At 38.8% G+C, this 136,128-nt stretch overlaps 4 protein-coding genes across 8 annotated transcripts; 3 read left to right on the top strand and 1 right to left on the bottom strand.

Annotated features, from left to right (window-relative positions):
* Positions 1-1,356: 1,356 nt before the first annotated feature.
* FGG (fibrinogen gamma chain) lies at positions 1,357-6,747 on the bottom strand. The gene is made up of 10 exons (XM_074822974.1): positions 6,634-6,747; positions 6,498-6,542; positions 5,881-6,064; positions 5,680-5,773; positions 4,564-4,694; positions 3,775-3,908; positions 3,460-3,644; positions 2,465-2,742; positions 1,955-2,124; positions 1,357-1,583 (listed from the first exon to the last, which is right to left on the bottom strand). Exons 1-10 carry the CDS (start codon positions 6,706-6,708, stop codon positions 1,569-1,571), a joined length of 1,311 nt encoding a protein of 436 aa, XP_074679075.1. The 5' UTR covers positions 6,709-6,747; the 3' UTR covers positions 1,357-1,568.
* Positions 6,748-14,442: 7,695 nt separating this feature from the next.
* On the top strand, positions 14,443-79,218 carry LOC141922892 (uncharacterized). Of its 5 annotated transcripts, none has more exons than XR_012623133.1 (20): positions 14,444-14,975; positions 15,271-15,371; positions 15,735-15,804; positions 16,693-16,823; positions 18,492-18,580; positions 21,010-21,109; positions 22,441-22,484; positions 23,667-23,744; positions 33,381-33,577; positions 35,850-35,914; positions 38,819-38,925; positions 42,082-42,193; positions 47,776-47,878; positions 59,696-59,735; positions 60,790-60,841; positions 64,122-64,233; positions 69,312-69,395; positions 70,917-71,040; positions 76,041-76,145; positions 77,273-79,218. XR_012623133.1 is itself a non-coding variant. In XM_074822972.1 (20 exons), the coding sequence occupies exons 1-20, from the start codon at positions 14,810-14,812 to the stop codon at positions 77,345-77,347; spliced, it is 1,938 nt and encodes a 645-aa protein (XP_074679073.1). In that variant the 5' UTR covers positions 14,448-14,809; the 3' UTR covers positions 77,348-79,218. The 5 variants fall into 5 exon arrangements, 3 of the variants coding, with proteins under 3 accessions (XP_074679074.1, XP_074679073.1, XP_074679072.1); XR_012623134.1 differs by lacking the exon at positions 77,273-79,218 and adding an exon at positions 70,002-70,041 and having other exon boundaries at positions 76,055-76,069; XM_074822972.1 differs by having other exon boundaries at positions 14,448-14,975; positions 47,779-47,878; positions 76,055-76,145.
* Positions 79,219-83,313: 4,095 nt separating this feature from the next.
* On the top strand, positions 83,314-88,158 carry LRAT (lecithin retinol acyltransferase). Its single transcript, XM_074822970.1, has 2 exons — positions 83,314-83,908; positions 84,436-88,158. The coding sequence occupies exons 1-2, from the start codon at positions 83,363-83,365 to the stop codon at positions 84,586-84,588; spliced, it is 699 nt and encodes a 232-aa protein (XP_074679071.1). The 5' UTR covers positions 83,314-83,362; the 3' UTR covers positions 84,589-88,158.
* A 15,661-nt stretch (positions 88,159-103,819) lies between these two features.
* On the top strand, positions 103,820-118,728 carry RBM46 (RNA binding motif protein 46). The gene is made up of 4 exons (XM_074821415.1): positions 103,820-103,970; positions 110,273-110,740; positions 112,132-112,914; positions 118,682-118,728. The coding sequence occupies exons 1-4, from the start codon at positions 103,820-103,822 to the stop codon at positions 118,726-118,728; spliced, it is 1,449 nt and encodes a 482-aa protein (XP_074677516.1).
* The last annotated feature ends 17,400 nt before the right edge of the window (positions 118,729-136,128 follow it).

Raw genomic sequence — 136,128 nt, 5'->3', positions numbered from 1 at the left:
GGGTTGTCCCTCATCCCAAATAGTTGTCAACCCCATGCTGACCCTATGCAAACATGGTTTCTTTTCACCTGTTCCTGAGAAACCCGCCTTCCTCTTAGATTTTGGCCCAAGAGTAAAACTTGAACTAAGTCAAAACAACCTCAGTAAAAGTGATACAAGGACAGCAACTTACCATGCTAAGGAGACTCAGATCCAGGGCAAGAGGCTCAGCAGCAGCCTCACCAGAGACCTGGGCACCAAAACTCGAAAAGTGTTGAGGTGGCATAAACTGCTTTCAAGATCTGTCTTGTTAGTGTAATGTCTCCCTGTCTTTAAAGTAAAGGATTTGAATGTGCTATTCAAAAGTACCAGATGAACTTCAGGCGTCTCACTAGTAGCTAAAAATAAAGACCAGGATAAACTTCATATTCTACTTCTTAATGGATCAAGCTTATAGAGAGAGAGATATAGCTACAGATACAGATATATAGGTATATATATATATATTCTATCTCTGAGTGTATTTTTTGTTGAGCAATTTATCCACACACCTGATTTGATTTGCTAATACACCCCTCAAATGCACTCATCAGATATTCTGAGTGAGTACATTCAGACAGCATGACAAACTCTTTGCTGTTCTTAATCTGTGCTGTGAGTTTGCTTATGTGGATCACATGGAAAATTATTACCAGATCTAGAAAAACAAAATGCAAGTAAAATATAAAGAATTTCTGCTGCAAATTTTAACATTTTTGGTTGGATAATAGCACTAGATACTTTAGATTAGTTTTTAAATATTTATGAATAAAAAGGGGGTATTAAGGAATAATGGTTGTGCAGTGTAATACTATGTGCTATATAGCAAATGAAACTTTTATTCTGAGTAATATTTGAGAAACTTGTTAATACTTATGATCTGTTAATAATATATAATATTATTATAATATATAGATTACAGATATATTAATTATACAGTATTACAGATACTATAGATTACAGATATAATAAATATCTGTTCTTGGTCATTGATAGTATACTTCCTAACACATCCTGATTGCAAATGTATTCATTACTTCGTGGTAAACTCAGTTAAGTAGCCTTCAGCAGTAAACTAGGCCTCTCTCAAGTTGCTATGTACTTTGATCTATGTCACAAATCAATTTCATCAGAAAACAGAATGAAAACTTTTGGAAACAAGACACATTTTATGGAGAAATATCTCCAACACTCGCCTCTAAACAAAGAGCAGAAACTACTGGCATGCAGTTCAGGAATGACTGAATCAAACAGGTTAGACCAGAGTAACCTTCCAACCATCATAAAGTTTACTTTGGTTTGTTTGACCAACAGTAGAGCACAGATAACAAGTTCAGATTTTTTGTAATAATCAAAAATTTATTGAGAATTTGTACAGAAAAAATAACCATGTACAGAAGTAAGCACTGCTCAGGGAAGAGGCTTGGGCATTTTACAGTCAACGGTGGTTTATAGTCAAAACTGAACTGTGTAATGTTAGGTAAGTTCAGTGTCCAAGAGAGAAAAAATTTGTTTTCCCTGTTCAGACCAGTCTTTGTGAAATTGTCTCTTTATGAGTCTCCAACCTACAACAGAAAAAAGGAGAGCATTTTAATGTTCTTCTAAAGAAAGAAGTACGTAAGGCTATGATGACATGTTGATAGTGTTCATACATAGTTATACTAGTTGGAAATTAAGAAGGCAGCATTTAAAACATATGAAGGTAAGGGATTGTTTCTGATCATGAGACTATCCATCTATCTATCTGTTAAAAGAAACAGTAATGTGGAGGGTATGCTAAAATCAAAGTACAAATATTTCTGTGACAAAATGGTAAACAAAGCCAACTTCTCTATGATTAAGTGGGCTTAACACTACAGCTGCCCATGCTTAGTGTTTGAAATTATAACTATGATCTGTTGTAATTTTAAATATCTTTTCAGCCCTGTGGTCAAACCTGTTTGGTATTGCCTAAGTTGTGCTGCTGTCCATCTACTGACAGTCTGTTGAATGGGATGATTTTCATTGCAGTTTTCTTCATGGAGTACCACCGGTCACGCCAGGTTGCCCAGATAATGCCATTGTCATATCCAGATGGACTAGCATCTTCCGATGTGTACACACCATCTAAAAAATATCAGTTGGAGCAAAACAGTTGCTTTCTAAAATAGTTAATGTGATCGTACATTTTTCTGGTACTAACACCTCCATGCCATCCCTGGCATGCTAACAGGCCACGTTCACTGCCCTTCTACCCCTAGTTTCCTTCTCTCAGGACTGATACTCCCACTTTGGGCTGGAGAGCAGCCATAAGTTCCTACTGCTGGTGTTAACAGTTATTGCAAAGAATGGGCTATGCCAGCTTTGGGAAATCCAGGTGGCAAAAGATACTCAGTGAAAGTGATTCATTTTTCTTTGTCACTGGAATGTGGTGTCCTGGGTTATAGGTATTTAGAAGATACTTTACCTATATAATATTTGCCATTGAGGTGGCCAGCATGGCACCTATTCATCCACCATCCTGATCCATCTTGCTCAGCGCAGTTGCCAGCAAATTTATCATTGTCGTTATCATAGGTACTGAACTGCATGCCATTATGAGAGGTAAAGGATTTGTCACTTGGATCATCTCCAAAATCAAAGCCATCAAAGGCATCCCCGGCTTCACCACCAATAAAGTAGGCATAAGTCAGTCGATACTTGTCTTTTTCACTTCCCACTTTGAATACAGCGTAGTCAGCAGTGCTGTTAACAAAGGAGAATGGTGAATATGAGCACACTGCCTTCCCAGTACATGCACAAATGAAAAATATGTGTTAGAACAGCAGAAAAGGCATTTATGGCATCCTAGCATTTGGAAAGGAATTGGTTTTGTGTGATTGTGTGCCTCAGTTCAATGACACACACCCAACCAAATTTTGTGCTCCAGTATCAGGCATGTTTTCTGACTACTAGTCTTCAGTGATGTGTGAAAGATCTACGTTATATAAACACACATATATATATCTCCCAGGTTCATAAACCTGAGGCTTATTTAGATCATGAGGAAATTCTTGGTGGGAGGAAGGAGTAGATGTCTCAAGAAATAGCAAGGATAATAAGCCTCCCTGGAGAACAGAATACACAGAAAAGAATAGAATAGCATAGTTCAGTTGGAAGGGACCTACAAGGATCATCTAGTCCATGAGATGCATAAGATGTGAAGAAACTTGAAGAGAAGAAACAGATTCCTTCTGCCAAATAAACTAGGGCTGCCAGCCTGTGGTCTTCAGACATGCACGTGTGCCTGGCAACAAGTCACACATGCTGACTGCTGTCACAGCTGTGAGTTCAGGAGCCGAAGCAGTGTCCTATGCATGTTAGCAGGTCTAAGGGCTCATCATTTTTTCAGAGCTGTACTGATGCAGCAGTGGGAGCAGTAGATTTTAAGCTGTCATTTTCAGAAGCATCATGAGCAAATACCCTTTTTTGCCACTCCAGTCCTCCAGTTCTATTCGTAAGGTGTATGGCAGAGTGGACTGAGTAGTTATTAAATGAATCTTTTCATTGCCCAGCCAGAACTCAGTGGTGTCATCTGGAGACAGATGTCCAAATCCTTCTTTGTACTGAACCCAATTTTTCTTGAAGTCCTCACTCCCGTCCAGTCTCTGAGGGAAAAAAATAAAAACAAACCAACCCCAAAAACCTCAATCAAAAAGATATGTACCTTATGTAGTTAAATAAAAGCAGTGGTGATGCAATAAGCTTGCTCATGGTAACAATATGTAAGTGGCATACCCTCTGTAATACTGTCCAGCCGTTGCCATATGAGTCAATCTCACAGTAGACTAGGAATGACTGCTTGGCTTTTTGAGGCTTGATAAAGTAAAGACCACTTTTTCTGGCACCTTTATTTGCAATGTCTTGACAATCTGAAGTAAAGATATTCAAAGGATCATTATTAATCTAGCTACAGTTCTATCCCCACATTCAATTGATATTGTAACTTTCTTAGTGCAAGAAATACAATTCATCTAAATGTCATTGTTGCAAAGTTAGCTATTTAGTCCGCATACTTTAATGTCACTGCCATAAAAAAATCCTACTGAAGGTCAAAGGGCTTGGGTAAGATGAGGATGATTTTAGTCTCACACAGAGTTTAAGCAATTTAAATGTAAAATATAGTCATTGAATTAATTTCTACAGCAACAAAAAAGGCACTTTTGGAGCTAATGAAATAATTTTTTTCAGGTGACTCAGTAGAAATATGGTAATGAGTTATCTTCTCTTTGACCTGTGTCCATGGAAACTCTACTCATGTCCCTCACGTTTAGCATACATTTTGGGATAATCATATTTTGGCCAAAAAGACCAAAGGAGCAAGCCATACCTCTGTTCCATCTGAATGCCTTGTTTGCAGAGCATCTACCTAGCACTTGTACTGATCTGGTTTCATAACTTGCAATCTTATATATCTTTGCAGAAATCTATGACCCATAAGATTACAAATAACTCATTGCTGTGATGCCAACTGGTGATACTTGTAACTGAATTAATTGTCCACCATACAAGAAGCATTTTGCGCACCTCTTCCAGTTGTCTCCTGTATTTCAGCCTTGTCCTTGCATGGCTCCTGACAGTGTGACTCAAGCTGGGCAATCTTCTGTTTCAGCTGTGTGATCCTGTTGCTGTTCAGTATATGTGTATCTGTCAACTGTCTGAACAGAGAGACATAAAAATGGTTTGTTGTTTCAGCTGTTTCTGAATATGTAATACACATTCCCCTGCACACATGCCTCACCTATGTAGCATGCTGCTACATACACCCCTGTAAAAGGGAGTGCCTCTATTAGCACTGATATTTAAAGTTGAGGAAACTAGCCAAAATAGGAAAGCACATGCTTAGCCTTGTGCAAAACTTAACCTTATGCAAACCTTGACTAGACTCTAATCAGCAAAACTCAAACCAGTAATTAATGTATGAATATAACTCTGTGAAAAGTTCTTCTTTGTTCTCCTGAAGCAAATGATAAATTATTCCTCTTTAATTACGGATGCATTTGTAAAACATAAGTGCTGTAAATAAACTGCTGCAAGTGTCAGAATGCCTAAATCATCTTTGATATAATTTTATAGAAGTAGAGATTTTTCTACATTCAGGTCAAAAAACCTATCCTTAAGATTCAGAAAAGTTAATGATGCTTTCCATTTTATTTTCAATGTCAATTTACAAAAGACTACCACTGAGTTTATAGCTACTTATGATTTATATCAATGTAACTGAGCTGACTTTCATGGATATATGCAGTAAAATTAACCAGAGTGAATGATTTTACAAATATTCCACACACTCTGTATTACAGCACAAACTCACATTAATAAAATCTCCAAAGGTCATGAAAAAAATTTTAGGAGAAGCTGGCACAGCAAAAGAAACATAAATAAAAATATTGCCAGGCTTCCTGACATTCTTGTCTTGCACTTCTCGCACAATTAATGGCTTATGCAGATGAGCAGAGAATACAATATCAGATCCTCATAATCCTTTTGTGTCTTGCTAGGCAGCTACTACTGACAGTGTGGGCACAATGATCCACATGAGCACAGAAACCCTTTCTGAGGGAGCCTTAGCGGCCCTTAATAAAAGAACATAAAGAAAACAATTTGGATTGTCAAGTGATATAAAAGGCGGAAGATACCTACTGTATAGTACTTTCATGAGACAAAATAGTGCTTTCATATTTGATAATTTCTTCAATTATTTTCTTGGACTTTTGAGTAAAACCATCAATTGAATCTGTAAAACAGACAAAGGTATAAAATTATTGCAATTAGGCAAATTAAAAACCAAGAAATCTAAATAAATTGTATTTTTCACTTGTGTAGTTATTTTTGTATACTCACTTGGTAGTGTCTGCTTCTCTGGAGGATAGAGGCTTTGGATGTGCTGAATCAAATATTCTGCTGTTCCTGTGTTGTTAGAAATTTGCCGCAAAATTCTCTCCATTTCCTGCAGTTCATTATCCATAGTCAGATGGTATTTATTAAAGAAATCTGCAATGCCACAGGTCGTTGGGCAGTAGCTACCCTGAAGAGGAAAGAATAATAATTCGCAATGTTTCAGGAGCAAAAAAGGAGAGCAGAATATTTGGGCAGGGGAAGTTCCAGGCATCGCTTATACAAATGATTGTGGATAAAAAAGGGCAGGCATTTGCCACTTTGTCCGCTGTATTTGAATTTATAGAGGCAGTTTACTTTCACAATGTGTGCACACATAGCAAGGAAACAGTTCATGCTCTTATTTGTAGCATCTTCTGGATATATGTTTTCACCAACAGTGCAGCCTCCTGTACATTTTTGCCAAGTGTATACCACTATTAATAAATAACAGGTTTAAGTGCAGCACATTTAATAAGTGTTGAAAATAACAGTGAGGATCAAGTGATAATGGTAGTTAATAATCAGCATAGGAAAGCTTTAATTAGACTCTTAAGATAAAAGAAAATTGTTCAGCTACTTACAAATCGTTCATCTAATATGCAGCAGTTTTCTCTGGTAGCAATGTACTGAAGAGAAGAAAGAAGACCATTTTCAGTGAATTTTCTCCTACAGTGCTTTCCGCGCTGATGTGTTTCATAACACCGTCTCTTCACTTACCGCAGTGCAGGTAGAAAAGAGCAGAGAGAGGAGAGGCCCCAGGGGAGCCCAGCTGCGTAACCTCAGCACCATCATGCCTGTCCCACCAGGCGCTGCCAACTGCTCGGTGCAGTCGTGCTGTCAGCAGCCGAAAATGTTCCACCCGGGCCAGGGCGGCAGCAGTTTAAGGGAGCAGGCTGAAGCTGGGGGCGGGCACCGGGAGGTGGTGGGAAGAGGTGGGGTGGGGGTTTGAGGTGGATTCCCAGAATTTGCACACATCTTTTGCTCCTCCCATTTTCAGAACCTGCTTCCACTTGATTTCTGCTCCAGCCAGGAGGTCTCAGGGGAGGCAGGAAGGTGAGACAAGACATGGAGATGCTACTTCTAAGTAACATGAGCGTAAGGAAACTCACACATGGCTTTGGGATGGGGCTGGCAGAAGTTTCACTCAAACAACCTAAGGAAAAGCCACAGTAGCTATCTGAATTATGCATAACAACTATCGATAGCCTAACAATAAATACTATTTTACGGTTACCTAGTACTTTCCTGACACAGATCTCAACGTGCTTTGCAAAGAGAATCAACATAATTTTCCCCATTCTGCAGATGACAAAACTGAGGCAGAGGAAGGTATGCAGTCATGCTGGGCAGTGTTATATCTGGAAAAGAAACCTGTGGTATTTCTCACAGACAATGAAAGCATGAATCTTCCCTATCCTTCAACTCAAAGAGTCCATTTGAACAACTTTGGTCAAAGCTTCCTTGCTGGGGAACTAATGTTGTCAGCATCTGCCTTATTCAATACACACACAAGATTGGTGACAGGCTCCTTCTTTTGCTACGGGCTTTTTTCCAGCCAAATTATTTTACATATGTGCTTCTGCTTGCTATCGGTATTAACAGCTTTAATAGCTTTCCACTCATGCCCTGCACGTGATCTTTAGGCTGTGGCTTCTCCAGAGAAAGCCTGCTTTTGTGTCTGTACAGTATCATGTGTGATGAGACAATGTTGAATGAGGCTTTTGACTTCAATACATATTTGACCAAATGACAGAAAGAATGGTGGGACTGGGGCTTACTGCTAGATCTGTTGTTACTGGTTGTCTTTGTGATTTCAGGCAAATGACTTCACCTCAGTACAGTAGGACCAATGTTTCAACTTTGCTTAATAGGTATTTAAAATCCATGGACAAAAACACTCTATTGAAGCTAGACTTTATACTATTACAAAATCAGACATGATTATGTCCTGAAACATGGAGCGTTCCCAACCTCTATATCCTTTTTTCATCTGGTTGCATCTGGTCAAACAGAAGGTTCCCACCATGTTTGAGGATCCAGACACATATTGCCAGAAGGAAATCTGAGCATTTATGATGCTAAAAATCAAATTTATGGGACACTTATGTGAAGCTGAAGCACTGTTCATGGGAGAGTCAGCTTTCCAGTAACTGTACTGATGACCAGTGAGATAGCTGCCAGGCTGCCCAAAGTTCTTTCCAAAGGATGACCAGTGCTAGAAGTTTGGCCTTCCAAATCTGGCATTAATTGCCTTCAAGAGTCACGTGCTGAATATGCTTCTGTTGTCCTTACTGATACAAATAGGACATGGATCCACCTTTTACATGGTTAGCTGTTTCCTAAAGAGAGAAAATAAAGTAAATAAAACAGGGTAAAAGTCTACCTGCTCTTGTGTTTCCTATTGTTTCTTCATTGGTGCTGTTAACAGGGACCCAGGGAACTACCGGCGAATCTTCTTGCCACTGTGGCCCACACATTACTTGAGCTTGCTTTGCTGCTTCATCAGCTGCAGGTTATCTGTTGGTGTGAGAATGACACAGGGTCCAGAGGATCCTGGAAGTACAATTTAAGTGGCAGATTCCCTTAGATACCATAATATTGTGTGAGTAGGTTGCTGGTATGAACTTCATTAAATAACTGGCCTCCCTTCAACCACAGATGTACACTCAGGAGTGCAGATGGGCAACGTAATGCTCATGACATGAAAGGTGAAGCACATAATACAATCCAGGTATCCCTCATCCTTTAACAGAGTAAAGAACACACCCTTCCCTTTTATCACCAATAGTAGCACATACAGATTTGAAACTCTGTCAGAGTTAACAGCGATAACACAAAATTATCACTGTATAGATTTACATTCATGAAGGCATCGATATTAAACATGTCATTGATGATTACCAAAGATCTGTACACTGCGTTTATAAGTGTTGCCTGGTTGTGTTTCTGGTTACAACCTCTTGTACTTCTTAGCAGAAGATGTAAATATTTAAAACTCACAATTTTTTTGTTTGCTTTACTGATTACACAGTCATGATTTAGCCTTGAATAATTACTCCTTTCATATCTTCACTTCCTTCTCTTTGCTTCTATGGTTTCACCTTAGAAATAAGTTATTCCTGCTTTTCATTAAGTTGAAAACAACCTGTATTCTTAGTGGAATGACTATATAGTATTTTGCCTACCTTACATACCATTTTGTCTTGGTTGGTCCTGGTTGCAAAATAGCTGACCCATTTACTAAACAAATGTGCTAGAGACCTAGTTGTACCCTGAGCCGTGTCCAACACAATTTTACTGTGTTGAGGACAGTTTTTTCTTTCCAGTAAGTCTATTTGCTGATTTGGCAACAAATGAGGAATGATTCGTGTAGCACAGGCAGAAGGAAGAGTTCTCAAACTCAGTTTACTTTCTTCTTGCAATTTATTTTTGAGTAGATGTAAAGGTGAATCCTTATTTGTTTAAAAGAGATTTCTTCCACTCAGTTTTGATTAGTATTTTCATCAAACAGCCACTGAGAGACTATCCAACATCCTCTCATTATTCATAGTAAATCTTCCCTCAGAAATACAAATCGGAAGAAATGTGCTCATGTTTTTAATTTAGTTCCTGAATATCAGAGTATTCTTATGGGTCTCTTGGAAAAAACAACTGTTTTTTAAAATTGTGACTCATACTTGCAATCCTAAGATTCTAACTTGAAAAATCAGTCTATACCATTTCAGAAATGCTACAGTGATCCATTTTAACATTTCCAATGGTGTTTTGCTATTGTTTTAACTGAAAGTGTTCAGCGGACTTGACTTGAACTTGCTTTTTTCTTTTTTCAGATACTCCAGAAGTTGATTTTCTTATGTAAAAATAAATACAAAAAATAAACGTTGAAAATCCCTAAAAAGTAAATATTGAAAAAAATTGCCTACTTTGATTTGCAATCCATCATCAATATGCATTATGCTGCTTGTACTACTAGTAAGCTATACAGATTAGTGGGCAAAATTCCCTTTGCTAAGGGAATCTCTCAATCAATGAGAGAGTGACAATTAGGATGAGAAATAGAGATGACTAAAAAGCTGTCTAGTATTGAAGTTATGCTGCTAGTGTGCTATAAAACCAACTGCTTTACAAACAGAAACAAAAAAGTGAAAATGAAAAAAAAAGTTTTGTAACTCATCTTTCTTTCTCTTTCAATATTCAAAACTTGGGCAAAAAGTAAATGGCAACATTCTTGCCAATTCAGTAGTCCACTCTCTGCAACAGACTTCTTCCTCCAGGCTTTTGTTTCTTTTCGCTTATGAAACCAGTACAGACATTCACTACGCTTCAGTTCAAATACAGGCTGTAAATTGTTCTGTTTCTGATGAAAAGCGTGACATGTATGTATTTCATGTCAGCTATGGCATTCCATTTTGGAAAAAAATCATGGGGTATTTTGCTGCATGTACACTGTGAAAACATAAGAGATACTTTCACTCGCTTTAGAATGTATTCTTAACTACTGATGGGATATTATATTTTCTTAAATCTAATCAGGGAAACTACACTGATGCATGACTGCTAAAAGCAATTTGGTTTCTGACTGATGTTCTGGAGGTCATTTTTTTCCAGCAGTTTTTCTATAGAACATAGCAATGTAAAAGACACTCTGTTTTCTGCAAAGAATAACCAAGGGTTTGTTTTTATTTTTTAATGTAGCTAATGCATCATTGTTTTAATAGGTTGTTCTTATTTTGACTTCAAATATTACCACACACATCTTTTCAAAGTATTTAACACCTAAAAAGACCAAAAATCAGGGCACCTCATCATTAAAGTACTTCTGAAAATACCTCACGTCCATAAGCCAAATGTTTGATGGTTTGAATGAGCTATTATCTTATTTTTAAAAAATCCTATATAGTTTCTGTTTAGTGCTTACTTATTTTCATACATTAAAGACCTTATTTAAACTTTATTCAAATCTTAAGGAATTAAGAGAGAATATATCTCTAAAAACAACAGAAATGTGATATAAAGGAACAAAATCAATACAGTTCAGAAGATTACACATTTTATTGTTTTGTCATAACTGAGGTTTTCCTGAGTCCCAGAACACAGGATGTTATACTTCAACATGCTAAAGATCTACCAAAATACTACAAACCACCAAACCATGTGCTGGGATCATTTAAACATCATTATTCACATTTGAGTTGTTTGTGCCTTATATAGGGGTATTAGATGCAACATGGCAAATTCTCTCCCTTTACTGATTTACAGAGATCATTTTCAACTGTTGATTCACTTAAGAAAGGTTGGTTTTCAGACTGTCTGCGAAAGAGAGATTGCAATGTATGCTTTACCTTGAGGGCAAGAGCAGTGAACTACATTGGTTAAACAAAGAGATGCACTAATTTGTGGGAATGAGATAAGTAATAAATTCAAATATTTGCTGAATATTTTGTAATTAGTTGAGAGGACAGAGCCTCAACAAACTAAACAGAGCCTACTCAATAAACTAAAATATTGGTATCTGCTGATACTACTGGTTAGGGCAGGAACTTATTTACAGTGACATTAAAGGAAAAACAGCAAAAATGGAATGTATTTCACAATAAAACCCGGGTCTGTGAAATACTCTGCTTGTACTTTTCAAGCAATAGAGGAAGCCTGACTCAGAAAAAATCCTAGAAAAATAATGGAATGTGTATTTGCTTTGGAAAAACATACTTTGCATTGTCCTCCTGGACTTCCAGGATTAGCTCTGAACTCTGTTAATTTAGGATGATGGTAGTAGAAGAAGGAATTTCACATTTCCTTTACACTTTATCTTTGCTTTATGCTGGTGCACAAATCTGTTTGCAGGGAGGGAAGCACAGGCCTATATTTGAAACATAAATGGCACTAGCATAATAAAAGTAAATCTAAGTATTTAGGGTTACTGAAGGAAACTGAATCTCAGACTGACCTACATTTGAACCATGACCAAGAAAAATATTACATTCTTTCATTTCTTTTTTTTACTCTGTAATCTTTTTCTTTCTCCAGCATAAAAATTAAAGCCAGAAGATTTTTTTTCACCTTCCTTCTCACAGTTTATGAGAGGAATTAAAAATCTGTCTTAGTCTTAAAAGCCAGTGGATTCCTACCACGCGACAGAGTTATGTTGTCTATTATTGTTGACCCGTATCCCCTATTCAGGCTGCAAATACAGCCAAGTTTTTTACTAGCACCTCTGTGCATGAATTTCATATAGGCTTGTAGCTTCTGGGCTTCACTGACAACCACACAGTGCCATCTGATGTCCTCAAAGAGCAATAAACCGTTTCTAAAAGCTGTTAAATCCCATAAAGGCCAAAATCCCAAAATTACAACTTGACCTTCACAGAACACTGCTTCCCAAGCCTACCTGGAAAAGAACCTCTCAATAACTTGCCTCTGTTTTCATCAAAACAATCCTAACCTCACATGTGAAATGATGGACTCTGAACTAATCGTATTGCAGCACTGTCTTAGTATCTTACACGTAAGATATTAGTCCTCTTACACACATGGAAACATCCATGTGCAAATTTGCTAAACTTGTATTCAAGCTCCATAAGGGCTTTAAAATTGTTTCTGACAAAAGATGATCCAGCCCATTGCAGAACCATGAGCAGTTGCTCTCAAAATCCATGCTACAAAAACATTTAAAAGAAGTTAAGAGAATAAAGCACCTTCTAGATTCCAAGACTGTTCCACCAACGTTCTGCATGTGCACGTGAACACTTCTATCTTAATATAGATGAAATGCATTTGTTCATCCGGGGTGAAATGCACACATTTTTGCCTCCGCATAGTGCAGACAGCACAGGGGATGCTGGCAGGAGTAGATGACACTTTTTGGGCTGGGGATCGTTTTGCATGCAAGGCGGGTGCGGATGGTGGTGAAACACAGCCATCTGCCGGCCTCTGTCTCGCTTGCTTTGAGCAGCCTTGTCTTCTCACGTCCAGAAATTCAGTTTTGCAGCATGAAATCTTGGCCCAACCCTTTTCAGTGTGAGTTTTACTTATATTCATGGGTTATAAACGATTATGTTTATTAGTGATTGGCATTTATTTTGCATATGTTAAAGTACAGAAGCGAGTGAGGGCTGCAGCATGTTGCTTATGGAGCTTCATCCAAGGTAAACTGCATTTGAATTTCACCACAGGATTTGAGACCATTGCAAGACTTGCTGAGGATTAGCTGCGTTTTCTGCTACGTTACAGTATGTTGGAATCTTACTGCAATGTATTACATACTGAAATACACATGGAAGACACTTTAAAATTTAATTACAGAAAGCATTTGTCTTTATGGATATACTGATAGCTGTGTATTTTGTACCAGACAGTGCTCTTTCTGGTTCATTCTTCCAAATTTACTTTAAGGAGCTACAATAAATACACATCGGTGTATCTAGGACACAGCTAAGTATACGTAACATTTTTTTCCCCCACTGTGATTATTTGGATGTTTACTAGTTTATAGGGACTCAAAACCTGCAAGTTTTCAACATAATAATTAAATACTAATAATTTAATAATCAAAAGTCAGGTCCTCTCTATGTGTAGGAAACCAGCTTTTTTTTCTTTGTGACCGTCTTGGTTCTGCCTGTTTAATAACTTAGTACAGTAATTGTTCATTATTTCTTAGGCATTTGGAAGGTTAGAAGATGGTGCTTTATGGTCTTTTTGCAATATGAAAACATCTCACCTCCCTAAACAAAGAACCAAATTCTAAGATCACAGCATGACTATTTTCTATTTTCTCTCAGCCACATCATTTCTAACTGCAATTAGAAGTTAGTCTAACTGGCTGCTTTATCAACAATTTTGAAAAGTACTTATTTAAATATTTCCAACATGGCTACTTTTGACATCAGTAAAACCACCTCTCATCATCGTATACTTAGCATCGTCAGTGTCAGACTGAACGTTGTATTTTTCAGTGTTCCTGCAAAGACCCCGAGTTTTATAAAGGTTTAATTTGCAAGGGACTATTCAAACTTACCTAGAATTAAAGCGTACTTGTTAAGGCAGACCTAGCAGTGACTGTGTTGGATCAGCATGCAAGACTCTGATTCAGTCACAGTCCTTGTCACATCAGATGAAAGACAGGGAGTCACTCTGAAGAACCTCTTATGTGATTAGCTGTCTGTGGAGATGTTCAAAGACAGCTCTCCGATTCAGGCTTCAGGACTGGGAAATCCTTCCTCTGTACATACTGGGGAATTTGCTGGTTGGGTGACATTTACTCATGTCCACTGACTAGAAATTCAGTTTGGGACCTGAGAAACCCTTCCTGTCAAAACTGAGACATGAACTCCCACAGAAAGCCTTATTTTTTAATAAACATTTTTATTTAGGGGCAGAGAAAGGGTTTCATAAAAATTTCATAACCAGACCATCTGACATGCTTTTGACATTACCACAACCCTGAACAGGGTCTCCACGTTTAAGGTTGATCCCCCCACCCGTGTGGTGCTTCAATAGTGACACGGGGGCGGTCGCCAACCCTGCAGCACCTCAGGCGTGCGGCAGCCCCAAGCCCGCTGGCCACTGAGCCATGTCTGCCGTGGGCCACCATCAAACCAGAATCAAACCAGACGCCCCGTGTGCGCACGTCCTGGGGCGCAGCCACCCCTGGCGCTACGTGCTGAACACAGCGGACCAGGCGAGCCGCGACGAGCGGAGCCGCCCGGAGCTCCCGTCTCGCTGTTTTCCCCAGCAAACGCGGGGTTTATAAACTTTCTCCCGTGCCTTTCCCCAACCACCTCCGCAGGCCCCCAACCACCCGCTAGGCCGCTGCCGCGGGTTGGGCCGGGCCGGGCTGCGGGGCGGGCCCGGGCCTCAGCCAGGGGCGGTGCCGAGGAGCCCGCCCGCCGCCACCATGAGCTGCGCTGCGCTGCTGGGGCGCCGGGGGCCGCGGCTCCTGGGGGTCGCCGCCCGCCCGCCCCGCTGGAGCAGGCGGCGCAGCGCTGGCTGCGAGCCCCCGGCTGGCGCCGCCGTCCGCATCGGCTGCGCCTCAGGCTTCTGGGGGGACACGGCGGCCGCAGGTAGGCGGAGGCGCGGGGCCGGCGGCGGGGAGAGATCCGGCCGGGCGGCGGGGGCTGTCGCGGGGGCGCCGGGGTCTGGCGAGGCCGCCGGGCGGGCGGCGGCTGGTAGCGCCGCAAACAGCCCCGTTGCGTAAGCGGCCGGGCCGGGGCTGCCGCCGCACGCCCGGGCGGGCCGCCCGCAAGGCGGTCGCCAGGGGCGGGGCGATCCGGCTCGCCTCAGCCCTGCCTCGCCGCCGGGCCTGGCCTAGCCCGGGGTGCCGCGGCGCTAACGGCGGGTTCTTCCCTGCCCCGCCAGTGCCGCAGCTGCTGTACGGAGGGAAGCTGGATTTCCTCGTCTTCGACTATCTCTCCGAGATCACCATGTCGCTGCTGACGGCCGCCAAAGCCCGCTCTCCCGTGAGTAGCCGCCGGGAGCCGCTGCCCAGCCTCCGCGGGCCGGGCCGGGCCGGGCGGGACACGGCTGGGCTCGGCGGCGGGCGGGCGGGCTGCGGGACCGGCCGAGCCCGCCGCCGGCCCGCACCACGCGCGGGGTCTGTTCGAGACATGTCAGGTTATGGGCACACGTTTGCTTTTGCAGAGTTCCTACTTGCATGTGTTAGTTTATCTTTGTATATTCAGTTTCATCTAGTAAAAGTGTTCGTGTCCTTTTCTGTAGCATTATCCAAACACTTGGAGAGCTAGTCGTTCTTCCCTCTTCTCTGTTAACCAAGACTGGGTTGACTTAACCTAACAAATGGTTACAGCTTTTAATTCTTTCAGGCTTTAGGTTATGCTCCGGATTTTGTCTCCACTGCCATGGCTCCCTATATAAAAGATATTCACAGGAAAGGTACGCTACTCCTTGCATGAGTTTGTATGTTAATGAAGTTGAGTTGTTTAGATGACTTTTGTATGGCTTCTCTTACTATAAACAGCTGGTTTTTAGCCCAGTGTTTTGCTGTGCTCTAGGAATAATGTTTTAAACATCAGCAAAAATCCTGTCATAATAGATGGAAAGTGCAGGCCTGATGGTGACGTTTAAATTGGCGTAATTTGAAATGTTTGCTATGTTTATAAATACATACATGTATCTTCATGTATTTGTTATTGTAGCTTTAATTTGTGAATGGAAGATTGCTTTACAGATCTTTGTTAAAACGTGAGATCTAGATGTTTTCAATGCAATCTAAAAGGTTTTCAATATTCCCATATAGTTATAGAATATCACTTATTTTCTGATAACTGTTTTTCTGTTTACGTTAGTATAGCTATGCAGCTTTCTGAGCGTGAGAGGAGAAAGGGAATTACTTCTAAGTACCCACCACCTTCCTAACACAGTCTGGAGTTTATAGAGATAGATCCATGTTTCTGCTGAAATGCAGTTATTAGGAGAGCATGGATGCTTGAATGACTGGTGTCAGATACTGTTCCTGTAGGAGTTGTTTTAATACTGCCTGCCTGTCTCATCATTTATGTCTTTTTGGTCACTTTCTCCTTTCATGCATAAAGGAAAGATGAGAAATATCTATAACAATTATTTTTCTGTAAACAATTTTGCATTGGCTTGTTCCAGTACTTTTACAGGTTAAATAGTGTTCATACTTTAATATGATTTTAGTACTTGAGTAGATGTTGGACATCTTGCAAAGATGGTACCTTGCTTGCATTTTAGCACACTTTAAGTTTTTAAAATAGAAGTGGTTGATGCTGCTGAGCTTAATTTGTCTTTTTTGTTTAGGTGTTCGTGTTGTCAGTAATGCTGGTGGAATTAATCCACTTGCTTGTGCAGCTGCCCTTCAGGAGGTGGCAAAGAAAGCAGATGTTGATTTGAAAATAGCTGTTGTTACTGGAGATGACCTAATGAGTGAGGTATTTTACTTTGTCTTAAGACTTAGTCGGATTGTGGAAATTATTTTAGTCTGTATAGCATGAAGGTGGTATTACTGTCCTATGGGAACTTATTTTGGGTATCGTTATACAGTAGCCTTCTACTATTAAAAGCATCTAAAACTTGTTCCTTCATTTTCTTTCTTTCTTGCATGAAAACAATTCTTGGCACATCTTATGTTTTGTGTATGATGGGGGTGAATTTTATGACTGGATCTGCTGTTCATCTTTTTGAAGCAAACTGTGAATCTGATCCAAGGTCTGCTTGCTCTTCAGGAGAAGCTAGGATGTGCTGTTACTTATTGTTTCTGTCTAAACTAAATAATCCTGAATGTTAAATCTCTTAAATTTAAATGGGGTGTAGTTACCACATGTTCAAATATTCTTCCCTTCTAGCTGTTTTAAGTAGTCTATAGTCATTTCCTGTTGTTACTTTGTTTACAGGTAGCTGGTTTTCTGTTTTTAAGTAATTCATTTGTGTGATAATGTTAAGGGGGAGGATTGAAGTTTTTAGTATTTAAAAACCATTTTGAAATCTAAAGATGAAATGTATGGGTTTTTTTGACTTAAAGGACTATGCTTTACGTATGAAGTCTGGTTCCACAAAAAGCGTTGGCCATACCTGAAAAGATACTGTGAAAACAGTTTATACATTAATAGTGGTTGAGAGGGGATAGGTTTGCACTATGGTTAAATCTCTGCCTCTAATTTAGAAAATTATTTACCTGTGTAGGCTGTTACTCCTTGCATGCTGTTGAATGTGGAAGATAGTCAAGTAAGATTCCCTACTTGCAAATTACGTGCAGTGCTTGGACTTCCTTTCAAGAAACTTTTGCCCTACTGAAATTACTGTAGCATCAGTGGTCCAGAATTTAATTACTGGTACGACAGTGAAATGGTCTTATTTGAGTTTGGCGTAGACGTTTCTGATCTGAAATTGATTGTTTCCTATGCTATTGTCAGTACATCATTTCTAGGAACAAAAAAGAGACAGCTTTTACTGTCTACAGACAACTTCTGCTGTTGATACCAAACATAAATTACACTGGAAATGTTATTTGTGGTTTGGAGGATTTCAATGCTTACCATTGAATACCAAGTTAATTCAAAGTGGAAGGTTTTTTTTTGCACACTGTAGATCCCCCCTGTAACTAGCATTTGACATTGAGTCTGTGCAGTCACTGCCCCCTGAATCCACTGGTTTCCCAAGCTGCCTAATGCATTGTCAAAAATGCCCACCCCCCTGCCTACCTCTCTGGAAACACAATGTGTTCCAGGTATCACCTGGAGCTGCAGAATTAGCCTTGTTTTCTGGCCACACCACCATTGCTATTATGACAGACATGTTTCTGTTTGCAGAGGTTGATTTATTCAGTCCTACAGTGATGAAAGACAGTTTAAAAGCCTAGGGAATATACCAATTCATGGTAGTTCATCATCTGTGAATGCATTAGCATTCTTTAAAGACTGACTTATTTTTGTGTCTGCTGGAAAACGATGGATAAAAGTGTGGCTAGGGCTTTTAGCTGTTCAACTGATCTGTATTGTTGCTAATTTTAATGATTATACTTTGCTTAGAGTTGCTATGAAGTGCATCTATTGTCTGATACTATAAAATACTCATAGGTTTGGTGTTTTGTTTTCTAACAGAAAGAGAACCTAAGAGGAGCTGGTATCACTGATTTAGAGAGCGGCAAACAATTTCCAGAGAGTGTTCATAGCATCAATGTGTATCTTGGGTGAGTTATTTTAACGAGTTGTTTTTATTATGGAAAAATAATTTTTAACACCTTGACTACATGAAATTGGTTTGTTTTGCAAGTAGAACCATCTAGTGTATGAGGTTCACCTTTGCATTATGCAGGCAACCAGAAAGCAAAATTTTGTTTGTAACTTCTAAATAAACTTTTAATTAGAACCTTGCTAGTTGTAACTCAGAAGCATTATATCTCCTGTGAATCCTCTGGTTTTAGTTGAAGCCAAAATAGTTTTAGTTTAATTACAATTGTAAAAAATCTGTTTTCATATGTGGCGTATTTTTTTGCTGCCTGGAGCAGTTGTTTAGGATGTTGTCACTGGAGAAGTGCAACTGAGGAATTAAAGTACTGGGACATGCTCTGAGTGCTGTAGAAGGTTCCTTTAAGCTGTGTTGAATTGTGTGTCAGGCTTTGTACCTCTGAAATTTTGGAAGCTGACTTTCCAGCACAGATCACTGTTTTGAAAGAACTCCCTTGCCTCCTTTATGATACTAAAGGCATCCCATAAATATCTAAATGCAGGTGTTCTAGGTACCTGTTTGTGAACAGTTACATTTTCATTGTCACCATCAACTTCAGATGAATCAATGTCAATCAAGTCTATCAAAGGGGAAGGACTGAGAAGTGGGACAATGGTCAGGTGTTCCCAAAAGCCAGCATCTCTTCCAGTTCATGTTCTTGGTGATCCTGTTTTTTGCTTTTCCGTCTTCCATGTCATATATATCATCCCTTCTGTATTTCTGTTTGGTGTATTTCTAAAGTCTATGTGCAGAGTCTCCCCTTTTTACATTAATCTGTATGGAAAAAATTCTGTGCGCTGTCTTTTATCATTATCGTTGCACTTTCCAGAAATGCATCCCTGGCAGATAGCAGTATATGGCTGTACCTAACACAGCATGTATTTTTCTCTGTAAAATAGAATCTTTTAATAGATGAGTCTTTTTAAATTAGTCTTCAGTGTTTTCTGTTGTTACTGGATTTTCTGCTTGTTAAACTTTGATTTGCAACATTTGCAGATCACGAGTAACTTTAAATGAAATCTAAGAAATAACGTTTAAGATTTGTAATTGTGAGAAAGTGTTCATTCCAATTCTGGTGATTCATGATTTATTCATGAATTAAAAAAACAATGAAAATCAAATCCGAGGGGACAAAAGCAGTCTAGTGTGAGGATGAGCCATTTTAAAAATCTGTTACCTCTGACCCTGCTTCATTAACAGATGCTAGAACAGTGGACTCCTGCTCTTTGTTTTCTAATAAAAGTGGTATTTCTTTATGGGCGCCTTAATCTCAGTTGCATTGAAATATAAAGCTATTACTAGCCTCTTAAATAAGTGGTTTCGTAAGTTACATTTTTGTTCGACAGCATCAGCAGCAGGTGCTTATTTGTAAAGCAAATGACGAATTTGTATATCAAAGAAGTCAACATCAGAGCATATTGGGTAAAATCTGTAAGTTCTTTAGATAGTTCACTTCCCTGGAGGGAAGGGATGCCATCCAGAGGGACCTGGACAGGCTGGAGAGGTGGGCCTGTACAAACCTTGTGAAGTTCTGCAAGGCCAAATGCAAGGTCCTGCACATGGGTTGGGGCAATCCCAAGCACAAATACAGGCTGGGTGATGAGTGGATTGAGAGCAGCCCTGTGGAGAAGGACTGGGGGATATTGGTGGATGGAAAACTGACTATGAGCCATCAATGTGTGCTCACAGCCCAGAAAGCCAACAGTATCCTGGGCTGCATGAAAAGAATCATGACAAGCGAGTCAAGGGAGGTGATTTTCCCCCTCTACTCCACTCTTGTGAGACCCCACCTGCAGTGCTGTGTCCAGCTCTGGGGCCCCCAACATAAGAAGGACGTGGACCTGCTTGAGCGGGTCCAGAGGAGGCTACGAAGATGATCAGGGGGCTGGAGCACCTCCCCTGTGAGGACAGGCTGAGAGAGTTGGGGTTGTTCAGCATGGAGAAGAGAAGGCTCCAGGGAGACCTTATAGCGGCCTTCCAGTACTTAAAGGGTAAAAAAGCTGGATTTACAAGGATGTGTAGTGATAGGACAAGGGTAATGGCTTTAAAATGAAAAGAGGGTAGATGTAGATTAGATATGAGGAAGAAGTTCTTCATGGTGAGGGTGGTGACACACTGGAACAGGTTGTCTGGAGAAGCTGTGGATGCCCCCTCCCTGGGAGTGTTCAAGGCCAGGTTGATGTGTCCATGGCAGGGGAGTTGGAACTAAATGATCTTTAATGTCCCTTTTGACCCAAACCATTCTACGATGATGATTCTACAAAAGTTGATCTCATTGATTTCCTGTGGGATTTTAAAGTGATTTTTATCTGATGTGTGGCAGGGAACTGATTTTTTTACATGATACTTTAAAAAGTAAAAGTACTTACTGTTGTGTTTTTTCATTTTTAGTGCAAGACCAATAAGCAGAGCTCTTGACCTTGGAGCCGATATTGTTGTGACAGGTAGATGTGTTGACAGTGGGATTGTATTAGGACCACTCATTCATTCTGTAAGTACAAGTTAATTTCCATATGATAATGAACATGTGTGAATGAATATTCAGCAATCATTGTCAGACAATTTTTGTTCCTTATGAAAATGTAGATATTAAATTAAAAATAATGAGCACCTTGTATTTTTTTTTTTCCTTACATGCATGAAAAGTTGCCAGCTTTCTCTTCTCCTAAACTTATAGCAGGGATATTTATGAACTTGTTTATCATGAAGCTGGAAAGTGTTTCGGTGAAGTTAAGGAAGTCTTGTTTCACCAGTATTTCACGCTTTTTTCCCTCTCTTTAAAATTTGATATGCAGTTAGGAAATAAGTATATTTTTCTTTACCGCAAGGTGGTGATAGTAGAGCTCACTTTGGTTTTGGCAGGGAAGAGGCACATGATGTGGTCTAGAACACTGGTCTTTTTCAGTGGGTAAGCAGTTTTATTTTAAGTAGTCGACTCTTTCAAATTCCTTGAATTTCAACAAATTATTCAAGCAGGATATGTGGTTTTCTGAAGTATTTTGAATAGGTTATATGTTTTGTTGAGTGACCACACACTGTGAAATATGGAAGCTTTTTTTTGCTGCATATTTAAAGAAAAAATGAGGGTATGTGTTAGTGTCGAGTTACAATCATCCCTTTTAAAAGTTCTTGCTCTTCTGACTTCATGCATGTCAAACATTGCCTAATCTAGAATTAAACTTTCTCATTTATAATTGCCATTATGATTTGTTATTTTATTCCTAGCTGTTTACATGCTCAAAGTAGTTCTCAGTGTGTATTATTTACTCCAGAGAGTAACTTATTGAATGGTTTTAGGGAGATTTCTGCTAAGTTCTAAATAAGAAACAATTCATATATTGCTTGCATTGTGTTGAACTTGGGAAAAATAATTTCTAGTTAAACAGAAAATATACTTCCAGTTCTTAAGGATGACCAGTTGTACTCCAGGAACTGATAATTTTCAAAAGTTGGAAAAACACAGTGATTGTTTACATGACACCAAGTAGGTGCTAGACTTTTAAACCTCTGGGCTATACAAATGTTGAATAATGTAAATACTGTGCTTCCAGTTTTTTTGAAGAGGGTGTGACTTTGAGAATTTATATTTGTTTGCATGTATTAATAAGAGGAAGACTGAAATACATCAGAACTCTTCTACTAATTTACTGTATAGCAACTGAAATTCACCTACAGCGCCTGCCAATTACTGTTCTTTAGATTCCTGCAGTTAAGTAAAAATATATCCAGTGCATTGTTACTCAAAGTAGTGAACATACTGTGTGCATTTTCTGTGCTGTATGAAACTTTTATGTATGTAACATATTTGTATTTTTCTTCTAGTTTGGCTGGAATAGGGATGAATTTGACTTGCTAGCTGCAGGAAGGTAAATGATATAAGAAGCAATGGGTAAATTTATATTTCATATATAATGTCAGGATAACAACAACTTTTTAAGCACTTAGTGATTTTGCATATTGTTTAATTAATTTATTTGAATATTTTTGTTAGGTTTTGGGTTCTTTTTTAAGGCTCACTTAATACTCTCATTTGGAATTGAGTACAGAAACTTCATCCTGGAACCAACTTAAAATAACAAAATGAGGAAAGGAGTGAATGATTTTATTTAACAGCTTAACTTTCTCTTCCTGTCCACTTTGTGTCAAGAGATGAAATCTTACAGTACAGAACAGTGATTCCCAGCTTTTTCTGTTTGGCCATCACTGTTGATCGTTGAGGTGGTAGCAGGTCTTATCCTCAAAAATGCACAGAACGAGATTCAGTCTGAGGTCAACATCCTTGTATGGTGTTGCAGAAGCTCAGGGTCAGTACTCCCATTTGCAAACCCTGGTTGTAAGTCCTAAGGTTAGGAATGTGATGCAGAAAGCATACGATAAAATTCTGTCACCTAATTTAACTTTCTGCATCTGACTGTGTTGAAGTCCATAAAAATGAGTGGCTACTTAGGTAACCTGAGTACTGCTAGTAGTAGTATGCTTGGACCTCCTGTTCTTCAGAATAAATGTGGAGAGAAGCTCTGGCTCCACTGAATTGGGGATGATAGATGAGGATTTTACCTGTATTTCTATTGAGTGTTTGTGGACTATCGCAATCAAAGATTTGAAAATCATAGTACATAATCATAATACATTCTGTCCTTCATATTGGAAGTGAGATCTTTTATCTCTTGGTTTAAAAATAGGTTTTGCATAGTTAATTACACACAGTGCAGACTCCTAAGATACTGAATTTAGATCAAGACTTCTTGAAATGACCAATGAAACTTGGTTTTTTTGGCATCAGATAATCTTTTAGGTGTTCATTCCATTCAGGAAATTATTTCGATTATTCAGGTAGAAGTTACTCTTTTCAGCTCTTCTTACATTCATCTTTCAGAATCCCTTGTTATGTTTAATGCATAATTTATAAATGTATTAGATGCCTATGGAGGAAAAAATAGCATGTTCTGTTATTTAGCTTTATTGCCACTGTACTATTATATTTTAAAGCTGGATTTGTGAAACTTGATTTTACAGAATATATATTTATTTAAATGCTGTTTTCCCAGCCTTGCAGGTCATCTCATTGAATGTGGTGCTCAGTGTACAGGTGGAATATTCACTGATTGGCATACGGTACCAGACTGGTAGGTAACTGTGACATCAGCATATCTGTTCATAGTGGACCAGAGATTACATTTTCTACTGTATCTATGTTGTGAAAACTGCTTATACTTTATTCTTTTGGGGGAGACAATACAAGCATCCTGATATTTTCTGTGTTAATGTTACTCTTCTACAAGGTCTATTCTCCCTGTTGTAGTTTTCCTTTCTGGTCAGCTGGGTGCTGGCTTTGTTAACTTTAGAAGCACGTGATATGAAAAAAAATCTAACCCTTTGATTTTTTTTTTTTTTAGATTATTTTTTGTTTCCTTTTTTATCATCTGCTTGTTGGAAAGATTTGTTACTGGCTTTTATGTCTGATTATAATGGAAAAGACAGAGTGCATTTTGGATGCTGTTTCAGCAGTATTCAGTTAGATCAGAGTTGCCTACTGTTCAGTCACAAATTTTTACATAATTTGCTTTGGTAGAGATGAATGTATGCCACAGTCCTCTCCTGCTGTATGACCTGATCTCCACAGATGTGTTCAGCTGTCAGTGCTTTTGAAAGGTTATGTGTGTATCTTGTGTTCAGACTTGCTGAATTAGACTTTCACATAGGTGGGTCCTTCTGCCTGCTGAGAAGTACCACAAGGAAGGACTAATGTAGCCTGCTTTTGACCAACTTGTTTTTAAAAGTAGTTTAAAAGTAGCCAGGGAATGTGTTTTGCAAAGGGTGATTGATTCTGGCTGCAGTTCATTTCTGTTTTCCTTGGGATCAGAGGGAGGAATCTTGTCCCACGCCGCATCATGAAAAAGCCAGTGCTTCATTCATGTGATGGAGGAGAGGTCTGAAGAGCAGTGGGAGAGATGCAGGAGGGAAGGGTGGCTTTCACTGGGCATGTTCCTGCTCCCAAGTTGACTCTGGGGAGGAGGCCACCAGAGGTAGCCTGTAGTCCAGGTGGATGAGCCAGCAGGACACTGTGCCCTGCGATCTGAAGAGCCACTCTCCTGAGTTAGTTTCCAAGCGCTGCCAAGCTTTTTTCTCCTCTTTGTAGTGACTGTTTCTGATTCAGAGCATGATCCTGAAAGATGTATTCTGCTTTTCTGAGTTCCTGAACACTGCTCATTTACAGGTGAAGACACGTAAGGCATTGAAAGAAACAGGGTTAGACATTTGTTTTCACCTATTAGAAGGCTACTAGCCCTGAACAAACTGCACTCGCCCTTCACTGTTTTGTTCAATGGGAAATCAAATGAAAGGGTTTATAGTAATGAGACACTTTGTTCAGTTTGGAAATTTATAACTGCTAATCTTATTCCTATTCTAATGTATCTCCTGGTAATTTTATTGTGCTGTGTCATGAAACTTCTTAGAATGTCCTGTAACTGTGACTCCAAAAGACCTCACTTTATAAAAGAATGAAATAAAAAAACAGAATGTGAGTTTTCATATTAAAATGGTAATTCTTTATTTTTAATGATTTTTCTGTGAGAAATGGCAGTCTGGTTATAAAAAAAAGTTTGAGTGTATTAAGCTATGAGCTACTGGAGTGGCAATAGCTAATTTTACAGACAAGTATATACGTTATACATGCATAGCTCATACTTGTGTGCGTATATATAAAGATCGTGTAACTACCTAAAATCATAGTATTTTGTGTCTTAAAGCTGACTGGTGCTGACTTGAATCGCTGCTAAAGAATACAGAAGGTTAGCACCCAGTACTGCTCTGTTACCTTATCCCCATTGATCCGCATGCATACTTCTGAACCATGCCTGATTGTATCTGTGCTAATATAACAGTAATTTATTTACCTTCAGGTTAAGTCTACTAAAGAATTAATTGTGGTGCCTTAGAACTAGTGTTCTGATTAGCAAATTCAAAAAGTCTTAGGCATTTTGTCAATTAAATTCTTGAAATAAAAGCATGTATGTCAGCCTGTATGATAAACTCCTAAAACTAGTCAAAACCAAATTAACATGTGAGCTTTCATTTTGTATTTGGAGAGGCAGAGTAGAAGACTTGTGGACTTGTCGTCCAGCACATCTGTTTAGGATATGGGGGAAAGTACAGAGGGGAGGAGATTTGTTAGAGAGCTTTGCTGATTCCCCCCTGCCTCAAATAGTTGTTTACTCTATTCAGGTGCAAATGCATGAAGGGGAGATAACTATGAAAGCTTTTGGGCTGCAGAAAAATACATTTTCCATTTGATAGCTTAGTACTAACCTGTTAACTCTAAGTTAAAGAAACTTGATGGTGTAGGGTTTTTGTCATTTAGACGTTCTGGATCTATTTTCAATGCCTGCAGATAATGCATAATAACACACAACAATAATATGATAATTCATAGTCTCAATAATGACCAAAACATGCAATACCTGCTGCCACCAGCTTTAGTTACATTGCCAGTAGCTCGACAGAGCTCTGACAGAGTTTGCAGAAGTTACTTGACTGTAGTCTATTAATGATTTCTCCCTCATTTAGGAAAAGCTAGGTTTTTAGAAGTCTCCTGAAAGTAAACATGTGTAATTTAGATCTCAGTAAATCATAGTGTCTGTGATACATGATGTTAAATCCAAACCAGTCCAACAAAGTCAGTAAATCTGCTGGGAAGAAGCCAAGTCAAATCTCTGTGTTTGTCGTTAAAGTGCCTTGCACATACGAATTTCTCACTACCATGAGTGTGTTCATGCAGCCAAGACCACTTACCATTCAGATCTGCAAATGTTACTGGACCTTTACGCGCTAGAGCTTAAAAACCTTTCACAGCGTTTATGCTGTTCTCTGGTGGCTAAACACTAGAGGGCAATCTCTCTCTTTTCCTCGCATCTTATTGCAGAGGGTAGGTTTGGTTATGATGAGACTTACATCATTTTTTGGCTATCTTTGGGTTTTATTTTCTCCACGAGACCAGTAGTCCCATGCCGCTCTTCTATCTTTGGCTGCTGAAAAAGCTGTAAGTGTACTGCTAAGAAAGACTGGTGGGTATGAGTTTTTCTAACTTGTAAATACAGAAAGGAGGAATTTATAAAATTTTAGGCTTATAAACCTTATCTGTCTATAGTTTCTGCATAAGCAAAAATAATGAACTATATAAACAAGAGCACCTTAAATTAAACTAAATAAAGCCAGGCAAGTCAGAGCTTACATTCCTTGCATATGTTATCATGCCTCTATGATTATTGAGGCACTAGTTTGGACACACTTCATTCATCCAACATAGTTTTTTAGTGTTGTGGTTTTGTTTTTTTTAATCTTCTTGAAATTTTTGATGTAGACCACTCCTGGGAACTCAATTCCATTGCAAAAGGGTGCTTTAAGTCTCAGGAATGTTAGTGTGGGTATATTGTTGCAATTGAATGGTTAGCTATGAAAACCTGGGCTATTCTTTCATTTTCTTTGTTGTCTTGGTAAAGTAAGTTTTTAATGTAAAACAAGTAAAGTGCATGTTCCAACTTGTGACTCTCTAATTACTTCAGTTGATAGATCGACAGACAGATATCAGCTAAGTCTAGCTTCTGAGTCACTGGGATTTCTTTAATTGTGCTGGGTGTATCTCCATAATGTATTTGATTTAAATGTAGGAATCCTGAAGCTGTAAAGTTTTGTCCAATTTTCATGAAAACAGGCAGACAGGTAGAGGGGATAGACGTTATTTCCTTTTCCAGTGAGAGGAAGGCTGCTTGATTCAGCCCTTGTGTGGATTCTCTGATGTTTAGCAGAGAAAATGCAAGGAACCATTAGTTCACAGTTTATAGAAGACTAATGAGTATTCTTAAATGACTGATTTTAAGTAGATGTTATCAGAAAAGGCATTTACTCCTTTTTCTGTTATTTCTGTAGTAATACATGTCAGCAGACGGTCAGAAGAAGTGGTAATACATCACTGCTCCCTATTTAATGTCTAGTGCACAACACTCAATAGGGAATTCATGCAGTGTGTCAGAATGAACCGTGATGACAAAACTATATGGATAATGCACAGCTCTGTATTTAATTTTCATTTAACCCCAGACACTGCTGTCTCTTACTATTATTTAGTGCCAGTGGGTGATTAGTACATTGTTTTGTTTTGTTTTGAAATGCAGGAGAGAATAAACTAATGCTGATCAGTAGAGTAATCATTTTGAGGAGATGATAAACACTGACATTTTGCCCTAAGCCAAGAGTGTACAATGGTTGAGACCGCATAATCCTCTGGCCTGGGATGACCAAAAGGGTAAGTCAATAGTTGTAGTCTCTTAAGGGCTGGATCCAGATTGCTTAAATTGGGACTTGAACAGAATCCAGCATGCAAGTCCCAATCAGCAATGTGGAATGCCTTTTTCTCTGTAGCACCATCTATTCCAGGCAGCTGAAAACATCAGGCAGCCTGTCTGATTGGCCTGAAATTGTCTAGGCATTAAGAGTTTGCATATGAGACATACTCTGAAATGCCCTAGTCAGAGGAGATAAATGATACAATCAATAAATTCTGCCTGAATGGGAATTGCAGCAGAAGTTAGAGAACATGTTGGTACCTACATGTAAAGAGATGCATATACCTTACCCATAAGTTTGTGCTGATCTTGCCTGACACACATTAGCAGTTTTGAATTGGTTTTAAAACCACTGCTAGAAGTGCTAGCAGTTTCTACTTTTTGCCTAATAGTGTTGCGGTTAAAATACATGCCTAGGGAGTTGTGAAGCCTGGCTGAGCACTCTCCTCAGTGTGACATTCATTGAGTCACATCCCAGGAAACCGCATTAGCTGTAAAGCTAAAAATTCATACCACAGCCTACTTGAGCCCTGGTTCACTTCCATGTCACCTGAATTGCTGTGGCTTTTTTTTTTTCTTTTTGTTTTCTTTCTTGCAACATTGTCCCCTGCAAGTAAATGTACTACACTAAGTGTCCCATGTTTTATTGCCAGTAATCTCCTCAGTCTACCAGTAGTGGCCAGAATGAGATACTTGAGGGGTTGGCACTTTATGAGGGAAGAAATACCTGTTTTTATCTTAGGCAGTGTTAAACAGGACTCAGTACTGATCATAGACTTCACTTTTTTTGTAATGCAAATGGTGTAAGACATATGGCAAAACAAGAAGGAAAGCTAAGGAAAGCTATCTTCATAGCTTCATAGTATAGAGGTTGAGTAGTGCACTGTCCCAGAGCAGACAGAAAAATCTCTGCTTAGACAGTTCACGTTTTGACCTGTGACATGCCCATAAACTGTAACAATTCTGAGAGCTAAAACTGAAGGAAAAAACAGCATTTTACATGGAAAAATTTAAAATAAAGTTCTTGACAGGCAGAGAACTGACAGGAGACTCAATTTCAGAGCCCTGATTAAGAGTAGGACAGCAGCTATAGGTGGTTGAAAAGGTGGCTTCAGCAGCAAAAACAGTTTTGGAACTTCATTACCCCTGTGTGGTAGTCAGTGAGGACCTGCTGTAACTGTTAACTCCTCGCCTAGCCCTACCTTGGAGGGGGTTGCTGAGGTTTAATGTTAGCTTGGATTTATTCAGTGCTCTGGTTTACTAATGCATATAATTTATTTAATTGTAAATACCAAATATGCAACCCAAACCAGGCATTTCAAATAAAAAAAAATGGTAGTTATCATCTCCTTTCACAAGCTGATGTATATTACTTTTGTATTTTAACTCTGTGTTAAAAGAACAGCTCATAATGTTTTAAAAGTGCTTTCAGATTTTTTCCTCTAGTATTGTATTTTATTAATTACATGATCATGTAATTTAATAAGAATTCATTTTAGTAGTTTCCTTTCAGAATTGTTTGCATTGTTTGATATTGCCCCGTGCTACTAGGGGATTTTCTCACTAAACTAATGCAGTTCTTCATTATTGAAGGGTGCCACTTGGCCACTGTGCTACTTTGGATGCCATGACTGCAGTTGCTGCTGAAGTTCAACTTCATAGTTCTGTGGTTTAACTCTTCTGCTACACTGTACAGAACTACAGCTTGGCTGTGGGTTACGGCCAGCATAATGTTGGCATGTTACAGAGCGAATGTCATATGGTGTGTAGTCATTCAGCAAAACCTACTAGCGAATCGGGCAAAGAGTTGCTTCTTGAAGTGGAAGTGCTGATCACAGTGATGGTGTGATCATGGTACCTGTGATATGTGCTAGAATAACCCATCCTGGTAGCTGTGTCTAACCTCCTTACAATTTTTTTTTTACTTTATTTTTGGTATGTAACTGGATGTTAGATAAGGGGATTCTTAGACGACGAAGTGCCTCCGTTAGGGTCCGCTCTGCTTATTGTGCTGTTAGAGGGAGCTCTAATGCCAGGTTTAAGTAGCTGTCACTTGAGTGAGTCATGCCATAGGAGTGACTTAGCCCAGTTTGTTTCCAAGCTGAAAACTAATTTTAAGTAATGTCTTCTAGCAATATACAAAATACATTTTTCTCTTAAGCATGCATACGTTAATATAGGTTATTATTGGCATCTGTTATGAGGTAGTATAGGATATATGTATTTTCGCAGTCATCCAGTTACAATACAGATGGAATTCAGGGGCTTCTTGCTCAATTCATTGCATCTCTGTTTTGAATTGTTAAAAAGTGAGGGAAGCTTTCAGAGCTGACGTGACCTGGGAGAACACACATCTGCAACTAACTGAGCATTCAGGAAAGTTTATTGTGTGGTGTTATACCTTGAGGAGGAGAGATCTCTCACGCTTATCTCAGATGAAGGCAGAAAGTCTTGATACCTTCACGAACTGTTGAAACAGTAACAAAGAGATGACCAAAGAGTAAGTCACTGATTGTAATGTTCTTTTAATTGACCTTCAGAGTCTTGGATTTCAGAATAGTTTAAATATAGCTAAAAATTCTTATCATGCTGGGACATGCTAGTGTCCTGTGTCAGTATGCCTTTCCTAGGAAGACTTTTGGTTTTCCCCTTTGTTTGTTTTTTTGAGGGGGAGGGGTGGGTATGGTGTTTGTTTTTGTTTGGGATTTTTTTTTTTTTGGTGTTAGAATGTCTTCTCTCTTTTGGACAATTTTCTTACAAGCTTTGGGTCAATACTTTGCTGCAAGTGGTGAGAGCTGAGTGTCCTTTTTGTATAGCAAATATGTCTCAACCTTTGAGGCTATTTAGAAGTTGTTCCAGAAAGTACACTGATACCTGTACGGTCTCCTTCCGCTACTCTGGCAGCATAAAAAATTCCACCATAAAGATCCTCTGACTTTGGTGGCCTGAAGATAATGGGAAAATCAGAGTCTGTCCTTCCTCTTGCATACTAAGGGACCCGAATAATAGTTTTTTATACTGATACTGTTTATCTGCTGTCTTCCATGATTGGTCTGCTTTTAATGACTGAAGTGTTTGCCAGATTTTAACCATTTTAGGGGGTGAAATTTCTCTTTTTGCCTCACTATATTGTTGTTTATTTTTGTTTTTTAAAGGTTAGAATCTTTTGAGAGTGGATCTTGGACAAACTGCAGTTTAATTGATGTTAGTAGACTCATTGGTTCAGAGTAGAAAGTTGAGTGTCTACAGTTTACCTTTTCTTCCTTCAGAACAGAGATCACTGGGGAGTAGGTGCAGGCATGTGTTGCAAGAGTTGCAAGTGGGCTGCAGCAAGGACACCAGTTGCCACTGCAGTGGGATAGACTGCACAGGGTAATCTGTCTTGATGAAAGTGATTTCACTTTTGGGTAGGTGACTTGAACAAGCTGCGTTGAGTCTGCTAGCAAGGCATGTGGTGCATTGCCTTAAGACAAGACAGATAGATGGTAGGGCCAAAGCACACAAGCATGGCACCAAGAGGGTAAAAGCTCTTTAGTTCTAGTCTTATTCAGTCATGGATCCTGCTGTGTAACACTGTGCAAATCATGATGCTTCCTGTATGTGTCTCCTTACCTGTAAAACTGGGATACATATGTCAGTCTTTTACCTACATTAATATTCAAGACCAAGAATTGAGAGGTTTTTTGGGTGTTGGGTTTTTTTTTCTATGTCACCATCTTTTCTCCTGCCTCTTGCCCTCAAAAAAACCAAACCCCTAGAATAATTTGTATAAAAAAATGTTGATTCCATGCAATTCTTTGTATTCGCCAGGGCGGGGTTTATTTGTTTCCTTTATCTCTTTAGTGTTTTAATGAAGTCCAGTCTTTACTGATTCAATGTGGGCTTTTCTAGGTGTCCTCCAGCTACCATACTTTCCAAGTTTTGCACACTATTAGTATTAAAGTTGCTGATCTCTGGTAACACAGCTCGTCTCTTAATCCTTTTTTTAAATAACGCGTTTATGTGTGAAGCTTCTCGATTAAGGAATCTCTTCAACTCCCATGAACTTTTACAAATGTCACTTAAGAGTTCACTGGTTTCTTTGCTTACTTCCTTCAAAACTTTGTGGATTTGTTACACAAAACTATGTTCATCCAACCTTTGCTGATAACCAATTTGGTTGTATGTTCAACACATTGTTACCACTAGCACCAAAAATAATTTCAGAGATGGACTGATTTTAAGTATGTATGAAGGACCTGAAGGTCATTGACTTTAATGAAAATGGTGATGTTCACCACCTTTCATTATTGCGACCTTTTTAGAACAGTTCTGTTTTTGCAAGGGGCTGTATCTCCTTAACTCCTTTTTGTGTTCTTTTTGTGTCTCTGGGACACTTTACTTGCCCAGATTTGCAACTTCCTCTGAGAGGAGAGTGAGCCAGGTAGCCTTTTTAGAAGAATATTAAGGCTCTATTTTAATTTTCAGGTATTTTTTTTTTTTAATATTTTTAAGTCCTTACTTTTTCTCAAATTCTCTGTAAATAAAATAAAAACCTTTTAGCCAGGAAAGCCGATATCTAGATCTCATCTACATAACCCTGAAATTCTGCCCTGCTACTGTAATGGCTGGCATGTGCCTGTTACTATGAATTATTTGATCACTTTCTGTATATTACTCTTGTGAGAATGTGAAGAGGAGGAATATTTTCATTTACTAATATGTCTATAATGTTCTGTTTTACTGCTTTTCTTTTTGCTATGCCTCATAGTTTTCTGTTCATTCTGTCTTCTATTATTGTTCTGGGATGAAAATCTTAACTTTCATACATTTTTCTGTTTTCTGATTATAACTTTTCCTGTATAATTTATTATTAACATGTGATATCATCCTTAATGGGTGTGTTTATTCCTGTTTCCTACTTCCCTTCATCTCTGAGGCTTCCAGCACAGTCAGGTCTTCCTGCTTTGCCTTTTTACAAATCCAGAGTGCAGGATGTATTTATATGTCTTCACCTTCATGCTGTGTGTGCTGCTGTAGCCAAACGAGGCTAGAATTAGCAATCATGGTTTTTCTCCTGAATTTACCTCTTTAATCATAGTCCTCTAATTCTTTTTGGCTTCTTCTCACCTTAACTGTTTCTGTTAGTGTCTTTCTCCATTCCTTTTTCCACTTCTATCTGTTTACTGTTGGTATCTCTTGCTTTATCTGCACTCCTTTGCCAGGCAATAAAATGCATCTTCTTAATATTTTGGTTGAGCAGTTTGTTCAGTGCTTTTTCTTGTATATGTTTCTGCAGAAACAACTAGATATATTATAATTCTTGATCAGTTTTATTTAATTAGTCATTACCATAAAATTCTAGTATGTTGTTACTCATTTTTCTTTTCACTTTCCCTTTGTATTTATAGGGTTTTTTCAATGTTTTTCATATTCTAGGCACAACATAGGCTTTCCCATTGTAGAATGTTCCTCTGAAGGAGACTTTATTCTTTCCAAACCACCAGACACAGGGGGACTAATCTCTTTTGGCACTGTAGCTGAACAGCTGGTGTATGAATTGGGCAATCCTCAGCACTATCTTTTACCAGATGTCACATGTGACTTTTCCAAAGTTTCCATCACTGAAATTCCAGGTTAGTCCTCTTACATGTTACGAGATCTGTGTCAGTGATCTGAGTTACCAAACTAAAGCAGTTACTTTAATTTCCATGTTTTCTCTGCATATTTCGTGTTCCATAGAGTGTGATATTGTATTAAACTGATTTTTTTCAAGAACTTCTGCTAGAAATTCCTTTAGAAATTTTAACCATGTTCTTATTTATCTTGCTGGTTGACTAATGTAAATCTTTGATCACTATTCCTTTTGCTTTTTTTTTTTTTAAATGCGTGCCTTACATCTACCAAGTCCTTAAACTATGTATTCTGTGTGAGCAACATAGCTCCACTATGATTTCAGGTTTTTTTTCTAAACTGCATCTCAGTTTCTTTGCTCAAAAACATGTATGTTTTGTACATGTTTTCTCATATGGCATTTGAAACGTTAGTAACAATGGAAAGCTGTGTCTTTCAAGGCACTACTTGGTAATGGTGTTGTTCTTAGACATTTAGGTGGATCATCGTAAGTGGTAGAAGTGTGCTTAGGTACAGGATTTCCACCAGAGAATTTCTGTTCAAAAAAAGTCCACTTGCTGACCTCAAAACTCTCAACAGCCAGTAGACTAGAGGTGGATATAACGTATGTTCTGGGTTTAGCTGTAAAAGCAAAACAAAAAAACCCCAGGCTTAACAGATTTGAAGATACGTAGGTTGGATAAGACAGCTTCAAAAAAATGTTTAGCTACAGTCATTTGAAGTTTGGTTTTTACTGCATCTGTATTATGTATAATTTTTCATTCTGATGGAACTTATCTGTGACAGTATGCTGAATATCTTTATAAAACTTAGAACAATCAAAATCTCATGAAAAAATTGACTGTGATAAAACTCAGAACACTGTAGTGTCAATAATATTTTGCTTCAATAATAAAAATACCATAAAATTGTACAGTGAACCTTGTGCTCATGCAACATAACCAAATAGCAGTCTGATAGGGCCAGCTTGCTGCTCTTAGCCACTAGTCTTTTTTTTTTTTTTAAAAAAAAAACCCCTAACCTTCCTATGAACTTTTAGCTTGCAAATGACCCGATATGACATGTTTGAACTTAAAATGAACTTTCACATGAACTTTCAGTTAGCCCTCTTAGAAATATAACAGATGGAAAATGGGCAGATTTCTTAAATATTTTTAGTTTGAAGTGCTTTGACACGTACACCAGTAAAAACAGGCAAGCTATCTATTTTTGCTGCTTACATTGCCAATTTTATTGTCCTGCTGGATTACTTGCAGTGTTTGAACTGAGAGGTGCTTCTGTTTTCTTTTTGTCAATGGATGCTATGCATTTTGTTTCGTGGGGTTTTTTCTTTGTATTACTTCTTCACCTGGGACATGAAACTTTCAGATCTTCGCCCTGACTATAGGGATATCATTCTGTATTGAGAGAGTTAAATTAACCTTATGTCAATCTGGCAGAGAGGGTGATGATATTATTTGAGTGACGTGTAAAATTTCTGCTAGTCACGTTCACTTTTTCAGATATGTTCTGATTTGATCTCTTCAGAGTATTTGTGTAAAGCTTTGAACCGCTTCCTAAATATTGGCAAGTACAGGTCAGGTACGGGTGAACTACAGCATAATTGTGTCTGACGTGAGGTGCTGATCCTGCACTGCTAATTTTCAAGGGGTTGCACCTACTGATTTTTCTCCAGTTCAAGGCTGAACCTGATGCCGTGACAATTTTTTCTAGGTTTTTTGTGGCATTAATATTCCTAATCTGTGATCATGGTAGTTGCCCAGGAACATACATTCAGACTGTTCAGTTTCTGTTTTGATAAGAAGGCTAAAGTTAAGTTATCCCTTCACTTACTAAGGTATCAGCAAATGAGTTCTCACTGGTTTCTCATCTTGTTTTGTTTCTTTACTAAGTGAGGAACTGCAGTCCACCCCAGCCAAATACAGTAAATTGTATGCTCTGTGTGTATGTGCAGTAACTGTCTGTTAAGTGGAAAGTAACTGTTCAGTCTGAAGTCCTAAGGCTGCCTTCTGTGTTAAGTATTTTTTAAGTACAGGAATAAACATCTAAAACATTCTGTTAAAAGGCTCACTGAAGTCATAAATTTAGTCACTAGTTTGCTATTTGTGTTTCTAAAGCAGGGAGGACTGTTTTGTGAAAGGTTCTCTCTTCTGCGGCAGTATAGCTATCAATGATTTGCCTTTTAATTAAGTGCATTTGATTAATATGTATCACAAAAGAATGTCTTTGAAGTTATATTGAAGAAGCTTAAATACTGATTCTTAACCACTGTAGGTTTTGATGGTGGGGCAGTGAAAGTTCATGGAGCAAAAGGATCGCCTCCTTCAACGTTTTATAAGGTATTATCTCTTTCTGTGGAGTGTAAGGTATTTTTTATTTAGAAAATTTTATATTTTGGAGAAAACACTAAATATTTTCTGCCAAAAACTGTTACAGCTTTCTAATCCTCATCTTCCCAGCTCCAAGAGTAAAAGGAAGAGGGGGAAAAAGAAAAAAAGGCAAACCTTATTTGATACATAAAAACATGTTAATTTGTTTAACAGGCTTATCCACAAGCCTTCAGAGAAGGCTGGGATGGCTCTTTTATAGTAATAATAATTTTTAAAACATCTTAGCTCACTAACACCTTTATACTTGTTGATTTTTATACTGGCATGTTAATTTTGTTCTATTTCCTCATTAAATCTATGTGCCAAGTGGTTCTCAAAAGGTAAGTAATGAGTAACTACATCTGTCAAGAGAGCCACTAAGAATGAGACTAAGTCTCCTGCAATACTCTGTTGAGAGGTACCTGCACATTCTGTGAAGTTTTATGTTTGTTAGTGTGGTCTTCTAGTGGTCTCCATTCCCTGAATGAATGCTAAGGTAATACAGTTCTGGTGAAGTATCAGTAGGGCTGGATCCTTTTCTTGTTTAAACTGGTGCCAAAACTGACTTTTACAGAATCAAGATTGAGATCAGAAATTAACTGCTTAGCACACCCATTGAGTTAACCTAAGCAGAGAATTGTGCTAATATTTCTGTTTAAATAATATAATGTATGTCTGAGCATAATTTTTCTTTGAAACTTTTTACTGCATTTTTAAAATATTTCTGACACTTTCTAAAACCAGTTTTATATAAGATAAAGTTTCAGTTTTTAAAAGATACAGTATTTCAAAGATAAATAATAATATCACCAAAGCAGGTTTGGTTTTGGTGAGTTGTAAAGTGAGAATAGAAGAGCTCTCTAAAGGCTTCATAACTGAAGCATACCGACCAAGCATTTTTAGAATCCAGTAGTGTATCACAGGTCACTCTTCCCATGCCTTTAGTTAGTTTTTCGTATCTGTCAGTGTAATGTGAACACGAATTTCTCTAAACTTTCACCTAATATAATGAATCATTGCTTATTTTGAATTTTTTTGATAGCCTACAATTTCAGTACAATATTGTCTTGTCAGTAATTATTAGTTCAAGAGTTCTAGTTATGTAATGCTGGAACAACAAATTTCCTTTCTCTGAGTGATCTGTGTCTGCGTTATCTGCATCTGGGAATAACTGTGTCTTTTTAATCTGAAAATAGGTTTTTGTTGTGTTTGAAACAACAACAAAAAAGTCTTAAAACATAAATTATAAGCACATTTCTAAAATGTTTCAAAAATCAGGCTTACAGTGTCATTGTGTAACTAACAGAGAAGTCAATTTAGAAGTAATTCCTAAAAAGGACAAAATGAAGAGTATACTTTTGTACAAAACATCAAAATCCATCAATCACGATAGCTATGCTAATGTTCTTACTATTCCTGTAGTAAATAGTGGGATTTGATATGGGCAAATGCAGAGGGCACAGAACATACAAAGCAGGAAGCACTTTTTCTTCCTTGATCCAACTGTGCGGTTTTAAGCAGTGTATGTTTTGCTGCTTCTCAGCAACTTTTAACAACTGTTCTGTTCAGCAGCCTTGTCTTCCTGCAGTTTTTGTTCTTGACTTTACATTTTCATAGTATATCTAAAGGAAGTAACTGAGATTTGAGATTTTCAGTTGATGAACCATGAAATGGAATTAACAAAACTGAATGACAGTTTGTTTTTTATGTAGCAGTAAAATAAAAAAAAAGTTATAATTTATTTCTTAATCATTATGTCTTAAGTAGCATTTGAAATGTTTAGGAATATTTTTTAATATATCTTTTGTATATTAAGCAGTGTAGTGATACTCTAAAATATGTAAGTTAGACTTCCTGTGAAGTATTTTTTGAAATGGCTGTCAGTGACAAATTGACTTAGGTTTTGCACACCTGTTTTAGAAGTAGTTTTTAGGAAATTAACTTAGTATGTTCAGCTTGGTTAGGAAGTGACTGAATGGGCATTATAACAAGCTAGAAATATTTCAAGGGTCTGTTACATCTTTCAGTAACTTTACAGTAAGTGTAGAGGAAGATTATTTAATTGCTGCATTAAAGGTGAAGTGTAGTTAGTAAAACAATGATAAGAGAAAGTGAGATATAAGGTAAGTTTCAGGGAAAATATTGAGAAATACATTACCTGTGAAATAGCTTCTCAAAAGAAATAGCTGAAACATTGTTTTTTGAGACATTTAAAAATAGACTGGGTAAAATGGTTGAAAATTTACTGTAGGAAAAACATTTTTGGTTGTAGAGAGTTATGCTGTCTGTATGTCTTACTAGGTTATTCAATTTTTGGTTTTGTTTTTCTGTTAAGTAACAAGATGTTGAAAATGCTCATCATGCCTAGTTTAGATACATCTATTAAAGCTTTTCTACCATTTATGGCCATGCACTTTCACTGTATTAGAGCTTTGTTAAGCAGCTATAACACTGGAAGTCTAGTAAAATGCTTATTAGCTAAAAGTTTGCAATGTATAGCGTGTTCTTTTGCATGTGTGTATGTGATATGTTTCCACATTCACTTTAATTCTTCTAGGAAACTTATGTCTGACCTATTTCACTGTGATAGATTATTCAGCTTTTCAACATCGTAATGTGTCCTACGTACCAAAACGGTTAAGTTCAGGAGAATCTAAGGATGAGAGTGGGAAGTGATTCAGACTTTCACAGTTCTGCAGATTTGAATCTTCCTCTAATAGAATTTTGAATTTTAAATAGTGGAGTAAATTTTTGTCATCATGATGGTTTCTTGCTATTCTGCTTCTGCTTAATATATAGATAATGATTATGAGAGAGCATTTATAGCATATCATTACTGAATCCCATGTAATTTTGTAATGCTTTTATCGTTAGGTAAATGCCACTTACCTTGATGGCTTCAGAGCTACTGCTGTCTGTCCAGTGGGAGGTCCAAAGGCAGTGCAAAAAGGAAAACGCACTGCAGAAAGTATACTGCAAAGGTTAGTATGTGAGTCTTGTAAGGGGGTTTTGGCTTTTTCTTTTCAGAGATGGTGAAAATAGAACTGTGACATATGATGGCAACCATATTAACCTTGTAAGAACCCTAGAAGATTATAATCTTCCAATTGGGAGGACATTTTCAAGACTTAAGTATCCTGTTTAGGAAACCTGTTTTCAACATATGACTACAGCTACATTTGACAGAGTGAAAAAGGTCTCAAATATTGTTGAAAATAGATGGCTGGATACTGGAGAGAAACCCAAATTAATGAGGGAAAAATCTGCAATTCAGACTAAAATTTATTAGGTGCCAGAGAGAAACCCATGTGAAACTAGTTCTCCCTGACTTACAGAACTTTTTGACAAAATTTTTAGTGCTATGAAATGTAGGCAGTTTACCAAGTTTGTGTTTCAATCAAAATTATCTTAGTACCTTGTAAAATGTGACTAAGGATTTTGTTTGCTAGAACGATTTTAAACTTGTAAGACAGAGTGATCAACCTTCAGTCACACTGTCATGCCAGTATATTTGGGCAAGAAGGGATTCCTCTTAAATATAATTCCATATCCTCACAGAAGTCTCAGAGAATTTACTTCAGTAGCCCCAATCTTTCTAGTTATGAGATACATCTCTTTGTGCCATGTTTTATATATAATTCCCCCCCTCCCCTGGCCCCCAATCCTATTATAGACACATGCAGCAAGTACACTAGCATAGACACCTGTCAGAAATGCAAGGTTCACTGTGGACTTAGAGTGATTTATTGCTCACGTCCCCATGTACAGCACTGTGATGAAGGAAAAGCTGTGTGACTTCCCTCAAGAGACACAGCAAATGAGAGCAGGCTGATACGGGATGTGTAATTAAGCTGTGGAATCCCTTTCTTCAGAGTGGTGCGAATGCTAAAAGTGTACATGTCCAAGAGCTACTGAGAAAATCTGTGAAGGAAAAAAAACCCCTTCAAGAGCTGCTATATACAAAGACTTGGGGACCCAGAAGTCTCTGAGAAGCAATCTTTCTGGAAGCTAGGGGACTATTTTGGAGAAAAAAATAGAATGGTCTATTTTCCCTTTTGTGTTTGCCCTTGGATATTATTTCAGACCAGACTAAGTGAATCTTTTGTCTGATTGAAACACCTTGTGGTGCTGCTGCCTCTATGACCAATAGAAAATTAATTCAGCCTGCTTACTCTGCTGTGCTGAGTAATTCTCAGATGAGGGCTGATGGGAGATATCAAGCCAGTTTACCAGCCTTTGTCTAAGTGGCCTCTAGTCCATGAGGCATGCTTGGAGCAGCTGTGGCTTGTTCTTTGCATTAAAAAAATCACAATATACAGTATTGCCCATGAATACAGTGTCTATCTCAAACACAGCTTTAAACAGCTTAACGTGTGGAATCACTTACTCAGCATGTTTGAAGGATTTGCTATGTCAACCCAGATATGGAACAAGAATTAAGCTATTCTGATTACTGTCAGAGTACTTTACCAGTAGCTACATCTCTTTAGGAAGCTCTGACTTCAGTCTTTGCACCAGTTCTTGTTGTAAGAGAATGTCATAAGGACATGATCTTCCAGCTAGCCAGATTCCAGTCCATTCTAGGTTAAATTCTACCCAGTAGTCTAATGGCAACAAGTACAGAATAAGGTGCACAAATTTAAGGTGCTTCAATTATACCAGTCAGGCAGTCTAAGACATTAAGCAGCTTTGGCAGCTTGTAATATGACTTCTTTCACTTTCCTTGCATGCTTCTTCTTCCTTTGTTTATTCATTTTTGAAAGCAGGAGAGATTTGGCAGTATGTGTGTGAAGAAGTCTCTTTTGAGTAGTCTTTGGTGTCCTTTTATTTTTGATGGTTCTCTGTTGCATTACCAAGACACATGAAAGGGCTAAAAATTACCCACAGAATGTATTTGGAACTCTGGTATCTCTAACTGTAATGTTTGTAGATAAATAACTTAAAATAACTTCTTATAGACATGGCTTGCAAATTCAGGTACCTTAAATCAAGTATCTGTCTAGAATTCTGTGGTCATCAAAATAAAGATAGCCTCATTTGTGGTACATGCTAATACATGCTAATATTTACAACGATAAGTTAATGGTGTCTTCAAAATGTTCCACTGATGCAAAATATTTTTTTCGTCCCAACATAGTTCCAGTGATAAAATCTTTTATACAGCTAGAAGGGTGCCAGAGCAAGATGGGAAACCAGTTTAGTGCTTCAGAATTTAACTTATTTTTCCAATCTGCAACATGTTAATAAGTTGGACTATTTCTAATGGTTGGATTCTTTTAAAACTTTTTTCTAACTTTTTTTACTGTGTGGCAGTTTTTTTATTTTTTTATTTTGGACTTGATTTTTTTTTTAAAAACTATAGTGGTAATTTTCATTTTTAGTGCTTGATTCTAAGAGTTGCTGTGAAGAGTCTATTTAATCCAAACTTAATATTTGGGAAAAAACTATTAATTTCTGGCTCTCTTTAAGCAGTGTATGTTTTTGTGGTATATAAAAAGAAGGTAATGTTCATCCCTATTATTAATTGTGATGTGACAAACTTGGCACTCTTGACACAATGTGAAGTTTGAGGGATTTCAGTGCCAGACTGGAAAGGCACAAGCAATGAAGAAACGTTCTCTTTAAAAACTTTTTGGCATTTGAGTCGTATGTTCATTAATCCTAAATAAATACCTTTAAGGTTTGAATAAAAGTTCCTTCTTCAGTTCGATTTTTCTACATTGGTGCCTGTGATGTAGTGAGGTAGTTTCATGTAATGTCTTACAGCAGAAGCAGAGTTAAGAACTTAATTACCAGTATGAAAACCAGGAAGATTGCATATACTGTAAATACATTTCAAGCTGTCTTTGTTTTAAAGATAAAAGTAAGAGCTGAAATCCGTTTATTTGTCTTTGACTGTCATTTTCCAAATAATTTGAATAAACAAAAGGCTCAGTTTGAAACTTAGGGATAAATTCAGAGGCATATCTTCCTTGTCAGTAATTGCTTGATTTGTAGTATTCAGATATATTTGTTTAGTGTAAAGTATTCATAGTTCAGTTTACATGACAGAGCTAACTCCTGTGGACCACACAGGGATACTTCAGATAATCATTTTGAGGCAGTTTACTAATAAAAAAAAAAATCATTTGTTGCAGGACTCGTCTTATTTTCAGTCAGCTTGGGTATGAAGATTACAGTGCAGTTAACATACAGGTTTTAGGGTCTGAAGATACATATGGACCTCATGCTAGAAGGAGTATAGATGGTGTAAGTATTCAGTGGAGTGTTCTTAAACTTTTACTGACCTCTTGTAATCTCTCCATATTGTTATCTTTTCCACAACTTTAAAGGAAGTCACTATCATCTTGGGAATTTCACCCCATCATCTTGCAAAGAATTCAGCGTCACTACTTAGTGTACAAAATTAACACTGACAAGGTCTCTGCAGTACTGGGTCTTCCAGAAGCACTGATATGAAGTCTTAGAAAAATGTAGTCTGTTGTAATGTTGTTCTTTTATAAGAAGATATTTCTTTATATGTTCTTGTGACACAGACTTAAATTGCTTTAGATGTAACTCTAAAAGACCATATTATAAAGATTGCAGAGTCAGGAAATGGCAAAATTATTGTTGCCTGTGCAACTTTAAAACTGTCTGTGAGTACTGTTTGTGAAAGAATTTTCAACTATATAATTCTGCTTTGTACTTTGTGACTTAATAAATTCACATGTAAGAATATGAATGATGGCCATAGCCACTACAGCTGTGATACCCATGGTCTGTTTTCCTAATCTAGAATATGAAAGTCCTTTTTAAAGGAAAGACTGTAAATCTTGTCCTCACTTACATGCACTTTAAATATTTAGACAGTTTAGTTTGTTCCAAAACCAGTAGCATTTAATTCTTCTTTGTCAGTGGCAGTCTTGCAAAACTCTTAAGGTACATGTGGCAGAACTGAGTTCAATTTTAGGAGTGCCAACACTTAAAATAGCTGACAATTTGTATATATAGGAAACAAGAGTGTGATGTGGAGAAAGGCAGCAAAGTTCTTACTATAGAAATCAACTGCTTTTAGAAATTGGGCAAGTTATATCTGGAGCTGTTCATTTTGGTGCTTGAGCTTCAATTTCATTCTGCACAGCAGCAAGATTTGCTTCCTGAGGAAGGAGCTTTATAATGTGGTCTTTTTCCTTTTAGGACTATAAACCTTGCAATGTTAACTGTGTTACTGAGATTGCAGAATCAAAATTCTGAAACATAGGAACAGATGTTCCAGATGTTGGACTTGTCTGTGTTCTGTTCATACCAGCTCCTTACGATTATGCATTGTAATACATTCTTTAATTAAATTGTTACATAGAAAGTTTTGTCTTGTTGTGTAGAGTGAATAATGATTTGAAAAAGAGCAGTTTCTCCTTCCTTACTGTTCAGTTTGCCTTGCTTATGGTACGTTAAATAAATTTTCCAAATTAAATTGAGTATTTGTAGTATTTTCTGTATTTTCAGCCTCAACTCCTAGGTATTATATGAAAAGTAAATAGAGCGTTATGTCCATTGTATGTGCTTCCCATAAATGCCTGAAAAAGGATGTGAGAGCTAAGGCTGAAATACAGGAAATGGCTCCATCGCCTTCCCCCTTCACCTGGTTGCTCCTACAGTTCAGAAGAAACTAACCAGAGGAGTTTTCATCTGGAAAGCAGTAGCTTGAGAACAAGGGTTGGGGAGTGGGGTTTACTTTTCCATTTAAAATACAAGTCATAGACTTCTAAGGAAATTCATGTAGGACTAATGTAGTGTCTTTAACGCTCTTTCCTACCACATCTTTCCATACAGAATTAGACATCGTTATTTGGGTTGCAAATAACAGTGCTCAAAACCAGAGCTATGTTATGTTAGGCAGTATATTAACACACAAGGAAAACAGTTCCTGCTGTGAAGATTCTACCATGTAAATTTAAAGAGGAGAAGCAAATACGTGTATGAATACCAAGATAGGAAAAGTTGAACAATATTTGGAGCTCAGTGTAGATGTCTGATGTGTCTGGACTAATTCTCACACAGGTCTGTCAAACTAGGTGCAAAGGTTTGCCTTTGCCACTGTGAAATCAGTGTATATCCCAGGCTTCTCTAGGCTTGTATACTGTAGTCTGAGCTGCTGTGTGGAGTATGGCCTGATCCTGACAACACAAAGTATCCTTGAGAAATCAAGAAATGCTTGCCTCCTTTCCTCTCTCAGTTTTTCCTGCCTGTTGGTGGTTTTCTGCCACTCTGATAGCTTGCTTTGTCAGCAGCAACCCAGCATGAGCAGGAAAGGGACCTGAATCAGCACTGAGTAACCCTGGTGGTGTTTAATACCTCCTGCTATGTGGTTTTCTGTTGGGGAGGGAGAAGGGGTTATGACAGTGTCACAGTGTCAGTGAGTTCATGGTTTAGAAATGCTGGGTGTGTTTTATGTGAAAGGTATCTATTAATAGTACATCAGGTACTAGAGTTTGCTATATAAAAGCTGTATGTGCTGTGTCTGTTAGTTTTCTACTAACCCTTTGTTAACCAGTTTACAACACATTGTTAAGACTTGATGAAGTATAACTTTGTTATGCTATTTTTTTTCTTTAATTATGATACTGTAAGATAAATGACTTTAAAATAGTCTGTATATCCAGGTTTAATGCTGGATTCACCCACTCAGAACAGGATTCAGCTTATTATTTTCATTGACCATTGTATCTTGCATCTGTGGGCAAGGAAGTAAATCTAGAACTTAAATGAAGTGTTGAAGACATGGTACAGTTTAGAACCAGGAAACAGATGTGAGTGCATAAGTATGTTTTCTGCAAGAATATTTCCTATTAATTATTATTTGTAGTAATTTGATGGATCTTATGGTAGCTTTGGGAACACTGTTAAAAAAAATGTATTTGTTGAGTTTGTAGCATGGCTTCATATTTTCTGTATAGCAACAATTTTTTACAACAAGGTAGTGAAACTTTAAATTGGAAAACTGATTCGTTTCTTATTTATATTATCTTAATCAGGACATCTGTTTCGGTATTCACAGAAGGAAACTTCTACCCTTTCAGGGATACACAATCTGCTGGAATAATATAACCTCTCCTATCTTGTCTCTGCTAAACTTTTATACATGAGTATCGAGATAAACTAATAAAAATATGAATCATGTTTGCAGGATTTACTACATGATAGTATCGTGGCAGGTATTTTCCAGGCTGGGAGCTTGGAAGAGGAGAAATGAACTGTGTGTATCTCCCTGTGTGTATGTCTACATGGAGGTACTTCAGAAAGATGAAAGAAATTATATTTATCATTATGATACCTCTGTGTAGATATGCCACTAGAATAGAAAGTAGAGAAAAATCATCTTTCAACTTCATGGACTTAGGTTTAAACATACTAAAACAAGAAGGCCCTTCATTATTGGGTTTCAGCTGATCACCAGCTATAAAGTTTTCCTCCCTTGTATAAGCTGGCATAAGTGAGCTTGTTTGTGTTGGGGTTTTGTCATGTATTTGGGTTGCAACAGAGGATTTGTAGTCTGTTAACATAACGGTCTCTCTGGGATAGTCTTACAGTAGCCAGAATGCTTCGTGCAGCATATTACAACATTTATGATAAACACTGTTTCAGCAGCTGCCACTAGGAAGTACATCCATGTTCCTACATTGCTGAAGTTACTTAAATCCCTGAAATTCACTTGAGATTTTTCAAATGTTGACATGTTCAACAATATTGCTTTTGGGAAAATGTACTGTGTACCTACAGGAAAATGATACTAATATACAAGATCTGAATATTTCAGAAGCTAATATTCAATTTGCTGGTGTAATGTTTTTAAAGAATGCAGCTTTACAGAAATGTGGGCAGTTAAGCAGCACTGGAGTTAAGAGATGTGTTAAAAGATGGGCAGTTTAGTTCAGATCCAGCATATAGTTTCTCAGGTTATTTTGAAGAGGAAAAAAAATTTTTTTTTTTAGTTTAAAATGTTTAGTCAGGTCTTAAAACTTGAGAGAGGGGAAGACAGACTCTTTTATGATAATCTTAAATTTACTAGAATTCTCATGAGTAAATTTATATTTTGTCAGGCATAATAGTCTAGCATTTTTTACTGCCAGATGTGTAAATTGACAATTGCTTCAAGTAATTTTAGAATTGTTGTTGACATGATTTCTAGTTCTTGAAATCAGGGACACCCATTCAACTTTGGGTAGTGAATAAACATCAAAACATACAGCAGGAAGGATGAGACATGTTTTTGTTTGATCACAACTTTAATTCAGTTCATCCAACAACTGCCTGCATATAACAACAACTTCAAGGTCTTATATGTTGTTGTATGCAACTTTTCTATGTATTAGAGGAAGGATGCAGTTGGCATGAAGAAAGGTTCCTCTGTCTCTTCAGTGTTAAATCATAAAAAATTTGGTGCTGTGTAGGATGATGCTGTTCTTTAGCCCAGAGGAAGGATGACTCCTTTAAGGAGTCATGGCTCCATTCTTTTCACCTGACCACAAAAACATGTCCTCTCTGCTCCACACCTCTACTGCTGTATTTTGAAGTTGGGGCTGTTGAATTCTAGCAGCATCTTTATCTTTCTTGTCTGCTGAGTATTTAATCTCTGATGCTTTCAGAAATGTCACTGGTTTCTGTATTTGTAAAGAAATAGACTTTTTGCTAAAATCTAAGTGTTACCCAGGAGGAAAAATGTTATTTTAAAATATTCTTCATGATTTTATGCACAGTTGGGAAGCTATTAAATGCTTCAGAAATTATTATATGTAAAGAAAGAAGTTGGAATAAACTAAAAATGGGTTATTTAGTCATGTATATTCATGCTCACTAACAGAAAAAGCTGACTTCCGAAGAGCTGACTACCACAGAGAAGGAATACCTTGCTGCAGAACTCCATACTTGGGGTAGTGGCTGTCTGAGAAGCTCCTGACCAGTAGTTTTTGAGACCTTGTGCAGTTCCAGCTCATATGTATGATGGAAATAGTTGTGCTTTGGGACAAGTAAGAGACACTTAGGGACAGACTTGTATTTTGAACAGGTTTTACATTTTTAGAGATTCAAAGGTAGACCAGAGGTAGTTCTTGCTGGTGGATGCAAATTCTTGAGTAAATACAATCTTTTCCCTCAGTGAGACCTAATGTTCACTCTAAGGCTTTTGTCAGTGTATTGATTCCAGTGGTAGATATTTCAGTGGCAGAAAAGAGATTATAATTGAAATAGTGTGGTTATATGCAAGGCCAGGTATGTTAGTTGGGTATAGAGTAGGCAGCAGAGTACTGGTTGGGTTTACCTTTAGAGGAGTGTCTTCTCTCTTCTCTGGAAATGTGGTGACTTTTACGAGTTCGTTCTCCTATTTTACTCCCAAGGATTAGGTCTGAATTATTTTCTGTGAGCAGATCTGCTTACTTCTTGATGCCAAGAGAAGTAAACCTGGCTAACTTGACCCAAAAGTATTTTCAGTGCGCTTAAGAGGAAAGTTTTGTTTGCCAGTTCCACTGAGAGTGAAGCCAAGTGTTTAGTTTCTTATAAAGTAGTAGTGGTTACAGTACTTGATCCTTTGAGAATGCTGGAGAAGAAGCACAGTCTTCTAGCAGTCTGAAATATCTAATAGTTGATTTTTGTGGTGGCAAAATAAAAAAGATAATGAAATGTTAACAGAAAATTATAGTGGTGCCGGATTAAAAAGTCACTGAATTAAAATTGTAGTTTGTAGCAGTGATCACTAAACACTTCCATTAGATTTGACTACAGTTATTTTTCAATTCAGTAAATTTAGATGATACTCTGCATCTAAGCTAATCTAATTTCTACTTTTTTTGAAGCAGGGTCCTCGCGAAGCTGTTATTTGGCTTGCTGTATACCATAAGCAAAAAGAAGCTGTAGAAATCTTTTCCAGAGAGATTGCACCTGCTGGAACTGGCATGGGTAAATATTTACATCATCTTATAACAATCTTAAAGTTACTTTTTTTTTTCCCCTGAGCATGACTAGCACCCAAAACCTTAGTCTTCAGTTTCACTGCACTGTGCATAGTTACATTGTAATTTTTTGTAAAGGTATTTATGTTTGGTGAAGAAATGGAACCTGCAGACGTTAGCAAAATGATAGAAGGAAAGTTCTGGAAGTCCACCTTTTTAAAGTTCCTTTGAGACTGTCTATCCTTCTGTTGCTGCTACTGTCCCTTCCTGCCTTTTTTCCTTTTCCTCATTTGTCTTTGTTTTCCTACCCATGGTTACACCAGTGCGCAATAGTGTCTTACTCTGTTTTACAGTGTTATTAAAACTCAGTAATGCTATTACTCACTGGCAATAAACATTAAGAATTTTATTCAGCTGGCAAAAACTTATCAGAGTGTCTGCGTATAACATTGCAGTTTATGAAGAGCTGTGCAGTATGAGCATTTTCAAGGGTCTTTTCAGTACTTAGTTATCTGATGTTACTACAAAGGATTTTTATAGGTACTACTGTACTTATAACCTGTTTAATGTGTAGCTGCTTGTGCAGGTAATTACAGCTTTCCTATATAATTCACAGCTTTTTATTACGATACTGCAGTGAGAATGCTAACAATCTGCATCTGATTCTTTATTCACAGTGTATGTTAACTACCCAATTCAAATTCTGATTCTGCACTATTAAGTCTAACCTCAAATTGATCTGTCTTTAACATTTGATTTTGTATGAATTTCTGGTGTACTGTGACTATTGCAAGATTTATTTTTAAATTAACTTGTGAGGTAAAGTCAAAACGCTGGGATTTAATTACGCTTCTTATATTTGAGTGGATATTTTAAGTATTTGCATAAGGGTCACCTAGTGTGAAACAATCTATGCTTCTATTGTTTACGAAATGCTTGATCAAAAAAACACCTGCATATATGTTCATTGTGTCACAGGATTCTCTTCAGTTTCTAGGAGGACTTACTGTTTGATTATTTTGAGCAAAGTCGTCTTTTTTCTTTTTTCTTTCCTTCTGTTCTCCTGCCAAGTCACTTAAGTGTGACCACTGAATTCATCTCAATTATAAATAGCACATTCATCTGTTGAGTTGCTGCTTACATTATGGATACTCATCGCACTTTCATTATCCATTTAAAATTTGGACAGCTTATTTTGAGGACTAGAGCTCAGATATTTTGTAATGGCTTCTATGTATCTTATGAAAGAATGTATCAAGGATTTACCTGGATCTTCAAAACTAAATTACATGAGTTTAAACAGAATCTCTCAACTTCCACAGCAAATCTAGAATCCTGATTAATGGAGGGGTGGGTAGGGTTGCCTTGCAGTTAGGAACTAATAAACATTTTATTTTCAGTGGATTCAAAACTTTATGGAAGTCTGCACATTCTGTGTTGTAGTCTTAACAGTGGTAGCAGAAATATAGTTAATGCAGGGTGGGTTTGGGTTTTTTTTGAAGTGGTGTTTATAGAGGCAAGGTCAGTGCATGGTCATCTTTTCTTATTTTTCTACAAGTTAGAATAGGATCATGTAGAACTAATCGGGAATATTCATTGAGATAATTTTTAAAGATTTTGCAGTTCTGAAGGGTGGTTAGTAGTCAGCATTTAGCATAGATGTAAGTTGCTTCTAAAGACTGTTTAATGAATGAAAGGTGGTATTTTCACAGTTGGACCAAACTACAATTTCTATAATTAGTTAAGGATTCATAATTGAAGTAGTTTCTCCTTTTTCATTTTTCAAGTAGACTGTGTAACATACGTTAAAGATCTCTATTTGTTGTCTATGCATATATAAAATAAATAATCCTCTAGAAAATATCTTTTTGAATAAAAGGAGAGCTGGGTGTATTTTAAAGCAATTACATATTTGTAAGATCTGAAGCTAATGAACATATACTTGTCTCTCCAAATTCTTAGTCTGTGCCTCTTTCATAAAGCAACTGCTGTGTATATAAACCTTGTTAGAAGTCTGAAAGTGCTAGGTTAATTAAGGTTTCAGTTCTTTCCTTTCACCACTGTTCTTCACAGAATGAAAAAAGTTCAGTCTGCACTATCTGGGTTGGGTGGAGTATGTCCAGTATTGAAATTGAGTTACCAGCATATGTGAACATATCAAATCATATCATATCAAATCCACATTAATAATCTCTAATGTTCATATTATCAGGGCTCTCTGTGATGAAACAGATGCATTCGTATGTAGAATCAGGCAGTCTGTGTGAATGATGGTGGGGGTGCTGGTTTTGTTTCCTAAAGGAACAAACAGCTTAAACTTTTTGGAACGTCCTGTGGCATTTATTCCCCCCCACCCCCCCCACCCCCCCCAAAAAAATCTGTTTCAATTCACAGAACTGCTGCTAATGAGCAGCAATGGGAAAGAGCATATTTCTGGAATCATCTGACGCATCCGGTGATAAATAGCACTTTTGCTTGCCAGGTACAGGACTGCAACAAGATTTTTGGCCTCAGTGATGTAAATTACTAGTGTCAGAGGGTATCAGAGCTGTTTACTGACATGCTTCCAAGTGCTTGAACAACCCCGTAAATACTAATTTTTTTTAATTTGAAGATATATTGAGACTGCTTCATACAGTCACTTCTTTCAGTTGCTGTTGTGTGGTAGATTTCCATGTTACCTGCACAGATGAACTTTGTGTATGCAGAGAAGGGTCAGATACGGGATCTAAACGCTTAGTAGGCTGCTTGTTGATGTGAAATACTTTTAAGGCAGTCTTTATGAATAATTTCTTATTTTCTTCAGTGAGACTTAGTAAAAAAAAAAAAAGAAAAAGTGTGCAATACTGCCAAACAATAATTAGCAGTGAACTAATAACTGAATCAGCTTAACGATGCTTAGTTTGTGACAGTGATGTAGGCTGTGCCAGAACTTGCTGTTAAGAGCACAGCAAAGAATGCCTACTGCTTTATTGTCTTAAAAGAAACAGCTCCATAGACAAGACTTAAATTAAAACTCTTGCCAGATAGATGTATAAGCGATCTTGGGAACAGAAGCCAGAACCAAGATGACTCCTGTAATAACAGCACCTGATGTTCAATTTCTGCTCCCTTCTCCCTTGGCTTTTTCTTCCCTCTCTTTTTCACTGGGCCATTTTTGCAGATGATTACTATTCTCCAAAGTGTAGCAGCTTCAGTGAGAAGCAGAGCATGCCCTATGGGATTTTAGTCACTCTTACAGGAGAGCTGGAGTGTCCACAGGCAGAGAAGAACCCAAAACTCGAAACTACCCATACCCTGAGTTGAGTGGTCTTGGGCAATGAGCACCTCAGGTCCCTTTTTGTACAGTGCTGCACCACTTGTTACTGGGCGTTGAGCGAAAATAGCTGTGGCTGCTGTCTCTTACGTGAATGGAGCATGCCTATTAGATGTGGTTTTGCACATCCCACATGCGTCTGTGTGATGTAACCTCGTGTGGCTTTATTCTGCCAAAATGCTGGCAGTTGTGGGGATGCACACCAAGTGAGGTTTTGGCTGTTGCTGATTAAAACACAGGCACCCTTTAAGCAACAAAATCCTGCATTTCAAGGACTGCCAGCTTGGGTCATGTCCCCCCCAGCTCTCCTGCGTTAGTTCTCTTCCAGGAGAGGTAGTGACTGTGAGAGTGATTGCAAATAATCCTGTCTTGTTTTGTGTATTTGTATATTCTTTTAATGAAAAACTGAGGAAAAGCAGAAACAAATTATAAATCCTTCATAACCAGCAGCAAGGAGAAAGGAGGAGTTGTTGACTTGCAGGGTGACATCACCTGAACTGAAACACTTCATTACATTATTTTTTGGACATTTTGAGACTGACCTTTAAGAAACAAAGAACACTTATTCCGTCTGTACCAGACAAAAAGGAAAAAAGAAAAAAGGAAAAATTTTGCTCTTCTGCTTGGACTGTATCTAGTGATTGTGAAGTACTCTTTTTAACTATGTTCTTCTTTCACCTCAGTAGCGGTTTGGTGTTTGTTACTCTAAGTGATGTGTGGACAGTTGTACAGATAACGATTTTCATATATAGCACCTTTCAGCCAAGAATCTTTAGCAATCTGTGTAAACTCCATCAACTAAGCTTTCTAATGTCTAGTAACATTGGAAAGTATTCTGTCTGCTTTACAGATGGTTTCCTGAGATAGTGGAAGGAAGCATTAACCATGAAAAAATTTGAATCAGAGTCCTTGGTTCTCCTTTCCTTCTAAGAAATGCTAGAGAGGAACTCCACCAATATTTAAGGGGATCAGGCTAGCTAAAATTTAGGAATGGGGAGTAGAGGAGAAGAGGGATAGAGAAAGGAGGTCTGACAGTTCAGAATAAGGGTGGAGAGTCCTGAGAGGTTCTGCTCTGGTCCATGGGATTTTTCCAGTACTCGTATATCTGGGAGGGAGGCAGCACTGTACCTAGGCTTTTAGATTTCCCTTTGTTTATCAGCTACATCTTTTGAGATGAAATCCAGGAGTACTGTCACTGTTGGTGTTTTGTCAGGTTGTTTCAGCCAGCTAGTCACTACTTGTAAAGCCCTGAGCTACATTTGGTAGGCAGTTTTATTTTGGTAATAGTATCATAATATGAGAATTACTAATTGTAGGTAAAAGGTATTCATTTCTTTAATAGCCAGTGCTAAAAGCCTAGTTTTCTTAGCTTTCACTTAGGCTGAATTTGAATCACTTGAATCAAAATTTTTTGAGCTATTTGCCTGATAAACTTTTTGAGAGAGTTTGCAGTTACAGTTTTTCAGACTTTGCGGGGAACAACAGTAAGACAAAAAGAAGTTATTTTTCTTCCTGTGATTAAAAAGCATGTAACAAAAATTTTATTGAGGAGTCATCTTCCTAATGCTTAAACTTAGGATGTTATGTCTTGAGTGTCAGAGATGTGCTTTTTAGCTTTTCTAGTGAATTTAAAGTCTTAATGTCAGTATTTCTTAACTTTTGACTCATTTTACAGCTTTGATTATTTCAAAACATTTTTGGATGTGATACATTTTTTGTGTATTTGTACATGTAAAGGATAACAAAAATTAGACTTCATGAAAGGAGAGCACTGTATAATTTCTGATCAATTTGAGAGTGCTGATTCCACACTACCACCCCATTTATGGTAGATCTTTACTTCTGAAAATCATTAGAAAGACAACCATCTCAAGACATTGTTCTGATTTGAAAATCCGTATTTCTTAGGAAGTCTAATCCTCTGTGTCAGAAAGAAAAAGTAATGCTACCTATATGTTGGAATGGGCTGAAGCATATGTGTGTTTGTGCTCTGCGATACAGACAAGGGAGTTAGACCTGCAAGAGAGAAGGTGGCATCTTTTAAAAAGCTCCCATAATCAAGAGTGAAAGACAGATTTTTCATATCTATTCCCTAACTTTGTTTCTAATGCTTTTTTAATTCCCATTGGTTTTGTTGAAGACCAGTGAGGCACATGAGCATACTTGCACAGAAATTTTCTGAAGTATTATTAAAATTACAGATGAGGTTCTTGAGCGAGCCCAGAGAAGAATTTGAAGTTACTGTATATAGACATTCCATACATTAGAGAGTGATTTGTTGTTTATTTTCTGTTTGGAATAGAAGGCTTTTACTGTAAACTTCTGTTGAGCATGGTATTTAGTTTGTATGTTCGAACGCTTAATCAGTTTTCATTTGGATTATGCTCTTCTGATGGGCTTAAAGGGATCAAGCTATTTAAAAAAAAAAAAAGACACACCTAATCCAATCGTTTTATGGTTTTTTTGCAATTACCACCTGAGTTTGTTAAACTTTCAATTGGTAAAAGTATACTTCCTGTTTATTTCTCAATATTTGAAAGTTGATGATAGCCAGGGTTTTTAATAGTAACTAGCAAGTTTTTTTTGGTTTTATGCATGTATGGTCTTCTGAAAAAAATAAAAACTTTAAATGTGTCTGTAATGTTCAGTCTTAATAGCAGGGTCTTTGGAACTATTTTTCTGTTCTATAAAGTGAGCTTTCCTATACTTGGTAGTGAAGAATCCTAGACACACAGACTCAGATTTTTAAATCTGTAGTAGCCTGTGAGAGTTATGTGGAATTCTGCTGCAGTTCTGCATTGCCCAGTCTATAGAAATTCACCCTCACTTCATAAAAGCTAGCAATCACAGACTGGGTATGTACTCAGTGAAAATGTCTTCATTATATGTAGTCTGGTCAGCCATATGGTTAGCATTTAAATAATTTGTGTTGATGCAGTATATTTATTTTGTCTTCTTTAAGTCAGATATTTTATTCTGAATAAAATGCAGTGTGGAAGAGGCTCACGAAGAGCCTTTCTGTGGGAAACTGACATTTATAGTTTAATAGGGGTTCAGTAGCTAAGAAATGTTTTACTAATAGCTGAAATCATGTGCTGACCCTTATTTCACATTAAAATGACCGGAGTTTGACACTAAGATGACAGCTGGTTAATACAACTTGAGATTTTAAAGTGCTTGAGTATATGTAAATATTATGACTGATCTCCTAAGTGTGTTGGAAGATACTTCCAGAAATGTCCTTCTTTTGACAGTTTACTGCAGTCCCCATTTTTTAAGAATAATATTGCAGAAGATAGTTTATCTGCTGTATTCAGAGGACATAGAATAATTAAAATCGTATAATTGACCCCTGTAGGCAAAGATTGTATGTATTTTGTACTTTTACTCAAGTACTCGAGTTGTAAGAACTGTTGAGTTCTTACCTTAGATTTCTGGTTTGATCACTTAAAAAAATAATGCTCTAGAGGTAGGCTCCTTTGTCTTTTTTAAATATATGAATATATATATATAATTCCTTAGAATATGCAGTCAATAGATTAATAACCTTTTAGTTGAGCTAATTCAATCACCAGAAATACAAGGGACAAACCATTTATGGTCAAAAACTGTAAGTTGGTGAGCAAGAGACATCATTGTATTTTGGAACTCAGTGAAACTTTAAATTCAACAGGTGAAACTTCTTTCTTTGAAGTACTTAAAGCTTTTTAGATTTTCAGTAGTCAGAGCCTTTTCTTGCCTTTTTACTCCAAAACATCTTACAAAATGTTTCATGCAGTCTATTATCTTTCTTTCATATACTGCATGTTTTATTCTGTTGAATAATACACAGATGTGTACAGAAATAATCACTATTTTTTGACAGAAGTAGATTAAAGAATAGGAAGTAATAAGCCAAAATTGGTGTGGCCGTTAAAGTAGGATTTGAATAGGATAGAGGAACTATTAAGGAGGCAAAACATGAGACTCTCCCACCATCAGAAAATCCAATGGGAACTTAAGAGAGCTGGAAGGAATGAAGCTTGTTTTGCTGGGAGTTTGCATCTCACAGGTTAATTGCAGGTTCCAACTAGAGCTTTTTCTGCCATGGGGCATTTTACAGGGTGTCATATATATGGCATTGATAATAATGTATTAGAACATGGTGGTTCTACATATTGAAATAGGTGCTTGTTTGGGCTGATTTTAAGCATTCTTTTTGTCAGGACTGGTTTTCAGTGGATCCACTCCCTGAACTGCTTGTGTGAACACCAGAGCTGGTGCAGGGGAGGAGAGAAGAATGAGTGACAAAGGATGAGGAGGGGGGAGCTGTGACAGCCCTGACTGAGAACATTGGTTTTCCCAGTACTCTTTGTTTGCCTGCTACCACTGCTCCTGAAATTTATCAGAAATTTTCAGTCTTTTCCAGCATATCATATATAAGCTTTAAAAGTATTGGTATTTGCAAGTCCATCCTTGGATGAATTTTGTAGGATGAGGGGGGGGGGGGGGGGGGGGGAATAGATGGGGAGGCAGCTGGAGGGAGAAAACATACGTGGAGAATCAGAAACAGTGGAACTGCTGTATCGAGTATATCTTCCGTGGACTTCAGCTTGTACTATCTACATGCACATCTGTCGCTACACTGCTGCCAAATCACAGGGTGGTAGTGGTTGTGGGGTGTTGTGTGCTTTGATATTCTTGAGATTCCTCTCCATCCTTCAGATTTGGGTGAAATTTGCCATTGGACCCAAAGTTTGGGGTCTTCCAGGTGTGGTGGAAGAATCATGAACACAAAGGAAAAAACCCTGACAAATACAGGTACATGTACACACGGAGGATGGTGGCTTGTTTTTCCTAAGGTAATTGGGCTGAAAATGAATGAGATAGTAAGTTAGGTTAGAGGGAAGAGTCGTAAAATGAAAAGACAGCTTAAGACTGTGTGAAGAATTGTGCAGATTAACCAGAGAAGCACCTGTTAAATAATAATAGAGTCTTTACTTTGTAGATTCAGTGTAGATTCAAACCTTTAAGCACAGAATCCAAAGGAAGGGTCCTATACCAGTGCTTAGTCACCTAGAAAGAAGTAAATTTAGTGGACTTAGTGCCTGACATTTCTCCAATCATGCCATATATTTGGGAGCTAATGAAATCAGTGGAATTCAAGTGGTGTAATACCCAGTACTGACTCACTGTGCTTTTAAATGCCCAGCCACCTGGAGAATTTGTAGTTATCAGGCTAGGTCCTTAGGCACTGCGAGGAAAAGTGTTCTTGGAAATGGCGGGCTTTCGGATCATACATACTTGAAGCAAAATAAATATCATGATATTCAGTGTGATGATCATGCCAGACCAATACTGTACCTACGGTATGAATAGAGTATAAATAGATTGAAAGGAAGGTCTCCAACTTAAAGGCATTCAGTTCATTTTGCAGTGCATCAATTTTGTGCCATTCTGAGGCACAGAAGCTGGCAGATAGTGGTGTTGAGTTGTTCGTCAACTTGAAGTGAAGCAACTTGTTCAAGAGGCTGACTGGTGGCAGATAAGATGACACTGTGCTTAGGGATACTTATCTGCCTTGAGGAACTAATGAATGGAGCTCTGATAGCAAAAAGTCATGTAAAGTTTCTGGGAAAGGAGATCAACAGCTTCAATTCAGCTGATAATCCTATAGACTTGATATTGCATACAAGTATAACAAATTATTCATGTCATTATAGATAAAGATAAATCCTCTTCCAGAAAGGAGGGAGGGAGAGCATCTGCACAGATATTTAAGCAAGCAGCGTAAAGTAAGCATAAAATGCAGCATGAGTGATCTTTTTAAAGAAGGTGTCTTGGGAGAACAGTTGATCTAAGGAGATCACAATAAACTTAGCAGAAGTAGGTCTAGCCAAACTGACAAGCCCATTGTTACCTGGTTGTGCTTCACCTTCCATTGCCTTCTTTCAATTTTACTGGAGAAATGTAATGGGAATCTGACCCCTGGGTTGAGGTGAGGTGTTGTGCTCTAGTGCTGTTTACACAAATAACTGATTATAAGCCATTATCAATTTAAGATTTGCTTCATCTTCTCTGCCGGAACTCTAAATAGGAATTGCATATAGATAAAAGTAAATTGTACTTGGAAGCGCTCCCATCTTACTTACGATTGTCCAATCCATTGTTTAACATAAGATAGAAATTAATAATGTTGTAACTGGCATATTGGTGTAGCTTTGCTCTGCAATTGCATTTATGTGCAGGGGTAGCTGTAGTATCTCCAGGGGCAGATCTGCTGTTACGGTAGCTTGTGCTGGAGAACTTTGCAACACTAGTAATAGCACACAACAGTAGAAGGTTATTGTAGCCTTGAGGTGTGAGCAGTAGTTGCTCTTAGATGGATTGTTTTCTTGTCAGTGTTTAGAGAACTGCAAGTTCCATTGTGTGAGAGCAGGCAAGTGAAAAGCTTTCTTGAGAGCTTTCAAGAAGTTGAAACTGATGTTGGAGCAAAATCTGGTATCCTTAATGAGCAGTTCAGCTGCCTAGCAGGAAGTGAGCCATGTGACAATCCACAGATAATTTAAATTAACTAAGTTTATGAACCTATATTTTCAACATGACCTTACCATATCCAGCCTCCTCACACAACAACCTAAATAAATAAACTAGGCACATAATTCAGTAAAATAACTGCAGTTGGTTTTAATGTTGAATGGCAGTTTTCTGCTTGAATGAGTGCATGGGTAATATGTATAGGGCTGAAACTTCACTGGATCATTTAAAATTTTGTAACACTAATGTAAGGGATTATTTCACATTCTATCCACTATCACATTTTTTTGTAGCAGAGTTTACCGGGTAGGGAGGTGGTTGTTCATGGCTGCTTTTTGTTGAAGGCATTCTTTGTTCTCCTGTACTGAAAAAACATCATAGGCTTTTTTGGGGAAAGAAGGGAAGTTAATAGTAACACCCCAAATCCCTTCCAATTGTTCTCAGCTGTAGCACCTTCTAAAGGTTGCTGTGTTTTGAGGTTTCTTGGTTTGTTCGTTTTTTCAGCCTCTGGCTAGAAATACAGTCAGTGAAGTCTGATTATCTTGTGAATTAGTTATAAGGTGCAAGTACTGTACTAGCACACTGGCCAAGCTGGCAGAGTGATTATGGACTAGCCTTAGGCAAAAGGCCTCTTCCATAACTTTAGGTTCATGTACTGTAATTACCATCTCTGAATCAGTCATTCAAATGTGCACTGAATTTTAGTTTTCTTGATTCCAAATGTGTCTCCAATTACAGAGAGGTATGATCAAGATAAGGACTACGTAACATCATCCCTCTGCAAAAACTTAATTAAAACACCTTGTTAATCACGATTTCAGGGAAATCACTTCCAATGAATATGAATATGGCAAGACTCTGTAATCTAGGCTATGTTGTACCATCTATGCTGCCACTGGTATGTGTCCACATTACCAAGGCACTGAACCCAACCTAAAACAGCCTGGTGAGAAGTAGGAGTTTCCAGTGTGAGCTTAGTACCACAACAGCATGGTTACATGGATTTTAGCCTGTTTGGAGCACAAACAGAGAGAATTTGCACCTGGAGGCAGCATGAAGCCTGCTTTAGCCAGGATTAATTTGGGTAAATACACCATGTGGACAGCTTTCCACAGCATTTGTTTTTAAGGGACTTCTTAACACATTTGTTAATTCCTAGACTGATTTATTGTATTCACTTTACGATTTCTTTACCCTGCAATACTATATGGAGCTCTGATGTGTCATGTATGCGTGCTATCCATACCAGAAAAGAAGGGTAAGAGAGAATCTGTGCTCAGGATGAGGAGCGCAGAACTGTTTCTTTCAGAAATACTGAGCTGGGTGGATGGGTTTAATGGCAACCTGATATTGAGAATAAACAAGAGTCTAACCACGGTGCTGACATACTGCAAATCTGGGATCACGCTAGTGACTTAAGCCCCTAAATTACCTATGTATCAAAGAGAGAGAAAGGGATCTGTGGTACCCAGCACCCTAAAAAAAAGAAAATTTAGCTAGTGAAAATGCTAAAGAGAAAGATGCAAGTTAATCTGAAACAGTTAATCTAATAAGCAAAATTATATTAAACAAGTATTAAACTGTATCATGGTTCAGGTCAGAATTGTTTCTCTTCTCTCTTTAAAAGTAAATAAAACACTAGCAACAAAAACCCCAAAGCTAAGTTCTTCTTTTAGCAAATGTATTGCCTGATTGGCATTGGTATATAAAATACTTGGAAGAAGAACCTAAAGATTTAGTTTATACTTTGCACATTTTGAAACAAATTTATTTTTTTGTTAAAAGTCACAGTACCTTTTACATGTTTTGCCTTTTTAACTGTTGTATAAAATGTTCAGCTTTATTAATTTGTGAGAACATAGGTAATTTGCTAGATATTTCTCAGTATTAAATGTGCATTATAAGAGTGATTCAAGCTACAGTAAGCTATGAGCTCTAGTGTTTTGAAGATGACTTTAACAGTTCTTTTGTGAATTTAATTTCCATTTCCAGCACCCGGCCTCACTGGAATTGTTGGAGGGCGCCCCAGAGTGTAAGTTAACTCCTGATCATTAACTTGTTATAATGTGTGATGGTAGTGTTCCGACTGCTCACCATCACAAGCTTCTCCACCTTGAAACAGCAACCACGAAGCAACTGAAGTCTTTCTGTTGTACGCTATGCTTAATAACTGGTAACAAGATAATAGCGAGTGCTACAAGATATGTATGCAAATAGTATAATTCTTTACTGAATTATTGAATAAGGGTTATGTAAGTCTCTGATCAGCTAATAACAATGTCTTTCATTAATGAATTGTAGGAAGAACTTTAAATATGGCTTTATGGCAGGGCAGTAGCTCAAGCATCTGCTAATACATGCAGATTTCTGGACCAGATTTCTCTTGTACCTGTTAGTTTGATTATGGGCACAGCAAATTTATGTCTGTACCAACCCACTTCACCTAGAAATGTGAGGTCAGATGTCCCAGAACATCCTACAGAATGTTAGCGTGAACCCATTACATGGCCAAGCTGAACAGAGTAATGTTGAGCATATTAGGAAAAAAAAAAAATCCTAGTTTGATTCAGTATTTTTCTAGATATGGCTAAAATCTGCTAGTGATTATATGCTCACCTTTCCATACCTATTCATGACAGCATCTAAAACTTTCCTGTCCTTAAGCAAATACTTTGATATGTCTGTCTTCTGCATGGAGATGGGGGAAGAAACCGCAGATACATTTCCAGTAGCTCTGCATAGCTAGCCTAGGTATCAGTGTGGGGCTAATGACAGTGCAGTAGACTTCAATGTCATAAAGCGCGTCTTTTGTCAAAGAAATATTTTCAGTATTTTAGCTTCTCCCCCCACCATCAATTTTCTTTCTTTTTTTTTTTCTTAACGAAATCTTACTTTCTTAATAATGAAATTTAAAGACTCTCTACACTTCTCAGGCTTTCCAAAATTGTTTGGAAAACCATGGCTAATCATGGCTAAATACCTTTTAATTTCCCAGATGTTTGTATGAATAGTCTAAAGATGAATGATCTGACTTTTTCATTAATTTCTGTTTAAATGCATTTATGCTTGTTGTTTGGTGTGTCTAGGTCTCCAGTTCTGAAGCCATTTTTCTTCTATTATCCCAAAAGCAATGTTCAGGTAAGACTTACTGCTTAAAGCGTGCTCTGTTCTCTTTGAAGTAATTTGGAAAATTCTGCTGACTCTGGCATTTTCCAGTGACTTTGAGTCCTAAAACTGCAAAGTATTCTGGTAACTTTGATTTAAAAAAAATACTTTCCCAGGGACTAATGTTATTCACACAGAATGTTGTACAACAGTGGAGCTTGCCACCCTTGCATTTTAATTATTGTGAATTTTGAAATATCTTGCATCAAAACTGAACTTCTTTTTTCAGTTCTACATTCCTAGAATTATAGGTTTGAATTGTTGTTACTGCATTTGCAGAGTGCTTGTGAGAATAACATATTTTTTGAAAGTTAATGGTCCCTCTTTTAAAGAGAAGGCAATTGGGTGTTCAGTGTTGAACATCAATCTTGTGAGCCTGGACACATCTTCTGACTTTTTGGGGCACCTACATTTTGTATATGCTACTGGAGTTAAGTATTAAAATCAGTGAATTTATCCTGATTCACCCAGGTTTTACCTTAACAGAGAGTTGAGCCTTTTCCTTCCAAATACCCTGTTTATAAAAATAGGAGCAGTAATTTCTGCTCCTGCCTGTGTCACAAAAACTGTAAAATTATGAAAGCCTGTGTAACTATTGTGATGAGTATCATGGAGGAGCCTGTAAATGAGATCTATTTATGTGGCCCTATTCAGTTCATAACAATAGTTTCTTTCAGTCTGAGGAATTATGGTTCAGATGACTAGGCAGTCCAAGGTGAGAAACTGCAGTGTAAGATTAAATGTTGAGCTAGAGCCCTGCTTCTTTTCCGTTACATGTGTACCTCTGTCTAGATTGAAGTCTTCAAGATTAACTTGAAGAAACTGGTTTTACTGAAAACATAAAATGTTTGGATTTATAAATGTTGGTCTCTGCTTTTCTGAATGCCATCAGATACTTAATTTATCCTTTGGAGACTGCAGACAAAACTGTATATAAGCCCTTCTTTTTCCAAGGCCTTTAACTGACTTGTAGCTGTTGCATACATCTCATGCCAAGGCGTCTAATAATGATGCTTCTCACTCAGTAAGAGCTTTCTCACTCATTCACTGTCAAGAAAGTGGCTAAAGGCCAGAACATTGGTCTGTGTTAGACCACAAGTATTGTGACAGGCTTCTGCTTCGGGTGGTGAAGGGAAGCCTTAGGAGTACAGGCAGCAAGTGAAAAGGTGGGGGGAGATGCAAACAAAAAACCCAACTGATTAAAAAGATAATTTTATAAAACAATTATCAGCAAGCAATTTAAGTGTTCAAAGCATTTCAGAAAAAGGCTTTCATTTTCATTTTTTAACATGCATACAGTGCTTAGCATAAATAAGCCCAGATGTTACATTTTTCTTTGAGTAGTACTCCACATTAGTGGGAAATAATTTAAGATTAATTTTACAGAGGAGGTGCCATTTAATTATTAAAACTAAGTTTATATACCATGCATAGTGGAAAAGCATTAAAAAACCCTCACCATTCTTGTCATTTAAAGTTCAAATGCTTATTTTTATTGTCACATTTTGGTTTACACAAATGGCTTGTCTTTGCCAAGTTTAATAGAAAATGATTATGGAAGTTTAGCCTGCCACTGTTTTGTTCATCAAATTAAATGTAAACTTACTAATTAATACTATGTTCCAGACTTGGTAAAATGCTGTTGAGATTAAATAGTAATCTAATTTAGCAGGGAAAGAAGGCAGTGTCTCATCCACTCTTTTCCATACAGAAAATCAGAATCCTTGTTCTATGTTACTAATCTGACGAATGCAGTGAGATGCTATTAACAAAATGCCACGTGACCTATCATTGTTGTACTGAAGTAATATTAAAGGTTACGTAAAAGTATGGTGTAACTGATTCAAGTTCTTTATTCACCGTTTCAGCCATGTATTAACAGTGGTCTAGCTAGAGATTACAGAGTAAGGAAGGTATGAATTAACTGCTTTTCTAGATTGGAAGTTCAGTTACAAAGAGTCTAGTTGCTCTAGTTCAGCATTTGACCTAAAACAAAAAAAACGCCCTAAGGAGATTTTCAGATATGTTAACATTGCCACAGTGGGTTCTTTTGTTTTCTGTTTGGTAACACCTTTCTGGGTGTCAGTTTGGATTCAATATCTCGTTTGTTGTTTCCACTGCTCTTATGCAATTGTCCTGATTTTATCATAAATCACCAGTGGTTTTACAGTGCAAACAGTAGTTATTTTCCATGTGTACTTTTTCATGTTTAAAAAGTAACATAAAACTTTTCCCTGGGGAAAAAAATTCCAGCAAACCTACTGAAGGCAAGAACAGCTTTCTGAAATATTTTTATTTTTTTTAATCTTCCTCTTGTGTAAGCATTGTAGGCCTTTGTCACTATTGGCTATTCTCTAAGAACAAACTTAAGAAAGAGGGCTGAGTAGAATTATCTTGCATTTACTGACAGCTGAGCACTGATAACTGCTGCAGCTAAATTGGTGTATCTTGTTTTGTTGTGGCAGAGTAACCGGATTGTATGTCTGAGTCTCTAGTACTGGGAGTCCTCCAGTACTGATGAAATGGATGCAGTTAATTTTTCTACATGATTGTGCTATATGATTTAACCAGAGAAGCCTTTGCTTACATCTTAAGTGAATAGCCCAATCAGCTAATGAGATAGTATACATCACTATGTATTTTTTCAGATTTCTTTGGTGGGGGGTGGGTAGGGAGAACTCATGCAAGATGAACAGCATGGCATTTTTTTATTTCATATTTTCATATCAACATAAACCTAAAATACCCAGTATTTGTTTTTTATTAGTTAGTTGCTTTCACAAAATTTATTTGAAGATTAATATAGGATCCAAAGAGAAGTTTGTCATTAATCTGGACAGTGACATTAAGAAGAAAAGGGGGTTATATCATGGATGATCTGGGAGCTTTCAAGTTTTGGGATCCAACTGCCAGGAGTTGTGACACAAAATTTCATGTAGTGCTGCTGTATATAGAGGAAGATGGAAAGAAAGACATTTGTCTTCCTTTATAACATACCCAACTGGATAGAACATTTCTTTGATTTTAATCCTTTTTTTACCTACACAAAGACTTCTTACAAAGACTTCTTCTAGGTTTATAATGGATCAGTATTGTTATTGTGACTTTTTAAAAGGGAGTGACAGAACCTTATCTGTAAAGCTGTTACTGAAAATGTGCCAGATCAATACTTAATTAAAAATATGCTTTATTTATTCACATTTCACTGGATTTCTAATTTGACAGTTTGAAAATGTTTGGTTTTTTTTTCCAGATCAACCTATTTTTAAATGGGCAGCATGTTGAGACATTTGAGGAAGATCTTACATTTACATCAGATGAGGTGGTTTCATCTGATCCACCTAAGATTAGTAGTGAATTGAAAGGTATGTTCATCTTTTTATTTGTGAATGTATCATTTGCTATCTTTTGTCGTGGAAAAATCATGTGCTAGATTTTGTCTGTGAAATATATTTTACCTCTTTACACTATATATTTTTATTTTTAAGTCTGTTGCAAAACACTTAAGCTACTTTCTTGGAAGGAAGGAGGTTAGCATCAAGGAGGTTAGCATCACACAGTATAAAATGTGCTTGAGATTTTTTTTGAGATTGAGATTACACAAATGTGTAAATAAATTGATACTCAAAAAGCTTAAGCCTTAAACACAACTTAAGACAATTGAATGCTGGCTTGAAATTGAAACATGGTTTCAAAGTATATTGCAGTCTTACTTCATTAATCCTGGAAATAGCTGGTTTTACCTTACATCAAAATAGTTGTGTTCAGAATGAAGGTCAGACTTAGAGAATGCTTAGCATTTAGATAATTTAAAATTTGGCCCTATTCTGTACAGCAGCCTTCACAAAATGAACAAGAATGGGATCAACCTGGAACTGGTGACTTTTAAAGAAAACCCACTAGGCTAATGATCCAGCATGGTAATTCCTGCATTGCTGTTAGACTTGTCTAACCAAAATCTCTGCAGAAATAAAAAAAGAAACTGGAGAAGGGCAAACCGGTGAGCTGAATGGAGCAGGTCAGGATGTCTGCTATTGAAAGAAAGTGTTCAATCAGAGTTGTTCATACAAGCTAGGTACTAGGTTACAGATTATTGGAAGTGCTAGACACTTGGAAGCTTTTATATTCTTTCTAATGGCAGAACTATATACAGTATTTCTTAACATACACCACACTTCGTAATTCCCTTTTAGTCCAAACAGAATCTTCATTACCCTATTCCTGCTCACCAGAAAAATGAGAGAATTAATTTAAAGCTGTGGATAGATATTTTCAAATCTAAAGCAGGTGACTGTACCTAAAGATTATGTGTTAGAAATATTTCTAAAAACATACTAATGCTGAAAGAGTAATTCAGGTACTTAAGTTTGTGTATACTCAAAATATTAATGCTCTGAAGGCACCATTATGTTAAGATTTATTCTGAATTCCAGACATAGGTGAGTAGTATTTCTCAAAACTGGTATTGAAATAGTGTAACAACTAATTATGTTAGTAGGGAATGTTCTGTATCATGTAGAGAAATACACACATGACTATATGTTCATTGTCATTTGAAATTCACTGATAGTGGATGCCTGATTGCCATGCGTGAGTTCATTTTCCCCATCTATTCAAACACCTCTTCAACACAGTGATTGTATGTGTCACGCAGAAACAAGTTAAACTCTTAGGTTTCAGCTCTTATGTCTGTTGCAAATCTAATGTCACACCAGAATGTCTCTGATAGTGGGAGTTCCCAGGAGGGCAGTGGGTGATTTGCACCATCAAACTGGGCGAGTTAAGGAATAGAAAGTAATTGTTCCGTTTAACAAAAGGGTTAGCAAAGGTCCTGGCATTTTTTTTTTTTCCCAAGATGATTACAATGCTAAATACTGGAGAAAGAAAAAGCTATTAGACTCCCTGTTGCCTTCTTATCATTTGAGAAAACTTTGAGATGCCTGACATCAGCATTTAAGTACTGAATTCTTCAGGCTTTATTCTGGCAAAACCCCACTTTTGAGGGACAGCAGAGCTCCTCTGGTTGTTTCCCCGGAGAAAGATCTCTAAACTTTTGCTCTTAGTTGTAAATAGAAATGTTTTCTGTATGTGACTAAATACTTACCTACTTCTGTGGCTTAACGCATGGACAGCATGGATGAGAAATAGACAAATGGATTAGACTGTAAAAGGAGTAACTTCTGCTAAAACATTTTTTGTCAGCATTTAGTAAGGAGGGAAGTATTTTTCTTAGTTTCATGGTTATCTCAAGTGTGAGGGACTGTTAGTTGTCTTTGACTAGATAAGAGAAATATGTGAAAATGGATTTCAAAAATGCTGCTAGATGTGGTTCTGGGAGGGGGAATTACCATTTGCCCTAGCTTTGGAGGGAATTCTTTTGTAGATTTAAGATGTTTATTAAATAAAACAATTTCCTGATAAACAGATCATGAAAGATAAATCAATTAGGGTAATAATGAGAACACCAGAACACTGTCTTGAACTGGTTTTGTTTAAAGGGAGACTGTGTGAGATGTCTGCTGGAGAAAAGACTTCTGCAGCTTATACAATTTAAACGTTGTCATACTTCAGCCTTTGAAGAAGCAATACGTTTTTTGTTGAATTGTGTATTGAATTAAATTATTAAAAATAATGTTATTTCTGTGGAGTATGAAGTGTGGTAGTCTTGTCCAAAATGAACAACAAGCTTTAGCTTGGACTTTTTCAGGTCCTCTCTCAGTGGAGATGTTTATATCAAAAATATTTCCCAATTAAATAAATACACCCTTTAATATTTTCTGCCAAGTTTCATGCCACATTTCAGCTTGCATTTTCATGGAAGTAAACATGGAAAATGCTGTGAGCATCAAGCTCAAAACAAACCTCCTGTGTCAACTCTTTTATTGTATACTTTGACCATTCCAAATTTCGTACTACCATGATGTACTTACCAGTGAAGAACCAGTGTGCCAGACTAAACTATAACCACTCTTTCAGCTCTTTGACAGCGACCCAATATATGTTATAAAACTTTAGGTCTTACTTAAAGGAGTTTAACGCTGATATGTTGTTTGGGGTGTGGGTAGGTGTTCCCTTTCTGATCCAGCTGTGCCAGTAGAAGAGGTTGCTGCAGTGAGCCCCCCCCCCGTTGTTTGTAACTGTTTTCCCTGTTATTGCCACTCAGATGTGCCAGCAAAGCTACTCTTGTAAACGTTACCTGTTTCAACCAAATAAGTATCGTGAACTAAGATACACTATACAAATTATGTGTCATGTTGTAGTGAGGCATATTTGTCATCTGCAGTATCTCCCACCCCATACCCCAGTGAACTTCTGGGATCTGTCCAGCTGCCGCTGCCATAGACGTGCAGCCTCCCTTTCTGATAGCGACAGTGAAAACTGCAGCCAGTAGGATTTGGACATAGTCTCTTTCTTACCCAGCTTTGCTAAAGCTCTTTAGGTCAGCCTGGCTCATGTCTGAGGAGTCAGCAATTCTCTGTGGGCAGGGAGGAGTTGAAGGTAATGGTGATTTGGCTGGGGCTGGCTTTACCTGATCACCTGACACAGTTCACAGAGTACGTGTCTACCTGTGCCTTAGCAGTAGGTGCACTTTAATTTAAAACATACTTGAACTTACCATAGTGTTGATTTTGGTTTTTAAGCATAATTTGAAAATTCATTTATCTTGACTGTGAATTTGAATTGGTATAGTTACAGTTCTTAATACAGTCTGCCTTTGGCCAGCGTTTAGAGCATAACATCTTTAGTATTGGGTCTCTTACTCCCTAAAATTAAAAGCAAAACCCGCACAATAGTTTGATATCCTCAGCAGAAGCAATAACAATACAGAAAAGATAGACTGATGCATTTTCAACTTGCATTATCTCGCAATGTGAATTTTGTCCAACATAATTGATTTACAAGACCTTCTCTTCAGTTCCTTTAAATTTCACAGTTTTTAACACAGTAGACTACAATTTTCTGTGAAAAGCATGTGCCCAGGACTGAATTGTTTGGTGTGTTTTTAAAAAAAAAAAAAAAAAAAAAAACCCAAACCCAAAACTTTGGACATTTGTGGGTTGTTTGCTGTGGCTGCCACCAGCAGCTGCTGCACCAGGAGCTGTGACAGAAGGCAGTCTGCCTGGCTTCCCTGCTCTGACTGTTCCCCCTGCTGGTGTCCAGGGAGCAGAGAGGGGGGAAGAGCTGCCTGTTGTGCACAGAAGAATGAGAAAACAACAGAAGGGGACAGAGGAGAGGGCAACTGAGGGGTGAGAAGTCTACTGTCAGTCAGGAGCGTGGGTGAGTCTGTTAGAGATGCTGGGACTGAAAAGCCAGGGATGCCGGGAGAGCTGGTGTAGCCCTAGGGGAAGCTGGGTCAGAAGTAGAACTGGCTGGAAATCACTAGATTCTCACTGCTGAAAAACTGGGATATAACCTATGCTTCAAGTTCAGTATTACGCTGCTGTCAGCGAATAACTGAAACTCAGTGGCAAAGTGAGCGCTTTATCTCTCGCTTTGGGGAACAGAAACTAGGTGGTGACGGCATACTACCCTTAGTAATCAACTATTGCAAGAGGTCTGTGCTATGTCACAACCATCAGACCTCACGTACAAACTGTGTGGATCCCAGAAGATTGCATTTCTGGACTTGGGCAGAAGTGGGTTTGCTTTTTTTGATATGTAAATGGATAAAAATAATACTTAATATGAACTTTGTTCAGTGAAGCACAACAACCTTTATGTTGCTTGCAAGTCTAATACTCAGACATTGACAAGTTAAAAAATTAAGATTGACTTCCTATAGAGTGTGGTTTTATGACTATTTATGACCTTTTCTTATATAACACTAAGATATTTACAAAATTAGTAATTTGAAAAAGAAATCTGGGGTTTCTTCTATGCAGCTGAGCAAGTACCTGTTGTAACAGTGTGTATGAAAGCAAGACACATGTGTTGTCTTGAAAAGGAATTTTAAACTGTGACTGTTTTATACAGACATTATCAGAGTAAACAGACATTAGAGAATTCTCAGGACAGTAGCAACTACATGTATTTTTCACCTGCACTGGAAGCAGAGAGATCTGTGGGTTAAGGGGACAAAAACTGTCAGCTAGTCAAGAAATGACAAGTAGCTGCTATGCCTCCTTCAGAGATACCACGTTGTGAAGACCAAGATGAATTTTCATATTCAAGGGTGGTGGAAGAGGGGATGCCTGGCACAGCATTTGGCTGTAAAAAGGTAAAAGGGATTTGGGAGACAGAGCAGGAAGGATCAGTTTTGTAATTTGGCCCCCAGCCTCATCTCTTGTTCTCTAGGTGTTCCTGTGGGAAGAAAGCTTTGGAAATATTTTCAGGAGTACTACAAACAATTCAGAAAGTATGCACTTAAAATGACATTTACTTCTTCAAAATGTACTATTATTTGTAGTTATCATTAAAATGTATTCATTTTTATATTGTATAGATCTGCCAAGTGGTCCACATACTTACCGCTTAGAAGATCTTGCCTATACTAGAAGTGGAGACAAAGGCAACTCTGCAAACATAGGTATTGTTCTTTTTCTTGCTTTCTGAAGTGATGTAAGATTTTTATATAAAGACTTGCGTATCAAGTGCTCTTCTTAATTTTTTGAAAGCTCTCACATCACTTGATTTTTTTTTTTTAATTGTCTCTATGCTGAAACAAAAAATAATGCACATAAACCAAGGATCTTTACTAGTGAAACATCTGTACTTTTCTGTTTAGCAGCTGTTGAAATCTGAGGTACTAAGAAAAAACACTTGCATGTCATACTACAAAAAAAGGGTTGCAAAGTCAAGCTTCCCAAAGTTAAGAAATGCTTTTTTAAGCTTTCCTTTACACATTAGTTGCTACTCCTTCATGTGTATGTGTTATGTAATATAATCTCTTAGTTGTCTGATCGTAATATTTCTATACATGAATTTTGTAACATGTATATGGCTAAAACGTTGACAGTGTTAAGAAATACCAAAGTGTTCTTGCATGTAATAGAACATTTTTATTGTATTGTTAATCCAAATGGTGTATTTCAGTGTGCAGTCTCTTTACATTGATTGTGCTGCTTCTTGCATTGTTTAATAATTCCTTCTATTCCTTACTTCTGCATGCAACAATTGGCTCTCTTGTTGGAAGATGAGAGCGTGTGGTGTTCAAAGCTCAGTATGAATTAAAGGTGCGTTTGGGATTTGATTTGCTATTAGCTGTCATGCTAAAACTGGTTAATTTTGTTCATTTATATTTAGGAATATAGTTTTCTTGTTCTTATTTGTGAAACTGGTTTTTGGGTTGAAGAATGAAGGAATGTTGATTTTTTTTTTTCTTTTTTTTTTTCTTTCCCTATGGTTGACCACTCTTGCAATGCAGCATTGCCAAATCATGATGATGCATAGCTAATGGACTTCCTTAGATACAAAGGCACTACTGCTTTATTAAGGAACAACAATAACAGCAACAAACTTGACCTCTAAGATTAATTTAGCTTTGAAGTCCACAGATAAAAAGATCCCTGTGACACAAATCTGCTCTCTTGATCCTGCTGTGGAACCTCAGCTTCAGCATAAAGTTATCTGAAGTTTATGAAAGCGTATTTACAGCAATAAAAATGTAATTGTGATTTCTCACACTTACGTCAGGATCTCACGCAAGGAGTAGGGCAAGGACCAAACCTTTGGTCACTGAGCATGCCTTGTTATCGTTAATTGCAATTACTTGTCTAAGCCTTGCAAACCATTTAGGGGGAAGAGAACTTCCTGTGGGTTGCTTGTTGTGATGTTGTTGTTCTTTAGGTGTCTTTCGGGGACTGTTTGCAGCCAGAAAAAGTCCAATAATCGCTTAGTCTGGGAGCGTTCTTTCATGTCATGCTCCTTACTACCTCCCTACTGACAGAGGGAAAGCTGTTCTACTATTGTTTTTTATTCAAGAGCTCATTAAAGAGGATCCATATGTACAGTTTCAGTTAAGAGGAGGATCTCAAATCAGTTTTGAAAGGATAAATACAAATTGGTTTTAACAGCTTCTATTCCAACTAACACCCATTACACCTAACAGGTGTGATAGCACGGCATCCCCTCTACTATCCATACCTAAAGAAGACTTTAACTGCTCAAGCCCTGGAGAAGTACTTCCAACACCTTTTAGAGCAAGAAAAACCTGAAGAAGAACTAGTAAGAAGGTGAGTAGCTTGCTGCTTGGTCCAGTTGTACAGTGGATACACATGATGGTATCAGAAGTTATCTTAAAGTATGTTAACATAAATATTGCAAACCTGTGTGTATTGTCTTCAGTATTTTTTATATATCTATCTTTTTAAATAACAACATGAGCAATAGTCATTGAAAAAGAACATGAACTTGGGCTTCTCCTGAAGCTGGACAAAGGCAGTGAATCCATTTAGTGAAGGCATTTAAATTCCCAGAATTAGCATATTAGTGTTGGGGCTGTTTCTTTGTTTTGCTCCAGTACAGAATGTCTGTAGAAATAGAAGTAACTTCTAATGTCCTTTGAGAAATGTATCTTTCCATTGTTTTTGAACCATTTGGAGACTGCAGGAGCCTTCGTAACTGAAGCTTCCCAGGCCTCAGAGCCACTACAGAACTGGGAGTTTGAAATCCTTAAAATGCCACCTGAAAGACATTCACACAGCCAATATAGAGAGACTGGAGCCCAGACTTACCTGATTGTGCATCACAAATCTATCCCTATCTCTGCAAAACATTTTAATCTTCAGGAAGTTCATTCACTTTAGAGAAAGTATTTCTTTTGAGTACCCCACTCTCACCCACTTTTTGTCACTATTCCAAGCCAGAATTTAAAGAAAAAAACACAGCTAATTTCCCTTTTTAAAATATGGAAGAGAATACATCCTAAACAGGACACTTTTACCTGGTATTCATCTGCAAAAGAACATGCTCTGCCAGCAGACAGCATACGTAACATTTTTGTTTTCATGGTATCTTCAGCTGATGCTTAGGGTGTTTCCTGGGGACTGGCAAATGAGACACATACTGTTGTAGCATGAGGTAAAATGGCTTGTTCTCTTAAGGATGTCCAATAAAACAGTCAACAGATTTTAAACCTTTTTCTCTCTTTAAAAACAAACAAAAGCTTAATATTGCAACATACCATTCAGTCTTCTAAAACCTGCTTTGTTACAAAGTCAATTATTCTGCAAATATGGAGATTCTGTCAAAATCATTATGTATTTCCATGAGTAATGGATAAACTGTTAAGTGTCTTTTTGCTTATTCAAAGAGCTTGAGTCAGAAAGGTGCAGCTCAGAACTCAGAGAGCTTGGAGTTATTTTAACCCCTGATCTTTGAGTTGCAAGTGCTGTTCTTTGTCTTCCTAAGCAGCTCAGTGCAGATCTCACCCACTGTTTCATAAGTGCTAACAAATACATGTATCTAATAAATTGTCATACCAAGAAATGTAATTGAATTTCCTCTGAAACAGCAGAGAAGGGAAGAAATCAAAAATGTCATGCCTTTTAATGATACTTCTGGAAACTGATTGATTGTTGTTCTTTAATGCTGTTTATGTTCAAAAATAAAAGTTGAAATTTGCTGTGTCTGGATGAAGCCAATTTATTTTGATTAATTAGATTATCTGTTCCTGGGCTTGGCTTCCTTTAATGATGTGATAATGGAGCTCTGTGAGTGAATTGAAAAACTACTGGGTAAAAAGAATAAATCCTTTTGTGGAAGTATTTAGGATTATAAGGATTATGCTCATGTGCTTCAGATTGTATAGTTTCTTTTTAAATTACTTGTTTATTTTTTAGTTTTAACTGTCATAAAAACAGCTAGCTTACTCTTTCATTTTCCTTAATTTTCTCTATTTAAATTATGAGTGATTAAAAAAATCTGTATTAGATTTGCTACAAAAATCATACCAACCATATAGCTCTGCCTCACTACAGAACAGAGATTGTCAGCTGGTTGCCTTCCATTTTCATTAAAGCTAATAAACAGGTGTACTAAACACAGAAAATGTGGGATTATCCTGATAGAGAACACTGAAAACTTGAAAACTTCCAGATTTTCAGGTAACATAATAACAAAAGATGGTCTTTCAAACTCACCCCCCATGCCCCAAACCGCCAAGCTTACGTGATTGCTTCCCCCCTTATGCAGAGTACATTCTTAACACGTCTGATAATCTTAAGATACAGAATAAGAAACTTTTCAGTTAGTGGTATTAGATCAGTCATTTAAGAAGGATAGTAAAATTATCCTGTGAGAATTTGCTTGTTTCATCTTCTGAAATACGGTTATCTTTATGTTCTGAGAGCATTCCAATGTTCAGAAATAAAACAGTGACAGTTGATTTCTTCTTATGGGATATTTTTACTAAGAGCTGAAGAACAAGCAACATGGATACTGATGCTTCTAGATTGCTTTCTTTGTACATATATTTATTATAGGGGAAGAAAAAATACTTCTCTATAATGTATCTCATATGCAAACACCTCTTCAAGACTATTGATTCAGTTCCTGCTTTCCTCTGATAGGAGGAATCCTATATTTTTCCTTGATTTAAATGCCTTAAATATTTCTGTACCATTATTATTTCCATGCATTTTAACGGGAAATTCACAGGGAAACCTGACTACTTTGAATATGTACGGATAGCACTTTAAAGGAAGCAGTTAAGTAGGCACCCCATTGTGCATAAGCATATGAGTTCAGCTAGAACAGTGAATTTTCCTTGTTTTACTTGTTTCTATCACAGACTTAATATTCTTTGAAGGGTTTGTTTGTTTTCTGTGCTTTTTAAAAGCAGCTCTTAAAGCTTTAGATTGAATTGTACAATTAGATATTTTCTTCCTTTAGATCTCAGTTAATTAAACACAATTGTTTAATTATGCTGGGTAAGTGCATGCCAACATTTTGGTTAATGTATTGTTACTGCTTAACATTATAAAATATAAAACTATTATGATGGTTATAGTGGTTTTTCTTTTAATTGTGGGAGTGTATTTTTTGTGTGGAAATACTCTGGATGCTCAGATGCTTCTGACAGGCCTTAAAATATTGAAAATGCTGACCTTTATATATTATTTTTTAATCCTTCTTTTAGTTAGAGTATCTCACTGTAAATATTTCTTCAAAGTACTTGAAGTGAATGTGCCATTCTGCAATGTTCCAAATTAAGATCTGTTGCTTATATTACATACTCTCTGTGCCAGAATTACTGCAGAAAGTGAAATTAAATTCTTCCACTCTTTTTGTCATTTGCTTCTGCTTTAGTATGGTCTTCAATTTCTCTCCTGATTTGTTTAAATGATTGATTTTCATGAAACTTCTTTTGAGAGCTGAGGTATTAGCTTCTGGAATACATATTCCATTAGTCTAGTTCTTGTGGAGAGATCTGCCAATTGTGAAATTGCTTGCTGCCTGAAGTCTTTGCCAGTTTTTCAGAATAAAACTTACAGTGCAGTATTTTGGGTGACCTCTAGCTTTCATGGTATGTGGTTACTGGTAATTTTTATTGAGTTTTTTAGTTGAAAATTTTGTGGGGTCCTCTGATCCTACTATGTAGTTGATTATGATATTAAATTTAGTAAATTATGTAGATGAGTTACTGTGGAAATTGCTTTATTCTTCATATTCCTGTTGTCTAGTAGAGCACTGTTGGATCAATTGAACTTTCCTGCCTTCCCAATGAATTTGCCTTGAAGCGTGATAACATTGCCAAGCAACTAGTTTTCGAGGGAGGTCAACAGAATGCTAACACCAGTTTTCTTCTTAACAACTGTTAATACTAAAATAGAGTGTGGTAATGAAAGAATAGAAGGAACAGTGAAAAATCCTTGCCTGGGAAACAGGTGCAGACACTCCATGACTGCTGCTTGCAAGAGTATAACGAGAATTGAAATGTTTGCCAGGCCGCTCAGCAGAATCATCTCTTTCCATGAAAGGTTTGGGTCGTATGCCCAAGCTACAAGGGCATACAGAGCTGTGAATATCAGCAACAGCTGTAACTTTCACGATACTAAAAAGGAGCTGAAAAAGATAAACCTCAGAGTGACAAAATCAGCAGTACAAGAGCACTACAAGAAGTTCCAGCTATTTCAGAGGACAGATTTGAAGAATCTGTCCCAAACAGATGAAGATCAGATAGGTGACTGCAGAAAAATAGGTGGTGTTGGAGGAAGCGTGATTTAAATTGCAGTAGTCAAACATCTGGAAACAGAGCAAGAACTGGGTATCATCTTCTTCCATTATTCCTCATGTCTTGCTGATGTTCTGATTAAGTTCTTTTCCTATGGAGAAAAGGAAAGCTATTGAGTCCTTAGACAAAGAAAATATTGGAGGAAGGCAAAAACAAAGAAAAACAAGAATACAAGGAAGATGACAAAACACTGAAAAACTGTGCAAGGAGAGGCAAATGGAAATATACGGTAGACCTATTTATGGAATTTGAAACAACTTTGTTAGGAAACCACAGAGCCATTTGCCAAACTTCTACAAAAGTTTCCAAATTGGAACTGCACCAGTCAAAAGCAAGGATGGAAAAATGCTTATAGTGCAATGGAACAGAAACATAGGTCTGTCACACTAAAATAAAATTTTACCTGAACAAAGTACATGACTCCAAGAAAGCATTGAAATGTAGCTTTACTTTTCATTTGTTATAAAATTGTACATAAGAGTTTGACCTAGTGGCTCAGTTATTTCTCAGTAATAAAGAGGATGACTTCCCAATTAGCTGGCAGCCTTTGTTAGCAAAAGTGAGTTCCAGGAATTAAGTGATTATATTTTTCAGTATCAGAACTAGGAAATAATAAAAATGCTTCCTTCTGCCCACTGGGTTCTCTGAGTTCATATTGGATCTTGAACCTCTTGCCTACGGAGCTTTCTATAGGGGCTTTAACTCTTAGGAAAAAAAAAAAAGTAGAAAACAACCTCATTAGAAATGAATGACTTTTGAAGTTGAGTAAGAGGAGAATGATTACTTCATGGTCCTACTTTAAAACTATTAAGGGCTGTTGATTTGGAGTAAGGGGAAGGAACAAGAAGTCAGGAAAGGCCATGCGTTAATCTCCAGTTAACTTTTAGGCTTGACTTAGCAGTGGGATGGCATCAGAAGCATGAAATTTTTGCATGCTGTCTTTTGCTTGATGTTCTGTACAAGTGTTTCTTACAAAATCTCCTGAGACACAATGTGTAGATTTTATTTTACAGATATGAGTTGCCAGGAATCCATGGATTAAATTTTGTTCTGAAGAATTCCCTTGGTGGTGGTGGCATAGCATCCCTAAGAAGTGACCCACAGGCATGTATCAAAGCATTGATTTTAATGTAGTTATCTCTTATAACTATGTATTACACAGTCTCTATAACCAACTTTTGGGCTGGAACTGTAAGCGTTTGGTTTTAACTTCTTAGTTCCTTTTAATTTCCTGTTAATATACATTAGCTACTTAATTGTTCTAAGGTTTGAAAACAACATAGGGTTGATTAAATCAACATAGAAAGTTGATTTAGAATATTTGGTGAAAAAGATGTGTACAAGGAACTATTAAGAGAGTCTGCAAATCAGTTATGCTCTTTGCGATGTGCTACCTGTGTTTTTAGATGCACCAGCAAAATTGCCTTTAAAAAAGGCTGTCATTGTTTTGGAGAATGCAGTTTTACTAGACAATTCCGATTAAGTGTTTCCTAGTACGTACAGGAACCACTAACTGTATGACAACTCCTCTAGCTTAGCCTGTGACTCTGGTAGTTAAAATACTGATGATTAATGCAAATCTGAAAAAGAAAAATAGATGGATAGGAGATCTTTCGTGTTGATGACATTATGTGAATCTGAAAGTAACATTTTTTTGCAGGTGTACAATTTGAGTATTAAATGTTTGAAACATCTAAACCTGGAGATGAGATTCCTTAATGTGGCAATCCTATGGCTACAGAAAAGCACAGTTCTGTCACCATAGGCTGAGAAATGCTTAAGTGTACAAATAATCTCAGCATAGTCAAGAAGACTGTTGACAAAATAAGATGATGCTATGTATTAATCAGCAGAATTGAACCAAAAATAAATTTATTTTAGCACTAGGTACCAAATTGAAGAACCTATTCAATCTGTTCAGGTTTAGCTTGAAAACTCAACTGTGTAGTTTTACTTAATTATATTGATTCAGGAGTGAGTAAATCAAATAAATGGAAAAGGTAAATACATCTTGGGATAACCTGCAATCCAAGGCTTGATAAAATTCACCCAAAATTTGTTGAGTATTTATGTCTACATATACTTACTTAAAAAATTCACAAAACATACTGAATTCTTACACTGATTATAGGAAAAATATCCTATTAAACCATTTTTAAGAACTTAATTTACAAAGGTGGTATATTCAGATAGTAAAATAAAAGTGTTGGTTTGGATTTTTTTTCTTACAGGGCAAAGCACTTGGACAGATGCTGCTGGATTTCCAGATAAAAAATGTTCCTGATTTAAAATCGCTGATAGAGTAACAGGTGTCTAATATATATGCTTTTAACACTGAGTGGTATAAAAACATGCTATAAACAAGAACTGGCTTCTTGAGTGAGATTTTTTTTTTTTAAAGTCAAAGACTAGAAATTAGTGACAGTTATCTCTCAGAGATTTAGCTATATGGCACAGATTAGCAAATGTTTTGAGTAATACCAGACTAATAGCTTTGTCTGTGACTGATAACATTTCTTGTTTAGATAATACATTGGATGAAGAATTAATTTATTTCCTGTAAAATAGAATTAATCAAATTGCAACATAACATTTAATTATGAAACAAGATAATCTTTGTTCCAAGATGGAAGTCACCTCCTGCTCAGTCCATCTCTCTTTTCCTTCTCTCAGTCTTTATCTGAAAATTAAATGGACCGATACAGTTGAGCTTCTGTGAGCTGTGTTTGTCCTGTGCATAGACTGAGGCTGGGTAACCTGTTGTGCACTGCTATGAAGTCAGCGCTGTCTGGTACTGGGGAACACCTTCCCCCACTGGGTAATAAAGAAAAGTAATAATTGTTACCGTTATAGAGTGACTGGTCATAAATGCTGACCTTTGGTGGTGGTCCACCAAACCTCCAGCACTTTGTCCAGTTAATGACAGACTTTATTATTACAGTTTCCAACATCTCTTACTAATTAATCCATCAGTTCAAAGTACTGACTAATAGTAAATCGCAGATCTTGACATGGGAATAAATTTGAAGATGAGGAAAGGAGATTGCTGTGAGCTAGTCTGCCTGCTCGCACTTTCTTGTGATGGCGCAATCCTGGCAGGAAGGAAGCAGGGCCAGGTGGTGGAGGGATACCTGGTTTTATTTCAGGGCTGTTAAGTCCTCATTTTGTGCAGCCTGGATTAAGTTCATTTGACTGTTGTTTGCATTGCCCGTCCCACAGAAAGGTCCACAAACTTTTCACAGAAGGGTCTGTCTCCTGCTGTGAAGGAATACCATGTTGCATGCAGTGTGCTCCATCTGTCTTCTGACTCCCATTTATCACCTCCCCATCTCCCTTCCTGCACAATATGACTAGCATGTTCAAATTATGATGCTCCTAAACTTCTTCACCTGATTAAGCAGAGACTTAAAATCCTATCATACTTCCTGGGACAGTATCAAGGTGGAAAGTCTGGCACAGTAACTGTATTTCCTTTGCAGAAGCCATAGAAATACTATTCTGCATGTTCAGGCATTTTATATTCAGAAATTAATCTTTTCCTTTATTTTGGGGAGACTGTATTAATTGTTTACTGCTGCCAGAATGAGACATTACTAATACCAGATAAAATGAAAATACGTATTTTTCAATTGTCACCAAAACTATGTTAGTTGTTCCTAAATCTCAATCTGTGCTACCACTGTTACTAATTTCCTAGTCTCTTGCTTGCTAATAAGGACTATACAACGAATTGTTCCCACCTTTTCTGTGGTATTGTTCATTTGAATTGAAGGTATCATAAGTGAATGCTTTATCCATCTAAACATACTATTCTCTTAGCGAGTCATAAGTACTATCTGTGTATACAGCGTGATTAGTCTAGTTGTAAAAAATGAGTCATTACTTCATTGCAGAAAAATACCCAACTTAATAACTTCAAAGGGAAAATGTCATGCTGGTTTTACTATGTTTACAGTCATTGTTAGAAAACTCCTGTTAATAATTGGGAAGCCTATTAGTTTAGCAAAACAGACAAAGGTATTGAAAGGAAATAAAGCAAAAGTGATAGACCCCAGTAGCAAACCTAAAAAGGATAAAAAGGCTACAGTAAATACTTGCAGTTCACTCAGTATGCTGCTTAAGTAACTGTAAATGCATATGCAATAATTTTTGAATAAAAGTGGACATTTATAAAGTATACATTTGTTTTAGTCGTTTATGTTATTTTTTTCTACTGGAAGAGAGTGATACTTAGTTCAAAGGTTCTTTGTTTTAGGGTTGTTTCACTTGCCTGCAATTTCATGCATTGTCTTGCTGGTTCCCTTCTTCCTTCAGATTTTGTCTGTTCTGTCCCTAGTCTTTGTTAAATACAAAAACTGAAAAAGTAAATGATACTGTTTTCTAGAGAGCTGGCCATTTACAGCTCTACAATGGAAGCTGTAATTTGCTGAAAAGAGTGGTACACTGTTCAAATGGATTGGATATGGGAATACAAAGGCGTTATTTTTTTTATCTCTGGAATTGTGCTTTTGGATGCTGTGAAACCATCTTTCACAAACACGTTCTCTGTCTGTTATTTCTTTCAGTGCACCAGCTCAAACCAAGCTTTTCAGATACTTTTCTTATGTATTATAGCCTCCAAAAATCCCTATCCAAATATTTTATTCTCCTTGACCTCCTTAACATGTTTCAAATTCATGAACCTGTACTTGTTCTTGCAGTCCCAGCTGACCCGAAAGCTTGTTAAAGCTGCATTTGTTTCTTCATCAACGGTAATTGAGAAAGGTTTGATAAAATGTAAATTGTACTTGAATATGAGCATGTGTGCAGTCAGTATGTTTAACTTCAGTCAGTTAAATGCATCTTGCCTGCTTGTTAAACCAGGGCTGTTCCTTATACAGGCAAGAACTTACTCTTCCTTTCCTGCTTTTTCCCTGCTGTGTTAGCTGTGAGAGCAGGATGGAAATAGTAAATCTTAGCATATAAAATAAGGTTCCATCTAATACACGAGTTTCAATGTAATGGAAACTGGCTCACACCTCTTACCTGAGAAGTTTTTGTGCTGTGGCTCATCTCCACTGTAAAACAAAGGCTGCATTCTCTTACCTCTTACAGATTTCTTACTGCATCTTACCTAACTCATGGTAAATAAATCATGGGTTTTGTCACGAAATTATTCTATAGCAGCTAATGGTCCAGGTACTTTGTCAGTGTTTGCTGGTTTAATATTTCAAAGTGATTTTCCCACTGCAATTTGTGTACTAAAGGTACAAAAGTTGTTCTACAAAAGTGACCCAAGATAAAGGATGTGCCAGACTGAGGCACAAAGTATATTTTCAGTTTCGCCATCTCCAATGAAGCCATTTTTCCACTAAAAATACAGGGTGTTTTTTTTCCCATTGAGAGCAGAGGAAAAATAATTGTAAGTGTACCTTTTAAGTTTGGTTTTGCATCACGGCAGTTTGAAACTAACAGGAGTGCAGCCTTTAAGGTCTGAAAGCAGAAAATGTTAGCTTGCAGCTTGCCATTCAAGGATCTGAATGGTTCCATTCAGAAATGACTTTGGTATGAAGCACTTTGCACACAGCGCTGCTCACAACAGTTGCAAGGTAGTGGCGAATCATTGCCAGGGTGGAGTCACTTGCTGGAGCTCGGTACCTGTGCTGGCTGGAGGAGCGAAGCCGTTTCACAGACCTCTGCTGTGTCATGTCTTTTGTGCTTGTTGTGTTGGGGTTGGGGGCCTGAGAGTGAGTGGTTTGGGGGGCAGGGTGAGGGGAGGCTCGTTAGTGCCTCGGGTATGAGGAAATTACACTGCAGCAATGTCACACCTCTCACCTTATTTCTTTGAAACTCTCCCATGCAGTAAGACTTTGAGTCATCGTCTTAGGTTTCATCCTGGTTTCCTGTCCGGATTTACTTGAAATGGACCCTGTCGATTTGGGGATTAAAGCTAACTGGCATTAAGGAAGCAAACAAAGGATGCCTCCAAGTAAAAGATCCCATTGGGAAATGTCTGTTTCTGCCAGGGAGTTCAGTTGAATTCCTCTCCCTTCCTTTGGGCAGGGATCTGAACTGTAGGACTGAAGCATCTAACACCTATTTCAACAAAGACCATCCAGACACCCCCTTGACAGCTCAGGGGAAGGGGGGGGTGCTTAAGATGGCAGCACAGGGCAGGACTGGTGCTTATCCTCTACCCTTGCAGGAGGGAGATGGGAACCTTTCTGTGCCAGGACTTTCTGTGGAGTCAAGTCATCTGGCTGTGGCACGATGCTCCAGCTCTGGACCAGCCATTGTGACCATCACCAAATGGGTGAGACCCTTTATCACGATGAGAGGCTTTAATATGTTCTTTTTCCACTGTTCCTTAAAAATACACTACTTAAAAATGAGAAAAGCTGCCCCTCCTCCCCCCATTTTTACTTACTAGTAGCAAAAGCTTCAAACTTTCTAAATGTATTTAAACACCTGGATTTGAAAATTACATAATTGTGCGGCTGCTGCCTAATCCATGAGGTTCCTACTAGCATCATAAGCCACATCTATAAGGTATTTTCTCTTTTGTAAGTGACACAATTTGAAGTAGGGGGCTTGACAGGGCTAAGCCTCTGTTGCATAAAAATTTGGCTGAGACTCTCCAGAGAAAAATCCCAAATGCCTGAACACTCTGGTAGGAAGAGCTGGGGCTCTGGCCTGGAATCAGCAACCAAGCGAGGTGAGGATAATCTTCAGTTCCCCCGGAAGCTGCTCTCCGCTCTGAGCAGGAAGCGGCAGGAGGGCAGTACCAGCCATCATTTTTTGTTGGCAAGCAGTGACGTAAACTGCTCTCCTGAAATATTTTCTTCACTGAGGAGTGGAAAATTTGCTTTGGGTCATTGATAAGCCTCATCTTTCCTGTGCACAAAATCCTGCCTGAACTTAGTATCCATGGTGGTAGGAGGCTCTCACCTGCTGCGTCCTTCACATCCCCTTTGCCTTTCTATTCATACCAGAGCTGTTGTTCCTTGATGGAAAGAAAAGGGATGATGAACCTTTTCTCTCTTTTGCTGGTGTGACCAGAGGGGTTCTACAGCTTGAGGGTGGTCTACTAGGGATTTCATTCTTGATCCACAGGCTCTCAGGTTTAAAGTGACTGAGGAGGGAAAAATAACTTGCTGTTTCAACAGCGTTTGCCTGCGGCAGGGCGCCAAGCTGTTACATGCTAGCGCTCCTCTGCTTGCTTCCCTTTTTTTGTACTTGGCATCGTTTATGTTGCGGCGTTTCCCTGAGTGTCCACACCCTGCAGGAGGATGGATCAGGCACGTTGGCAGCTTTAGAGCCTGGGTTCGGGGGAAGATGCTCTAACAAACTAATGCTTCTCCAGCATTGCTCCCCCCCGCCCCGGCCCACTCCGAGTTTCTCACAGAGGCGAAAGCTTCCCACCTCCCCCCCGCAGCCGGAGCGGCAGCGGCGCGAACAAAAGTCGGGGCGAGGCGGCGGGGACTCGGGGAAAGGCTGCAGCCCCCTGCCCTGCCACTCTCCGGGCCCTGTCATCTTCCAGGTAAGATGAATGTCTGTCCCATCCATCATCCCGCAGTTCCTGAGGGGGCGGGCATTTGCTCGGCTGCTGAAAATTACTAGCCTCAGACGGGGCGGCTTTGTTGACCTGACAGGGCTGCTCTTTTGTGGGCGCTGTTGCCAGGATTTAGTCATTTACATAATGGATTAGCATGAGAGAAAACGCACGGGAACGGCTCGCCGCCTTTTCCCACTCTTTCTTAGCCGGCGGACCTTGCGGACGCGTTAGTTTAGGTTCTCTCCCTCGCAGACCTGTTTTCCCCCGCGGAAGAAAGGCGCGCTCAGGCGCCACCGCTCCGCTCCCCTCGGGCTCCCGCCACCGAGCGAGCACCCCGGCACCCCCGGGCCGGGCGCCCCTCGCCCCCCTCACCGCGGGGCGGCGGCCGGGGGGGGGGCGCCCGGAGCCCCTCAGCGCCCATGAGCGGGGGAAGGCGAACGGAGCGGCTGCGGCCCGGGGCGCCCCCGGCTGCGCTCCCCGGGGCGGACGGAGCGCGATTTTCCTCGCCCTTCCACCTGGGCGGAGGCGGGGGAGAGCCGCGGGGGGCACCTGGCCCCAGGGGCCGGCCCGCGGGCGCTGGGGCCGGGCCGGGGGCCGCCGTGTCGGCTCCCCGCGCCCCCCAATAAAGCCCGGCCGCTGGTCGGGGCGGGCGCTCCCCGCACGCCTCTCACCCGGTGGGCTGGACCGGGTGCCCGCCCCGCCCCGCCCCGCCCCGCCCGGTAGCCTTGAAAAGCGGGGCCGGGCGGCCGGCGCTGCTCGGTGGCAGCGAGGGCTCCCCCCGCCGACCATGAAGAACTCGGTGCCGCAGGCGGCCTCGCTGCTGCTGGAGAAGCTGCTGCTCCTCGTCCACGTCCGGCCGCTGCCCGCCGGCTCCGGCGGGGAACAGCCGCCGCCGCCGGCCCCCGACTACCACGACACTAGCTGCTTCCAGCGGGGTGACCTGCTGGAGGTGCCCCGCACCCTCTTCATCCACTTCGGGATCTACCTGGGCGAGAACCGCGTCGCCCACCTGATGCCCGACATCCTGCCCGCCCTCACCGGCGACCGCCGGCAGATCCAGCGGGTGGTGACCAACAAGCGGCTCATCCTGGGCGTCATCGCCAGGACGGCCAGCATCCGCGTGGACACGGTGGAGGACTTCGCCTACGGCGGCAGCATCCTGGTCAACCACATGGACCGGCTCTTCGAGGACCAGGTGCTGGGCAGCGAGGAGGCGGCCCGCCGGGCGGAGAAGCTGGTGGGCGCCACGGCCTACAGCCTGCTCTGGAACAACTGCGAGCACTTCGTCACCTACTGCCGATACGGAGCCCCGGTCAGCTTCCAGACCGACAAGGTACGGCCGGGCGCGGCCGGGGAGCCCCGCGGGCCGCCGCTCCGCCGGGAGAGGCGGTGGCTGGCTCCGGGGGCGGTGCTGCCCTTCCTGGCGGCGGCCCCGGCCCCGCCGGGCGCTCCGCTCCCCGAAACTAGGTCAGCCGCCGCCGCAGGCCCCCGGGAGGTGCCGCCCGGTGCCGCCGCCCCCGGCCGGAGCGGGCGGCCCTGCGGCCCGCAGCGGGCTCGGAGAGGCGGGCGGCCTGGCCCGCGGCTTGGCTTCGAGGGGCGAGGAAGGTGCAGCTCAATTCCTGGGGCAGGGAATAGGCCTTGAAAACGCTCCGGGGCCGCTCGCTCCCGCCGGAGCCGCAGGCGGCACTTGGGGCTACGGGCCAGACTTGTCACCTGCGCTGGGCTTGGCGTGAGGGCTGGGGTGGCCCCCGTTGCCCTGTAACCGAGAGAGAGCGTGGACATCCCCAGCTGACCCGTTAGAGCTTTCCTCTTTAACCCGCATCTTTTCCTTTTTTTTTTTTTTTTTTTTTTCTTTTCCAGTTCTGTGAGACTCTGAAGATGATTATTCGGGACCAGAGGAGTGTTCTTGCTTCAGTGCTTGTGGGATTAGCATCAATAGTCTGCCTAGGTTTGGCACCCTCCACCACGCTCCCCACTATCTTTATTCCCTTCTTTCTGTGGATGGCTGGCTAACAGCCTTCCCGGAGGCTCGTGGCCAGCATCTGTATATACGTTGTATACTACTGTATTTATGAAAGCACAGATTTCTCCTTGGCATCATGTAAAGTTTCTTAACCTTGTGTGCCATTTTTAAATACAACTCTGTCTAGAACACAGTGCACAAGGCATAGCTTACTGTGTAAGCCAAATAATAGATTTCCTGAAAATCTCAGTTGGTACATCTTAACACACCTTTAAATCATGAAAAAGTAGGGTTGTGATGCAGTTCTGCTCCTTGCCCTTAACTGTAAGTGATTCCGGTAATATCCTTCATGTTCTTCAATTTCTTAGCTGCATACCCAGCTGCTGTAACTACTAATAAAAATGGATGACAGAGTTCCACGAAGTGATGGATATGAGAACAAACTACTTACCTCTGCCTTTGATAAATATAGTCTATATTCAGAAGTTATTGTTTCCATTCCTAAATTACTCTTTAGTGGAGATACAAGTAAGTAAATTGACTCTTTCTGATAGCAAAGAATAAAAACCAACCCCAGGCTGAGTGCTGTGTACTGCAGGAGCACATCTGGCAGGATTGGCTACAGTCATTTCCCTTCTGGGAAATGTTCACAAATCTCTCACTTGTATTAATTGCATAAACACTTGCTACTGTATTGAACAACTTTTTAGTTGGGTTAGTGGTAAGGAAAGACAGCAATTCCTCAGCGTTTTCCTTGCTACTGATAGTGGTTAGTATGGCTAATATAAATGGCTACAGAGGGTTTCAGGGGACACAGGAAGAAACTAGCCTGCTTTATGACAACTAGTGACATACAAACGTCAGAAATTTCCACCGTTCCAGAGCACACAGGGAGGAGGAGGAGGACAGACACCAATTTAGCTCCTACCTTCCCTCAGTGACAGGACCTGTGTGGGTGCTATACAGCATCAGGGATCACTGGACCAGTTTCTGTAGTGGCTATACTGTCATTTTGGATATTGCCTTAAAACAAGATGCCTCTCAGTGAAAGACTTTTTATACTCACCTCTTGTGAATAATTATTCACTTGCAAGCCAGCAGTTGGTGCTAAAAATGTTTCGTCTTCAATGTTTAGGTCTTTCTGTTTATCAAGAATGTGTAAAGTTGGATTTGAAATCACCTAGCCAATTGTTTGAGTACTAAAAACCTTTGCCATTTTTTTTCTTAGCAATGTCTTGATGTATTCAGAGAAATTGTTCAGCTCCTGGAATGCCTTGCATGTGATACATGCACTTACAGGTTCACACGCTATGCTTGCTTTCCTTTCTAGTCAAAGGTGAATACGATGGGGTCTTCACCAAAGACTGAACCTCAGATCTACTACTTTTTATCAGTGGTGTTCAGTATCCTGTCATCTGCTCTGCTACTGAAGTGTTCACTTTCCCCATTTTTAGAGAGACTCATTTTAACTATGCTATAAACCCCCTTCTCCTTCCCCTCGACCCTACAGCTGCTCCAAGATTGGATTCTTGTACTATGATTCCACTTGGCTGCTCTCTAATCATCTTTCTTCTTCTGGCTGCTCCACTATAACCGATGAAGAATGTAAAGACTGGGGTGAAATTCCAGGCTCGTAGGAAACAGCAGCATGACTGCTGCTGCCATCAACTGAGAGGGGACTTCAGCCCAGCTTTCAGTACATGTTCAGTCTGCAGCGCAGCTCCAAGCAGCTGGATATCAATTACTGTTGGATCCTTGTAAACAACTTCTGTTCTGCTTTCAAAGATTGCAAGGTTCAGTGTAACTGTTTCTGGTAAACTTTTAAAATTAAGGTGGTTTTTAATTAACATGAATTTCTTTTTCATAGTGTATGCATTATTAATATTTACATAAATTCCAGTGTGGGTTTTTTTACTTGCTGTGTGTATGGTATGAACTGTAGTCATTACTGTAATTATATAAATAGAATTTATTCATTTAAAAACATCTACTGGCCTCTTGAAATTGAGTATAATGCTATAGCATTTCTCTAACATATCCCAGTAGGGCACTGAACAGGCCATTAACATGCAGTTACATGGTGTCTGATTACAGGTGGGCTTTTCTTTTCCCCTTTATTTACTGGGGATTTATAAAAATTCCAGTAATTCTTATGATTCACTTATACAATAAACAGCGGGGTCATGACCAGTAACCAAATCATAAGTGAGATTGTTGGAAGGCAGAGAAGTGTTCCTGCTCTAGCTTCAATATCAAAGGACCAGTGCTCCTGCTTTGCTAATGCTGTTGAGCAAGAAGCATCCAGATTAGACCGGGGGACTAAACTGGGATTTTCATAGGTGTCTATGAAAGAAATGAAAGCAGTTCCTTGCGGACTTCCATCTGCATTAGTATAGAATTTTCCTTCAACGTGTAAAGTTTTAAGCTTATGAAATACTGTGAAACGGTCTAGGATGCCTTGCTGTATCCTTTCATGAAAGACAAGTAATAATGTGGGCATAGGAACAGAAACTGACCTGCATGTTTAAGAGTTTTTCCTACCAACTATAATTCCAGCAGAGATCTGCAAATTTTGTTAAAGTCAGGCATGAGTCAGATCAGTCATACTCTGAGGGGAAAAACAAGACTAGCAGGCATGAATTCTCATGCTCAGCTCAGCGGGTGGTGGTTGTGCTCTGAAATATTTTGGTAAATGTCAGTGTCCACCTTTTTTATGTAATTACTTGAGTAAAAATAAGCACTTGCCTTAGGTGGAGCATTGCATTTCAGACTTCAGCTCAACTGTGATGCCATTGAATTGAAGGAGCTAGTTATAATAAGAAAAACACAGAAAACTGGAGCAGTTCAGCTGTTCGGAAATGTATGTGCTTAGAAGTGAAATTGTTCATCGGTAACTGTAAGTGATGGTGATGGGGAGTGTAAATCCAGAGCTGCAGCTCATTTTAGTGGTGGGGCTGTTTTGAAAAGACGTGTGGTTAAACCAGAATATGTAATGGAGGAGTATAACCATCACCCCTGTGCCACTGGGAAAGGCAAGTAGTGAAGACATCAAGTTAAAAGGATAGATGTTTCACTTCAGGCTTTCCAAAGAAAACTAAAATGAGCGTTCACAAGGCTTGAAATGTTTTTACAAAACCTGTGTTTTAAAAGGAAAAAAAAACCCAACTTGCTAAATGAAGACATTAGAACAGTGAGCTTTCTGTTTGTATTTATTTTAGCTTGGAACATAAATGATTACTCATTTTGTGGTGAACAGTCATCTGCTGCTTGATTTCACCTTTGGGTCTTCCAGTACTGAAGGAGAATGCTACATATAAATACCATTCAGGCTTTTAATGAAAACAAAATCATAGCTATACTTGTTAAAGTCTGAGGGGGTGGGGAAGAGTGAATTAAACTTGTGTGTGACTTGACATCATCCAGACAGGTTTTAGAAAGCAAGTTGCAGCAACAAGAAACATTAGAACTGTGATCTCTAGAAATGATATGGTGTTATATTATTTATTGCATGTTCTCACATTAAATAGTGTCACACACCACTGAATGATACAGAACTGTGTTAGACAGTCACTAGTTAGCATCTCCTTTATCCACTGAAATAAAAAAATAATTGAAAAGTTCTCAGGTGACTCTAGGAGCTGTTTGCTTCTTATGCTTTGTAAGAGCTTAGGACCTGATTCCTCTCAGCACTTAACTGTTACAAATGGGCTTAATGATGGGAATCGAACATACAAAAGCTTAGTAGTTTTGAGGGTCTTTGCTGCAGTGCATTGCACTCTCCTTGTAAGCCTTACAGAAATCTTTCAGAACTCTGTGCTGGTAAAATAAACTCCTCTGCTGTAGGAACAGATCACTAAGAGTATCTGAGGGCTATTTTTGGCATAATTTCTTAAAAATCGATGCTGTGCTGTGTTTTGTGGCTTAGCTTCACTTCTGAAGTCAAGGGAGCATTCAGGATATGGTCCTGAGTGCTCAGAAACTGGGAAAGGAGGGAAAGAGGGGTGATCTTTAGGAGACTTAAATCAGAATTACATTGATTGCAGTACCGCAGTTCTGCCTGTGACAAAACTCATGATTTATGTTTACTGTTTCTGTGTCTCATAGGGTAGAAAACTTTCTCTAAAATGTTCTCTAGCTTTTTAGTGTTTTCCCCGTTTATTAGGGAACTTTAACCCTGTGACCTTGTTCTAGTAATTGCCTCTTCTCTATCCTAGATCTGTGAATTGGAAAACAGTTGGTGGGTGCTCTGTGATACTGCGATTTGGAGCAAATCAGCTGCATAGTTCCCTACAACTACATCATGACACCTACACTTTAGGTGCTTGGTCTGAATGAGGCAGTGAAAGTGCAGGAGGCAGATAATGTAGGTTTATTTGACTTGCAAGGGCAGCGCATATTAAGTGTGCTGAAGGACCAGCCCGTGAACGCAGAGGTGTGTGCCTGTGAAGACTCAGATGCTGCTTGGTTGGGCACACTGGGCACAGGGATGTGTCTGCTCTCCAGTCCCCAGCTGGATTTTAAGGGTCTTGAGATGGGGTTGCATGTTAGGGCCAAGATTAAATGGAGTAACTTGCTGTCCCTTAAATTGAGAGGTATGCCATTAATGCCACAGACTGTAATCTATCCTAGTAAATAAAATGGGCTATGTGGTGGTAGGCTGTGACTCGTGTCCGTATAGCTAAAATCCCTCACTGCTACAGCGTAGCCTCACCTCTAGTGGCTATCCCTCACGCTCCCCAGCCTGCCTTGTCCCAGGGCACGCTCCCAAGAGAGCACTAGTTACCAGAAGCTGCAACTGGCACCATGCGAACATGGATGACTGTGTACAAATGCGCAAACCAATATTGTGACCTTGTTTAGCTGATTTAGCTGGCCAGAATTTTAAGGTAGACATCCCTATTTGTTACCCAAAACCTTGAGTCCCTTTCTGACTGAGCAGCACTTGGAATGGAAACAGCAATACCATTTTACAAAGAGTACAAAAACATGATGGCTACAGCATTTCTGGGGATTTGGGAGACCTGCTCCTAGGACCTTCTCAGTCCATCCTGCAGAAGACTCACCAGACTTTGGATAAGGTTATGAGCTGGCTACCCTTCACCTTTTCTAATTCTGTCTCATGAGTAGGACAGTGATTACTGAATTTTTTTTTTATCAAGTCAGGCAACACCTGTGGCTTTGAGTTAGGAGGAGAAAATGGCTCTCTGGCCACTCTGTGTTGGAACAGGCTCTGTTTGGGCTTTGCGTATTTTCCCCCTTCAAGGGGGGTGTCGCTTCTCATGGTCTGTGGGTCGCAGTGAGGTTCTGAGTGGGAACCAGATCCCTAGATGCAGCCAGGAGCTAGAAATGCTAAGATTGGGACATACCTGACTTTGACACAACATGAACTGCAGCCATTCAGAAAACTTTTAGGTAAAAGGGAGAGACTATCAGGCTAGATCAAAGGTTTGCTGCTTTGCTGCGATACGGTTTTAGCTAAAGCAAGCACTTTTAGTTAAAGCAGGTACCCACTGTACCTCTCTAACTATTGCTTACAGTTTCTCTTTTTTAATTCCCGTTTCTATAACTGGGACAATAGTCATCTGTTTTCTGGCCAGCTGCAAGACTTGGTTAATATTTGCATAAGGTTGTGGGTTCCTTGCATTGGACATCCCAAATAAATAAAACACATGGTTCCTTACCAAGAAGGCAACTTTCCTGCCTGTGAAACCAGAGTTTTCGTGAGGCTAAGGAGGTATACTATTTTACATAATTAAGAATACATGCAAATGAAGGTCTGCTAAACTTGCCAAGCCACCTCATTTTCTGCTTCTGCGTAGTCTTAGACCCGACTCAGATTTGCACCTGTGTTCCTTGCAATTTTGCACCTGCATGTTTCCATTTAGTACTGCACAGAAACACAGGGAGGGGAGGGTCTGCTACTGCCACAGACTAGGTAAACAGGTAGTAATTAATTCTAATCAAAAGTGAAGAAATGTGGGTGTGAAGATAATGAGAGGTCTCCTGCCCCTGGCAGAAAGATTAGAGTTAGATACTAAACAGAGTAACTTATGCTATTTCTGTTTGCAGACCTGGCTGACCAGGGAGGTCCTGACAGATTGGAAATTGGTCAACGTGACGCCCATATATAAGAAGGGTTGGAAGGATGATCCAGGGAATTTCAGGCCTGTCAGCTTGACTTCGGTGCCCAGGAAGCTGATGGAGCAGCTCATCCTGAGTACCATCACACAACACATGCGGGACAACCAGATGATCAGGCCCAGGCAGCATGTGTTTATGAAAGGCAGGTCCTGCTTGACAAACCTGATCTCCTTCTACGACAGGGCGACCTGCTTATTGGCTGAAGGAAAGGCTGTGGATGTTGTTTACCTTGACTTTCGTAAGGCTTTTGACACTGTTTCCCACAGCATTCTCTTGGCGAAACTGGCTGCTCGTGGCTTGGATGGGCACACGCTTTGCTGGGTAAAAAACTGGCTGGATGGCCGGGCCCAAAGAGTTGTGGTGAATGGAGTTAAATCCAGTTGGCGGCCCGTCACGAGTGGTGTCCCCCAGGGCTCGGTTTTGGGGCCACTCCTGTTTAACATCTTTATTGATGATCTAGATGAGGGGATCGAGTGCACCCTCAGTAAGTTTGCAGATGACACCAAGTTGGGTGGGAGTGTTGATCTGCTCGAGGGTAGGGAGGCTCTGCAGAGAGATCTGGAGCGGTGGGCTAAGGCCACCTGTATGAGTTTCAATAATGCCAAATGCCAGGTGCTGCACTTGGGCCACAACAACCCCCAGCAGTGCTACAGGCTTGGGGAGGAGTGGCTGGAGAGCTGCCAGTCAGAGAGGGACCTGGGGGTGCTGGTTGACAGCCGGCTGAACATGAGCCAGCAGTGTGCCCACGTGGCCAAGAAGGCCAATGGCATCCTGGCTTGTATCAGAAATAGCAGGGAAATGATCTTACCCCTGTACTCGGCACTGGTGAGGCCGCACCTCGATGACTGTGTTCAGTTTTGGGCCCCTCACTACAAAAAGGACATTGAATTACTCGGGCGTGTCCAGAGAAGGGCAACGAAGCTGGTGAAGGGTCTGGAGCGCATGTCGTAGGAGGAGCGGCTGAGGGAACTGGGGTTGTTTAGTCTGGAGAAGAGGAGGCAGAGGGGAGACCTCATCGCCCTCTACAGCTACCTGAAAGGAGGTTGCAGAGAGCTGGGGATGAGTCTCTTTAACCAAGTAACAAGCGATAGGACAAGAGGGAATGGCCTCAAGTTGCACTCAGGAAGGTTTAGACTGGATATTAGGAAGCATTTCTTTACAGAACGGGTTGTTAGGCATTGGAATGGGCTGCCCAGGGAGGTGGTGGAGTGTCCATCCCTGGAGGTGTTTAAGAGTCGGGTCGACATAGCGCTTAGGGATGTGGTGTAGTTGGGAACTGTCAGTGTTAGGTTAATGGTTGGACTGGATGATCTACAAGGTCTTTTCCAACCTAGATGATTCTGTGAATGATGGTAAAAGTCCTTTAAACAAGATTGTACATAGCTCTGAGTGAATGCTCAGGAGGAGGGAGGCACCTGGTTTCAACCACATTCATTCAGAGTCTGTCTAAACGATGTAGTAGTGCACTGTGTAAGTAGCCTGGAGCCAACAACGACTTGGTTGCCTCCAGAACCAGAAACAGCATACCTGTGGAAAATACAGAACTGCATTTAGCCCTAGGGGAAGGAGACTGGTTCAGCATCATGCTGTCACAGCTCTGTCACTTTTGGAGCCTGAACAGATAGCACCTCGTGATCCTGTCCTGCTTTGCAGTCATACCAGCTCACCTGAAGTAAGGGCTCCAAGTCATGCAGACATGCCCCAGACTGTTTAAATTCCATCCCAAGCCTTGTTTTATTTATGGGTTACTTTACACAGGTTCCAGCTCTGCTGGTTCCTGAATCCTTCCCAAAGTATCTAACTCTTCCCAAGCTTTAGAAGAGGACCCTGAAGGCCTCACTCAGGGCTGAGAATCATCTCAGATTGGCAAGTGTGTAAGACTGCAATGCCTAAAGTATAGGTGAAGATGTAGCCTGTGATATCCACAGGCATGTTGCCATGTCCCATTCCTCAGTCCTTCATCAAACTCAGGATGTGTGCAGAACTCAGCTCCTCTGGAAATCCGAATGTGTAGTAAAATAGGACATGGCCTTGACAAATAGAGGCAAAACTAACATCTCTTCATTCAGTACATCAACCATTTAGCACTGACAATTGCATGGTAAAGAGAGCTTTTCGTTTTCCTTTAGTTATTACTCCCAATTTCTGACAGCAACTAGGTTTGGTCACACTGTATGTAAGAAAGAACCACACCGTTGTACAGGTAACTATTTTAGAATGTCAATTTGATCATGTATTGACAGACAGGGTGTAGACTAGGAATAATGTTTTTTCAAAAACTTGCCTGGAGAAAGCAGTAATTCTGCTTGGCCAATGAACTGAAATTCCAGTGAGGAATGGAGCGTTTCTATTTCTGATGACTCTGAGCAATTCCAGTAACTCTAATACTGTTAAAGCACTGAGAATTGCCCAGGCAGTAGACCTGATGCATAGTCATGAAATGTGTTTCAAAATTATAATGAGGTTTTTATGACTTGCAAAGAGTCTTTTTACAAGCAAACTGAAAATATCCACCCAAACCAGTTATAGAAATTACTTTCCCTCAGTAACTTTCTAGTTTGCATTCTTCAGTTTGGGGGAATGTTTGTGTTAAAAGCTCCCTTACAGACAGTACTCAATCCTCCAGTTAAGTACAAATCTGTGCTTGCAACAAGTCAGTTCTTATGGGAAAGACACTGGATTTGTGACATAAATTGTGAGCTCACCATATAATTGAGCAGGAAGGGAACATGGGATGTGAGAAAGACATCTGTTTATACAAAAAACATTTGATCCTTATAAAAAAAAAAAAGTAAGAGAAGTTACTGAAAAAAAAAAAATCACTTTACTAGCACTGCTATTTAAAAATTACCCCATTAGGACAGGTTCTCAGTAATGCACCAGATCTACCACTGAGTACATAGTACTCCAGGCTTCTTTATTACAACCACATCACTGGGTTATGTTTCTTCCAGCTAAAATCAACAGGAGCTTTGTCACTGTCCTCACAGAGAGCAAGATTAATATGAAGTATTCCCACTCATTCCCTGACCTCCTCAAAATCTTGTACCTGTGGAAATTTAATAACAATGTTCAAAAATGAGCCCCCAATGACTATGAACTTTACACTGACTTATGATCTGAAGAATCTTACAGGTCATAAATGGTGCAGCTTTTTTATTTTTTTGTAGTTTTTCAAATCTATTCAGACAGCTGCCTACAGATGGTTGCTTCTGCACTGCCACCAGCACTTCTGCCTAGTTTTTTTGCTGGTCTAGGCAATGCACTTTTCAGCTGGCTCCTTTTTCTCTGAACACAACTACTCCCATTAATCTTTAGGAAAACTGGACTCTCAATCCAGAGCTGCAGCAAGACAACCAGACACCATTAACAACTTAACTACCTTTGAGAGACTTGAGCTTGCAGATGAGGTCCAAATTTTTCAGCATCACAGGACCACAGGAATGAACTTGGCAATATCTGAAGGTCAGTTTAGCCCTGTATCATTCTCCACCACTGAGCAATAGTGAACACTTGGGGACAGGGTACGGGTACAGACAGAGTCTTCTTACATTCTGAAAAATTGTCATAAGCAACAATTCACAAACTTCTAGCTTTAAAGCTTGCATTCATTTAATCACATGTAATACCCTTACCCTATGTCAACTTGTCTTACTCCTTTTTTTTTAGCTTATCTGTCTGGCCTCCAAAAGGTTCGATGGCAAGACTAATTATGACATATGAAAAAGCACTTTATTTTAAATTGTCTGCCTGATGATTACATTAGCTGTCCCTCCCCTTCTGGTACGATGAGGAACAATGAATAATCATTTTGTGTTCATTTTTTCCACTTAGAGTCTTACAACTCAGATATTCCTGATGTGGAAGTCAGAGTTTTTGCAGTTTCCACAAATTTGTCCTGAAATTCTTTGGAAAGCGGCTTATTTGGCACCATCCTTCTAGTACCATGCTGCCCTCAGAAATTTATTACACATTACACCTCTCAGTCCAACAATATCATCCTGGAGTTTCTTTAGACTTGAATACACCCAGCCTTGTCAGTTTGTTACTTTTACTCATCTGTCCTAAAATGCCTTTTATTGACCCCTCAGGTTAGGACTAATATGAGGCTCTATTGCCTGTAAAAAAGAATCAGCTTACTTTGAAAACGTCTTTATCACTTCTGTGTTGAATATTGCTATAACCAACTTTCCCCCCCCTACAGCCTAATTCCTCAACAGGCCCTTTCTGTATAATCCGCCAGTTCTCTCGCTGGCAAATGCCTGGCTTTTAAAGATATATTTTAAAGGCTTTTTTAAAAAAAAAAATTAAAAATTAGCTTTTATGTTAGCAAGGTAATCCTCTGAATCTATTTTAGCCTGGGTCCTTGGGGCTTTCTATGTAACTAACTTATGCAGAGTTCTTGTGCTCCTTGTTTAGGTAAGAGATGCACTTTTTGAAGGGTGGCACTTCTAAGTAAGCCTTTGCCTTTGCTTGCCCCAGCGTGGACATGAGCATCGAAAAACCCCAAATCGATCACTCGACATGGTGCGGACAGTGTTGCAGCATCTCCCGGATGCTGGGAAAAGGGAACTGCAGACCTACTTCAAAATAAAACCAGCTGGGGTTGACAAACTTTCTTTTAAGATAACATACTCCCACCTAGTGGCTCTCTTACATTCAGGAAAATGCAGCGTCTCCAGCAAATGGGGGAGTTAACTATGAAACTCGCATTTAAAGAGGGTAAATCAGATATTTACTAAGTTGACGTAACTGCTCAGTAGGTTTAGAAACGAGGATTTTGAATTCTTGTTTCACTATTGTAACATTTAACCAGAAATCAGGAACAGTTAAACTGCGTAACACTGATTTTGTTTATAGTTGCCCACAGTTTTTTCATCACAGTTTTGGTTGTGTGACTAGGCTTTGTAGGAAAGACAATAGCTAGATACAGAAAGGCATTTAAAAATCATTCTGTTAGCTGTACTTAATGAATACCATAAAAAAACCCAAAGATACATCATAAGATTCTATGTGTGTATAATATACAAATATATGTAAATGTGTATATATATAAATGAAAAAAACCCACATAAAACCCAGAGGTTATATTGCTTCAGACTTTCTTAATTGTGTCTCCAAGCATAGCACTACATCCTTAAAGCCTCAGGAAAACTATAAAGAAAACTACACAGAAGTATCGTAAGTTGTTTAACTATAATTGGCATTGATAGTCCAGAGTTTCCTGACTTAAAAGCTAGTTAGCAGCTCACAGCAGCTGGATTATAAATTAAAAGGATGTGAGCTTGATAAATCAATGCCTTTTAGGAGTCTCAGAATAAGCTGGAATTCAAAGCCAAGCATGAACAGCCTAAAGAAAGAGTGGACTCTTACCACTTTTCAAACTACAGTTAAGGTATTTTAAATATTTAAATCTAGAAAAAACAAAAATTAAATCTTGTTCTACACTGTTGCACTCAATGTAATTTATTTCCAGAATGATTAAATATTCAAAAGGTAACGTGATATAAAAATCTTCAGCCTCCCTGCTAAGTTTCCAGTTAATGTCTAGGTCAGTTCAGGTATGACCAAAGACTTTACAGTTTGATGTCTGATGCCTGTTTGGTTCCAATACTGAAAAATGCTCTAGCACTTTCACAGAAGCTACCATAAATTCAAGTATTTTCCGACAATATTTGCAGAGAAATAAAAATCTGAGCAGTGACTGAGAGGGGACTGTCTCCCATCTTTCTGAGCCCTCTGGTGAGTACTGAGACACCGGTGGTGTGGCAGAAGGAAACCCGCTCTGTAGGTCTGTGTTTCACATCCTTGTGGAAAGAAAACTTTGGTTTCAGCATTGTTGGGGCACTAGCCACGTTCAGAAGCACTAAAAATGTCAAACCTCTTTAATTGCTATTGTACAGATGTGCGGAGGATATTCTGCCATTTCAGAATTCATTTGAAACGTCTGCCTAAAAAGCAGACGGGAAAGCATTCTGTAACAACGGAGCAGTACTGCAGGACGGGACCCTCCATCTCCCTTGGCCCTTCCCTCCTTCCCATCCTTTCTTCCCTTTTGTTTTCCTGACATTCATCTCTTCTCCCACCAACTGTTTGTGGCATTACTTTTTTCAGCAATTCCCATCTGCTTCTTCCCTCTGGAGGTTGGCTGTATTGCCGAAAACTGCGGTTTCGTGTAGTGATTAAAGGTATGGCTTTGTCCCACAGGGACCAGGTTTTTAGAGATAAAGCGGGAGCAGAAAGCAATAGTTCTGGAGGTAATGAGGGGAAAAACAAGCAAAGAGATACAATCCATTATGCACATTTTACATCACTCTGCACTCAGCAATATTGGCTTAAAGTTGATTTAATTCAGTTTACATCAGTGAAATTGCTGATATTATTCATCTAAGTGAAGACAGAACATGCTTCAGGATCCATTTTTTCATATTCATTGCATATCTACATGTTAAAATCTTGTGGCATGTGTGTCTCAAAGTGGTTTACAAAAAAAAAAGAAAGCAATTGCATATGTTTTCTCTACAATTAATATTCTGTTTTCCCAAATGCTTATTCCTGCAGTATCAGATATTGTAATTTTAGATTTAAGTAATAGTCCAACTTTTTTAAGGCAGAAAGCTGAATGGGAACAAACAGCACCTTTCAAGAAAAAAGACCTTTTAGGCACTACAATGCCTTGTTTGGAGGATCCTACTGAACAGGCATTGCAGCTACTTGATAAAATGAACCCCAAAATAAAATGGACTGATTGACTGAAATGAAGTCTTTCTAGACAGCTTACTATAATTAGATTTACAATCATATTATGTCTAGGTTTTCTACAGAGACTTTTGTCTAAACTTCAAAGGACGTCTGCTTCCTTTTAAAGTCTTTCCACTACCTACATATCAACCTGTCAAGAGTGCAGAAATACTACATACCCTCTTTTCCTGCTCCAGGCTATAGTAAAATTTACACTGACCAAAAAAGCTTATGCTTCTATTAAAGTGTATTACAACTGCAGTAATAGCCCACTACAGGAATATATATGCTGGGGCTTGCTAGCATTCCAATGAAACAGAAGTTAAAAAACATTAAGGGCTTCTGTGTTACAGCTACCTAAAATAAGTTAGAAGGAAAAGAAAAGCAACTGTCTGGTGCAGTGCTATAAAATAAAACGTGGAAAAAAAAGACCTCTTTCACATTTTCAAATTTAGCCAAAGGAATAAATGGCATAATCTTGGCAGGACTCTGCCCTCGTTCCTCATCTGTCAGATTTGTGACAGTTTCAAAAAGACATTCGTGAGGAAACTAACTCAGTGTTAATAGGAACTGTATAAAGCTTTAGGGCAGATAGCATATTATTTGCAATTTAAAGTAATTTTCTAACCAGAATTTGTGCCAAATGCTTTTTGTAAATTATGCTGTACCTCTTGTAAAATAATCCTGAAATAAATTTTTAAACATCAGGTTTAGAAGTTAAACAGCTATATACTATGGTACTGATTCAATAAAGCAGTAAAAAATTAAATACTCTGGTAAATAACATTGTTCTGGGCCTGGTCTTCTTTCCCATCCTTTAGTGAATCTTCATTAAAAATAAGTGTATTAAAATATGGCATCAGTTTGGATGAGTGGTGTTTATATATGTATGGGGAGAGAAAAAGAAATCACAACAGTGAGAAACTGTCCCTTCGTTGCAAACAGTTGTCACTCCTAGAAATGGGAATTAAAATGTTCATCGTCCTTCTCCTTCTACCACACTTACCCAAACAATGGCTACTGATAGATGAGTGAGATATGTCTTTTGAATGCACAATACAATCAAGTACTATGTGAGAGAAAGGGGAAGAAATTAAAACAAGGTGGAATTCACTGGAGGCAGTGCCTACTTCGAGGAGGAGAGAGGCAGCTTACCCCCTACAACTGTTCTGACTTGATGGAATTATGCATTGTGTTAAAGGTTAAAAGTAGCTAAACCTAACTTTTTAAAACGGGAGATTGACTGAAGGGTTTGCTCAGTGAGGATTCTGTTTGTTGTAATACAAGAAAAGCAATGTTTCAGAGAGCACTGAGGTAACTAGTTTTGATTTAACTCTGAGAAGCTTTCAGGTGCAAACTCTTTTTTGAAGACCTGAAGTTATCAGATATACTGCTTGATTTAATAAAAATATTGTATTCCCCTGTAAATCTTGCCTTATCAGAAAAAATCAAAATATTCAGCTCAGACTTTATCACGAGTCACAGCAAAATCCAAGACAAATACAGGTTAGAAACAGTTGTTCTTAGTAAAATGTAGTAATACTGAACAATTAGACTGTCAGAGAGGAAAAAGCAGCTAGCAGCTGTGGGCAAGGGGCTAGTGAGAACTCTGATACCCAATTAGCATGTGGGGAACAAAGGGGGAAAAGGATCATTAATTTCTTTTGGAGAGGCAGGGGTCAGTGAGAAAAATGAGTTTTTAGTTCCTATGTGTGACTTTGGTGTTGAATAAGAGATAATAATGTGGACATTGAATACTTTTTGGTTATTTTGATTTTCTCTTTTATTCATGTCATGTCATAAAGTGAAAAACCTGATGGCAAATTTGTGTTTTCCTTGAGACCTTCAGCTGTTAAGTGCTGGAACAGGTTAACATTTCCAGCTGGTGGCTGTTCAGCCCCACTATCCTAGAGCAGCAAACAGTCATTTGTACTCCAGAAATGGCTGTACAGGGTAACCCAGTCAGTAAGATGTCACTCGCACGAAATACAAAGAAACTGCTGAGGAGTTGTGTTGGTTTGCTGGGGGTTTTTTCACTTAGAAGAGATTGTCCACATTCTTTCAGTGCCTCCCACCAGCAGTAACAGCTGAGACACATGGAGTTTGCTGCCAGGGAGTGAGCAGTTTCCAAGGTAACACAGATACCTAGCCGTAGTCAAAATGCCCCAAACTTTATTTAACTTGATATACCCCAAATTCATTCCTATTAAGAGGCTTTGTGGCTGATTTACATGTGGTCAAAAACAAGTGGACACCTGAAATGAAAACGTGGTGAAATTTAATCTTGAAGACAATAGTTCTGGTACCTTGGCCATTCAGAACTTTTAAATGGAGGCATGTAATTTGTAAAATACATGATTAGTCTATCATGCCATTATTAATGAAAGGATAATAAGCCTTCTCATTGAAAAATAAGCAAATTTGAATAGGTAAATGTCTAATATAATGTGACAATTTTATGGCAATACACATTTAAAACTAGATGGCTAAAAGCTCTGAAATATATTCATAATAAAGATGAATTTGCATGTCCCAAAGTTAAAATTTCTGTGATTCTCTGCCTTATTAGTAAGTACAATTGAGCATTTAAATCTTAGGAAAAGGGAAGAAGTCTTTGGTGAAAGTACTTTGGCTTTGAGGGACTTTCATTTGCTAGATGGGGAGAATGGGCCACAACACTTTCAGAACAACGAAGAACTCACAAACTAATCCCCTGCTCTTCATTGGCCCTGGTCTATTTGATGTGTGCCTGTCAATGTCCTGTGCTGCAGCCGCACGGCTGTGACCCCTAAGGAGTTCTGGTAGTTCAGGAGCAGTGCTAAAACTGCAAGGCCTCCAGCCCAAATGCCTTGCAAAGTGCCTGTAGCTGTTGTTCAGCTAACATGGTTCATTTTTAAGAGATTAAGATATTAACAAAACAATAGGTATTGAAAACAGACCTATTTCACTTAGGTATTACTGATCAACACGGACCCACGCAACACCAAATGCTCTCTAAAGCACAAGTGCACACTAGAGCATATCCTAAAGGCCCAAATACACCTTGTAAGAAGCCAAAAGATAGAAAAACCACCAGTCAAATTCTGAAAAGCTAACGGTGAGCAGAACAAGGGGCCCTCCTTCTGGAAAGGGGGGGGGGGGGGGGGGGGGGGGGCGCGGCGGCGGGCAGCCAGCAGACCGGCCCTCAGGGGGGAGCTCTGAGCTGGCGGCGCTTCCCCCCCGCCCTCAAGGCGCTCACGCGGCACAGCCACAGCGCAGTTGCTGCACGCGCCCTAACGGTATCCTTTCGCCCAACCGTCGCCCGTTTTAAAAGAGCTCGCGTGCCGCCCTTTGCCTTGCTATGACTGGCTGGTATCGCCTGTCAACTATACCCGTGCCCGCCCTAGCCGCCTGGTGATTGGCTAGGTGGGGCAGAGCGAGGGAAAGCGGTGGCTGCGGGGTGGGGTGAGGCGAGTGTGGCGGGTGGTGGAGGTGTCGGCGGAGTTGGTGCGTTGGCCTTCACTGCCGCTGTTGGCGTAGGGCGCTTAACGGGAGAGCAGGGGATCGTGCCGCGGCTTCGCCTCTCTGGGGATAGAGGTGGCTTCGGGTCCTTGCTGTGCTGTGGGGAAGGTCGGAGGCGGTGTCGGGGACGAGGGCGTGTGGAGACGGGACTGCGAGGAGAAGGGGCTGTGAGGAGACGGGGCCGCGGCAGCCACCCTCAGCGTGCAAGTCGGCGAGAAGAGCGTAGGGTATTTCCGCGACTGCTGTTCCTCTCTTTTTTCTCTTCCTGTCCTACATGCCGTCTGGCCTCCTCAGGTGGCGTTTTTTCCCCTGGGGCTTGTCCCTGGTTCGCTTGCTTCCTCTACTGGTCTCTTATCCTAACTCCTCAGTGTTTTTTCACCTCTGGGAGCGCTGTGGACACCCTCATCAACTCCCACAATTTTAATCTGGTGTCCCCTTGCTGCTCTTACAGGTAACATTTGTCTTGGCTGGATGTTTGAACTCACTGAGACAAAGGGAAAGTTAATTTATCTCTCCCTTGCCCCAACTTTGTTGTGGCCTGTTTCCATACCTTCTTATGCCTGTAATTGCGGAGAGAATTCCTGATAACGTAATCTTCGTGCAGTTTGTAGGCTGTGAAACCTTGCTGAAAGGAGATGGGACATCATTTGTAGCAGATAAGAGTCATGCTGTTTCTGCTGTTGCCTGTCGGGGATTTTTTTGTGCTTTACCCTGTTTACTTTCTGGAATCTCATTTTGATGAAGCCAGGAATTGTCTGAGGTTTGGCTTTTTTAACGACCAGAGCAGTTGCTTTCATGGATTCCTGCCCCAAAATGAGTGCCAGCTTGGTAGAAGAGACAAAATATATATGTATCCCCACCAAATGTCTTTTTCTAGAATGGAAAAAACTGTATTCTATCACAAATCTAATTAAGGGATGTGTAGAGTCTGTTTACTTGATTCAAAGCACATTTGAAATGATTAAGCTGGTAGGGGAGGGGATAAGTCCACCTCTGGATAGTAATATTGCGTAACATGCCTAAATGTGGTACTGTAAGAGGCTTAATCACCCCATAAATACAGTGTATAATCTTTTGAAAAACTTCAATTTATGCAAAGTCACTTTTAATTTGTGATACTGGTGTGGTGTTCAGTGGCATGTGTAAGTGAGGAATAAAAGGACTAGCAACCATGGGAATGGTTAATGTTTTGAGCATGGAGGCAAAAACTTTAGTGTGACCGGCGATCATCTGAAAACCTTTATATATAGAGAAGGGTGGGACAACATTTGGTACGTTAACTACTATGTATGGCTTTATTTTTACTAATTCTTGTTTCTGCTAATGGTAAGGAGTTAGCTGTCAGGTAAAATAATGTGTAAATAATGGTGCTCATTTGGATAATCAAGCTCAAAGCGATAGTTTAGTTAGTACAGAAGCACCAGAAGTGACAAGCTGAAGAGGAGAAGGTGGCTTCAGCTTCAGACTGTAGAAGAAGGGTGGAATTGTAACTGGTTTTGAATTCTTCCGTCCCTTTTGGCAGTGTTCGGTTCAGTGCAACAGGTTTGAATTTTCTGCAGCACTTGAGATAATTGGTTTCTTGGGACCTTGAGTAAGGTGGAGGTCTAATGAAGAGACAGATCATGTGAATGCTCATGCACTCTTACTGTCCTTGATTTAGTTTCCTTTATTTTCTGCTTTCCAGATACTTTATTAATTGAGGCCTTAACTATGAAGACTTTGTTCAGCAAATAATAGTGGGTTGACAAGAAACATTTGTGTGAAATTTAAGCTGGTTTTAACTGTTTTTCTTGAAAAAAAGAAACTGCTGATGTCTCAGGACATTATTTATTGGAGCGTGATCCTGAAGACAGACCAAGCTGAAAAATATAAGGGACATTAAAGAACAAACAGGAGTTGCAGCTTATTTTTCTGGTGGTATTTTTTTGGCACCGTTTCTTCTGGAGAATGAGTGTTACAGCACTTGGATGTACCATTTGGACAAAGGATTGAAGAAGAGGATTGCTTGTCTAAGTGTTGCAGACCTTAAGGCAGAAAATCTTGATAAAAGAAGACATAAATAGGGGAAAGAAAAAGAGGCAGTGGAAAAAAGAAATCTAACTTGAAAGCTAATTATTTTTTTAGGGGCTTGACTAGTAAAGTTGGTAATTACCAGATGGGTTCTTTGGTGTGGTTGTTTCCCATCACCTGGATGACAGAAACCTAAAGCTGTTGTACGAGATCTTGGCATGCCAGGGAAGTAGTGAATAGAGTAGCAACAGCCATACTGAGAAACTTTTTCAGTTTTAGAACTTGTGAAGGTCAGGAAAATAAGGACCCCAGAGGTGGGATTATTTCAGCCCCTTAGTTTTGCCAGACCTGCGTAGTTTTATTATATATTGGTTTTAATTAAGTTACTTTTGTTCATTAATTATTTGAATTATTTGTATTAATTAGGTGTGAAATTAGTGTATTTCTTAAGTATTTTTGTACTAAAATACAGTTTTAAAATGATATTTCTATAAAATGTTGTAAGAAAGTGGAACTTGTCACTTCAGGTAACATACAGGTCTCTACACAACTGATAATTTGGTTTATGAAAGAATTCATTATTCTACTTGAAGGGCAGCATACTTAGAAAATAGTTGTGGTACCACTTATGAAAGTTTGAATATAGAATATATAGCTGCTGGTTAAAGTTCAAGATTATCACAGCTACAGAACAATGTTTTGAAAGCAGATATACAGATAGTAATAGTTGGATGTAGGATTGAAGCCTTACGCTAAACAAAGTCACCGTAAATAGGCAAATGTAGCATAAGTTGTTTTTCTGTGCTTTGGTAGCTTCTGTATACATATAACAGCTTAGAACTATCTGAATTGAAATATCTGCAATGTTTTGTTGAAAGTATTGCAGATATGCATGAGGAAGATAAAGCTGCAGCAAGTGGATGTGGCAAAATGCGAAGTGGCGCTCAGAATGAGGCTGCTCTACTGGCTCTGATGGAGAAGACTGGATACAGCATGGTTCAAGAAAATGGGCAAAGAAAATTTGGTGGTCCTCCACCAGGTAAGCATTTCTTTTGAGATTATGAAGTTGGAGTTTATTTTATGTAAGGAGAGCTCTATTGAATCAAACTGAAAATTTGTGTAGTCTTGTGTCCAGTATCTTGACAGTGACCAGTAGTAGATGCTTAGGGAAAGCGTGTAAGAAACACAACACATATAGGGTCCTAATATGCTTTGCGGTTTCCAGCAGTTTAAGATCTCTTGTGCTAGACTACATTGAACATTTGCTCTTGGTAGATTTAAGAAGTCACAGCTTTAAAAGCAGCAAAAGTTGACAGCAAAACAAATGCGGAGCTGAAAATACTGAGTATGTACTGTATGACTGAGAACATGCTTGAAAAGGGAAAACCAGGTTGGTAATAGCAGGCATAACCCACTTTATTTCTTGTCTTACCACTTGCATTGGCCTAACCATTTTTTTACAAACCTCTGGTCTCTGAGATAGCACCAGTAAAAGTAATCTAACCCATTTTGTTTTCAGAGTTGGCTAATCTGTTCTTCATATCTAACATATCCCCCTGCCGCCCAACCTTCATTCAGAGAAGAAAAAATGATAAATGCTGAGCTTCTGGAGCTTTAAACACTGGATGTGTTTTTAACAGTGAAGTACAACAGTCAAGAGTTTGTTATTCATGTGTTACTGTTCTTTCACTTAATACACTGGAAAACTGAAATTGTTGAGTATGTATCCATGTGCAAACAGAAAATAACTGTTAATAAAAATCCCAGAGAATAACAGAGATTGTATTGATGCTATAAAAACTACAGTCATCATCTTGGTTAATTTATGGTGGTTTGGGGTTTATAGTCATGGTGCAAATGGGAGACTTGCACACTTGAACTAGAAAGTTATTGCTGCAGTGAAAATAAACTTTGTCACTGAAATGTTTTTCTATATGCCCGATTATATTTCCACTAAAGTCAATGACAAAAAAAAAAAAAGTAGAATTAACTCCTGCAGCATATGGAATATGTACATTGCCATTTGGAAACAGTGACTATTTGATTTAGTAAATATTTTTCAGGATGTTACTGCATTGTAAGACTTGATTTTTTCTTGTGTATTAAATGCTATTTCAAAAACATGTCTGATACTGTGATTAAGTAACTTAGCAGTAATAAATCTCTTGAAATAGCCCTATCCCCTGCTAAAATACTTCTGCTGAAACTGCTGCAGACGTAGTTTATAGAAAACGAGTAATGCTCACAGGTAGTACAAGGATCAGCATTTGTTCAGCACTTTAAGTTTGCTTTCCAAAATAAATTTAAATTGCTCTCAGTTTTAAGTAGGACTGATGTTTCAAGATTGTTCAACTTTAATCCATGCTTATACAAATGCTGGAAACTAGTGGGTTTATCTTGTGCTGCAGAGGCCAGACGTTTGTGAAATAAATAGATAAAACCCAAATGATTGAATTTTATATTGTTCTGAGTGAAGACACTCGAACAGAGGAGGAATATCTTCAGTAGATGTGTATTTTTTTCCTAATTACCTTGTAATTATTCCCCCATTCAAGAGTTAAATTTTATGCTGGGGGGTTTTTCCCTACCAAAATGTCATTTTGTTTTTCTCAGTATGTTAAGAAAATAAGTGGCTTCTAGATCATTTAGTTTGAACTTCTGTGTATCTTATACATTTACTTTCTGCTCGGTTGTTACTGTGTTAAGCCTGATGGCTTTTTTTTGACTAAGACACATTTTCAGAAAAGTATCTGGGTTTGATTTTGAGAACTCTGTCAGGTAGGATTATCTACTCCTACACTTAGCTTGTTAATATGGTTAGCATCTTTCCTGCTGAATTTGGGCTTTATTTCTAGTCTGAAGGAGTTTTTTTTAGAATTTTCTTGCGGAAATACCTAATACTTTTAATTGTCTGCAATAATGCTGTGTCAGTTACCTCTATCTTAACATTTCTTGTTATTCTGATGAAATGCATCAAATGCCTTAAATCTTTAGGAAGCATTTCTTTTATTTTGAATAATTTTTCTAGTGTTGTTGACATCAGCAGTGTAGAAGAGTTTTGCCATTAGTCCTAGTTGTATCACATGGAGTACAGTAACTCTTCTTTTTGAGTCTGATTATGCACTTACACAAGCAGAAAGAAGGAGAGTTCTTGGTGCTGCTGTTTCAGTTCATTCTCACTTGTGGCCTGTGATCCCATATCTTTTTAACCATGCTTGTGAGCAGGAACTGTATTGTTCATTGGTATATGTAGTTTAAGATACAGCTGCATCAAAGTTATTTTTCTTAGGAAGTTTTTACTGTCTAAAATTACATACATACTTTTAATACCCTATATAAAATAGGGAAGCCCCGTGAAATTATTTGGAAAGTGGCGCTGGAAAAAGAACTGCAGGGTATCACTAACTACTTCCTGAGGGCTCAGCCTGTTCTTAAATTATTTATTTATTTTTTTTTACATTATAATTATGATTTTTAATTAGAACATTAGGCAGTATTAAGTCTATTTGTTTGGTGAAGTTACTTTTATTAATTTGATAATTTCTCTGAAACTAAATGTGTTTGGCAAGGTATTTCATAAATCCCATAAAATTCCATAGATTCCATAAATCTGTTCATTGACATTAGTTATATATGTACACCTCTCCTTTAAATCTTCATGTATTATACTATAAATGGTTTTCTAGGCCAGATGAGACTTGCATGTTTGAGATGGCTTGTAAGAAATTACAATGACTGTTTGTAAATCAAGAGTTTCAGTGTGAATTTTGCTTAAGATGTGGTTTCTATAAGCTTGTGTTGCTGCCAGAGGAGACAGTCTCACTGTCAGTTGTGTTTTCCTGTTATTATCTTGTTTTTCTGACTGGCATGCTATCCAGAGCAAGCAGCTGATCTGTCTTCAAAATTGCCCTAAAAAATTATATATTTTTTTTCCACTTCAATTGGCAGCATCACAGTTCTTGTTCAGTTTATGCCACTTGTGGAAAATGTATCTGAAGAGTGTAGTGTAAAAAAACAAAAAGGTTAAGAAAATGAATTTTCGTTGCTTTGGGTCCTCTGCTTAGATTGCTGCAGACATAATGATGTCATTAGGTATGTAAGTCATTAGAATTACATGGAAGAAAGTCTGAGATGGCATAGATCTCGCTAACAGTGGGAGGATTATAACTGTAATGTTAATTGAAGTTTGATTACTTGAGCTGCTGCTGCAAAAAAATAATCCTTTAATCTGTCCTCCAGTGATCATAGAATCTATCATAGAACAGCAGGTTGGAAAGGACCTCAAGGATCATGTGGTCCAACCTTTCTTGGCAAACGCACGGTCTAGACAAGATGGCCCAGCACCCTGTCCAGCCGAATCTTAGAAGTGTCCAATGTGGGGGAATCCAGTGCTTCCCTGGGGAGATTATTCCAATGGCTGATTGTTCTTGTTGTGAAAAATTTTCCTCTTATGTCCAGTCATAATCTCCCCAGGTAACTTGTACCCATTACCCCTCATCTTTTCCACGTGACTCCTTGTAAAAAGGGAGCTTCATCTTCTTTGTAGCCACCCTTTAAATACAGGAACATGGTGATAAGGTCTCCCCTAAGCCTTCTTTACTCAAGGCTGAACAAACTCAATTCTCTCAGCCTTTCCTCGCATGTCAGGCTTCCCAGTCCTTTGATCACCTTTGTAGCCCTCCTCTGGACCCTCTCCAGCCTGTCCACGTCTTTTTTGTATAGTGGGGACCAAAAGTGAACACAATATTCCAGGTGTGGCCTGACAAGCGCTGAGTAGAGTGGGATGATGACTTCTTTATCTCTGCTGGTGATGCCCTTGTTGATGCAACCCAACATCCCGTTGGCTTTCTTTGCTGCTGCAGCTCACTGGTCACTCGTGTCGAGCTTGATGTCCACTAGGATCCCCAGGTCCCTTTCCACAATGCTGGTCCCCAGTCAGGTAGATCCCAGCCTGTGCTGCACTCCTGGATTATGTTTTCCCAGGTGCAAGACCTTACGCTTGTCCTTGCTGAACTTCATAGCGTTCTTGCTAGCCCACTCTTCCAGCCTATCCTGTTTTTCCTGCAGGATGGCTCTCCCTTCCCAAGTGTCCACTTCCCCACTCAGTTTGGTATTGTCAACAAACTGCATCAGGACACACTGGATCCCATCATCCAGATCACTTCTGAAGATATTAAACAGCGTTGAGCCCGACATCGATCCCTGGGGGACCCCTCTTGTGACAGGTTGCCAGTTTGAAAAGGAGCTATTTACCACCACCCTCTGGGTGTGGCCTGTCAGCCAGTTCCCCACCCACCGTACAGACCACTTCTCTATAGACTGTAGATGATGACTCAAGTACCCAGTCAAGGAAACTCTCTGGTCAGTTGGTAACTACTTGAGGAATGCTGCTTTTGGTTAACTGTTCCATGTTTGCTCTGTTAAATACATGTTGCTCATTGGCAAATGTGACACAGACCAGGTTCGTTTGAAGTCAGGAGTCATAACTTAATCCCAGCTGGCAGTGATGTGCTGTAATGCTAATTTAGTAGGCAGCTTTAAAATTAGAAGGGGGAGCTTTTTGAATGGTAGATGGCATTTACTTAGTGAGAGTCACTGTTGAATCATTTACTAGACTGAGGATGATGGTAAAAGTTTGCCTAGTTAATAAATGAGCATTGTTACTTAATTTCATGACTTCCCTACACTGCCAAGCATAGCTTCTTCCCCGTTTTGTCCTAATTAAGGTGTGCAGTTGCTTTTGTCTTTGGAGCCCCTAAATGGTGTACTGTTGGTTTATGTTTTTTTGTGTGGGCAACCTACTGGCATGATGTGAGTGATGGCAGTACTAGCTTGCAAACTGTGTTACTTGCCATGTCCTGTCAAACCTCAGCTGAAGTAGTTACAAATGTTTATAAAGATGTTGAATGCTTTATGAAACAGAGCTGGACTTTTTCCTAGATAAGCCATGGCAGTGTGGCTCCAAATGCATGTAGCTTCCCTGCGTACCATGTAGTTCTTAGCGTACAGCTAATAGATGAAAATTTGTTCTCTGAGAAGGCAAAAATTTCCCAATTCCGTTAAATTTTTCTCACAAGTAAATTACGTGCCCTTTGATGATACTTCCATGAAGGAAAAAGTTTGAAGTTAATTACAAAATCACCTAGATATAATTTATTCTGAACTTCAAGCCAAGTAAAATATTTAATTATGTTCTTTTTTTAACTTGTCAATAGTAATTTTTTTTCACCTTGCCTCCTTATGCTTTGTCATACTAGTACTTACCAAATTTTGTGGTTTTTTTCTACCAGCTTTGTGTTCCTTGCTCTCTCTCCTGCAGAGAACCTTTCTTGTCAAAACTTTAGAAAAAGCTGTTAGTTATGATGTAACTGTTTGCCTTTGAAACTTCTGCCTGATTTGTCTAATTTGTTTAAAAAAACCCAAAAACCAACCAAACTTTTTTTAAAAATAACACATATTTTGGAAAAATGCAGTGCCATATTTGCAGATCATAGCTCCACATTTTTAAATATACGTATGCATTTTTACATTATCTGTTGAACATACCTTTCAGCGTATGTGGCAGAGATACAAAAGAGTGTGTGAATGTCCTTGGCTTAAGGACAGAAGCATGGATCTTCCTGTAACTTTCAGATGGGAACTAGGGACTTACTTGTTCTGTGGATTTTTTTTTTTAAATTTCTTTTTTCCTACCATCCAGCTCCAGCCTGTGAAAACTGTGGTCTGTTTTTAGAGGAAAAGTGTTCAGTCTTTTTGGCTATTGAAGAAAGGATGGCTCCATATCCTACCTTCCTTAGGGAGTCCTGTTTTAGTAGATGAATGAAGAACGTGGAAGCAAAATGTTTGGACCTTTTGAATGATGTCCAGGAAGAAAATAAATCTGCACGGGCACCCTGACCAAAATTTCTTAAAATATGGTCAAAAAGTGCAGAGAAACATTTGCAACTTTAAAATGTTAGAATAGAAAATACCACTTAAGTTCTTTCTCAGTTATCACCTATCAGTTGTATTAATAACTGACATATAATTTTAAGGGGTGAAAAGTGATCGAAGTGTAGACTCTTACAGCAAACCTGTCAGTGCTTTAAATAATGTTAGGTTCAGTGGGTTGTCATACAGATTCCCCTGAAAAAAACAGAAGATGGAATTAAAAGAAATACAAATTGTGGGCTCATGGCGTTTTTTTATCTAAACATAACAAAAATTAGAATTAAATAACAGATAATAATATGCTAGTTTTAAGACTAAAATAAGTAACTCCCACCTCCAAATTGGGGGGTGGAGTGGGGAGTACCTATCTGGCATTTGTACTAAGATTGTTGTTGGATAATTTATTTTAAGGTTGGGAAGGTCCTCCACCACCTCGTGGATGTGAAGTTTTTGTGGGTAAGATTCCTCGTGATATGTATGAAGATGAATTAGTTCCTGTTTTTGAGAGAGCTGGGAAGATCTATGAGTTCAGGCTGATGATGGAATTCAGTGGTGAGAATCGAGGCTATGCTTTTGTGATGTACACTGCTAAAGAGGAAGCCCAGCTAGCCATCAAGATTCTTAATAATTACGAAATCCGTCCAGGGAAATTTATTGGTGTCTGCGTAAGCTTGGATAACTGCAGGCTATTTATTGGAGCAATTCCAAAAGAAAAGAAGAAAGAAGAAATACTGAATGAAATGAAAAAAGTTACAGAAGGAGTGGTAGATGTCATTGTTTATCCAAATGCCACTGACAAAACTAAAAATCGTGGCTTTGCTTTTGTGGAATATGAATCTCACAGAGCAGCTGCAATGGCTAGAAGAAGGCTAATCCCAGGTAAACCTGTTCGTAAATAAATTTGAGTTTTTGGGGGAGTGTCTCTCTCTTATATGGGGGCGTGGTGTGGTGGATCATCACTATTTTCCTTAAGGTATTTTGAGAGTTACAAAACTGCAGTAATGCCTTTCAGGTAAACTTTTTTGGTTCATGAATCAGGGTTTTTGTGTTTGGGGTTTTTTTTGTTGGTTTTTGTTTGGTTTTTTTTTTAAAGAAGCTGAAATTCAAGCAGTTCTGAGAATGAAAGAGCACACATCTCTTTTTATAAACACAAGTTACTGTAATTTACACCAGGATATCTGTTTGCTTGGGCACACATCCAGTTTTCATTAGCATGCACTAGTCCCTGCACATGAATTCTCTTAAAGCTGAACTTAAAAAATATCATGCTTGGAATGTGTCCCTTATTTCTTTTGAGTGTCATGAATGATGTTATTGATGTTTCATATTTTAAAAATGTTTGAAAGTAGGTCTTTAATTTTTTACTAGAAAATAATTTTACGAGTTTAACAAGTAGAAGATGACTTTTTCTTTGCACCTCATTTTATACATTTTGAGGGTGGGAAAGTAAAAGGGATAAAATAGACAAAGAGGAGGGAATAGGTAAAGGTACAGTTAAAAAAGGGAATTCTAGAAGAGAAGTTAAATAGGGAAGAAATAAAACAACATAGTTGGAGAAGCAAAGTCATTAAAATGGATAATATAGCATTGGTGTTGCTGAAATGAATGACAAAACTCCCTGTATTTATTAAGGCTAAGATGTAGGCAAGTCTTGCATTAACTGCTGATAAGAGTGTTAGGAAGGAGTGTTACGTAAGACTTACACAGGCTTTGTAAAGTAAAGGGAGAAATACGGCCAGATCACTGAATATAAAATAAACTAGTTGTGTGATATGCAAAATGTTGGCTTGAAATGAGTAACAAGGTGGGATTTTTTTTCAGTTTATGGTTTTGGTGTCTGCTGCAACATAGAGTAAGGCTTGCGCTAGTGCGTATATATTTAGATGACTTTTTCCAGTTGTTGACCTTACTTTTTAAAGTGGTAATATTATTAAAAAGACTGTGTTTACTAAGTAGTAAAATAATATGTTGCTTATGGTTGCTTTATATATGCATGTATATGCATGTCACAAAATCACAAAGTCTGTGTTTTGACAGCTTATGGTGAACCCAAAGGGTAGAGATTTTGAATCTTTGAATTTTTTTTGAGTCTTATTTTCTTTAATAATTTCAAGTAGCAATATTTTGCATATTTTGCTTAAGTAGATGCAGGCAACAAAACCCAGTTTCGTGTGACATGTATCATGTTTGCTTTTTATAGAGGTAGTTGATAAGAATGATTTTGTGTTCCATTGCATATTTCTTATTGATGTAATGCTTCTTTGCTGTAGGAACATTCCAGCTCTGGGGTCATACCATTCAGGTAGACTGGGCAGACCCTGAGAAAGAAGTTGATGAAGAAACAATGCAGAGAGTTAAAGTATTATATGTAAGAAATTTAATGATATCTACTACAGAGGACACAATTAAAGCTGAATTCAACAAGTTCAAGCCGGGAGTAGTTGAACGTGTAAAGAAGCTGAGAGACTATGCTTTTGTTCATTTTTTCCATCGTGAAGATGCCGTTGCTGCTATGTCTGTAATGAATGGAAAGTGCATCGATGGAGCTAGTATTGAGGTAACACTGGCAAAGCCAGTTAACAAAGAAAGTGCTTGGAAGCAACATTTTAATGGGCAGCTAAATCCTGGTTCTGAAAATCTCTTAGGGTTTTCTAACAAAGTAGATGGCCATCAAAAATCCTTAGGGAAACCAGCACGTCTTTCAGTTTGTCTTAGTGGTCAGCATAGTCCAGGCCTCTCTGAAGTTGAAAGATGCACGTACCCTTTTTTCCCAGGCATAAAGCTTACTCCAACTAGCGTGTATTCTTTAAAATCCAGTCACTTCAGTTCTGCAGTGATGCATCTGGATTATTTCTGCAATAAAAATAACTGGACACCACCAGAATACTACTTGTATTCAACCACAAATCGGAATGGGAAAATACTCCTGGTGTTCAAGGTGCTTATTCCTAGTATTGCAGATGGTTCCCAGAGTTATTTCATGCCAGACAAACTCTGCACAACAGTAGAAGGTGCAAAGGAACTGGCAGCACAGTTCACGCTTCTACATCTAGGTAAGTATAAACGCTTTCAATTAGTTCTGAAGAACTGAAGCTAGAAAAGTTACTTTAAAATTGTTCTTTGTGTGTATTTCTCGGCATGTGTGTGATACCTTTGTATAAAGTGTAAGTTAGTCTACAGAAGAATTGTTTCTTGTATAGTCAGCTGAGTCTGAACCATCAGGTGAGAGCACTGAAGAAACACTGTGTAAGCATCTCTACAGTGCAGTGCTAGGGTTATTTTTGCTTACGTTTATCTACCATAATGATTTATAAGGAAGAACTAGATGACATGTTTAATTGACTTAGGTATAAGGTCATCTGTGTGTTGATTATAGTGCTGAAAATTTATTTGAAAGGCTGTCTATGTTCTTGATTTATTATCAATAGGGAAAACAGAAGTGGTGGATCCATATTCAGATAAATAAATAGGTTTGGGAAGATTTTTTTTATTCACTTTATAGATGTTCTTAAGGCTATAGCAGAGTATCATTACATGGCTCTACATGTACTATCTTTGGGTAAAGAGTGCTGTCATTTTTTTTAACCAGAAAATGGGAGAAAATAGAGATATAGTTATTAATAATTACTTTCTAAGTTTAGATCTTCATTTTTATATATTCAATTTCTTAAAATTAGAATGCAACTAGTAGAAAATGAAGGTTTTTATATTATAAAAAGCTACAGTAAAATCTGTTCTTTTCATAAGTAAGAGTACAGATCACTGCAGTTCTGACAGTGTTATCCCTGTTGCTCTATAACGTGAAATACATAAATAATAAAAAACGTAACACTTCAGCTATCTAGTTCCCGGCCCAGTGTTTTTCAGAACATTCAGCACACAACTGATTTCTAGTGCCAATTTTTCATTAGTAATTATAGTCATCATCTGATCAAACTTCATCCTCAAAGAAATAAGAATTTTGACTCTTTGGGACTTGGATTTGAAGGCTGTTACAGAGCCGTACCATAATGGTTTGAAAACTCCTCATACCTCCTGGGAAAGCTTCGTATAATTTATTCCACTTGTTCTTTTGAACAGTTTCTCTTCTGCTTAGCTCTTTTTCTTTTTCTGGCCTTTACATCCTGGTATATTTGAAGATCAGAAAGGACTGATTTTTATAATTTTGCAAGTATTACGAACCATCCCATAATTTCTCTGATCTGCTAGAGTAATGTTCTTGTGTATTTGTTGCATGGTTTCTTTCAGCAAGACTAGATCAGTAGATGCTGTATCATTAAATGAATTCTTAGTAGTCTTTTGTAGGACAACATAAATATTTTTCTGTCATTACAAACAAATGTTTCTAATGAGTCCTAGAGACAGAGGTTTGGTTATTTTCTTTTTTTCTTCTTTTGGTGTAGAATTCTGTCTGTGAAGAATTACATTGGAGATGATAGGCTTGTTCAGATAATACAAACTAATTTCTTGTCTAATTGTGTGTAGAAAGCTGGGGGTTTTTTGGGTTATGAGTTTTCTTGTCGTTTGGTTTCTGGGGTTTTTTGTTTTATTCAGAACTGGAGCAATGCCAAAGTTGTTTGGGAGGGAGTGTTTTGGGTTTTGGAGTGGTGGCAGGCAAGTTCTTTCCAAGTTTCTTATAATACCTAGGAAGTTCAAGCACGTTGTGCTTCGATTACTCTTGTTTCCATGTATTAAGACTGCTGTGTTTTTTCACATTCTAATTTAGAATATCAGCCTTCTTAAGCCATGGATTTCCAGCTTTGAAAGGAGTGGCATTCTCTGTGGATAGTGGCTACTGCATGTGGGGCGGACAGTGTCTGAGGCATCAGACTTGATGATCCTGTATAGTCAGCTCTGGATAGAAGCACAATGAGATCATACACTACAGTAAATAATCCTTTTCTGATTAGCTGTGCATGCATACAGGGCCCAGGACTGTATCCACATGATTTAAAGCTTGATTCTGCTTTAGGAATGTAAGGAGGAGAAATCAGAACAGATAAAGAAGTGTTTCTTAAAATGCTTTTACTTCATAAAATTTTGGCCCAGTGAAACTAAATTTTCAGAGATATGGAAACTGAAATAGTAACTGAAAGGTTAAGTGGAGTCCTGTGTTAGTGATGAGACTTTCTGTTCCTGAGAAATGCTTTAAGAAAGACTTTTCTGTTCCCCTCTATTGCCGTCTCCCCCCCCGCCCCCCCTTTTTTTTTCCTTCCTTGTTTTTTTTCTCTCACCTATTCTAGTTTTGGTGGATTGTAAAAGTTGCTGCTGATAGAAAACTGTTAAAATAGCGTTGCCATCCTTCTCTTCCTCATACTGCTATTTAGCGCTTGCTCTGAAGGTCTCTGGTGAGATTTTTCTTTTGGATGAGTTTGTAGCAGACTTATTTCAGGCTTAACTATGATGCCTTTTTTTGGCAATGCATGACTGAAATGTAAACAAGATTTTCTTCTTGCTTAGAATCTTGCTTCTACTTTGTTTTGATTTTGCGTGCCCAAAAGGTCTTACAGGAAGGAGAATCTCCAAAATGCAAAGCCTTATACATTGTCTCCGCTTCAGCAGTGATGTTTGGTTTTGCATTAGTAGGTCGCCTTTAGAAGGTGATACTTTCAGATGGTCAAAGTGATGAGAATTACTTATTTTTAATAATAAAGTATCTGTGCCTGGTTTTGTACACACTGTGGGTGGCATTTTACTGGTTGAGTGTCTGTTCCCATTTTTTTCTAGTTACGAAAATTAGGGCCGTACCTTTATAACCTGTGTAATCCTGAACACAAAAGATAAAAAGGATGCTAAACTTGAAATAATGGTGTGAGACTCTCCTTCTTTAAAGAAGAATGAAGACAGCTTCAGGTTATATACTTGACCATGCATACCTACCCCTTTTGTGGCTTAAAGATAGCATTATCTAAAAATATTTTCTTTCCTATACGTTTTTGGGAAAGAATCACCAGAACAATTAAAAAAAAAATTAGACTGAGAATGATTATTCACAGCTGTGGTCAAATCCAGAATGCAGATAAGTTGTAGAAAAATTAAGGAAGTATGTGTTGAGATTTTTATCTCTTCAATTATAGTTACAAGTGCTATAGGGAAAACATTTTACGGTGAATTTAAATTAACTATTTTAAACCTTTCTAGCACTTCAGTGTACCATATGATTACAATTCATGTGAATTCTTACTTAGAGTTCCCAAATCCCAGGTTTGTTTTTAAAAGCTGTCTACCTAATGGCCTAGTGCTAGTAATGCTGTCTCGTTATCTTTGAACTATAAAACTTTTTTCTTTTGATGGCCTCTTTGGTTTCTTGTTTCTGAGGATTTGGCCTCACACAGAGTGTGCAGAACCCTATTTCAAAGCAAACATGCATGGCTGACTTTTAAAAGATATACCTTCCATGTTGATAAACACCCTCTTTTTGATGTTGGCATTGTCATGATAGTGAAACATAGTTGTAAGGAGCCTAGAAATAGAATTTCTTTTCCCTATCTAATCTACAGAAGTTGTTTTTATTCCAACACAATGTTGAAAGAAATGTCTGCAACTGAAGAAGAGTTGCTAGATGTGACGGAGAATCCCTCCTCACTGAAGTGTCTGTTGTATGGTTTCGCATGTTGAATGATGCTGCATGGATGCAGGTGTTGTGTGGTTTGTGGGTTTTTTTGCTGGTTTGTTTTGGTTTTTTAATAAGCAGCAGTGATTTTGAGAAAAGTCTGTGTTTCTTCTTGGAAGCAACTTACTATAAGCATGAATGTACAAAGATGACACAGGGAATAATTCCTTCTGGTAAGTAACTTAATTTTTTGGTCCACTTAATTTTTGATGATGTGTATAGGTATTTTTCTTTTTAAAGCAGATAGCAGACTAAGGTAAGTGAATGAGAAGGGGCTGCTTTGACAGAATTTTAAAATTGCACTGTTATGATTAATAATCTCAAAGCACTCTGGCTTTTTTTTGGTGATATGTATTTACTTTCACATAACAGAATACTTGGTTATTACTGCATATAGTAGTCCTGGACAGCAGTACAACAATTAACCACTTGGTGTCACCTGAATATTTTGAAAATGATGCATGGAGAAAATACAGAAAGCTATGATTTACTAAAAGATAAGATAGGTTCATGATTTATCTAGTAATCTTAAAACATATCAAGGGAGTGAAAAAAAGTCAGATTTGTTTAAATATATGGAAATTGCATGTCTAGATGCCCATTTGTGAGAAGGGGAGCAGAGCTACACGTTGATGTTCCAGAAGAGGAATGGTTGTGGGGGTGGGATCCAGACTAGGAAAAACCTGAATGCCCCATAGAAGAAAATAATACCTTCTTCATTTAGTTTGAATCTCATGTCAACACAAATAAGTCTGTGTCTTTAGAAGTTACACAACACCTTAGTGTTGTTTGCAAAATGGCGCTCGGCTGTTAAATGTGGTATCCGGTTAGAAGAACATGTAAGACTTCCTACTCTTGCCTGTCCTGGAGGCTGACTAGATGTGATGCAGCTCCAATTTGGACTGTATAGCTGGGCTAATTAGCACAGACTCTATATTCCACCTCTGGTCCAGAGGCAGTGTTAGTGCAGAGTCAATCCCAAAATAGGGAGGCGTTATGTATAATTCAGGTCCTTTGCATCAGTAACGTAGCTTTATAGCTTATGGAATCAAGCTGGCTCATTCAGATGACTTCAGAGTGCAGGCAGAAGAGAACTCGAAGTTGCATAGATGTGTGCTGAATTGGAGAACTTCTACCTCCCTTTCTTTAGTAAGAGTAAACATCTGAAGCTTGGAAAAGCAGAACATTCTTCTGAGAATGTTTGGGTTTGGGCTTTTTTTGTTTTGTTTGTTTTGTTTTCAGTTACTGCTGGTGGAATTCCACTGGTTTAAGGAAATACCAGAAGATGTCAGAACCTCTTTCTAGTCCTTAAGATAACACCCTCTGTAGCAAAGGCTGAGTCCTGGGGAGTTCTCTCCCTACTGAGCGTGACTTAAGGGTGATGGGGAGGAAAGGAAGAAGTTTCGGTAAAGTTTCCTCAGTTTTGGGGATCTGCCCGGTTTTAAACATGTATACCACAATAGGGTATTCTTTGTTCACTCACACATGCTATTCCATGTGGCATCTCACTAAGACACAATTTAAGAAATTAATTTTTAGGTAGAAGAGAGTATTTAAAAGTATTTAACAGAAAGTATTTAAAAGAAAGTAGGCTGATAAATCTCTGAATCAAGGAAAAACATTTTAATAACTAACTGTAGCATCTAAGTTACAGTTTAATTCCAGTTCACCACATAGGATGTATATAGTAAACAGTACTGAAGCAGATGGAGCAAGCATTATATCTTACTATTATGAATTCACTCATTTAAGCTTCTTAAATACTGCATGCAGTAGCAATTTACAAGTCAAGGATAAAACTTCTATAAACTAGTTCAAGAGTCTGTACTCAGCATCTTGGAAGAAATTTATCAGTAGGGACTGCTGTCTTAGATTTTGGACATTAAACTTGAAGTTCAAGCAAAATGCTTTTATTTTACTGTTTTATTGTAGGGTTTTTCTTCACTTCAACACTGCCTTGGTTTGCTTTATCAAAATTAACTGTATTGCTGTTGGAACAAGCAACAGCCTGGTACAAAATGTAAGATGTTTAAAAAAATACAGAAATTGCTGGCTTTGTTTAGCAAATACAGATGATAACTGGTGATTGGTGTGTTTTGTTTTTTTAAGTGATTTTTAGAAAGACTCAGAATGTAGTATAAGATGTTCCTTTAATAGTATGAATTTAGAAGTCTTAAATGTTTATCAGATGATGGTTTTTATCACAGCCCCCAAGCAAGCATATATAACTTTGCTGTCCCTGAATGCACCATAGTGGGATAGGGTGAGTAAACCTCCTGGGATTGTGTTTGGTGCAGGTTTTTACCCCCTCAAAGGCATTGTCTTAGCTGCACTGTTTGGGCTGTTCATTAGAGAAGTTGGTCTCAAGGTTATTTCCCCACATACACACCTATGAGAAGGGTTGTAAAAATACTCTGTCTGGTTTTGGGGTTTTTTTTGGTATTTTTGTGTTTTGGTGGGTTTTTTGTGTGTGTGGTTTTTTTTTTTTTCTTTCCCAAAGACCACCATAGCTATACTGCTGTAGACCTGCTGATGGATCACTCAGGCTGATGTTCATGTGGATTGTGCAGCACAAAGGAAGGTTATGGTTTTTACTCCTAAAATGACCGAGGCATATTTCAGTCATTCAGTCATTTCTGAATTACTTGCATTTCCAGCTTGGGTTTAAATTTATGTTGAGAAATGGAGTAGTTACTACACTAGTGACCTGGAATATTTCTTTGGGTAGTTGGTTTTATGTAAAAAAGAGAGACTGATGTCTCCTCCAATTTGCAAAAAGTGTTACTTTTAACTACAATTTTATGCTACATTTTTTTTCAAATATGCTATTGTTGATGAATTTCTGTGTGAATGTCTGTCACTTCTGAGGCCTCTTTAATTTTTTTAAAATAGAGATTATCATCTTCTCTGAGTGTTGTGAGATTGGTTCTTAAAAGTTTATAAGACAGTTTGAAAATAGCATTAAATACATGCTCAGTGTTAACTTTACTGCTGGAAACTTCTAATCTGAGTCACCCAGGGTTTGTCCTGAAGATTCAGTTATTTTTCAGTTGCTGCTGCTTACAGACAGGGTATATAAATTTGTAAATCTGGACCTGTGTAGGAGAACGTGGAGAAAACAAAGAAATGTTGGACTATCTTTATCCATGAAATAACTTCAGTAGAGTCAGTCACTTCAAAACAGGACTGAGTTCAGTGCCGTTTTCTAGTCCATTGATGAATGACAATGAACTTCCAACAATAAAGTTGGGTTTTGTTTATGCAGTGTGTGTGGCAGAACTTGGTACTTAGTTAATAGTGCATTTGGATCTAAAGTGTTAAATATGCAATATGAAAGACTGCTGCTATGATATGTATGATGTATTAAGTTGTTTTATGTAACTCGGAACAGTGGTCTAATATGCACATTCAAGTTGTTGCCTTTAATATTTTGTGTTCAGTGGAAGTGAAGCAAAGGGTCATTAGTGTAAAGTTTGGTTAAAAGTAGATAGAGGCTGAGAAAATACTTAGGTTCAGTACTGAAGAATGTTTTTTAAAAGCATAAGGCTTTTAGGAAAAAAACCCTGAGATTAAGTTATTTGTTGTTTTTTTTTTTACTAGGTCCTTTCTGATATTGCTTGAACTGTTGACTAAATTTCTTAATGATTTGAGTTAGTATTAGGGGTGCAGAGGAAAGGGAAGAATGCAGCATTGGCATAAGACTGCTTTCACTACAACATTATCTTAAGTTCCTTAATAGTTAAGTCCATCTTGGAATAGATAATGCAGTATGCTTGCTGAAATCAAAAGTATCTTTCCTCTCCCATTCCCCCTCTTTTTCTGCAGCCAGCTATATGCCCTATTTGGCTTGAATTACCCTGAAGAAGAAAACGTTGGAATTTAATGCTTTGGATTTTGCCACAAAAGAAAAAAAGAACACCACATGGATACATAACTACTGGAAATTCACATTATGTGTTTATTGATAATTCTTCAAAGCATGTTGTGTGTATTAAACATTTCATTTTAAAGATTAGTGAAATTGAATGTTAAATCGTTTTGATTAGCTTGATTAGATTTGTTTTGAAAAGATAATTTGTTTAAAAGTTTTGTTACCTGTAATAGTTTGTACAACAGTAACTTATTTTTAGTATTGAAATAAATTTGCTACAATTCCTACTCTTGCATTTTGAGTTTCAAGCAGAATTTTTATTACTTACAACAGAAGCTATACATCTTAAGCAAACATTAAAAAAAAAAAAAGAAAACATACTACCCTGGCAACCTTGCCTTTTCATACATAAACATACATAATATGAAACTTAAATACCACACTCAGATTTGTTTCTGGAACTTGATACAAAAATTTATAGGAAGAACATGTCCAGTAAAATCTTTGCTTCTGGTATAGCACTACATCGCTGCAGGAGTGGTATTTTGCAAGGTTTTATGTCAACATACCATCAGGCTACACAAGATACTGCTGTAGTCATAACATTGAGGTTCAATACCTCAGATAATTCTTTGAGACAAAAATGGGAAAAGAAATCTTGACACATACAAACTACATGTTCTTTACCTACAGCTTGCTAAGTTGCATTTCCTGTTAGCACCTCTCTGCTGGGGGGACACACGTGCTTCTGTGTGCAGAGGCCTTACTCCTATCCAGGCTATCCCTTGTAACCAGCACTTCTACTTGCCCATGGTAGCCATGTTGAACAGCAGCTTGTTCACTTTCTAATCAGGCCATGTTCTTATTAAAATACATCATTTAGCATTAAACTGAAAATAGTTTTAAATTTTTTAAATCGGGTGTATGTAAGTCATTTTGAGTAAGCCATTGTTATTTTTATTGTATTTAGCATTTCTCAGTAAAGTGCTTTATTTATTGAATGAAAAAAAAGGCTTTTTTTGTTTTTAAAATCTGAAACAAATACAGTAGGTCATCCTTCTTTTTGAATTTGGTAAATAGTTTCAGTTCCTGGTCAAGGAATGGGCCAAGTGGCATATGTTAAAGAGTCTGAGGGCCTCATCTATGCAAGTATTGGTTGTAAGCTGTTTTGTCTAAAAAATGTTTGTCAAAAAGGAGTATTATGTAGACAGAAAATGATGCAATGGAAGATTTAAAGTTGAATAATTTTTCTTAAAAGCAGTCAACTATTGTGGTCCATTACATCTTTTAGTTCAATGTGTTTCATCACTATATTGTCTTTTTTGGTGTTAGTTTAGGTGTAGTTACAACAGTTTGATTTTATTTCCATTTGATATTAGCTACATAGTAGTTCTGAGTGTTGTAATTTTTGATGTTGAAATCATGTGTTTGACTTCTATACTTGAATTAACATTTACATTAAATTTATGCTGTTAGTATTTGGTGTGTGTTTAAAAAAAAAAAGAAATAATTATTTTACACATGATACCTTCACAAACTTGCTTTGCAGGATTCACTTAGCTTTCTCTAGTAGCAGGCTTTGGCCAGAGGCTCCAGTGCAGGTGCTTTGCTGAACAAGAGGAAGGATAGTTAAGTGGCTTAGTGAAACCTTGAAAAAAGAAAAAAGTCATCTTTAAAAAGTAAGTTTGCTTAGTAGCTTCAATCACATTTGAAAGTTATTAAGCTGTTATGATTTCCTAAGAAACTCTGTTGGGAAGAAAGAAGAGGGGGCTTGCTTTACTTCATGTTTAACAAAGTGGTCCCTGAGGTCAAGACAAAAATCAGTGTTTGAGACAGAATAATACAGTATAATACTGATAAGATATGGGGGAACTAATTTAGAAGTATTTGTACTTGGCAGCCGGAGAATTCTAGTTGACAGACTGCTGAAATGAGCTTTATTTTTATTTTCCAGGTGTCTTAAGACTTGCTTTTTTATTGCAAGTTTTTTTTATGTAGACATCTTTAATGACACCTTGAAAATATGGTGGACTTCTTGCATGTGCAAGAAAGGTTCGATAAAAAAATATTCTGTAATACTTCTAATGGAATTCCAGGCCAACCAAACGTAGGTAGAACTAGTATTGTTAGATACTTAAAGAAACTCTGATGAGCTGCAGAAAGAGTGCATAGCGTTAAAATGAATACCTGTAGGAGAACTGATTTACCCAGTGAACAAGGGGGTACTGACCAGTACTGTAGAAAGCCGTGGGATTGTATTTTTCAGGCATGTAACATCCTTCTTGTTCAGATTTCTAACTGTGCTCCCATATTTGAAGCAGTCTTGTGCAAAAAGCATTTTTGCTACAAAGTAGCAACTCCCATTATTAACATTAGCATGTACCTTGGCAATTATTTTCAGTACTCCCAACAAGTGTGAGTGTACAAAACCTTGATCAAACGTTTGAGTGTAATGAATACTGGGTAGATGTAAGTCAAATACAACCCTCAGACAGAGTTTGGTCTTTGTTTTGCAGATAAGAACAAAGGTGGAAGGAATAAGCAGCTGAAGCAGCAGTAGCTGTAATTCAGGGTTTTTGAAGTTTATTTAGAACACATCATTAAAAATCTCTAATCAGTGTACAAAATTGCAAGCATATTTTTCATATTTTTAAAAGTCTCACTGGAGCTTATTAACCTTTGGAAAAAAAACCCCGTGTATTTCTTCTAAAAATGTTGTGACAAAAAGAGAACATGGTGTTGCATATTTTTTTACAGTACTGTTGTATAACTGGTAAAAGTGAATTCGTATACCATCCTCTTCTATAATTGGTGTAGAAACTAGAAGTCCCTCTCCAAAGTAGAGGTCACTGCATTAAAAACTTGCCCTAAATAAGAAAATGTGATCTTTGTTCTTAGATGAAAAAGGTAACTGCTTGCTTGCCTTTTTTTTTTTTTATTACTACTACCTTGTGGTTGGTGACAGATGGTAAAGCCAATGTTCTGGAGCAAGCATGTTGTGGGCAGCAGCCTCTATCTTCCAATTCCTGTTTTTTCATGGGGAAAAAAAAAACAGTAGATGATGTGGGGAGAACTAAGGCTGCTTGTCACCAAGAGCTAGGGTCCTCTATAATAAGAGAGGAGTTACTAAATTAATGGGAATTTTTTGTGAATAGGAAACAGTATTAAAAAGCAAGTCAGCTGGGAGTTACTAGGTTAACACACACTCTTGAGGTAAAAGCAATGCCCAGGAAGTCAGCTGTCTTCTCTTTCAGTGAATTTCTTAGCACAGTTGCTGTGCATAACAAAGAATGACCAGTTTAGCATCTCTTCACAGTATTTAGTGTTCAACTTAATGGACAACCAGAGACAGGAAAACAGGTGGTGATCCAGCAGTCTTAAATATAACTTCCCTGCAGCTAGAAAGAGCCCTAATAGGCCCCCAAAACATCCAAGAAAAGGTTGAAAACAGTCATTCAGAGCTCCGTCCTTGACCCCTCGTAGCTTTTCACTATGCTAACAAAGCTGCTGTGAGCTGCCATGACTTGAAATAGTTGTTTCACATTGTCTGTGGCTGAACTACTCAGCTTCAAGAGTTGGAAGGAGTAAAAAGGCTTGCCCTCCTTACTGCATTGCAGGCTGCATCAGTAATAAAATAACGACTGGGATGAGGGCAGGCCTTTTCCAAAGGTACAGACACTGCAAAACTACTATGGAGAAGCATTAAGTGATGGAAGTTACCTAAGTATACCTCAAAAATAGCTTAATTGTTGTTTAAATGGTCTTCCATCCCATTGACATGGCTTTGGCCTTACTGCAGAAGGGCTTCATTTCTGTAAGGCTGGTCCTTTTCATGAAAAGGAGCTTTTCTGTCTCCAAAAATGTAAATAACAGCTATACAACAACTAAGTGATGCAACCACTGTCAAACCAGGTGGAATTTTTAGGACTCTTAAAATGCAAATACCTGCTCATGGGAATTGAAAGAAAACCTTACATACTGCTTGAAGGTGGGTGAAATTTCAGGAAGTATAAGGACACTTCAGTATCTTCAAAAAGAAGCCTGCAAAACCAAGATTGTTCCACAATATTACATTGTGAGAATGCAGGAGGAAGGCTTTTAACTAAGTCAATAAACAAAAGTTTTAGACTTGAAAGAGTTGAATAATCCAGGGTAATAACCAAGGAGTGCAGTACTGGCTTGTCAATCAAACAGGAGTGATCGTACTCTGCATTTTGAAACCTGTGGTGCTTTAGAAAGAAGGCGCAATATTGTGATTTTTAGATGGGGAGAGGAAAGCAGTGGGGTACAGGAGTTGGACTGTCAAAATAATTGACACAATCAGAAATTGAAATTAAGCAGCGCAGGAACCAGAAGCATCTACAGAGGCAGATTGTAGCTCAGGGAGGCTGGTCTGTTTGCTACAGTTCAGTTTAGGTAGGAAGTCAAGTTCCTTTAGAAAGCTATGGCAGAGTATGACTGACATGAAAGATGACCCTCTCTCCTCTGACAGTCCAAGGAGGGTAATATTTGTAAGCACCAGTGTTAGAATATTCTGCATGGATAACAGCAGATTATTTATGTGCTGTCAAAATCCACTGGGGAAAAAGAAAAACAAGTCATTATGAAATACCTTCATAGAAAACTTCATGTAAAACATGAACATACTACTAGGGCATTTTACCAAGAAAGTACCACCCATTTCAGTAAATTTAACTATATGAATTACCACTTCAGGCCTCAGACATTTTTTTCTACACTGCCAGAGGCTATGGTTGCTATTGACGTACAGTTTCCTGCAGAGGGAGGTATTCACTAGTGGATGAAAACCAAATATTGAGTCAAATCATCTTTGTCAAAGCTAGAAATATGTATGCATAAGCAAAGAGCAAAAGACTAGAATGTCAAGAACAGTATTGACAGAGTTACACAGTTGTTTAGGAGAAGTCATAACATTTCAAGTGATAAAATAGCTCTCTGAGCAAAGGAAGCTTATCAAATCAACAGGAAATACAGAAGGGGCATCTTAAATCTTACCCCTTTATGATTTAGGAGCCTACCTCTGGGCTGCAATACTGATGTTGTTACTCTAATGAAGAAGAAAAAAAAAAGTATGATTTAAAAGAGAATGGCCCTGGAGGTTCTTGTGTTTCCCTGGATGTGTGCTTCCATCTCAGCCCTGTATTCCTTTCTGCCAAAACTGATCTCTGTCTGTCGTGTTTGAGGAGAGGACATAACTCCTGGATCCTAGGCTATCCCGAGATGGGTAAGCATTCCTGAAGCAGCATGTGGGACCTTCCCTACCTCTGCTGAGTGCCTCCGCTGGTCCTTGCAGCAACAGGGCCCTTATGTCCCAAATCCTGATGTCTCCCTTGCTCTGCTCTACAGATTCAACAGCAAGGGAGGGGAAGAGTGGTTCTTCCCGTTTCCCAGTAGCTTTTCACAGGCAGAACTTAGTATTTGCAACACACTCCTAGAGAAGAGAAAGTAGTAGGTTGGATTCAGACTGATGAGGTAGGACACCTTTGGTCCTCCCCTACTCCTCCCCCCTCTTTAAAAAAAAAAAGTGACAAGGATCATTGTGGTGTTTGTAGGTATGTACTTTAACATATTCACCTTTGGCATAGTTAAACAGTCTCAGGAAGATGAGGCAGAATAACATCTATTGGGAAGGTCTGTCTGGGCTCAGGGGAGGAAGCTGTCACAATCTTTCAGGAATTAAGTTCTGGCTGAGGAGGAGATGCCTCAGAAACTTAAATAGCAAAGGACAGCTTGGGTGCATGCAAAAAATCCCTCAAAACCTCAAGGTGCTTACAGGGTGACACAGATTTTAAAGACAACAACAAGGTCTAAGTGCCCAATTTTAGTTCTCTTTTGTAGACCACTACAACTAAAGCTCAAATTCTTCATAGAATCCAGGGAGATGTTTGGGTTTCAATATATTATTTTTATACCCAGATAGAGGTATGTCAGAAAATGGATGACAGCTCATTTGTAGCACTGGCTTTCTAAGGAGGGGTAGTGAGCAGCTTTTACACTTGAAATCTTATGGTGACAGCTTTGATCATGGGAACACTGATTAAAGGTTTGTTTTTGTTTTGTTTGGGTTTTTTTAAACTAGACAAAAATGTAAAAAAGGCAACTCCCGACCGCCTCCCCAAAACCACTTCATGAGAGAAAGCTACCTGGACTTTCTTTAGCAGTAAGGCATATGTTTTGATGAAACTTTCACTACATATTTTTCCTTAAAAAAAAGTGTATGGTTTTCAGCTACCATGAAATCATATTTATTTCATCCATTCATCCTAGTCAAGGATTTAAGCTATGAAATTGGAAGATTAAGACTAGAAGAAACAGTCATATCACCCAGTTTGTCTAGCAGTCCAAACACATCACTGAATTTCATTACATGCCCCTGGAGCAAGCCCAGTAACGGCTGATGAAAGCACATCTTCCAGAAAGGCATCAAAGTCCACAAGATGCCAAATCTTGCAACATAAATTGGATCAGGGTTTCCTGACTTTAAACAGACGTGGTACTTTACTGCAAAAATACTTGATTTCTCCCACACAGAGAGGGTATTTCCTAAGCTCTTGGTATCTCGCTTTGAGCTCAAGTTTTCAAAGCTACCTACCATCTCTACATACTGGTAACAGCTTGTTTTTTAATAGCTATCAGCTATATTTTCCTACTTCTCTTTCACAACCTCATATGAAGCTTGTCTAATATTTCAGTAACTACTGAATAACACTACAGGAGGACTCCAGCGACCTGTGAAGCATGTGGACTTCAACTCTGTTTAGCTCTGGTGAACCTGCACCAAAGAGCTCACAAGCTGGTCCTGTTCCACAGCTGAAGTGGTGAGAGCTGTGTGTTGGCAGAGCTCACTCCCCTGGTTTTGGTTTATCAGACCTGGAGGAAGGACAGGGCCTCCAATTCACCGGGCCCCTGGAGCTGAGCTGCTGGTGAACCGCAGGTCTCCGGTTCTTGACAGAAGCTGGAGCTAGGTGTTCTCACTGGAGAGTTTCGGGGGCAAATGTGGATGCGAGTATTCACAGAAGGACAGTATGTCTATCTGTCAAAGTCAGAGATCATCTAAACAAATGTATTTAAAAATCTAACAACGTGAAATATTTTCATCCTAAAGTAGAACAGGAATTCTTTAAGAGCAGCAGATCTTGTCATTTTTGTAAACAATTCTACTAATGCTTATTTAGGCTCTTCTAATGCTAGGGGTAAGGGGTGTATAGTGCATACTTGCACCAGTTAGGGCAGGCGTTTAGTGAACTCTCAAATGCTTCTGTACAAAGCTAGCTAATGGATTAATGCTACGGTCTTTTGGAAGCTCAGCTTCCAGTTTTCCTCCCCCATATTTCAAACCCTGATAAAATTTTACAGAAAAGCCATTTTTTGATTTCATACTGGATTTGTGCTTGTTAAATCCATTTAAATTGCATGATATATCAGTATTTCATAATGGAAGGAAGCTGCTCTCCTTTATAGGTATGACTTGACTTTTTCTAAGCTATTCTTCCTTAAATTTTCAGCAACTCACTGGGATAGGGAGAATACTGTATTACAGGAAGAAAACTGAAAAAAAAAAATTTTGCATATTTTGAGGGTTCTTACTTTGGTGCTAAGCCTTTCACATCCCTTCCTTGCTCTATACTAGTACTGCAGATTTTCTCCTTCAGGAAGAAGTGAATACATGTTGAACTTTCAAGATACTAGAAAATTCTGGATAGTGATAGCCTTCAGTGCAGAGGACAACCTGATCAAACACTCCCCCAGGGTTTCAACAGCCTTATTATTACAAGCTAGCCAGCAGTAATTTAAAAGCCTCTTTTTTTTTTTTTTTTTTTTCCTTTTTGCCAGCCAGGGTAGAGAGATTCCTATTTTATGTGCTCACATCCTAGTGTACTGTTTGTCAAAACAGGAGCCAGCAGAGATAACAGAGGCATCTAACCAAGGAAGAACGTACTACCAGCCTGAAGAGGAGAGCCAACATAACTCAAGGAAGATCCATGTCTCTATCTTGTTTGAAAGTTTATGAAACAGTTTATGAAGGATTTTTAGGAAACATTTTTAAAATTTCACTTTAAATATACTCATATTCTTGGCAGTTTAACAGTTCATTTTAAAAAAAGAAGCAATTTAATTACTGTTGCATGGGAGGAAGTTGCAGAGATGATGGGAAAAGTAGGGATAAAGATCTAAGTACCAGTAGACATTTTTAATTGCATTACATGAATAACTGTTTCATAACTTTTTAAAAACTTGTTAGATTATTAGAATTTGTAATGCTAGAATAAGCAGATGTTTGACTATAAATGAGAGTATTGTACCTCAAACAATCTTAGTCAGTGTAGATAAGACTCAGATGTATTACAGCTCCTGAAAGTGAACTACGATCAACATTTTCACTGTATGTTTGCTCTTTTTGGTCTAATTTCCAAGACAGTTCAGCAAGCTGTATCTCAAACTGTACTGCTTTCTCATCAACTCTCTTTAGGTTCTCTTTGCTTCATTGCTACTTCATCATTTTGTGGACCTTGCTTGGCATTTTACCCCCTCAAATAGTTTTCTATGTCATAGAATCGTAGAATAGTTTGGGTTGGAAGGGACCTTTAAAGGTCATCTAGTCCAGCCCCCCTGCAATGAGCAGGGACACCTTCAACTAGATCAGGTTGCTCAAAGCCCCATCCAACCTGGCCTCGGTCATTGGTTATTCTTCCACAGTAGGCTTCAGTCTACTACCATATTTAAGTGAAAACTATTTGCTGCATTTTCCTTGTCAGCTCACATTGATTTTTCTTTAAAAAGAAATCCAGAACCCAGCACACTCCTCAAGCATATCTATTCTGATTATTTTACTTAAAACAATGCTGACTGTTTGGTATCAAAATATTCTCTTCTTGTGTGTTTCCAGACTATTTCCAAATAGACTATGTCCATCTTCAAGGGTGCTTTTGAGATAAGGTACCAGAATATCACAATGAGTATGGATTCAGCATCACTAGCACACAGGCTCCTGCCAGCTCAGCTGCGTCTGTCACTGGTTATGTTTTCTCATATCCTTAACAGAGCCTGCAACAGAGTGCTGTTGGAAGCTTACATTACAGACTTCTGCTAAGTATCAAATATAATCTCAGTTCTTTTCATGATAAGTAATCTTTTACAGATGTTGTTTTACAAAAGGAGGGTTTGATGCACCCTCCATATCTAATTCTTTGGAAAGAAGATACCTACTCAGTGAAAAAATGGTTCCACATGATCATTGCATATATTTTATGTTAATATGTCTAATAAACAGGTACTGTGGTAGTACAGTATCTTTGAGGAATCATTTCAAGTGTGCCAACACAGTTCACTAAGCACCTGATGAACTTGCAGTGTTCATTATCTGGTCAGTTCTGGGAGACACAGGGAGTGGAGGATGTATAAAACAAACTCAGGCCATGGCAGCCAAAATCTCTACTGAAACTAGGGGATTGCAAGAGGAAGTTAGAAACGAAGTACAGAGGAAGTATACAAAAAGTTCATAGTTAAGTTGGTCTCCAGGTGATACAGGTATATGGGGTAAAAATCCCCAAAGTGAAGAACAGCTTTCTGAAATGAGATTTTAAACTAGGGATGCAGAAAGATGCAGACTATGCAAGCCCAGGTCAATACTAATGTTCCCAGGCTGCATTCCCTAACCCAGGATGCACCCAGATTTCCACAACATCTGTGTTAGCTGCTCTTATTAAAAAGCTCCTTGCAGCACCTTGGGAATCCTTTCTCCAGAGAATTATTTTTATGAAGGACCGTTCATCCTAACAGATTTTATAACAGAAAGAAATGGCTATTTAGTTTTGCGATTGTAAACTTTGTTCCTGTATAATCAGTGTCTAAGCGGCATTCAGTTGAAGTTTTTCAAAAGTAGACACAGGGTTATGACAGCAGGGCATGATCTTTCTTGTTTATGGAAGAGGGAAAGCTTAACGGTGATTTCTCTTCCTTCCCTGCAGATTTCCCTTCCATCCTGCAGTGTTTCAGCTGCCTGAGTTGTCCCCACCACATCCTAAATGCCTCTGCCAGTCTCTTGCTTAGCCTGGACAAGAGCAGCACTATCTCCACACTATTTCATGTACATTCCTGCATGATGTCCAATTAGTCAGAGTTGGATTTTTATTTTTAATGTACAAATTAACAAGTCAGTATGCATTAAGACATGCATTTATTTGTCTCAACGTTTTCACTCATCTTTAGCTTCTAATCTTTTTGGACTTGTCTGATGTTCCGTGACACCCAGAGGCATTAGGTTAGGCTACCCGGACCTGGTTAGACACAGTCCCTGATGCACCGAGTTCAAAGAAGGGAAGAGAGATGTTTCAAACATCTGACTGCAGGAAAGGCAGGGTGCTGAGGATCTGGGATAATCCCAGATCCCCTGCTGAAGGAGATAACAGGGGGCCTGCAAAGCCCTTACCAGCCCTCAAGGTAGATCAGCCTCTGTAATTGTTCTGCTAAGTAAGTTAGGAGTGGAGAACCAAAAGGGCTGTAAACAAGTAATATTTAAAGCAAGCACCAACACAAACCAGAAATGAATATTTGGTGCATGTATTTGCCAACACACATCTAAAGTCCTAACTTATATGAGAAAATAAATGCATTATTAGAGTTACGAAGCATCCTCAACCTGGAAGTGTTCCAGTCATCAATGAGAAAAAAAATGTACAGTTCCAGTACAGACGGTAACATGATTTTTTGACTTGAAAATATGAAAACTATTACCTCTGGGGAAAAATAATCCAGAACAAAGACATTCACATTGAGCTCAGAAAAACATCAAAGGGACTGCAGTTCTGGAGGGACAAATGTGTGAGGAAAGATCATGAAAGCTAAATGTGTATATTTGGCTAAGCACTAATTTAATAAGGGATCAAGAGATAAATCTACAACTGTTTAATTCACAGAATGTTAATGTTATTGGTGAAGTAGACTTTTTTTTAAAAGCACTGACAAGTTTATTTTCCAGTAGATACACATCAAAATTTTGGAGAGTAAAATGAAGATACTGATTCCTTAAACATCCCATCAAAATGTTAAAGCCAGTTCTTAATCAAATCCTATCTGAATCAAATCTTAAAGTCTTGTGCAATTACACTACAGCATGGTGGGGGGAAGCGCACGCTTGCTTGTGATTTCTGTGTTAGGTTCTTCTAGAAATTTCTACTCCTGGTTTTTTTTTGGTACTAGAAGTTTCACACCACATGCTGACCTGCTCTGGAAAGGCACGTTACACGTCAGCTGGGAAGAATGTGAGCACAAGCCTGACAAGGGAAAAACCCATCTTCTACTTCTCAACCAACACTGCTTTCAAAATGTTATCATTAAATTGAATTTCTGATATGACTGCGCTATCCCTATTGGACTAGATCCTGATGGAATTAAGGAGAATAAAGTCAGTAGCTCAAGTTAGGCTTTGAAGGCAGCTAAGCTCAGTAATAGCTCCAGTTACGTGAAAGATGAATCGTGGTATCACAGTGAATCCTTGTACATGCAAGGTACCAGGCCGAGAGCAGTGTGTAAGAGCCATTATTCACATCAGCCTATGATGACAAGACAAATAATGGTAATTTAAATTACCGAGGCAATGAAGGCTCTGATTATTAAATTAACTTACAGCTTTATGAAAGATATTCTAATGTTTTTAATGTTGGTTACTTTTATCTCCAATTTCTCAATACCTGATAATAAGAATTTTAGAGGCTTTCAAGAAACAGATTCTTTTGTGAATATGAACTTCTTACTTAATATTCCTTTTTTTTTGCCCCCAAAGCACTTATTCATGCTATCATAATCAAAGACACTGCGATAACAACTTTTCAGAATTTCACTGAATGAAGGCTCAGTACTGCAACTAATTTATCAGTTTTTACAAGTGAATGGGTATAACAGAAGGGTGACAAGATCAGTCTCGAGTCTGCCTTGGCTTTGTTCAGCTGTGATGGACCAGAGCCTACATTCAGTATAACACCTCCACAGCCAAAACTCAGTATCAAACGTTTAAAATAACAGCTGGTGTTGAAAGGTGTGCACAGCTAATAAACCTCAGACATATGCTTATATTTTAATTCCTGAAATATCCAGGCAGGCTAGAGAAGAGGCAAAGGGGAAAGAAGCAAGGCTTGGCCTGAAGAGTTTATCTTTTTTTGCTGCTGTTGAAGACAGTGCAGAAAGCCGAGGAACAGGACAGTGCCAATCCTAACCTACACAGGTGAAAACCAGGGCACAGAGAAGGGTGCTGCCATTGCCAGGTCCCTGAGGCAGCCAAGGGCAAACAAAGGGCTGTAAATATGCAAAACCTCCCCTTCTAGCCATACAATGAATTTCAGCAGACTCAAAATGTAGGGATTTGTCTATCTGACAGTTTTAAAAGAAATTAAGACTGCCTTTCAAGTCACTAAGGCAGCCAGATCCTATCAGTTCTTACTATGTTTTGAATAACTCCCCTGGCTCCTCTCCCGCAGGAACAGCTTGGCTTTTTTTTTGTTACACTACTGTTATTTTGAACTGGGGTCTCAACACACAGGCACAGAAAATGAGTTTTCAAAAGATGAATAAAAGAAGTCATAATTCTAACACTATGGCTAAGAGATTAATCTGACAGAGGAAAAAAAAGCCATTTTAATTATCTGACTTAATCGGCCCAGACAGATGAACTATAATCCTGCAGTAGCCTGTGATGTGAAAAGCAAGGCAGGCGTGAGTGCCGCAGGGCACACTTGAGCTCAGAGTGCCGGCTTGTGCCGGGCAGGGTGAAGGAAGCAGCTCCCAAGGGGCAGCCCTACAGCAGTGGCACCATCTCTTGCTTCTCAGATTTCAGCCTGAATGCTTACACAAGCTGAGAAGTTTTGACCAATAGGTTTTTAGCATATTGGTACTGCAATTTCAGCCTTTTGAGGCAAGTAATCTTGGTGAGTCCTAGCTCTGTGCTCTTAGTAACTCCCCTCCTACATGTTCAGCCTGCCATAAATGGGTTACTGGAGACCTAGCCAAGCTGTTGCACCCTGAGATGTAAAGCCTATCCCTACTTCTTTTCCTTTGCCCACTTCTCCAGCTGCGGAAGAGGACAGCTGCCACCGTAGCACAGAGGAGTTTACTCAGAGATACAAGCGACAACGAAACAGGGTAACATTGCATTCTGGGGCACAGTCCATCCTGTGGTATTTCTCTACCTCCTGCCCTCCACTAACTTGTTAAGGAAATTAGAAAAGGTTCTTCCAGCCTGATGGCTGCATCCCAGCGGCAACAACCATGTTTAATGGTTGAAACATCTTATAGTCTTAAGTAATACTGCCAGTGTGGAGGCATTCCCTAGTATCACACCTACACGACTTCAATTTATTTATGCAATTAAAATAGGCTAAAAATAGCGTTGAAAAGAGGAGGCAAGACAGACAGAGGCTTGTTCTGGCTCAGGGAAGAATTTCACTGAATTATAATAAACTGAATTCCCCACAGGCAACATGCTCACATTTCTGACTGATTCAACCTTCTTCCCTCAGAGGAAAAAAGGTCTAAAGGAAGCTCAGCAAGAAAATTGCTGGCAACAGTCCCATTGACTTCAGTGAGCTGATACTTCAATGTTGAAATTTTATTATGCATTATTTTTTAGATACATTGGATCAGAAATATGTTCTTTGGTGTTTCCCCCCCCACCCCCCCAAAAGGGAAAGGAACAATTATTTCAAACTTTCCCCCCCTCCTTTTTTCATGAAAAAAAAATAATCAAAGTAAAGCATTAGGAGAGACCTACCAGAGAGTATTGAAAAATACTTGATGGTTTGTACAGTATCATTTTTTGTTATCGTTATTCACCATGAGTTCAGAACTAAATAGTAAAACAACCTATAAATAGTACTCAGCTTCAGCAATAACATGTCAAACGTTCGCTACATTAGGAAAAGGATTAAGTCATAGCTTTTTGATCTACTGAGGGAATGTTATCAAACCAGTGTATACAAAAACACTATGTCAAATGCATGTTATTCACACATAGCATGCCAGCAAGAGGATGGAAGAGCTCAGTCATCCTAAATCACCCAGTATCACTCTGGAGTATTTCTTTACTGTCAAGTGTCATCCTTAGCAAGAGGTAGGCACTAATCTTATCTACACAGTGATGTAGTACGTGACTGGAAATGTGGTTCATGCAAAATGGAATTCAGCATGTGGGGAGAAGGATTACGTGGCAAACTGGAAGGCAAACTCTGCCCTGCTGGGTAGCTGCAGCATGCTGGCTGTGCTTTCAATACAGGATTTGCTGGGGACCAGCTCTGCGGAAGAGCACAGGCAGGCAGACAGGTCAGCGGTACATCCTTGTGGTGAGGAAGGCTAGCTACGTATGGGCTTAGGTAAGAATTAGCCAACAGGTCAAGGGAGGTGTTTTTCCCCCGCTACCCATCACTGAAAGGCACACCTGGAACAGTGTCTGGCTATGTTTTCCCCAGCACAGAAGAGAGGTTGCTCAGTGGAGAGCTACTGTGATGGTTGAGAGCTGGAGCACACGATGTACGAGGAGCTGCAGAGGGAGCCGAGCATGCTCAGGCTGCAGAAGTGCAAGCTGAGAGAGGATCTGATGGCTGGCTGCCACTGTTGCTAGGGCGGGGAGGGCTGGACAGAAGACAGACAGATCCTTCTCGGAGGTGCACAGTGAAAGCACAAGAAGCAATGGTCATAGGTTGGAGCAAGGGAAATTCCAACTAATTTTTTTTTCTCCCCCTGCCCCCAAAGGTGGTTAAGCACTGCAAAAGGATGCCTGGAGAGGATGTCAAATCTCTGTCCTCACAGATACTCAAAACTCCCCTAGACAAGATCCCCCAGATGCAACATTTGACTTAGATGTTGCATCTTGCTGGAGCAAGGGTTGGACTAGAGACCTCCAGAGGTCCCATCCATCTCGAATGAAGCCATGAAACTAGAAAGCACATGGGGTAAGCCAAACAAAATCCACTAGTTGCCCGGGTGGGAGATGGTAATGGCTGGCCATGACCAGTGTCACCAGCATTTCCAGAGGGGTAACTAGTTCAGGAAATACAACATCTGTAAGAGCAGAAAGGCCTGAGATTGAAGGACACCCTTACACCCCTCTCTCACATCAAGCCATGAATCAAAAGGATGGGAAACTATCAGGCATCCCCCTGCCCCCCATCTGAGCACACCTCCCATGGGTGCTGCCTGAGGACAGAGGATGTTCAGCACAGCGGGAGTCCTGGCAATGCGTATCAGGTAAGTCTGCTTCTCACTGGGATGGGGGAAAAGAAGCCTTTAAAGATTTAATCGTGTAACATCTTGACTGCATGCATTTTCCTTTCCCTTCTATCCTGTGTCTTCAAAAACCTCTGTGAGCTCTTTCTGTTTCAATTCCACTTAAAAAATATTTTTGTTTGCTTTAACCTTAACCTGTCTTGAATTAAGGTGAGGCTCACGATCCTTAAAATCAAGACAGCATGTAAAATCACATCTGTGTACTCCTGCTAATTAACATATCCAAAAAGTTACACATTGCATCCCTACCTAACTGCTCTAGGGGGTGAGAAGTTGGTAACTGTGGTGGTGTTGATGTCTGTGTGGAAAATACTGGTTTCCAGAGAAGGAGATAATGCAGAAGGGTGCAAGCAGGCTGGCACAGCAGCAAGCAGTGCACCTCAACCCTGAAGGTCTGAAGACCTGCACTGTTTTTCATAAAAACCTGTTCAGTGAGAACTGGGGGTGGGGGAGAAATCAGCTCATATTTTTCATTTTAGTAGACCCAGC

This window comes from Strix aluco, chromosome 4 (assembly GCF_031877795.1).
Source record: "Strix aluco isolate bStrAlu1 chromosome 4, bStrAlu1.hap1, whole genome shotgun sequence".
In the NCBI taxonomy this organism is placed as follows: domain Eukaryota; kingdom Metazoa; phylum Chordata; class Aves; order Strigiformes; family Strigidae; genus Strix; species Strix aluco.
This window is presented reverse-complemented; position numbering and strand designations above follow the sequence as displayed.

Coding starts and splice junctions, on each gene's coding strand:
- RBM46 (XM_074821415.1), top strand. CDS start 103,820: ATGCATGAGGAAGATAAAGCTGCAGCAAGTGGATGTGGCAAAATGCGA. Junction 103,971..110,272: donor ATTTGGTGGTCCTCCACCAG/GTAAGCATTTCT, acceptor ATTTATTTTAAG/GTTGGGAAGGTCCTCCACCA. Junction 112,915..118,681: donor GTTCACGCTTCTACATCTAG/GTAAGTATAAAC, acceptor TTTTTATCACAG/CCCCCAAGCAAGCATATATA.
- FGG (XM_074822974.1), bottom strand. CDS start 6,708: ATGATGGTGCTGAGGTTACGCAGCTGGGCTCCCCTGGGGCCTCTCCTC. Junction 6,543..6,633: donor TCTTTTCTACCTGCACTGCG/GTAAGTGAAGAG, acceptor TCTTCTCTTCAG/TACATTGCTACCAGAGAAAA. Junction 3,909..4,563: donor ACAGGAGACAACTGGAAGAG/GTGCGCAAAATG, acceptor TCTTTACTTCAG/ATTGTCAAGACATTGCAAAT.
- LOC141922892 (XM_074822971.1), top strand. CDS start 14,810: ATGAGCTGCGCTGCGCTGCTGGGGCGCCGGGGGCCGCGGCTCCTGGGG. Junction 71,041..76,054: donor GAAGAAGAACTAGTAAGAAG/GTGAGTAGCTTG, acceptor TTTATTTTACAG/ATATGAGTTGCCAGGAATCC. Junction 76,146..77,272: donor CCCTAAGAAGTGACCCACAG/GCATGTATCAAA, acceptor TTTTTCTTACAG/GGCAAAGCACTTGGACAGAT.
- LRAT (XM_074822970.1), top strand. CDS start 83,363: ATGAAGAACTCGGTGCCGCAGGCGGCCTCGCTGCTGCTGGAGAAGCTG. Junction 83,909..84,435: donor TCAGCTTCCAGACCGACAAG/GTACGGCCGGGC, acceptor TTTCTTTTCCAG/TTCTGTGAGACTCTGAAGAT.